The sequence below is a fragment of the Humulus lupulus genome, chromosome 6 (genome assembly GCF_963169125.1).
Source record: "Humulus lupulus chromosome 6, drHumLupu1.1, whole genome shotgun sequence".
Lineage (NCBI taxonomy): Eukaryota > Viridiplantae > Streptophyta > Magnoliopsida > Rosales > Cannabaceae > Humulus > Humulus lupulus.
The window spans coordinates 114,124,394-114,268,572 of NC_084798.1; positions in this window are offsets into that span (position 1 = coordinate 114,124,394).

A 144,179-nucleotide genomic window follows, 5' to 3' on the forward strand; every position below is an offset into this window, starting at 1 on the left:
AAATCCGAGCTAAGGATAGCTCCGCCGCTGACCAGAATGTTGTCAAGGTCAGAGTCCATCTCACCTACACATTCACATCACATTATGAGATATCCCAAAAAAAAATAAGTTAGCATGATGCAGACAGACAAGGAATGAAAATACAAGTGGAGAGAAACCTAACTGGAAGTCTCCCCCGAGCTTGTACTCGGCAACCACGAAATTCCCCCGTCTTCAAAAGAGGCGGGGAGAGTGCCTTCCCTATAAGTGGAAATCAACCTTGAAAGGTCCCTATAGTCCTTAGTCCCATATTGAACGTCTATTCCGTCCCATACCTCATTCAGGCTATACATGGTGTCGTATTTCCAGAGCCAACTGTCGAACCTATGTACCCTCTCATCTACCCAAGACCATACATAAAAATGGTTCCTATCATCCTTACACAATATTAATCTATCGGGTTTATGTTTTAGTGGTGAGGGAGACCACAAATCCGAGCTAAGGATGACTATACCTCTCTCATCCGAGCCCGAGCTCGAGGCTTCATCGTTGGCCTCATTCCTCGATTGCGGACTCCTGCGACGCTGAGCTGGAGATGGAGGTCTCGCATTTCTCCTTGGAGGAAGGTTGCCGGTTGGGAGAGGCACGAGCTCCCACTAGTCATACTTCTTATTGGACCAGTCAGATGTAGACTTATCCTCCTCCAAGAGGTCGCATGCCCGGAGCTTGTCTTCATGCAGGAGATAGGAGAGGGACCTCCTGCCATAGGGGAGTTGAAGCAGAGCCTCTCTATGCTCTCTCATCTCCTTCGTGGGAGTAGGGCGGTGGTAGTTGGCTGGAAGATTAAACACATTTCAACTAAACACGAGCCTAAGCAAAATTCGAGCACAAAAAAAATAAAGAAGTTGAGATACTTACGAATTCGTCTGAACGAATAATATCTAGAAGGTCCTGCCCACTTTAGCTCGTGGTAGAGCGACCTCAGGGCTGACAAAACCCTATATGAGTTGGTGTTGAGTTGGAAGGGAGCGAGCCCAACGAAGTCTGTGAAGTCTTTGAAAAAAGGCTTCAAGGGTAGTACTGCCCCTACCTTCATGTGTTCCTAGCTCCAAGCTGTGTATCTCAGCTTGCTGTCAGGATTTCCATCTCCTGGAGTATGGCAACTTCGCTCATGGGAGGTCAGAGCTCGACACCTTAGCGAGCCCGACAGCCCTATGCCGTGAAAGGCCAAAATGTCAGTTATCTGACCTAACGATGTGACCGAGCTCAAATAGTGCTCAGCCTCGAAGAATTCTCTCCTCGGTTGCGAGGTAGAAGGTTCCCCCATCAGCGAGAATCGAAGATCTCCCGGATTGAAGGCGATTGTCACTTTGAGCGTAGGGTCGAGAGGAATCAGCCTAGGCTCAGTGTCCGAATCTGGATAAAGGGCGACCCTTAGTTTTTTCCTTTTCCCTTCTTCGACCTCATCTATCTAACGTCGAAAGTGGTCTCAAATATCCTCTTGCTCACGCCTCAGTTCATGCTCCCGAATCAAGCGTTAGTTCCAAGTAAAGGAGACTCCGGGCTCGAAGCTACTGGTGAATAATAATCGCGAGCTTTGAACCCCACCACTTTCCTGAATTTTGCGGCACCTAACAAGAAAGCAAAAGGGTGAAGGCCAAGCGAACAGGAAATAATGAGATAAATAGAATACCTAAGCTCGAATGATTAAAGCTACAAGGCAAGCTCGATCCAAAGGATCAGGCCAATCTCAGATCATGTATTCCACCGAAAGGAAAGAAGGGGGACATGTTGTTGGAAATCCCGATATTTCAGGAAAAAAGGTGGCGGTTATTCAAAAAGTGATATTTTTTAGAATCGTGCATTATTTAAAAAAACCCTGATTTTGTACCCAATATCTTGGTGTGCAAGATATGTCCTCCGAAATTTGAAAACTCAGGAAAAATAACCATATTTGGGTCTCTTTGCACATGAACTGGGTTTGGAACAAATAATGTTAGAACCTAAGTCTAATATTTATCAGCCGAAACGTTCTAGTGCATTAAACTAATGAATGGACCAACAAAATCCTAGTGCCCAAGGGGAAACAGAAACATAAACACACATGGAAAAAATAATGCAAAGATACGGACATACGAAGCCATGAATAGAAAACTTACACAATACGATTGGCGAAAATAGAGAAATAGATGATTGTATAAGCGGCTGCAAGTAAGATCTCACAGAATCAAAGAGTCCAACGTTGCTTTGTCTTCTCGGCTTGGAGAACATGCAAGAAATGGGCAAGGAGGTTTCTGGTTTTTCTTTCTTTCTTTTTTCTCTCTGTAATTTTGAACGTGAAAGTAAAAAAGAAGAAGACGACTAGAGTCCTATTTATAAGCCCGTCAAAATGTAAAGGGTCAGATTAATCTGGGCCATTGGCCAGATTCCGTATCAGATCAAGTGGCTAGGAACCTGTGAGTTGATAATACCATAAAGAATGGCAGGCGGATAGACATGGGTAGGTTTCCAAGGTACTCAAGTACTTTGAGTGATCAATACCCAGCTGACGCGTGTCCACACTCGAGTATGTTTGATGGTACAGTTCCCAATGGAAGTAGTTCAAAAGTTTCCTTCTCATAGGATTCGAACTAATACTTTTGAGGGGGCAAACTGTTACTCCCACATTTCAAGATAAGAAATTATGACCTCGAGGGCTAGACTCGTCGAGTGTGAGCTCGAGATACATAAAACGCATGTTCATGGTCCAGTTGTAAAACCACCGAAGCAAGACGGCAATCTCGAAGATGTAACCTCGAGATTCTTTCTAAGCTCGAAAGCGCATAGCATCAGGATACATCCGTTAGCGAGTGCCTTCAGACCGAGTAGTCCGATCTTAAAGAGCACAAGCTCGAAATGTGACAGCCTCGATGGTATTTATCTGCTCTGAGCAGGTCTTGGAATAAGACGAACAGTTCGTAACTTGTCCGTAAACCTTGACTAACGCGATGCTGGTTACTAACCTCAGAGATTTGATGAGTCATCTGATGTAACGAGTTCTATACATTTAAAGATATTTATTGTTGTAACATCCCAACATTAAAGGGATATTAACAAGTCTGTTATCCGTTTCCTGGTCTTCATGGGATGTTTCCTTGTATATATAAGTTACATCATTTAATATCATTATTTCAATTAATATGCAGGAGTATCTTCCCAAAATATGTGGGAATGAACTCTGAAAACTCTCTATAAATAGAGAGATCATGAACACTTGTAAAAGAGGGATCTTTTGATATCTTGAGAGAAAACTCTGGGTAATTCATCTCTGAAGGATTTCCAGAAAACTCCAAATCTTAATAACATAGACTCATGGACTAGGCAGATTTAACTGCTGAACCACGTAAAAACCTTGTTGTTCCACCATATTATTCATTCGTTCCATAGCTCATATTGTTTAATTGCTTTACGTTTTAAGTTGACGAAAAACGGCGTCAACAAAAGTACACTATTTAATGTATAAAATATTCATGATTTTATTCAAATCACACATCGATAATTGGAGAAGAAGCTTGTTTATTATTGATAGCAGATTAATGTTATTCTAATTTCTTATGTAATTACACAGTCATACTGCTTGTATATATAATGTATTTATAATGTTTGTTGTTATTTAATATGAATATATATTTTGCTAAGTTACATTAACTAATAAAAAATATGCTTTTTATATAAATATAAATAATAAATTTTTTAATAAAAATTAAGAATATGTATTATATATTATTATAATAATGATATTTTATAATATTTGAATTTATATTCATATAATTAATCAATATCTATTTTAATAACTTTTAAAGGTATATGCCACTAAACATTTGTAATATTCTGTTAAAGTTAACAAAACAAAAAAAACTGTTAAAACCAATAATTTTTGTTATCTACACACTTTTTATATAGAAAATATATATAATTAGAAAATATATTAATTTATTTTTATTATGTTTTTTTAATTGTTATAAATTTCTTAAATAAATAAACAATGCCATATATTATACAAGAATGACCTAAAGATATTTTAAAAATAAATTAAACAAAAACATTGTTATAGTTTTAAAAAAATAAAAAATAAGATAATTTTTTAAAATATAAAAACTAAAAAAAAAAATTAAACAAAGAATCCATTAGATACAAACATTTTATATATAAAGTTATGGTGCATTCTAGTTAGGGATGGAAATGGGGCAGGTATTGGCAGGGGGTGCTCCCCCCGCCCCCATCCCCGTATACCATTTTAATCCCCATCCCCACATATTCCCCTTTGGGGGTGGCGTGGGGAATCCTCGTGGGTACCCATCTATTTAAAATTAAAATAACCAAATGTAGATTATCTAAAATTAATATATATTACACTATATTAATCACTCAAAGTGTTAATATATGTCCAAAATAAAATCACAAATATTAAAAAAGTTACTATTATGCAACAAAATAACAAAAAAAACATGTAAATAAATAAAAAATATAATAAAATAAATTAAAAATTAAACGGGGCCCCGTCGGGGCGGGTAGTGCTATCCCTGCCCCCGTCCCATTTAACATTCGGGGTTTGAAAATAGCCCCCATCTCCGCCCCATTCCCCGTTTAGGCAGGTAATCCCCGCGCCCATTAGAGGCAGGTCCCCACGGGGTCCCATCCCAGTGGGGAAAATTTCCATCCCTAATTGTAGTTTTTAAATTAAGTATTTTTTTCTAATTTTCTTTTAGAAAAAAACATCTATGAAGTTCAATATAATAAAAAAAAATTAAAAATTCTAAATTAAAACTATGAATTTAAAAAGTTTATTGGATCAAATTTGTATTATTTAATTAACAATGTTTTAAAGCCAACAAAAATTTATATATAAATATGTATTATTTAATTAATGCCTAGAGGAACTAAAATAAGAAATTTGTCATTAAAAACAAAAGAGCAAAATAAGAAAATATGTATATTTATGTCTTATTATACTATCACATATATGTTTGGATAAACAAAATAAGTTAAATGACAAAATTAATAATTAATAAAAGAATAAAAAATATTAAATTTAAACACATAAATATTTTTCGATTATAGTTTTAAAAGTATAATTGATAGAGTAATTTAAATATGTGATGAGAAATTATTATTCATTTATTAATATTTTTTTTCAATTTATTAACCTTATTTAGATGATTTTTTTCAATTTTATTTACTTTATTTAGATGACTTTATTAATTTTTATTTTAAGAAAAAATATTTACTTTATTTAGATTACTTTTAAATTAATTGTTTTAGAAAATAATAAAAAAAGTGTTAAATTTAATGGGGAAGAACAATTTTCGTTAAACTCATATTTATAATATATAAAAATATATACTTAACAGAATATGTTGGTTTCTGTTAGATTTAACACTTTTTTTTTATTGTTTTCTAATAACGTTAGTTTTAAAGTTAACTAAATATAGTAAATAAAATTTTTAAATAAATAAAATGATCTAAATAAGGTAAAGAAATTGAAAAAAATGTAATAAATGAACCATAATAATTTCTCATCACATATTTCAAAATTTCATATTAAAGTATTTAAATTACTCTTTCAATAATATTTTTAAAACTATATCCTAAAAATATTTATGTACTTAAATTTATTATTTATTTCTGTTATCAATAATTTATTTACTCATTTAACATATTTTATTTATCCAAACATACATGTAATAGCAGAATAAGAGATAAATAAACATATTTTTTTTATTTTGTCGTTTAGTTTTTTTTTTATGAAAATTTACTTATTTTAATTACTCTAGCCATTAGTTAAATAATATATATTTATAAATAACTTTTTCTTGGCTTAAATTTTTTAAAATTAAATAATTTGTATTTAATCAAATAAACTTTTTAATTCATAGTCTTAATTTAGAATTTTTTAATATTTTATTAATATAATATTCATACTTATTTATTTTAAATGAAAATTAGAAAAAATATTTAATTTTAAAACTAGAATGCACCATATCTTTATATATAAAAACATTATACTTAACGAATTTTTTATTTAACATTTTATATATCTTAAAAAAAAATTACCTTATTTTTTATTTAACAATGTTTTGGTTTAATTTTTTTTAATATGTTTATGTGATTCTCTTATATATATTATATTGTTTATTTATTTAAAATTTATATGGCAATTAGAAAAACTTAATAAAAATAATTAATAAATTTTATAAATAAAACCAAGAAAACGTGCATTGCACATTGATTGCACCTAATATATCTCTTCTATATAAAAAGTGTGTAGCTAACAATTTTTTTTTTGTATTAACGGTTTATTTTTTTAACTTTAACAAAATATTCTTAAATAATTAACGGAATATACTTTTAAAACTAATTAAAAATAGATATTTATTAATTATATTAATATAAATTCAAATATTATAAACTATCATTATTATAATACTATATAGTACAAGACTAGATATTTAATAATTATATTAATATAAATTTAAATTTTAGAAATATTATTATGATAATAATATATAATCCAATTTTTTTTACTAATTGTATCAATATGAATTCAAATATTATAAAATATTATTATGATAATAATATTTAATACTTATATTAATACAAATGTAAATATTATAAAATATCATAATAATAATATATAATATATAATCTTAATTTATATTAAAAAAATTATCTTTTATGTTGAAAAATATTATCATATTATATATATATATATATTTTAACAATTATAAAAATTATTTTGGTTTAATTTTTCATTTAATATGTTTATGTCATGCTTTTATATATCATATTATTTATCTTTTTGAAATTTATATGATAATGATACAAATTTAATGAAATAATTAATAAATTTTATAAATAAAACTAAGCAAAGTTACTTGTATATGTGTATATGTATACTAAGTTACACACTTTATTAAATAAGAATTAATACAAGTTGATGGCTAATTTGAGTTGTCTTTGGAGAATTGGACAAGTGTCAATTTTGACTCAATTGATGATAAGCTTTGGGAGGGGGTCGGTCACATGGTGTCCAATGTTAAAAATTGAACCTTTCATTTTAGTTTTCTTTAGTTAGTAAAATGTTATACTTGTACCTTTAATGAGGAAAAGATGACCACTATTCATATCAAAGGTCACTCATCCTACACCAACTGAGAAAGAGTAATCGGATTGAGCAAGAGAAAGAAAAAGGATGGGTTAAGCAAATCCATTTTTTTAGTGCCTTGGTTTTTTTTTTAATTTTTTTTATATCTATCTTGAGTTCTATCTTCTCTTTCTCAAGACCAAATACCCCATCTACCATCCAATCTCCTTCATTTTATTCATCTAATCTCAAGAAGAATAACTTGCATGCATGGATAGTTTGAAGACTAGAGTTTAGTAACAAGCTAGGAGTACATGCAAGTTTTAAAGGTAGAGTTTTGTCAACTAGTTATCTTGATCCTCTCCTTTCTTGGCTTTCTTTCTAATTTTCCTTGAGTCTATGAACACATCTAATCTCTATAATTTTGGGGTAGTGATTTGAAGACAGCTAAGACAGTAAAAATTAACATCAAATGTAAAAATTGTGATTTTTATGTGTAGAGAGATGTTTATGGAGTAATCTGAGTTGTATGTATAATTTTTAGTATTTAATTCCTTTATTATAGATATAGTAATGTAGATTATTATGTTTGATGATGCATGCATGTTAGTTGTGAAGATTTTAGTTGAGGAATCCAAAGTTCCTCTAGGGTTTGTGCAAAAAGGCTTGGTGACAATGTTTTAATCTTGACTTCCAAATGGTCAACCAAAGCTTTAATGTGTTATTTCTAGAATTTGATATGACCATGATATTATTTAGGACGAGTGAATGATTTTAGACTCTTAAAAAGTTCTAAAATGTTTTGTATTCATAAAGATATAGTCATTTTAAAAAGATGATGCAATCTGGAAAATGTGGTATTTTTCAATTTTAAGTCCAATTTTTGAATGTCAAGTTTACTGACCAAAACAACTCAATTTTATCTTAAATTTGGAAAGAACATTCACAATATTTTCAAGATCGAATCTAGAAAGTTTTGTAAAAAAAAATACTAAGGGGTTAAAAAATTATAACTTCTCAAAATTGATAAGAAAATATGGACTTTGAAAATTGGTAAGTTTGACCTCCGAGAGTAAAAATGATCTTTTTGACCAGAAAATTTGGGACGACAGTTTTGATAATTCAAAGTAGTAATGTGAAAACTTTGGTAAATAATTGAAAAGTAAATTTTAGATTATGGATTACCAAAGTTTGAGGTTTAAACTAAAAATAAATAAGTTTTACACTTGGTAAAAATGAGGTTTTTGACACTTAAAGTAAGAAACTTGTTTATGATTTATCTTGAACTTTTTAATGACTCCAAATTTACCACTTCACCTATGGTTATGATTAGTTTCATGATTTAAAGAAATGACTTTTCTTAGAAAATAAATTTATTTTTGTTGAAAAATAAATGGGTCCAAAGTCCAAAAATTTAAAGAAATAAATGGAATCAAACTTATTTTTCTAAACTTAAATTATGGATTTCTAAAAACTTATAATGGCCATATTTTTAAGCTGTATTCCTCACTAAGTAAAGTAACGTCATTTTCTTAAAAAGTTAAATTTAAGAACTTTGGACTTAATAAATAATTATTTTCTAAAAAGGAAATTATAAAATTAATTTATCCAACTGAATAAAACAGTTATGGTTTTGATTAAGCTTGTCAATTAATTAATTGCCATAATTAATTCGAGTGTAATGCCCCGTGTTTCGGGCACTTGTTAGTATCTGTGGTGAGATATGTATGAATATTATTTTGAGTAATAATGTAACGACTTAAATTCGCTAATAAGACTTAAGAGCCTTGATTAGTGTGTCATGAGGGCATTAATGGAATAATTGTGATTAAATGAGTAATTATATGTTTATTAAAGTTTATATGATAATTGATGATATTATGTGGTAATGTGATATGAAATAAATATGTGATATATGTGAGAACCACATTATTATGTGGACACGTTCGCAGAGCACGACTAAAGACGATTCTAGGGTCAGATAGCGGGAAAAGTCACAATGGGACTTAAGATATGATTTTGGTTAGGTCGTGGGTACTTTTAGATAGCGGGTAGTGATTTGGACTATCGGGTCATGAAAATAAAAATATGGAGATATATTTGAGGTTAGGATGTTTAGGCGGGAATATTGGGGGATTTTACCATTTTGGCCTCGGGGACGGTTCCGGCACCCCGAGCCTCGGGATTAACTTAACAGGTAAGTTAGATATAAGGAAGCTTTTAGAAGAAAAACATAAACCGACTAAAAGCTTTTACCACAGCTCTCTTTCACGCTCAAGGGAAAACAAAGGAAAGAAAACACAGAAAACAGGGGAACAAGCTGGAATTTCTGAGATTGGTGGTAAGGATTAGGAGGTTTAGCTCAGAAGTAAATCAAGAATTAAAATAGGGATTAAGGTAAGCATCTGATCTTCTTTTCTGTGGTTGAATTCTAAGTTCTAGCTGGGTTTTGGTTAAGTGTTGAAATAAATATGGTTTGGATGTTTTAAGGCAGAATTAAGAAGGAAACTTGGGAACTTAGCTTGGCTATGGCTGGGTGAAGTGATTCAACAGCAAAGGTAAGTTTCAACTCCTGGTTTAGAGGTTTTAAATTGGGTTTGAATGGCTGGTTTGAATGTTTATAGCTCTTGGGTTTCAGAAACTGAAAAGAGAAGATTAGAGTGTGCTAGGCTGTGTTTTCTTAGGAGTTATGTTGTTTAGATCATGCTAAAGGAGTTGGGAACTAATTGGTTAGGAGTTGGGAAGCTTTGGGATGGTTTAAGGTGAGGTTTCAGGCTTAGAAATGGTGTAAATTCTGGGTTCGAAAGGGAGGGTCGTGGCTCTGTTCTAGAGCGCTGCGGCTCTAGCATGCAAAGGAGCCAAGGAGGCTCGGCCAAGGGAGAGCGCCGCGGCGCCCAAGGCAAGGGTCGCGGCGCGTGTGTGGTTCAGTGTGGGTGTGGTTCTGTTTTAGGGAAGGGCTGCGGCTAAGCTTCAGGGGCCGCAGCCCTTGGTTGCACACATGAGTTTTTGAGGGTTTTAGGCACGGGAAGGTGGTCTAGTGTGCTTGGGTTTGGTTTCACCATTGTGCTTGGTGGAATTTGGAATCCCGGGGGTTAGTTTTGTAATTGGAAACCTATATTGGAGTATTAATGGAACCCTATACTTTGGTTGTGACTAGGTGTTAAAGGCTTAGGCTCGGGAACGGATCGTGCTTGAGAGGTGTTGCTCGTAATTCAATAACTGCACAGACTAAAGGTAAGAAAACTGCACCTGGTTGAATATATGTGACGGGACTAAGGGCTCCCTATTGTAAATGCTTGAAAAGATGGTATTATGCCATGCAAGCCATTTAGTGAACCAACGGCCTAAGGGTGCCAAGGGTTTCACCAGCGCACAGGGGGCGCGGCCACTGGTAGCCGAGGACAGCTTATTATGCACTGAGCTCGGTTTAAGCGGGCCGGAGTCAGTGGGTTAAATAGAGGGTGCGGCCTAAGTCATCGACCCTGAATAATATGTGATATGAGTATTGTAACGCCCTGGATAGCCAAGACCGCTACACTGTGTGTTTATAAAGTGCCAGACTTGCTAATCAAGTCATTAAAGTAAAAGCGTGTTACTGAAACAGTAGAGGAACTAGGGTTAAAAGTGTTTTGGTCTCAAAAGTTACGTTTTCATTACTAGACATCGCTTATTTACATGGGATCCCAAAAATGACAGTTTAAAAGCCATTTACAAAAGTTACAAAGTTTAAATACATTGACTGGCCATATTAAGGCAAAAACGAGCAGTTAGGTAATTCCCTGTCCTGACACACTCCTCGACCATGGTGATCGAACAGCTGGCTATGTACATTACACCCCGGAGCTCTCCACCTCAGGCTTGGTCCAGCTTGCTCTTGCCTTTACCTGCACCACGAAGCACCCGTGAGCCATGGCCCAGCAAGAAAACACAGCAACAACAGAGCATGAACAACTAGTAGACAGGTCAATTACACATATAGCTTCTCATAAACTCAGGTATATCATCAATCAAATATTCCATATACAAAGCATCTCAGCTCATAATACATAATGCACAGACGATAACCAGGGCTAGCGCTCACAGGCTGCTCCCTCTGTTATCCTATTGTTTCTGGCTCCCAGTGGCCAATTCGCGCCCCGTGCGCTAAAATCATGTACGGTACTCTTAGACCGTTTGTACGTGTCCCTTGGCATAATACCAACATTGACACAATGCAACTCTCGGGAGCACTTAGTCCCATTACAATCACACATTCGGTTGCAGTTTTCTTACCTTTCAATTCACTGGTTTCCGATGCCACGTAGCCGCAAGCACGGTCCTCTACCCCGAGCCTCTCCAAAGTCCTAATCACAACACAAATATAACATTCTTTGTCATTAACCAATCCAAGACTACCTTCCCGGTACCTAACCCACACTCTCGGAACCCCCAAAACCTTAAAACAACACCCCGGAGACATCTCCCGAACCTCCGGAGCAAAGGCCTAAAATTGCCGAAAATGACACCCTGAAATTGGCCTTGTGCCGCGGCACCCAGCAAGTCAGGGGCTCCGTGCCGCGGCACGCCTTCGCAGGCCCAGAATTCTGGGTTTTCCTTCGCGTTTTTCCCGAGCCTAACTCACTCCAAATCACCCCAAACTCCATCCTAAGTCCCAAAACCGACTCTAAACCCTTAATAAACCTCACAACAACCCAGAAACATCATGCCCAAGCTCATTCACACCATCGTTCCTAAAATTCACTCTTGAATTTCATACTTAACAACTCAAACCAGAAAATTAAGAACAACTTGAACTCAAACACAAACCACACTCCAAACTCCCTAAACCTTAACAGAAACAAGCCTAATAATCACACAGAAACCTTACCTTGAGTAGTGAGTCCAACCTCCAGCTCTAAACCTCCTTCCCCCTTGATTTCCCAATTCTGAATTCACACAAAACCAGCCACCAACTTGCCTCAATTCACATTCATTATCTAAAATTTCAGACTTACAACTTGGATATATTATAATCAAAATCTTACCTCTGAGTATTCTTGATCTAATCTTGCTTGATAACTTCAATCACCCTTAATTCTTCTTCCAAAAGCTAAGTTCAGCTTCTCCCTTCTTCTTCTTAGTTTTGCTCTTCCTCTAGGTCTCCAATTTTCAGCATAAACCCATTTCTCCAAGTGTTATACGTATATGATCTTTTCCCTTCAGCTAAGGGTCATTTATCCTATCAAATGACTATTCTACCCTTCCAACAATACCCCTTCCTAACTAAACCTCAAGGGCATACTAGTCCCTTCATCAGCTTTGCAATTCTACCACTTTCCCCATAAAACCTGTTACTCTCTATGGTTACTAACGGTTACGCAGGTTACCAAATCACCAGTTACCATTATCTAGCTTTCTAGGACCGTCTCGGCACGTGCATCACACTGGAATCACAACATCCACGTGGTACAATTCACACATCATGATTATCACATAATATAATTCACATAGTCATATAACATGCTTAAAATCATAATCATGCATCTTAATCATAATAATCACACATAATTCCCATCATGACCTCCCGGCACACTAATCAAGGCCCTTAAGCCTTATTAGTGAATTTGGGTCGTTACAAGTATTATATGTGATAGAATGTATCTTGAAATGGATTGTATATGCTGAATATCTGTTGAGGATTATCTGATGGGAATACATGCACATTGAACTATTTGTCTGTTATTATTGTTTGAGTTGTTTATGATGTTTTCTTGCTGGGCCTTGGCTCACTGGTGCTACGTGGTGCAGGTAAAGGCAAGGGAAAATTAGATCAGCCCTAACTGGAGAGCTCAGCGAGCAGAATGTACATAGCCAGGTGCTCGGCCGCCACGGTTGAGGTCTAGGCAAGGACGTGAAACCTGAAGACTGTCTGTTTTGCCTTAGTATGGCTAGTGGATACTCATGTACTTTTGCGAGTCTGTAAACTTATTCTAACTTTGTTTTTGTATGGGATCCCATGTTTACTACAGTTTAAATATATGAAATGAGTCTTTTGAGACCAAAACCTTTTTAACCTTAGCTCTTACATGTTTAGTGACACATTTTCAAAATAATGGCTTGATTAGCAAGTCCTGCACCTTTATAAGTACACAGTGTAACGGTCTTGGCTATCTAGGGCATTACAACTTGGTATCAGAACATCCTAGGTTTAAGGGTTCCTGAAGACAGCCTGGACATGTACATTCTCTGCTGGAGATAAGCTCAAATCAGGGTTTGGTAGTGTGTATATGTGTGCTTATGTGATTATGTGCCTGAGATGAGCTATGTATGTTGTTATTCACTGAATTGCTAGGAAGCATGAGATACTGATAGGGCCTGGCCCTTGACTGCTGTGTGAAAATATGGAGGCATACTTATTAACATTGTCATGCATGTAAATGATTATATAGATGATTAATTGTTTATGGTGCATGGATGCTTATATGTGTTGGTTACCTATGGTTAATTATGCTCTATTGATGGGTTTTGGAGAAGCTTTTACCCTGTCACCATGGTCTGACCGCCGAGTCGTTATTTGCAGATTGACTTGGACAGTTATTCGTCCGAGAAAATCTGCACGACTAGCTGGCACTAGGTCCGGGACCGGTAGTGATGATCAGGGCCAGACTCCCTCGCTAGTCCCTGAGAACTGGCAGCAGTTAATGGCAGAGATGCATGCTCGATTACTGAGCCAGGATGAGCAGATTCGTATTCTGCGACAGCAGGCTCCATCAGGGAGTGCTGCCCCTATAGTACCACCTGCAGTGGTACCAACTGTGCAGCCTGGGGAGGTTGTTAACAAGTGTGAACCGTTATATAAGCGGTTCAGGAAGCAGCAACCCCCAGTTTTCGAGGGTGGACCAGATCCGCTGAAAGCCGAGCAGTGGCTAACTATGATTACAGAAATTCTGGAATTTATGAGAGTCGAGGGGCAAGATAGAGTGGCCTATGCCACTTATATGTTGAGGGAGGATACCCGCATTTGGTAGGAAGTGGCGTTGCAGACTAGAGATGTTGCCACTTTGACTTCGGAAGGTTTCAAGGATTTTTTTGGCCAGAAGTACTACAATGTTGCTGTCAGGGCAGCAAAGGTCAATGAGTTTGTGGGTTTGGTACAAGGCAGTATGACTGTTACTGAGTATGCCCTGAAATTTGATAGGCTCGCGAAGTTTGCACCAGATCTTGTGCCTACTGATGCTGCTAGGCAAGACCGTTTTATCAGGGGGCTTAATGCTATGATAGCTCGGGATGTCAGGATCACAACGGTACCTGGAGGAACAACTTATGCCCAGGCCGTTGAGAGGGCTCTTACCGCTAAGGAAGTGGAGAAAAAGATATGGAAGGAGAGCGCGGTAAGGTGTGAGGGCCGCAGGGCGGTGCCTCCTTATCCAGGGGTAGGTAGGGGCGGAGGCCCCAGTGACTTCAAGAGGAAGATTCCTAACACTTCGGCTGCTCCTGGTTCCGATAGGAGGGGTTGGGGTGGTCAGGGTTGCCGTCAGGGTGGCAGTGAGGCATGGCGAACTTACCCGGAGTGCCCGAGGTGTAGAAGACGCCATCTGGGCGAGTGTCGGGCCAAGGCATGTTTTGTGTGTGGGGCAGTGGGGAATCTCAGGAAAGACTGCCCAACAATGAAGAAAGGTGAAGCGGGAAAGGTGGATAGCTTGACTCCGGCTCGAGTATTCACCTTGACTCAGGCGGAGGCTGAGGCTAGTCCCTCAGTAGTGACAGGTCAACTTTCTAGTGCTGGTTTACCTTTTACAGTATTGATTGATTCTGGTGCTACACATTCTTTTGTTTCTAGTAGAGTGATTGATAGACTGTGTAGACCTAGTGAGTATCGGACTGTGGGGTTTGGGACTTTGTTGCCTACAGGGGAACTGGTAGTCTCTAGGAGGTGGATTAGGGCACTGCCAGTGATGGTTGATGGTAGGGAACTCTTGGTGGATTTGATTGAATTAGATTTGGGAGACTGTGATATGATTCTAGGAATGGATTGGCTGGCTAGGTATGGGGCTATGATTGATTGTAGGAAGAAGATGGTTACCTTTGAGCCTGAGGGCGAGGACCCTTTTGTCTTTGTGGGTGCGGTGTCTAGACCCCGTGTACCTATGATTTCAGCATTGAGAGCCAGGGACTTGCTGCAGGGGGGATGCATAGGTTTTCTGGCTAGTGTGGTGGATACCACCAGAGTTATGCCGGCAGGGCCGGGTGAGACCAGATTGGTATGTGAGTTCTTGGATGTCTTCCCTGAGGATTTACCAGGGTTGCCGCCGTGTAAGGAGATACAGTTTGAGATTGAGTTGGCACCGGGGACAGAACCAGTATCTAGGACACCATACAGGATGGCACCAGCAGAATTGAAAGAGTTGAAGATACAGTTGCAAGAACTTCTGGATTTAGGGTTTATCAGGCCAAGCTACTCTCCATGGGGCGCTCCAGTATTGTTTGTTAAGAAGAAGGACGGGACTTTGAGGATGTGCATCGATTACAGAGAATTGAACAAGTTAACTATTAAGAATAAGTACCCTCTACCAAGGATTGATGACTTGTTCGATTAGCTGCAAGGTAAGACGGTGTTCTCAAAGATTGATCTTCGATCTGGTTATCACCAGCTGAGGATCAAAGATGAGGATATACCAAAGACAGCTTTCCGGACGCGTTATGGGCATTATGAGTTTTTGGTCATGTCTTTTGGTCTGACCAATGCCCTAGCAGCTTTCATGGATCTGATGAACAGGGTGTTCAAGGACTTTTTGGACCAGTTCATCATTGTCTTCACCGATGAAATTTTGGTATACTCCAGTTCAGAGACAGAACATGAGCAACATCTCCGACAGGTTTTACAGAGGTTAAGGAAGCATCAGTTGTACTCCAAGTTTAAGAAGTGTGAGTTCTGGCTACCAGAGGTGACCTTTATTGGACATATAGTTGGGGCAGAAGGGATTAAGGTGGATCCGTCCAAGGTAGAAGTAGTTAGAGATTGGCCGAGGCCGAGGAATGCCTCAGAGGTGCGGAGTTTCCTTGGGTTGGCTGGTTACTACAGGCGGTTTGTAGAGGGGTTTCCGAAGATCTCTTCACCGATGACAGAATTGACAAGAAAGAATCAGAAGTTCATCTGGACAGAGAAGTGTGAGAATAGCTTCCAGGAATTGAAGCGATGACTTATCTCTGCGCCTGTGTTGAGTCTTCCTTCCGAGGAAGGGAAGTTCGTGGTTTACTATGATGCATCGAGGTTGGGCTTAGGCTGTGTGCTGATGCAGAATGAGAAACTTATAGCCTATGCATCTCGACAGCTGAAGGATTATGAGCAGAGGTATCCGACTCATGATTTGGAGTTAGCAGCAGTGGTATTTGCACTAAAGGTGTGGCGTCATTATCTGTATGGAGAGAAGTGCGAGATATACACCGACCATAAGAGTCTGAAGTATTTCTTCACTCAGAAGTATCTGAATATGAGACAGAGACGTTGGTTGGAGTTGGTTAAGGATTACGATTGTGATATCCTTTACCACCCTAGGAAAGCCAACGTGGTGGCAGATGCGTTGAGCCGGAGGGGCCCAGGACAGCTGTATAGTTCTACTAAGATCTCGAGAGAATTGGCTGATGAGATGGTCAGGGCAAAGATAGAACTGGTGGTGGGCCAGTTAGCTAATATCACTTTGTAGTCGACCCTGTTAGAGCGGGTCAAGGAGGGCCAGTTGACAGATGTGCAGTTGCAGGACAGTAGACAGCATGCCTTAGTGGGATCAGCTAAGGATTATTCAGTTTCAGAGACAGGTTTGCTCTGATATCAGGGACGAATATGTGTTCCGGCGGATGAGGGGATTAGGCGTGAGATATTGGATGAGTCCCACACTACACCATACTCGCTTCATCCGGGTACCACGAAGATGTATCAAGATCTACGGACATTATACTGGTGGCCCGGGATGAAGAAGGATGTAGTTGAGTATGTATCTAGATGTTTAACCTGTCAGCAAGTTAAGGCTGAGCATCAACGACCAGCGGGATTGCTGCAGCCTTTGGGTATCCCAGAGTGGAAGTGGGAGGATATTACGATGGATTTCGTGGGAGGAATACCCAGAACAGTTGGACTTCATGACTCGGTGTGGGTAATAGTGGACAGGTACACCAAGTCAGCTCATTTTCTACCAGTGAGGTCAACTTATACAGTGGAACAGTATGCAGAGCTGTATGTGAGGGAGATAGTTCACCTCCATGGGGTTCCAAAGTCTATTGTATCTGATCGAGACCCTATCTTTACCTCTAAGTTCTGGGGAGCTCTGCAGAGAGCCATGGGGACTCAGTTGAAGTTTAGCACAGCTTTTCATCCTCAGACTGATGGACAGTCTGAGAGGATGATTCAGGTATTGGAGGACATGCTTAGGGCATGTGTGATTGACTTTGAGGGTTCGTGGAGTAAGTATCTCCCATTAATCGAGTTCTCATATAACAACAGTTATTAGACCACGATTGGGGTGGCTCCTTATGAGATGTTATATGGAAGGAAGTGCAGATCGCCTATTCACTGGGATGAGATGGGTGAGAGAAGATATTTGGGGTCAGATATGGTTCAGAAGACTAATGAGGCCATTGAAAAGATTCGAGCTAGGATACTTGCCTCACAGAGTAGACAGAAGAGCTACGCTGATCCTAAGTGTAGGAGCGTGGAGTTCCAAGTTGGGGACCACGTGTTTCTGCGAGTTTCACCGTTGAGGGGTGTGAAGAGGTTTGGAGTGAAGGGCAAGCTGAGCCCTCGATTCGTTGGACCCTTCGATATTCTAGAGAGGGTAGGGCAGGTGGCTTATAGGCTGGCCTTACCACCGTCCTTATCAGGAGTTCATAACGTGTTCCATGTCTCTATGTTGCGGAAGTATGTTTCTGATACAACACATGCATTGAGGTATGAGGACTTGGAGCTGCAGACAGACTTTTCCTATGAGGAGAGACCAGTTCAGATTTTGGATCGAAAGGAGAAGGTTTTGCGGAATAAGACGATTCCGCTAGTGAAAGTATTATGGAGGAATAGTAAGGTCGAGGAAGCGACTTGGGAGTTAGAGACGGCGATGCGAGATCAGCATCCCGAGCTATTCAAGTAAATTTCGAGGACGAAATTCTCAGTAGGAGGGGATAGTTGTAACGACCCAAATTCGCTAATAAGGCTTAAGGGCATTGATTAGTGTGCCAAGAGGGCATTAATGGAATAATTGTGATTAAATGAGTAATTATATGTTTATTAAAGTTTATATGATAATTGATGATATTATGTGGTAATGTGATATGAAATAAATATGTGATATATGTGAGAACCGCATTATTATGTGGACAGGTTCGCAAAGCACGACTCAAGACGATTCTAGGGTCAGATAGCGGGAAAAGTCACAACGGGACTTAAGATATGATTTTGGTTAGGTCGTGGGTACTTTTAGATAGCGGGTAGTGATTTGGACTATCGGGTCATGAAAATAAATATATGGAAATATATTTGAGGTTAGGATGTTTAGGCGGGAATATTGGGGGATTTGACCATTTTGGCCTCGGGGACGGTTCCGGCACCAAGATCCTCGGGATTAACTTAACAGGTAAGTTAGATATAAGGAAGCTTTTAGAAGAAAAACATAAACCAACTAAAAGCTTTTACCACAACTCTCTTTCACGCTCAAGGGAAAACAAAGGAAAGAAAACACAGAAAACAGGGGAACAAGCTGGAATTTCTGAGATTGGTGGTAAGGATTAGGAGGTTTAGCTCAGGAGTAAATCAAGAATTAAAACAGGGATTAAGGTAAGCATCTGATCTTCTTTTCTGTGGTTGAATTCAGAGTTCTAGCTGGGTTTTGGTTAAGTGTTGAAACAAATATGGTTTGGATGTTTTAAGGCAGAATTAAGAAGGAAACTTGGGAACTTAGCTTGGCTATGGCTGGGTGAAGTGATTCAACAGCAAAGGTAAGTTTCAACTCCTAGTTTAGAGGTTTTAAATTGGGTTTGAATGGCTGGTTTGAATGTTTATAGCTCTTGGGTTTCAGAAATTGAAAAGAGAAGATTAGAGTGTGCTAGGCTGTGTTTTCTTAGGAGTTATGTTGTTTAGATCATGCTAAAGGAGTTGGGAAATAATTGGTTAGGAGTTGGGAAGCTTTGGGATGGTTTAAGGTGAGGTTTCAGGCTTAGAAATGGTGTAAATTCTGGGTTCGAAAGGGAGGGCCGCGGCTCTGTTCTAGAGCGATGCGGCCTTAGCATGCAAAGGAGCCAAGGAGGCTCGGCCAAGGGAGAGCGCCGCGGCGCGTGTGTGGTTCAGTGTGGGTGTGGTTCTGTTTTAGGGAAGGGCCGCGGCTAAGCTTCAGGGGCCGCAGCCCTTGGTTGCACACATGAGTTTTTGAGGGTTTTAGGCACGGGAAGGTGGTCTAGTGTGCTCGGGTTTGGTTTCACCACCATGCTTGGTGGAATTTGGAATCCTGGGGGTTAGTTTTGTAATTGGAAACCTATATTGGAGTATTAATGGAACCCTATACTTTGGTTGTGACTAGGTGTTAAAGGCTTAGGCTCGGGAACGGATCGTGCTTGAGAGGCGTTGCTCGTAATTCAATAACTACACAGACTAAAGGTAAGAAAATTGCACCTGGTTGAATATATGTGACGGGACTAAGGGCTCCCTATTGTAAATGCTTGAAAATATGGTATTATGCCATGCAAGCCATTTAGTGAACCAACGGTCTAAGGGTGCCAAGGGTTTCACTAGCACACAAGGCGCGGCTCAGTCACTGGTAGCCGAGGACAGCTTATTATGCACTGAGCTCGGTTTAAGCGGGCCGGAGTCAGTGGGTTAAATAGAGGGTGCGTCCTAAGTCGTCGGCCCTGAATAATATGTGATATGAGTATTATATGTGATAGAATGTATCTTGAAATGGATTGTATATGCTGAATATCTGTTGAGGATTATCTGTTGGGAATACATGCACATTGAACTATTTGTCTGTTATTATTGTTTGAGTTGTTTATGATGTTTTCTTGCTGGACCTTGGCTCACGGGTGCTACGTGGTGCAGGTAAAGGCAAGGGAAAATTAAATCAGCCCTGACTGGAGAGCTCAGCGAGTAGAATGTACATAGCCAGGTGCTCGGCCACCACGGTTGAGGTCTAGGGAAGGACGTGAAACCTAAAGACTGTCTGTTTTGCCTTAGTATGGCTATTGGATACTCATGTACTTTTGGGAGTCTGTAAACTTATTCTAACTTTGTTTTTGTATGGGATCCCACGTTTACTACAGTTTAAATATATGAAATGAGTCTTTGAGACCAAAACCTTTTTAACCTTAGCTCTTACATGTTTAGTGACACATTTTCAAAATAATGGCTTGATTAGCAAGTCCTGCACCTTTATAAGTACACAGTGTAACGGTCTTGGCTATCCAGGGCATTACAAATAATATATTCTTGAGAAGAAAATTTCATGTTGTTATTGTAAGACAAAGTGTGAAATGTGCATTTTTTTTTACAAACCCAACGTTTCGGTCTAGGACTGAAATGGAAACCCTAACCAAGTAAATTCTCGAATAAAATATTATTGGACAAGCATAATTATAGAAAAATATTAATGGGAGTAAAATTATTGAATTATTTTATTTTAAGATCTAAAAAGTTTGATTTTTGTGTGAAAAATCTCTAATTATGCGTTTTTGTGAAAAATACTTATTTAGCCAAAAATACAAATTTTGGTTAATTAAATTTCATGATTTATAAATATAGGTTTGTGACCACTTAAATTAAATTAAAAGATACATTTCATTTAATTACCCTACATTAAGAATTCAATTTGGTGAAGTAAGAAAAAACTTACGACTTGGTAATTATTTTTGAAGTACATGGTTAAGTGTAAGTTTAATTAGCTAATTAGAGATTAATTAAGAATTTGTTTTTGGTTAATTATTGGTTAATTAGAGATTAATTGGGCGGTAGCCTAGGAGGATATATTGGCCTTTTTTCACATTTTTTAGAGTTAATAAAATAGGTGAAAGTCAAACAGTCTTCATTTTGCACAAAACTCTCTCTCAAAAACTTTTTTCTATAAATTTTCTCTAGCTTGGCCGAGAGCCCCATTGGTGTTCTCTGATTTTTTTTTCACAAATTTCTCACACATCTCTCTCAATCTCTCATCTCTACTCTCTTCTAAACATTATCCTACTTCCCTTTGTTAGTCATAGAAGTTAGAAGAAGCTTCAAAAGAGAAAATTTCGAGAGGTAAAGTCCTAAGCACTTGTTACTTTTTCCAGTTCCTTTCTTTAGTTTTTCCACTTGTTAGTGTGTAATAAACTAATGATTGGCTTTATGGGGAGTGTAAATACAAAGGTTGGAGGCTTGATGTAACACCCTACTAATCCAGGACCATTACACTATATGTTTTAAATAATGCTTAACTCGTTAAGCGAGTCTTTTGGACCCAAAAGTGTAATAAAAATCAAATAAAGGTTCAGATACTAAAAGTTTTGTTCAAAAGTATAAACTTTTCATTTAAAACTTTAAATATTTACAAGGAATCCTAAAAAGAGTTTCAAACAAAGTATAATTACAATCAAAGTTATGAGATAGTCAGCCTAAGCGACAAAAATTGGACTTATACCCTAAGTCCCTCAAAATATCCCAATCGTGGCGGCTGAGAAGGCCGAACATGTACACGCCGCTTTAGAGCCCTCCAACTCATGGCTGGTCATCTTTCCCTTGCCCTTACCAGCACCATAGAGCACTTGTGAGCCAAGGCCCAACAAGAAAAACCAACAATGCATCATAAATATTTAATAAACATAAGTGATAAATGGCATGCTTTGCAGGTAATAAACAACTCATTGTAGCATATCAATCATTTACACGACATGTGTCAAGTGAATGGGTGCATCACTGTAACGCCCTACTAATCCAGTACCATTAGACTGTTTGTTTAAAATAGTGCTTAACTCGTTAAGCGCGTCATTTGTGCTCAAAAGTATGATTAAAATTATGTATAGGTTCATGTATTAAAAATTTCTATTAAATGATATAAACTTCTTCATTAAAACTTTAACTGTATATGAGGGATCCAAAAAATAATTTAAACAAAGTTTAATTACAATCAAAGGAACAAAATAGTCGGCCTAAGAGAAAAAATGTACTTCTACTCTATGTCCCTCGAAATATCCCGACTGTGGCAGCCGAGCATTTCAAACAAGTACACGCCGCTCCAAAGCCCTCCAACTCATGGCTGGTCGACCTTCCCCTTGCCCTAACATGCACCATAGAGCACCCGTGAGCCAAGGTCCAACAAGAAAAGTTCCACAAGACATACATAATAATCACAATATGTATATATATATATAATAATTCATCAAAATAATAAATCATATCACATATATGTAGTCATATAAATAATAATTCGCATAACACATAAGTCATAGGCACATATATTAAATAATCATATAGACATTCAATACCAACTATACCAAGTAATTTCCATCACCAAGCACCATATGTACGGTCGTTGCCTAGTAAAGTGCGTTTCCTATCACTTAGCTTACGGTAATAACCGCAGACTCACTGAGCAAAGTACATCTCCCAACACTAAGCTTACGGTAATAACCGCATACTCACAATCAAATATGGTAATAACCACATACTCATAATAAAATCACTAACTAATAAGCACAACAAACAAAGTGTTTCCCAAAATATTTGCATGATGACGTGGCATATTGAAGAGGCACATGAGCGGCTCATGGTTATTATTAATGAAGGCCTGGTCGACCAACGACCAGAGTGTTAAGAGAAAATTAAGCTGCTCGATAGGCGCAAGGAATATGCTGAGCATAAGGAAAAGAAGGGGTGTAGAGGCATACGACCAAAACTGCTTGTAGGATCGAGACAAACACTAAAAAACGATTATAAGTTAGATATTTCCGAGATATTTAATTATTTGAAATGTAAATATCATTATTTAAGTTATTATTTTGTTATGCTTGTAAATATCAGTTAAACACGACCCATAGGCCCATACGTACATCCATGTGTCTATAAATAAGACTCATATGATTCATTTATTTTAGGCACAATATTTTGTATTCAGAGAGAAATAGTGCTTTTATACGCAATACTTGTATCAAGCTTCAAGACTTGTGAAACTCAGTGCACCCTTGTTCGTTGATCGCAAGTTTTGGGGTTTTACATCAATAAAAACACTAAGTGGATGTAGGTTATTACCAATCTCTAGGGTCGAACCACTATAAAATCCTTGTGTCGTTTACATTCTTCCATTTAGTTCTCTAATTCATATAGTTTTTTGTGACTCCGTGTCGTTGACTAAATCGAGGGTCAACATTTTGGTGCTTTCATTGAGAGCTGAACACAAGGATATCTAGGAAACAATGGATAAGAGCAAAAGGAGGGCAGGTCAAGCTAGATAACCGTCGACAAATGTACCAAATCAACCTCCTCCACCAGGCGTAGCAGAGGATGAGCCACAAGTGGAATTGGAAGAGGAGGAGATGGATGCTGGAACCTTGCGAACGACTCTGGGAGTGTTGCAAGATGAGTTAGAAACCCTAAAAGCTAACCAAGAAAAGATGGCTGAAACTATGTTGATGCAGCAAATAGAGATCGATCGACAACGTCGAGAATTTAGAAGCGGCCATTCAGTTGGCTCGTGGACAACCACGTACACCAAACTCTCAGCGTTACCTACCATCAAATCATCATCCTCATCAAAACCCATGATCAGAGCACCACCAATGTCCTCCAAATCCACAAGACTCAAGGAGCCCACATCGGCCAAAACAACATCCTGCTGCTCAGTAGGAAAGACAGCCTCAAAATCCTGCTAGAAATAGCGAGCAGCATCAACCTTCTCGTGTTGATCTAGGTAATACACAGCAGCACATACAGAATAAGGACGAGTAGCATCGCAGAAGCCCTAGACGTCAAGCGGCAGGCGAACAAAGCCTTCCTGGCAGGGGACAACGTCCCTCAGGAAGCAGGAGGCAGACAGACTTAGGCTTTGCGGTCTGGGATCCCCCATGATAGAGCAATGTCCAGGGACCCAACGAATAGTGCATGCCTCCTCTTTTTTATTGATAGAGACTAGGGAGAAGAAAGGGGGACAATGCATACACCCAGTCATAAATGCACAGATCCCAATATAGAGACGACCATAATTACAACAAGGGGGACTCCAATTATAATAGGAGAAATACAAGGAACGGGAAAAGAAATCGTCCTCCAATGGAAAACCGAACAGCAAGCCAGAATGTTGGGGGGCAGCCTAGACAACCCAACGCCTGTGACCGACTAGGTGCAAGTGAGTAGAGGCGAAGGGATGAGGACCTAAGGGACATGCTCAATGGACGAAGGGAAAGGCACAATGATCATGTCCCACCAGTAGAGACCGCTCCTGTCCCTGCTATACCAGACGTAGTTCAGGCTCAAATAGATGCCTTGAATCAAGCTGTACAACACCTGGTCAGAAATAAAATGTCCCATATTGAGTGTGACTGGAGAAAGGGCACCCCATTCATCAACATAATTGTTGTGGCAGAATTATCTGAAGATGCTTGATGTAGGATATTGCTTGCTACTTTATCTGATGTTGCCCAGGAATGGTACTTTAAATTTCCACCGGCCAGCATAATTTCATGGGAGATGTTCGTAAAAGAATTCTACGGACAATTCTATGCTAGTCGGATACATTCGACAGAGTAGCCACCTATGGCTTAGGATGATGTCCCAATTCGAGATTCTGAGCAGCAACCTCCATCTCAAGCTGGTCGAGGCATTCCCCAACGCCAGAGGCAGAATAGGGTTGGGCAGCCGCCTTGCAATCCTAGACGCCCAGGGGACGAAGAGCCAAATCCACCGAGCAGGGGCAGCGTCCTTTTGCCAACAGAAGGAACAACGAGTCAGGCTCTGCGGTCAAGGGCCCCCCATAGCATAATAATGCACGAGGACCCAACGACTAGCGCAGGCCTTCCCCTGACCCTCGAGAGATGCCAGCCCAATGAGGAAACAACATGAACAGCAGATCGCGCCATAGTCGGCCATAGTTTAGAGATGGCATGACTATAATGAGGCCTATTCTGGCAGGGGGATTCTGGTCAGAGGAATGAAGAAAGAGGTGGAGATAGAAACCCCCCACCTAGAGAAAATAGGCTGACGATCCATAACGCTGGGGGACAACCCCGAAAAAATAATGTCTTTGATCGGCTAGGAGTTAGCGAGCAGAAGCGCAGGGATGATGATTTGAGGGACGTGCTCAACGACCGTCGTGAGAGGCATGATGAATATGCTCCTCCAGCACCAGCCACCCCAGCGATCCTTGACGAGGTTCAGGCACAAATTGATGCTCTGAACCAGGCAGTACAACAGCTGGTCGGGAATCAAACATCCCACATAGAGTACGACCGGAGGAGAGGCACTCCGTTTGTGTAGAGGATAGCTATAGCGGAAACCCCCAGAAAATTCAAAATGCCAGTATTGCGAAACTTTGATGGGTACGGAGACCCAGTATCTCATGTCAACAAATTTGAGATACAGAAAGTGTTATCCCCAAAATTTGAAAATGATGATGTGGCAATAGAAATGACAAGTGGCAAGGAATGGTTGGGTGACCTGGCTTAGAAGTAGCCCAGTAGGCCATTGAAGAATTTTGACTGGTTTGAGAAGTGTCATGACCGACCAGGTATGACCTTGTTCGACCAGTCACGTGTTTGTCTGCCCAGGAATGACCTTGTCTACCCAGGAATGACCTTGTGTGCCCAGGCATGACCTTGCCTGCCCAGGTATGACTTTGTTCAACCAGGCATGAACTTGGCCGATCGGTCATGATCATGTCTGACCAGCTAAGTGCATGTCTGCCCAGTTAAGTGCATGTCTGCCCAGTTAAGTGCATGTCTGCCCAGTCAAGTGCATGACTGCCTAGTCAAGTGCATGACTGCCCAGTCAAGTGCATGACTGCCCAGTCAAGTGCATGACTGCCCAGTCAAGTGCACAACTACCCAGTAAAGGTGTGGCTGACCAGACTGAAGGTGATATGGATCAACTAGATAGAGCAGGACTAAGTCAAGATTCCCATAAATGACTTCAACAAGAATCGGTCTTGGCATACGCGGGAATCTCTCATTTATCCCACGAATATGGTGTATTGTTACATTTTGAATATTGTTGTAATTTAAATAAAATGTGAATAATAAAATATCCTGATTATGGGGGATATCATCTGTGCGATCCTAAGCCTATAAATACAAGGCTTATGGCATCAGAAAGGGACTTTTGGAATTTTGAACTTTTGATCTGAATTTTCTAGAGAGAGAGAGTACTTGTATTTGAGAGAATTCTTGTATTCTTTGAATCTACACTGAAGAAAATCAGTTGACTCAGGTTCATCTGATCTTGAGTGTAGATATATAATCATAAATCTAAGTGGATTAGGCTATTACCATCACATTGGGGCTGAACCACTATAAAATCGTCTGTGTCGTTTATTTTCTCTTGAAGGTTTTATCGTTTTTGACGTTCTCACGTCGTTGGCCAAAAATGCGGTCAACAGAAAGTGTCAAACGATGCCCGCTGCAGGATCTTCCTTGCCACACTATCTAACATCGCCCAAGAGTGGTTCTTTAAGTTCCCTCCTACTAGCATAGTATCCTTGGAGATGTTAGTGAAAGAATTTTACGGAAAATTTTATGCCGGTTGCGTATAGCCCACTAAGGCTAACCAGCTGGTTGAGATACGCCAAAAGGAGGGAGAGCCCTTAAAGGAGTATGTCCAGGGCTTTATGTGAGTAGCAACTGGAGCCAAAATAGTGGGCGACGAGGGAAAGCCCTAGCTGCCGGGGTCAGACGCCATTCTCCCCTCTGGAACAGCCTGAGGAGAAATGGGGTAAAGAGTACCTAAGAGTTTTTGGATCGAGTTGTTTGATATATCAAGCTCGAGGATGCGATTGCCAACGAGGGGAAATCGCCTACAAAAGACAAAGGACCAACGGGTCGGATATACCCGATGGCAACGGGAATGGAAATGGCAGAAATGATGGAAAAAGGGAAAGCAACGAGCCATCAGCGTCTGAGAATAAACGCCCCAAAGGCAATAGATATGAGCCGAGATTCACCAAATTTACGGCCCTTGTCGAGAGTCGAGCAGAGGTCTACCAGGCGACCAACTCTAATGTTCCTTATAAGCGACCCGCACCTATAAGGAAGGATATCTCCAAGAGAGACACAACAAAGTTCTGTTGTTTTCACAATGACTACAGACATGACACCAATACGTGCAACTAGTTGAAGGATGAGATTGAGAATCAGGCAGGGACATCAAAGGAGATATGTGCGAGCCTCAGGAGGGTCTCAGCGAGAGGCTCAAGGTGGCAACGAGCAGGTGCCTACATGCCAACGCTCGCCACCTTTACAGCCAGCTCCTGTGGCAAGTACATTACTCACCATCTGTGGCGGCCCACACCTTGCAGGGGACAGTGGGAAGGCGAGGGATTGATATGCTTGGACCTTATGCCATGTCCAGGACATCGAGATGATGAGTGTGGAGGATCGAGCGTCGAAGAAGGCTCGAACATAGGAGGAATTAATAACCTTCTCTGAGGATGATTCCCAGCACGTACGATTCCCACACTCCGATCCGCTGGTCGTTGACGTTCAAATCGCAAACATGATGGTTAAGAGGGTGTTGGTTGACACAGGAAGCTCAGTCAACATCTTATACAAGTCTTCACTGGAAAGAATGAAATTGTCCATCAAGGACCTAGAGCCATTCAACCAAACCATTTATGGTTTTTCTGGCAAAAGGCTTGGCCCAACTAGGTTGATTAGGCTTCTAGTTATAGCAGGTACTGCACCTGTGAATAGGACATTACTCACTAATTTCATAGTAGTTGATTGTCCTTCAACATATAATGCTATAATTGGGAGGCCAATTTTGGTCGACCTGCGAGCCGTTACCTCGATATGGCACCTGGCCATAAAATTCCCAACCGACGCAGGGATAGGATGCGTGTTTGGAAATCAGCGGGAATCGAGGGAGTGCTACAACGCCTCGATATCTAAGGCAAAGAAAGGTGTATCGAGGGAAGTAGCCAGAAAAGAGTTACAAATGGAAATTGATGTACAAGCCCAATTAGGTGATGATGTCACCAAATAGGGGATTTCCCAAAGTGAGGACAGAGATTTAGATCCTCACTTTGGGGATTTTGATGAAGAGATAGGACCCATCAAGGACCTTGAGGAGGTCCAACTCGATGAAGAAAATCTGACCAGGGTTGTGAAAGTTAGTAAAAGCTTAGAGACAACAACGAAGCAAGCACTGGTGGAATTTTTGAGGAAAAACCAGGAAGTCTTTGCCTGGTCGCACAAAGACATGGTTGGAATAGACCGTGCAATCATTAGCCATTTCCTGAACATAGACAAGAGTTTTCCACCAGTACAGCAAAAAAGGAGGCTGCTCGACAAAGATAGATCAAAGGTTCTAAAGGAAGAAATAGAGAAGCTGAAGGAGAATGGATTCATCAGGGTAGCAATTTATCCATCATGGGTCTCTAATCCCGTGCTTGTTCCCAAGCTGAATGGAAAATGGTGAACATGCGTGGATTTCACAGACCTTAATAAAGCATGCCCTAAAGATTGTTTCCCACTCCCTGAAATCGACCAACTGGTTGATGCCACTGCAGGGCATGAAATTCTCTCATTCATGGATGCATACTTCGGATATAATCAGATCAGTATGCATCCTCCTGATGAGGATCACACTAGCTTTCAGACTGATACAGGGCTTTACTATTACAAAGTAATGCCCTTCGGTTTGAAAAATGTTGATGCGACTTACCAACGACTGGTCAACCACATGTTTAAGGAGCTGATTGGCATAAGCATGGAGGTATATGTCGATGACATGCTGGTTAAGTTGAAGAAGGAAGAAGGGCATATAGGGAACTTGCAAGAATGCTTCAACGTCTTGAACAAATATTAGATGAAGCTAAATCCCCTCAATTCCTCGTAAGTTTACTATAAATCCCAAGAACTTCCCTAATCCTACTCCGAAATCAAAGCCCTGGTCGATATGAAATCGCCAACAATGATCAAGGATGTTGAAAGCTTGACTGGAAGAATTGTTGCTCTCAGTAGATTTATTTCCAAGTCTATGAACAAAGGCGTCCCATTTTTTAATATACTCAGAGGCAGCAAGAGATTCGAATGGACGGAGGAATGCGAGCAGGCTTTTAAAACTTTGAAGACGCACATGTCGCAACCACTGATTCTATCAAAGCCGGTTGATAAAGAAACTTTGTTCATCTTCTTGGCGATCACAAATTACGCTGCTAGTGTTGTCCTAGTAAGAGAAGAAGAAGGCGTGCATAAGGTTGTTTATTATGTAAGCAAGAGGCTAATAGGAGCGGAGCTGCGATATCCACCTATTGAAAAATTAGCCTATTGTTTAATCTTAGCCTCTAGGAAGCTGCGGCCTTACTTCCAAACTCATCCAATCACAGTTTTGACCGACCAACCTCTACAACAAGTTCTGCAGAAGCCAGAAGCCGCAGGAAGATTGTTAAAATGGACGGTCGAACTTGGGCAGTTTGATATCTCTTACATGCCACAAGCAGCGATAAAAGGACAGGCTCTGGCCAATTTCATCGCAGAATTCATTGGGCTTCTAGACAGCAAGCAGCCAAAAGGGTTTGAAGAACCTGAGTCTCAAAGCCAAACTCCTTCTTGGAAGTTGTTTACAGACAATTCTTCTAATGAGCACCACGTAAGAGCAGGAGTGATTTTGATAACGCCTGAGGGGCATCGATTTCACTACGCAATCAGGTTTGACTTCACTGCTTCTAACAACAAAGCCGAGTATGAAGCATTGCTCGCTGGATTACAGTTAGCCAGGAGTATGCACATAAAGTCACTTTACGTCTACAATGACTCTCAGTTAGTAGTCAATCAGATCATTGGAGAGTACTAGGCCTGAGGCTTAAAAATGGTTGCTTACTTAAATAGAGCAAAGGATCTATTGGCGCAGTTTGATAAGTACACCCTCCAGCAAGTACCTCACGACCAAAACTCAAATGCTGATGCTCTGGCCAAGTTAACAAGTGCCAAGGATGCTGACACCCTAAACATAGTGCCAGTTCAGTGACTATCTGCACCAAGCATCCAAGCAGAGGAGACCTCTTTGGTGATCCAGGCGGCGGATACATGGATGGCACCTTACATAGAGTACCTGACGCAAGGCGTGTTACCGACGAAAAAAAACAAAGCTAGGACCCTTCAGCGGCAGGTTGCTAGGTATATCCTAGTCGATGGAATCTTGTACCAAAGGGGATACTCAATGCCACTCCTCAGATGTATTTCAAAAGGGAAGGCCAAAGAATTGATGAAAGAGGTCCACGAAGGCTTTTGTGGGGACCATGCTGGGGGGCAAAGTTTATCAAAAACATCTTAAGGCAAGGATACTTCTGGGCATCAATGAATGAAGATTCGATGGAATTCGTGTGGAGGTGTGACAAATGCCAGAGGTTCTCAAAAATTCCACGAGCAGCCCCTAATGAGCTAAAACAGATGCAAAGTCCGTGGTCGTTCGCAGTTTGGGGTATAGATTTAATCAGATCTCTGCCCACAGGAAAGGGCGGCGTCAAGTACATTGTGTTGGCCGTTCATTACTTCACAAAATGGGTCGAAGCCGAGCCACTTGCAACCATAATGATCAAGAAAGTGCTGGATTTCGTGGTTAAAAACATTGTGTGTCGCTATGGATTTCCAAGAAAAACTGTCTCAAACAACGGCACGCAGTTTGATAGTGATCTGTTCAAAGATTTTTACGAACGACATGGAATTATCAAGAGCTTTTCTTCAGTCGCTCATCCTCAAGCAAATAGACAAGTCGAAGCAGTCAATAAAACGCTAAAGGATACTCTGAAGACAAGACTTGAAGAAGCAAAGGGGGCATGGCCAGAGCAATTGCCAGAAGTCTTTTGGTCGTACAGAACATCCCATCGAACAGCAACAGGGCATACTCCATTCTCTTTAGGTTATGGATATGAGGCTATGCTGCCTGTTGAGTTAGATCCGCCGTCGCATCGAAGAATAACGTACGATCAAAGTTCCAATAGACAACTATTGATGGAATCTCTTGATTTGGTCGACGAAAAGCGAGAGCAAGCCCAACTTCGAGAAGCAGCTTACCAGCAAAAGTTCGCCCGTATTTCAATTCTAAGTAGTGAAAGGAAATTCAATGTCAGAGATCTAGTACTCTGGAGGGTTTTCCTCAACACACGCGATCAGGCTGCTGGAGTACTCGGACCTAACTGGGAAGGACCGTACCAAATCGAAGAAGTCCTCCATCCAGGCACTTACAAACTTGCTCGCTTAAATGGAGATCTCATTCCTTGCTATTGGAATGGAGAACACCTGCGCAAGTATTATCAATAAACAATTCTTCTTAAAGAATTGGCTTGTATTAATTTTACTTTTTACAAGTTATGAAAAAGGGTTGGTCATTTTATGTGACTGGTCGCTTATAAGTGTAAGATCATTTCGGTGATCACTCGTACAGACATGTTTTGTCCATTTATTACAAGAAATAAAAGGGACTATGCGCAACCAGTCATTCTTGCCAACTATTGTATTTATTACAAGTATTTGCTCATTACGTGTGTTGTTTTGCTAAAATACTCTACTACGAGCAGTAATGTTCGAACAGGTTTTGGTCAAGGCAAGTGACCAAGGACCTAATGCTCCTCAATCATTCGGGGGGCGTATAAGGCATCTATTAAGCAAAGCATATCAATAGGTATGTAAACACACGAGAAAAATAAGTGAAAGCATGCTACGGTACTTAGAGTATGTTTCAAATTTTTGTATTTTGTCAAATCAAACCAAAGTACTATGCTAAGTTCGGTCATACGAACAGATGTTATAATAAAAGGAAAATATTAGAATATCAAAAGGTATCCCTTTAAACCACGAGCAGTAACTGCTCGGATGTAATTGTTTGTTAGAAGGAAAAAAGCTGCCCATGCAGCAATAAAAGTAAAAATTGTCTTTACATCATGACCCGTAGGTCATGTATCTAAAAGATAAAATAAAAATAAAAATACTACGAGGCAGGAGGGTCTTGTGGATTTTCTTGGTCGACTGCAGCAGCGGCTTCATTATCCACCCCTTCAACACCAGTGCCCAAAGAGATTTCGGGTGAGGCTGGGGTCTTCTCTCTCTCTTCTTCCACCAAGCGAGCAACACATCGAGCTACCTCAGTGTGCCTCATGCGCTCGGGAAGATAGATGAAATCGACCCCTTGATTGTGTTTTCAAAAGTCATAGAAACACTTAGCTGTGGCACCCTTGTACCTCTTTAAGTTGTTGGTATTGGCTTTTTCAAGTTCGTCGATCTCAGCCTCCAACATTTCAACCTCTTGCTTGCTCGCGATCAGGTCCGCCTCGAGCTTTTTGGCCTTGTGAAAAGTGATGAGGTTAGACTCTTTATACTTCTCCTTGGCCTCGATGGCTTTCTCCAGGGCAGTCTGCTTTACCTTCACCTCCTCAGCCAGCGTATCTTTCTCCTCGAGCAATGCTGTGTTTGCCCTCTGAGCCGCCTCAAGCTGCTCAGCATGTTTTGCTTCAGCGGCCTTGAGCTCCTCAGTGTGCCGTTGTTCAGACACCTTGGATTGCTCGGTGATGACTCCCGAACGGAGATGGTCGACAGTAACGGTTAGCATTGCCTGCATCAGCACAAAAATTAAATTGACTGCAATGTATAAATGGATTGAGTCTCAATAGGAAAAGACAACTTACACTTGCAAGCTCGTTTAATGCGTGGGTTAAGATCTGGTCGATGCCCATTGAATCTGTCCCAGCCATAACTTCTCGGCAGTGCTCGTGCCTCAAGATCTTGGCCATCATGTCCTTAGCCGATCTAAGAGCACGACTCGATATGTCGTCCCCTATTGGAGCTGGAGTCGGTGGAGAAGGGGTCGAGTCGACTGGTACAGGCAGAGTCTACTGCTCGAGGGGAGAAGGAGGTGGTGTTGTATTTTTTGAAGGGCCAGCTGCCGGAGGGTCTGTAGTGAGGGTTTTCTTGGCCGGAGGTGCTTTGCTGCATTCCCCATGATGCCGCCTGCTCGCTTTCTTCTTGCTCGCAGGAGCTGCAAGAGCTTCGGGTGCACTATACATAGCAAACATGTCATCGGATGCCATGTCTGCAATGAGGCAAGTACACAAACAGTGAGATAATATAAATAAATGAGTGTGCTATGTTAGAGAAGGAAACAAAGAAAATTTCAAGTAAAATACCTGGACTATCATTACTGGTCGCTACATTATATACTCTACTAGTGTTACACTCATTCTCTTGCATGAAGAAGTCTGAATCTTAATTGGGAGTGTACTTAAAGTTGTCGTCCCCATCAAATAAGTGATAGGGAATTGGCAAACTATCTAAGAGCAAGAGATCACTACCGTTCTCATCCGAAGACTTGTCGATCGGTGCAATGAGTTCAGAGGCTTTCTTTTTTCCCTTTCCCCGAGGGGCACGGGGCGCAGCCGCTCACGAGGTGCTAGAGGGTTGCCTGATTGTCACACCAGTTGGTCTCCCCCTTTGAAGTTGTGACATGTCTGGGTGTTGCTCGGGAATTTCCTCGCTGGTGACACACCCCGCCGTGGACTCCCTCATGTTCTGGTGAGGAGCCAGAAGCCCAACCAGTCTCAGGTTTGCCTCAGTGACCAGCTGTTTGACGCTCTTCTCTACGTCGGACATGCTGGCCAGTAGGCCTACTTGAAGCTCCATCTCTAGAGTAGGAGCTGGTCGCAGGCATGAACCTGGAGAAAGCTAAATCTATAAGGAAAACATAGGTAAAATAAAGGAAAATATGCGACTAATCTAACAAAGAAGTTACCTCCTTGGGTGAAGGCTAAGTTGTTGGCGACCAGGTCGGTTGTTAAAAAGTACTTCTAGTAGTACTTTCCTACATTAGACTTGTAGGTAGTCCCACTCAGGAAGGTGCTGGTTGTTTCCAGGTGGCAAAAATGAAAGAACCCCGTATCTTCTTGGTTGTGGTTGGATTTAAGGTCGAACAGGTAGTTGACCTCGTGTGGTGTAGGAATAGGCTACTTCTTATGACTGTAAAGGATATAGAGTGAGGAGAGCATTCTATACCAATTTTGGGATTATTTGGAAAGGAGCGACCCCAAAATAGTTGGCCACTCCTTGGAAAAAAGGATGGAGAGGCAAGATCGCTCCTGCCTCGATGTGAAACCGCGACTAGGCGCTGAAGGTACCCCCAGGCAAGTTCGCCCGTTGGTCTCTGGTGGGAAGGAATAAAGCGACCTCGGAAAGTCCATACTTTCTAAGAAAATTATTTATCATCCTAGTAGTGATTGTGCTAGGAGGATCAAGGTACCATTCAACGTCTAGTCAAATGGCATTTCAAAGTTGTGCTTGATTTTGGATTTCTGGGTTGAGGGTATTTTCTTCTCGACCGCTGGTCGAAGGAACTTCAGCCTGAGGAACAGGATGATTTGAAGGAGGAGTGGATGGTTTCTTTTTCTGGGCTTTTGACTTTACTCGACCCATGTTTTGAGGTGGGGCCGATGGATTGTTTGGGGTGATGCGAGAAAAAGGGATCTCCGAAATTAGCTGTGACGGTTGTTCCTCATCCTCGAGCAGTTGGGCCAGCAGATCGTCATCGATTGGCCTCTCACCTCCCCACGGATCTTGCATGAAAATCTGCAAACAAAGAATGGGAGATGAGAATCTACAGCCTAAAAACTTGTCTTTAAAAGTTGGAATAACGTTGCTCATGTATAAAAGTTAAGCTTTTATACGACTAGCAGCATTCTGACAAAAAACACTATATTTCAAGCGAACAGTTTGGAAAATGGATTAAAAAGCAGAAGTGAAAAGTTTTTCAGGAAAAACTTTTTGACTCTAAAAGGGCGAGAAAAACCCCAGTTTTTTTTTCAAGCTTCGAGATTGAATTTTTACTTCGATTTCACGCCCTAAGTTAAAAATCCTGACTACCAAACTGATTCCTAACCCTAGCAGAGTGTCTTTTTCCTACCATATCAACACCGATCAATATACCCATTTATCCCAAAACAGTTTCAGTGAAGAACATGCAAGAACCCAGGATACTAAATAAATAAACAAAAATATATGGTATGACATTTCAACGACTGAAAAGGTTGATAAACTTACTTGGATAAGTATTGAAGCAAGTCTCTGAGATACTAAGTCAGTTGGTTGGGCAGAAACTCCATGAATCGTCGAGTTCGCCTGAGGATTATGGGTTCGTCTGAGGATTCCAGGTTTTCCATGCCTTGTTCTTTTGTGTTCTTGAAGAGAAAGTGGAAAGTAAAAAGTGAAAAAGGGCCTTGAGAGATTACTTATATTGATCATAGCACTGTAAAAGAGGTAATCATGGAATTACTTTTTTCAAAGCATGGGGAAATGCAATAGCCGTTAGACAATTTTTTGGGAAACCGAAAAGACCTGATTGGACATGATTGGTTACCTTTTTCAAGAAAGCATGGGCAGCTCTGACAGATTTGGTGGGGTACGCGAAGGGTCAGTTTCCTAAGTTTACTTTATGCTGGTTGCAGTAAAATAAACTTGGGGGGAAAATGTTTACCCAAAAATGGCTCCTAATGACGTGGCAATAACTTATTACACGTGGTAGCGTCACAGTGAAGAGGAGTTGTTTGCTTGTCGACCATCTCCTTGTTGCTTCATCAGATCTCGCAATTAGGTGCGACCAGACTGGTTGCATGCTTCAGTTTACTTCCTTTAAAGATATGTAATCTTGTAATAACTACATTTATTATTTCCTCTTTATTGCCTTGATACGCTGATATTAAGGATAATTAAGGTACATTGGCCCATGTAACCCCCCCTTGAGCTTATAAATATGCATGAGAGGGATCAAGGAAGGGACTTTTGAATCTTTTTTGTGAATACTCATAGAAAGAGAGTAAGTGTGATTATCCACCATTTTTGGTTGTAATTATCCTAAGGCTTGTGAAACATAAGAACCCTAGTTCTTTGATCACGGCATTGGGATTCAACATCAATAATAACACTAAGTGGACATAGGTTATTACCACACTGTTGGGGACGAACCACTATAAATCATCTGTGTCATTTCTTTACCATTTGATTTCATTATTGGCTATCATCTTATTTCTTGTCGTAATTCTGACTCCGTGTCGTTGGCCAAATCGAGGGTCAACAATTAAATTCTTTAAATCTCTAAAAATAAAAATAAAAATGAAAAATCTTAGAATTTGCTTGATTATCTCTTGAGACGAAATCCTAGAAAAGACATTATTTAGGAAATTATTTAGGCCATCTTTGGAACATTTGACCCTTTCTATTTATTACCATTACATATAATATTCCATAGTTTATGAATTTGAGCCAAACACAAGACATTTTTCTTTTCTTTTATCTCATCCTTTTGCCTAGCCATATTATAAGCCTAATAAAGTCCTAGTGATTCTAAGTATTTTTTTTTTACATTAGTGGAGGGAGATAAGAAAATAAAACTTTTGAGATTTATATATAAAAGAAAAATGTGTTTCTTAAGATTTAATTTATTTTTGTTTCCATAATCTTGTCTAATGTTCACATGATGATTTGATGTTTTTGTGTTTGCATGTTAAATATCTATTTTGAAAATAATTTTAACTTTTTAATTAATTACATAAGCTTTACTTTTATTTGTGATTTTCTTTGAACTATTTCCATTATGTAATTTTTGACAAAAACATTTGACATCACCAATTAAAAAAAAATGTGTGTGATTTTAATTTTTCTTTTGCTTGAGGACTAGCAAAATATTAAGTTTGGGGGTGTGATAACTCTACAAATTAGTTATTTTACCATATTTTATATGCTAATTGTTGCTTAGTTCTTGAGTTTTTAATTGATTTATTAAGTTTTTTAGTAATTTTGAATTCATGGGGTTTATTTTGATTTTATAGATTTTTGTGTATTTTTATAGTTATTTTATTATAATATGTTGTAGTTTAATTATTTGAAATTAGTGTTATTAGATTAAAAGTTAAAATGTTGTTTTATTGAACTTAAATGTCAAAAGTAAATTAATTTTTAATAAATATTTTCATGAGATTTATGTTGTATATTTTATTAATGAAAATATTAGTTTTAATTTAATTTATGATAATTTTGCGGAAAATTTGTGGCAATTTGATGTTTGAAAATTCAGAAAAAAGAATGAAAAGAAAAGTGGTAGATTTGAAAAGAAATAAAAGAAGAGAAGTGGAAATATATGAGAAAGCCCAAGCCAAAGCAGCCAGCCCATAAGCCCAACGCCCCCAGCTGCTTCCTCCCCTGGCCAAGCTGCGTATTGGGCCCGTATCCACTAGCTCCCAGGCCCGAGCCCAGCCCAGCCCAGCTCCTGCGCCTGCCCAGCCTAGCGCCTGCCTACCTCTCAGAAATCCCACTCCCGAACCCAGCTCCTGCTTTGTCCTAGCCCGCCTGGCCCCTTTCTCCAGCCCATGCCACCACCCACCTAGCCAATTTTCTTGAGCCCAACAACGTCCCCTTGTCCCTTTGTTCAAAAATGGCATTTTTTACCCAAACTTTTCTACACATTTTACCCCAAAATCATCATTACACCTAAAATTTACCCCTATATGCCATATTAATCTTCATTTCAAATTTAATTTAATCAATTTAATTAATTTAAATTGATTATTTTAGAAACTTTTTTTGGCTATAAATAAGAGATTTGGGTGCTTAATTTGGGAGAGGTTTTACACTACAAAATTTCTACACTTGGAAGACCACTCCATTCTCTTCATCTTTTTCTTCTTTTTGGTCATTTTTTCTATAAGTTTTTAGAGGAAAAATTTGGGGGTTCGTCCTCCAATTTTTCCTATTTATGTTTGTAAATTCTATTCTAGTTATGAGTTTCTAATCTTTTTAAGATTATTAAGGTGATGATGAAACAATATGTAACTAGATAGTATTTATGTTGTATGTTGATTTATCATTTTGTGCAATAAAGTTTATGGATTGTCTTCTTCAAATATTTTCTTTCATCTTAAATATCTTATATTTTTTATTGTTAGAATATATTTACACTTTGTTCTTCATTAGTGCGAAATCATAATATTCTTTGATTAGGGTGTGCCATTAAATTGTGCACATCAAATGCTTAGAACAAAAATATTATGTTTTGCCGTATAAATAATATTCATTGATTTATTTGTTATTTTATTAGATTGATTTACATTAAATAATTTGAAATTATAATTTTAAAAGTGAAGATAAATCCTACAATTCCATGATAATTTGTGCTTAAATAAAATATCTAATTTGAATAAGTGATAGTTGATTAATTTCTACTATTAATGAAACTTGGGAATCAATGTACTTATAAATATTATTGAACTTATATTTTGTGGATTATAATACAATAATAATCTTCTCTGACCATCTTGATTTATACTATTAATTTATTTTTATATATTGTCTTTAATTTCTTCATTATTATCTTTTATTTTATTTTCATTATACAAAAATCTCATCAATCTTTGGAGATATGTTAGAATTTATTAATTTTGGTTTAAAATAGTTTTCCTTTTGATTTTAGACAACTCCTTTGAGTTCGATCTCGTGCTTACATGAACACTATATTTCATATACGATTCATGTGCTGCGAGTTATAAATATTTAAAACATACCCATTTTGGGTCCATCACCAATCCCGAAAAAATTCGAGCACTGATCAAGATGTAGTCACTAGCCAAAATAAAAGATGTACAAAGCCTAACAGGAAGAATTGTAGCTTTGAGTAGATTTATATCTGAGTCTACAAAAAAATGCATCCCATTTTTTAATCTACTCGGAGGAAACAAAAAGTTTGAATGGACAGAAGAGTGCGAACAGGCTTTTTAGGCACTCAAGGACCATATGTCGCGACCACTCATTCTGTCTAAGCCGGTCGAAGTAGAAACTTTGCACATCTACCTAGCAATAATAGAATATGCTACCAACGATGTTTTGATTAGAGAAGAAGACAACATTCAGAAGGCAGTGTACTATATAAGTAAAAGCCTGGTGGGAGTCAAGTTATGTTATCCGGCAATAGAGATATTAGCTTACTGCTTGATACTGGTATTAAGAAAACTATGACCCTGCTTTGAAGCTCACCCCATAGTAGTGTTTACCGACCAGCCACAACGGCAAGTCTTGCAAAAAATAGAAGTTGCTGGTCGACTACTAAAATGGGTAGTTAAGCTAGCACAATTTAAAATTTCTTACGCACCATGAACAGCCATAAAAGGAGAAGCCTTAGTAGACTTTGTAGCTGAATTCACCGGACTCCCAACAAACGAGCTGACTATAGATCCTGAAGCCCAAGACAAAGCTCCCACCTGGAGACTATTCGTGGATGGATCATCAAATGAGCATAACTCGGGGGTAGGATTTATTCTAATAACCTCTGAAGGGCATCGGTTTCACTCCGCAGTAAGATTCAATTTTACTGCCTCCAACAATGAAGCCGAATACGAAGTGTTGCTCGTAGGTTTGAGACTAGCCAAAGATGTGAACGTAAAGTCACTAGAGATATACAACGACTCTCAGCTAGTTGTTAATCAAATCATCGGAGAATATAAGCCAGGGTTCTTAAGATGGTCATGTATCTAAAATAGGCAAAAGACTTGCTAACACAGTTCAAAAAGTATGCTTTACAGCAATACCTCGCGATCAGAACTCCAACCCTGATGCCTTAGATAAACTTGAAATCGCTAAAGATGCCGATACTTTGAGTATAGTATCGGTCAAAGGTTTGTCAGCTCCCAGCATTCAAGTAGAAGAATCCTCCCTAGTAATACAAGTATCTGAAAGTTGGATGATTCCCATCATTCAATATCTCGAACAAGGATGGTTACCAGCAGACAGAAATAAGGCGAGAACACTACAAAGGCAATCAACTCGCTTAATCTTTCTCGATGGAATCCTATATCGACAAGGATATTCTATGCCCTTGTTGAGATGTATTTCTAAGGAAAAAGCCAAGGAAATGATGCGAGAAGTACTTTAAGGGTTCTGTGGAGACCATGCTAAGGGGCAAAGTTTGTAAAAAAAAGATTCTCTGACAAGGGTATTTCTGGCCTACTATGATTGAGGATGCTATGGAATTTGTTAAGAAGTGTGATAAATGCCAAATATTCTCCAAGATACCTCAAGCAGTGCCAAATGAGCTTAAAAAGATGTAAAGCACATGACCATTTGCAGTTTGGGGAATAGACCTGATCAGATATTTGCCTACAAGAAAAGGGAATGTCAAGTATGCAGTAGTTGATGTAGATTACTTCACGAAGTGGGCAGAAGTTGAGCCGCTCGTGACAATCACGACCAAGAAAGTACTTGATTTCATTGTCAAAAACATTGTATGCTGATATGGATTCCGAAAAAATATCCTACGGATAATGACACACAGTTTGACAATGACTTGTTTACCAATTTTTGCGAACGACATGGCATAACGAAGAGTTTTTCATCCGTTGCCCATCCACAAGCCAACAGACAGGTAGAAGCTATAAACAAAACTATAAAGGAAAAACTGAAGAAAAGGCTCGAAGAGGCAAAGGGAGTATGGCCAGAATAATTACCCAAAGTACTCTGGTTGTATAGAACAACACACCGAACAACAACATACCATACACCATTTTCTTTAGCATATGGGTATGTGGCCATGTTACCAGTTGAGCTAGATCCACCCTCGTATAGAAGGATCACATACGACCAGAATACGAATAACCAATTATTAATGGAGTCTTTAGACTTGATTAACGAAAGGAGCAAACAAGCCCAACTACGAGTTGCAGCCTACCAGCAAAAGGTCGCTCTATATTTTAACTCTAAAGTATGCAAAAAAAAGACGTAAGAGACTTGGTACATAGAAGGGTTTTTCTCAACATTCGCGATCAGGCTACTGGAACGCTTGGACCAAACTAGAAGGGTTCGTATCAAATTGAAGAAATTCTTCAACCAAGCATGGGGGGGTGGTGCCAAAGGCTTTAGAATGGTTAGAGAATGTTGTTCTTGATCCTTGAACAACAGAGCAAGGAGATCACTGTCTTTTGGTCTCTCACCTCCCAAGGGATCATGAATAAATATCTGAGAAGAACAAAGGGTTAGTGAGAATCTACGACCAATAGAGAAAGAAGAACAAAAATGAAAGAAAAAAAAAGGATAATGCTGCTCGTGGATAAAAGTTTAGCTTTTATTCGACCACCAGCATCCTGGTAAAAACATAAAATACCTGCAAGCAGGTTGGAAAAGCAGATCAAAAAGTGAATGTGAAAACTTTTCAACTTCGTAAACGGGCGGGAAAAAACCAGCTTTTCTGAAATACTAAAAATCAACTTTTTACTTCGATTTTGTGCCTGAATCAGTGACAATATGCCTAAATACCCTTCCTAAATCCCTATTTTATCCCATAAAATCCAATGCGTTTTACCCAAATCCGATTACCCTGAAGAACATGCAAAACCCAGTTACGAAAACAAACAAATCATAACTAAAATGCAGGAAAATTACTACAAAGTCTATAGGATAGGTTCAAAAACTTACTTGGAGTAAAGATTGCTGAAGAAATCACGAAGAAATTGCTCGGAGTTGCTCAAAGACGCCTCAGATCGCACTAAAACATCAGAAGTTCTTGGAGATTTTCTCTGAGTCTAATTGAAGAGAGAAAATAGACAGGTGAAAGTGAAATAATGGAAGAAGAGGGGTATTTATATCGGCCAGGGGTATCTGACACATAATGATGAAATTTGAGGGTTTTTGTGTGGGGAATAGCAGTAGCCGTAAAATCATACCTGGAGAACCGAAAGGGTCATGATTGCTTACCTTTTGGAGAAAGTAAGTACAGTCTGATGTGACGGGTCAGTAGGACTGCTAGTTGAGTAAGTTTATTAAATTATGTTTACATTAAAATAAACTTGGGGCAAATGTTTCCCAAAATATTTGCATGATGATGTGGTATGTTGAAGAGGCATATGAGCGACATGTGGTTATTATTAATGAAGGCCTGGTCGAGCAACGACCAGAGTGTTAAGAGGTAATTAAGCTGCTCGATGGGCGCAAGGAATATGATGAGCAGCAGGAAAAGAAGGGGTGCAGAGGCATACGACTAGAACTACTCGTGGGATCGAGACAAACGCTAAGAAACAATTATAAGTTAGATATTTTCGAGATATTTAACTATTTTAAATGTAAATATCATTATTTAAGTTATTATTTTGTTATGCTTGGAAATATCAGTTAGCCATGGCCCATAGGCCCATATGTACATCCTTGAGTCTATAAATAAGACTCATAGGATTCATTTATTCCAAGCACAATATTTTTTATTCAGAGAGAAATAGTGCTTTTATACGCAGTACTTGTATCAAGCTTCAAGACTAGTGAAACTCAGTGCACCCTTGTTCGCTGATCATAAGTTTTGGGGTTTTACATCAATAAAAACATTAAGTGGAATTAGGTTATTACTAATCTCTGGGTCCAAACCACTATAAAATCCTTGTGTCGTTTACATTCTTGCATTCAGTTCTATAATTCATATCATTCTTTGTCACTCCATGTTGTTGACCAAATCGAGGGTCAACACAAAGTATGCAATAAGGATACACAATCCTAGATCATTTCAATTATATATCGTTATAATCATTTTTCAATACAATAGGGCCAATGCCCGCTCTACATGCAATACACAATTTTCTTACCTCGAGTCCTATGCTGAAGACAAAGTGACCTCGAGTGCGATCCTCTCCCGAGCCTCTTGGAAACCCTAGTCACAACGATGTAATGTAGGTTTAGTTTATCTATCACCATAACCTACCCTAACTTTCTATTTGTCTCACTAAGCTCCAAATACACTTTAAACATCCCCCATAATGTCCTAAGAACCTTAGCTTATGATCCCCCAAGGTTATTGTAACACCCCGCGTCACTATGGCTGCTTCCAAGAATGATGACTGGCCCTACAAACCAACACTTGTCTTTGCAGCGTGCTTTTTCCTCACTCGCACGCTTCCTGGGAAAACTTCCTAGGAGGTCACCCATCATAAGACTACTCTAGGTCGAGCACACTTAACTTTGGAGTTCTCAACTGATGGACTACCGAAAAGAAGATGCATCTTGTTGGCATAGGTAGTACCCATCAATCCATTTAAGCCCTCTGCAATTGTGTAGTCCTATACTTACACAGTCTTAGAATCATCACACTTGACCTTCCCCAGGCAGTGTGGGATTGCACAACTTTTACCCAGTCTTCCTCCCTACAGATCATGGGATTCTGACTGTCACAATCACCCCCTCTTAGGGGTCCGATGTCCCCGTCAGTTGCACTTCCGGCTGGGTCGATGCTCTGATACCATTTGTAACACCCCATGTTACTATGGCTGCTTCCAGAATGATGACTGGCCCTACAAACCAACACGAGTCTTTCTAGCGTCCTTTTTCCTCACTTGCATGCTTCTTGGGAAAACTTCCCAGGAGGTCACCCATCATAAGACTACTCAAGGTCGAGCACACTTAACTTTGGAGTTCTCAAGTGATGGACTACTGAAAACAAGATGCATATTCTTTTTGGTAGCCCATCACTTAAAAACACCAAAGTTAAGCATTCTTGACCTAGAGTAATCTCATGATGGGTGACCTCTTGGGAAATTTTCCCAGGAAGCGTGCGAGTGAGGACAAAGCATGCTGGAAAGACTCGTGTTGGTTTGTAGGGTCAGTCGTCATTCTAGGAAGCAACCATAGTGACGTGGGGCATTGCAGTTACCCATCAAACCCTAATGAAAACAACCCCAAAACATGGCAACCAACATAGACCAGTTGACTACCTGGAAAAATGGCCAAGCCTGCTCGAACCACAAGCTTCTCGACTGGGTTCCCTGGGCCGGTCGATCGACACAAGTCAGAGAGCTATTTCTCTGCAATTTTCTCAAACCCAAACTAATCTAAAATCATCTCAAACCTACTACCAGACCGAAATTTTCATTCCATACCAAATATACACATCATATGGCATCCATTAACCAAACCTATCACTCAATTTCAGTTCCAAACTAAAATCAAAGGATTTAGGTCAAAAATCCCCAATTTTCCCCCTATTTGAAAATTCTAACAAAACTCAGAGATTCAACAAGAATTCAAGCTTCAATTCAGTTTATAACTCAACTCCTATCATCCATACACACATTTACACAACCTAGATACACCAATTTTTAGATTAAACACCAAGATCTCTACTTCTACCATGAACACAAAATGAACTAGTGAAGAACAGAGGAGAGAATCCATACCTCTTGAATTTTGAAATTCCTAGGTAGTTATAGTTGTTTGGAAGCTACTAGTACTTCTCTTGATGCTCAAATTCCTCAAAGATCCTTAAGATCCCAATACTTGGCCTCCAATTTTGCTAATTGAACGTGTGCCTTTGGTGAGTTAAATAAGAAGAAGAGAATGAGAGAGGGAAACAAATGTGCGTGATAGAGTGCCTTCAACACTTAACCAGTTAGTCTAAATTATGGTCAAAAGACTATTTTGCCGTTCCCGTTCACGTTCCCTTTTAATTAAACTCAAGGGTAGTTTAGTCATTTCACTTAAAACTCTAACTACACCACTATTCTCCTATTTATCAACTAAACCCATCAAGCACAACTATTCCACCAACTAATTTCATTCTAACAATAATCCCAAAATATTGAAATTCCCATAACACCCATAGGCTCGACTCGAGTTGGACATTTTCCCCGTTGTGAATTTTTCTGCTAAAATCGCTCGAAATGATCTACTCCTGCAGAATATCACATATATATCCACATAATAATGTGGTCTCAATAAACATATACACAATACATATAAATATTCCATCAATGGGTCAAATTACGAAAATACCCATTTTTAACAAAAGCGGGTCTTTAAACACATTTATTACACATAATCATGCATCCTCAATTATATAATAATATACTTCACATAAATACCCCACGTGCCCTCTTGATACACTAATTAAGATATTAAACCTTATTAGGGGTTTTGGGATGCTACAATTACCCTTTTGGTGGCCCCACCATCACAGCCTGCATTCCGCATGCTTATTGCAGAATACGACCCTTGCCGATATACCAAAGAAAAATATAAAGAAATCAGATGCAATAGAAACAATTACCATGACAAAGGTACACAACCCTAACTAGATTCAATGCACGGTTATAATCGCGTTCAGATATCAGAGCCAATGTCCCATTCTAGGTGCATGTGCCAGCTTCTTACCTTAAGTCCGGTGTGAGAGTCAGGATGACCTCGACAGCTGTATCGTCTCAAATTCGATATTAAGGTCGAGTGCCTTGATTAGTGTGTCGAGAGGGAAAAATTGGATTTATATATGTGGGATTAATGGAATAAATGTGTGACTACGTGGCATACATGATTTATATGGTAATGTGAATAATTATGCATGTATATGTGTATTAAATATGCATGCGGGGCTCTTTTTGTAAATTGGGGCATATTTGTAATTTTTGACCCGTCGAGGGTATATTTGTATTATGTGTGCGTTATGAGTGAGACCACAGTATTGTGGAGATATATTTGAGATGTGTGATTCGACACGATCCTAGTGAGCGGATTAGTAGAATAGTCACAATAGGATCAAATGCCCGACTCGGGGTGAGCCTAGAGATATTTTGGGGACTTAGTTTGTATTTGGAATTTATTGGGAAATGAGTAGTTATTTGGTAATTATTTGAGTATGTGAGGATTTATTGGGAATTTATAAGATAATTTGAGGATTAGCGCGAAATGTGGCTAATGATGTTTTTGCCCTCGGGGGCATTAAAAAATAAGGTTATGATGAAGGGGTATTTTATTCTTTTGTCAAAGGGATAGTGTTTACCGAGTTTTTCGGAAACGAATACAAACAGAATAATAAAAAAATAAGAACTGTAGAAGTGCTGAAATGTAACTAAACAAACAGTGTTTTTACGTGGTTCAGGCGTTAACGAGCCCTAGTCCACGAGTCGATGTTATTATACTTGGAAAGGATTACAGTAAGATGGCTGGTGTACCAGAACTTCACACACTCACAATGTTTCTCTCGGGTTCTCTTGAAGAAGAAGAAGCTAGAGAGATTTTAGCAGAGTTCTTGCTATGTGATTTGTTGGCCGTCCCTCTTCTTGTAAAATGAAGGGGTCTTTATAGCTAGGGTTTCGGATTAGGGTTTTTCTCTACGTACATGAGTCTTAATTACACCAGCCATAAATAGGGGATACAATTACTGTAGTAGCATGGCTACAAGACTCTATGTGGGTATATTTACGTGAAAGTATGGGGAACACACAAAGTCAGCCGTCTTCTCCAAGTTGTCAGCGGAACAGTAGGCGAAAAGGTACCCTTAGGCGTGCTGGGATGTGTGCGGCTTTGACCTGACGGGCGTGTCAGGCGGGATCCTGTGTCAGGCGGATATCATTCCAAATATGCCTCCTCCAGGACTCGACCGTTTGGTTTTGTTCCGTGCGAGGCACGGAACTGTTTCCGCGGAGACCACTCGAAGAGCTTCTCCTGGAAGGGGCTTCCTCGAAGGATACCCCTTCGGGAGTCCGGGAGAGTTGACGAGTTTCCGTGTTTTGTTTGCTTGGAAGAGTAATCCGGACACTACACGGGAGAGGCGAAGCCTTTCTGTCCATCCGCGAGCTCTGGTCACCTACCGTGAGAGACATCGACAATTCTTCTTCCCCGAGGACATCAATCTAAACGCTATCCGGACATCTGGATAACATTTACCCCCCAAGGCCACGGAGCTTTGAGAGATCCGGGGGCTTGTACAGTCTTCCGGGTATTTCGGTCTCGTAGATTAGGCGAGGGGCCACCTTCGGTGTTCCCGGAAGGATTCCTTTTTCCTGTCTGAGTGTTAGTATGAAAAAGAAAGGGAATTTCTTCTATTTGAACTCAGGTATTCAAGTGCGGCAAGGACCACGTGTCATGCTGGGAATGGTTCTGCGACCAAGACGTGTGCGTGAGGCGACTGGTTGAGTATGCGTGCGTCAGTCATCTGAGTAATGATTTGACGGTTTTTAATGGTACTCCGGGCCCGAGGTGGTGTAATGATGGGAAATAAATACTTTATTCCCATCTGAGGAGTCATAAATAGGATCGTCGCTTCATCTCCAGCCGTTGGATCTGATGCACACGGAATGGGAAGATCGGGACCGTCCATTTGAGGAATTCGAAACGACTTCCTCCCTGCTATAAAAACGAGGGAAAGGACCTTTCTTCCTCTTTACGCTTTCAAATTCTCTATCTTTCGGATTTTCCGATTTCCAAACCTTTGAACTCTCAGGCTTCCCAGCTTCCGTTCCTCCGAACTTGCCATTTCTCTTGGTAAGGATCTGGAAACTTTTCTGTTGATTTGGCAGTGGGTTTATTCGCCGAAGTTCCTGGTTTGAATCGCCGTTCGTCTTTGCAGCTTTTACTTCTCGCGATCGTGCTGTGCAGTGATCCAGTTACTCCTTCAACCTCCAACTACCCGAATATCAGTAAGTATTTCTACTTTGCTCTTTCCTCCCAAACCTTAGGTTGTTGGTAGTTGTTAGAGTAGAGGTTTCTGCCATTATCGCTTATGTGCATGCGTGAATAGGGCTTTGGTAGGCATGTGATTGATGTGAGTCGATAAGTAGCCTTTTTTGCATGCTTTGGCGATTTGCGTTTGGAAAGTCGTTCCTTGTTTTGCTGTTTTAGGGCATAAGCATGAACGCCTTTAGGGTGTCTTTCTCTGGAAAAACACTTCTTTTGGTGGGCTTAGGCTCGGAGTCTGAGTCCGGTTCCTTGCTGCCCTTCGGGTGGCATGGTGCCAATCCCTCGGTAAGCTCGGTGGGAGCCTCTCCAAGCAGTTTTCGGGGAGGGTCTCCCCGACACCTTTGATACCACTAGGGTATGACAAGGGTGCTGACTGCTTAGAGTGTTTTCTTCTTTCTTTCTTTTGTCCAATGACGAACATCTCAAAGGAACAACTCCTTGCTGTGGGGGAGGCTGATTCTGCCCAAGAGAAGGGCTCTCCTATCGCTGGTGCAAAGGGGAAAGGAAAGGCGAAAGTGGTCGCGGCTAGCCCACCGACCTCCAATAGTTCCATCTGGGAGATGGACCAAAAGCCGAACCTTTTCAGGAATTATGGCATGCTGGAGCTGTATTCCTCCGAGGCAGGCCTGAAGAACATCCCAGGTCTGATGTGGCACCGTCTGTCGGTGCTGGGCGAGTCAGCTAGCCAGAGTCACGAGGGCTTTGGTGCCTGGAGCTGGGCACACATAGTGTGTGGGGCGCACTTGCCCCTAAGGAGTTACTTCGCCAATTTCTGTGTGAAGGCGGGGATTGCCCCCTTCCAGTTGATTCCTCCCAGCTACAAGCTCCTAGCGGGGTGGTTCATCTTTTGCAAGTCCCGGAAACTGGAAGCTCCTACCCCGGAGGAGGTGCTGTACTTCTACGGATTGAAGTCTCAGCCTATGAGGGGTCATTCAGACAAGGTGGGGTTTTACAGGCTGGAAAGGCACCCGGACGTGATGTGCCCCACTTTCCATACCGCGAGGGTTCCAGACCTCCGGGAATACTTGTTCCTGACGACTGGCTTCCCGCTGAAGAGGGTACCAGCCCTATCTTTGGACTTCAAAATCCCTGGTAAGTGCTTCTTCCTCTCCTTTTCAACTTTGTTTCTTCGCGTTTGATTTGCCTTTTGGGAGGATCTCTAACGCTTGTATTTGATTTTTGCAGAAGTCGTTCCGCGGACACCTCGCTGCGCGGAGATGATAAGGAGGTCCAAGTTCTACGAAGGGCTTTCTGAGGAAGAGTTGAAAGTGGAGGGACTTGTGACCTCCGAATCGTTGAGGGAGTATGGGCTACTCGCCTCTTTCCAAAACATCGAGCCAGTGAGTGGCAGGGGGCAAAGTCAGGTGTCAGCCGACATCCGGGAGCAGATTGCCCTGGAGCTGTCCAAGGTGATCACCCAAGCAGCCCGGGACGAAAATACTTTATCTCCTAGTTGGGCGGAGAGATTCCCCGACCCCCAGCCGGAGGAAGAGGAGATCGAGGCTCGCCACGCCGCGGCTTACCCTAACGAAGGGGCTCCGGGGGCTAGTACCTCCGGGAGAGGTAAGACTAGTTTTCGATTGATCCACACCCTCAGCCTGCCTGAGGTTTCCCGGACCTCTCAGATGGGGTTTGATCCCCGTTTCCTTAGGCTAGATCCGCATAGGATACCCTTCGACAAATACTGCGATAGGGTAGATGAGCTCCTCGGGTGTCTGAGTGACGGTAGTCTGCCAGAAGGTGTCATCATGGTTGACCCTTCTTCCCTCAGCATGTCATTCCCGGACTTCAAGGAGTACGGGAGCTTCCTGGAGCAGGAAGCGGTGTTTTTTTTTGCTCGGGGAAGGCCATCCACGTTTCTCATGCATGGTCGTCCCTTTCAAACTTTTCTTTTTCTTGTTTCTTGTTCCCTGCTGGCGGGCTTGCTTGTGCTTTTATGTTGTTGATTGTCTTGTCTTCCGCTTATCTTCTTTCTCATTGCTTGTTGGTTCGTTAACCTTGCTTTGTACGTTTCTTGCAGAGTATCCAGAAGCCAAGATGTTGGGGAGGGTTACTTTGCTCATTAAGAAGGCTGCCACCAGCCAAGACCCGTCCACGGGGAAAGGACGGAAGACCAAGGCTGGTAGGGGAGGTAAAGCTGCCTCCCCCAAGAAGACAAGTGGCGAGGCGCAAGCGTCTCCGAGGGTAGAGAAGTCTCCTGCTGACGGGCCTTCCGAGACTATGATGGTCTCGAGTAGCAGCAGCGACGGGGAAGGGTTTGTGTTCCCCGTGAGGACAACTGGGGTGAGCAAGCGTCCCGGAGAAGATGCCGAGGGCGCTAAGAACAAACGCCTTAGACACTCTTCTCCCGGTCGAAGGCAACAACAACAGCAACGACAACAACCACAACTACAACAACAGCAGCAACAAGAACAACAGAGATAATCACCAACGTCACAGCAGCAGCAACAACAACATCCAAACCAGCAGCAGCAACAAGGGCAATTACTTCTGCTGCCGCAGCAGCAAAAGCAACAGACCGGGGCCTTAATACCCCGTCTGCCTCCTCCCCCAGCCCAAAGGGGGTCCACCCTTCCGGGGTCTCCTTCTTCTCAGACAACCAACCTTCCTCTGCCTGGCCTGAAGTTCCACTTCCCGCGGAAGCCAACCAGTTTCCCCGCTGCTCTCCTGGAGGGTGTAAGACGGGCCGATAGTTTTTTGAAGAGGCGGTTAGAGGCGGAGAAGGCTGTCACTCAGGGAAGGGCAGATAACTTGTCTGCCGTGAAGAGAGCTGAGCTGGCCGAGGGGGTGAGATCCCTTCACCCGGCCGGAGCGGTTTTGGATGGTCCAGCCTTGGAGAAGAGGCTGGTGCCTAGGCTCGGACGTGCATTGGTGCCGTTCGGAGCTGAGATGATGGAGGACATGGCCCTGAGCTTGTGCGAGCTCAATTCTGAGAAATGGGCCATCAGTAGCAGTAAGGATCCGCTGTTGCTGACACACGCTGTGAAGCAGCAACTGTCCGGGGTAAGCCGTCAGTTGTTGTTTTTTTTGGGATCATCTGTCTTTTGATCCGGCTTTAGCTCATTCTGTTGTCTTTCCTTGCAGGCCTCTATGATCGCGGAACGCTCGTTCCGGGAGGTTGGTGCAGTTCTGGTTCAACTGGAGGAGAGCCAGCTGGCTCGCCAGGCCTTGGAGGCGGAGAAGCAGAAACTGACCCAACAGGCCTTGGAGGCTTCGGAGAAGATTGATCAGGCCCGGCGCACGGCTGAGGAAGAGGCGGACAAGAAATATCTTGCCAAATACCAAGAGTACCGGGCCAAGGCAGAGAATGAGTTTAGACAGCGGTTGGATGGGATGAAGGCCGAAAACTCCAAGCTCCGGGAAGAGCTGTCCCAAGCCAAGGTGGAGAAGGATACCTTGGAAGCTCGCTTGCAATAAAAAAATGATCTCCTCCTTAAGCAGCAAGAGGAATATTCCACTCTTCAGAGTAAGCTGCACGAGGAGGAGCAACTCCATAAGAGGAGCAGGGATCTCGTGTCTATGCTACAGTTGGGGCTCGCCGAGAAGGATAAAGAGATCGGGGCCTTGCAATTCACTGCCAGGGGGCATGTGACCGAGAAGCAATCCGTGCTGAGCCAAAATAGGGAGCAGCGCAAGGAGATTGATTCTCTTAAGGGGGAGCGTGATGCCTCCAAGGCCGAAATGGAAAAATTGAGGGCTCAACTAACTGTCGCGGAGGCACAGCTGGCAACCTCCGAGGCGGAGCGCTTGAAGGAGAAGGAGGATGCTGAGGTGATACTGAACAGGACGATTAATATATCGCATGTGGTCCTCATGCATCAACTCTGGAAAGTGAACCTGGAGGTATTAGGCTATCTGGGAGATGATGCCGAAGCCATGAGGGAGAAGCTACTCGTGTGGGATCAAGGCCCAGAGGCGTACGTCCAAACTTACAACATTGACGAACGTGCTGGAGCTCCTGAGGTGGGAGATCCCGGAGAGGCGGGGACCTCTGAACCTTCTCATGACAAAGTTCCGCCTTCCAATGAGCCGACTCCGCCAGCCTCAGTTGAAGCCAATGCCCCCGAAGCCGCGGTCGTGGAAGCAGCAGTTACCCCCAATGCTTGAAGGGGTTTTATCTTTAATTTATTTTTCATTTTGAGTTTTTTCATTGCGGACATATTTGCCATAATTATAGCATTCTCCTTTCTTTTCTGCCGAGTTCTTTATTTATCTTTGCGCTTAGGGTAGACTTTTATACGGTAGAAACTGTTGTAGGGGCGTATGAGGTTTTGGTTCCAACGGCCAAAACCTATGCACTTCCCACTTGAAGCTCTAACGGATGATGTCTTTTCCCACGTAGTTTTTAGGTTACGAAGGTTTCCTGGTTCCAACGGCCAGGTTCCTTTCACCGTATTTTAGCTTTCCTAAGGCAAATAGCCAATCCCGGGACTTGTAGTTATACTGTTCGCTGGGATTGCTAAGGTGAGCCGTTCCATGGTTTGGAACGGGAGTTCTTTTGGTGAGCGTCACTAGACTTAAGGTTAGATCTTTGCGAAGTAAAACTAACTGTTGTTGTGAACCTCATGGTGGCTGACTTCAGGGACCTGGCATGGAGCCCTGCGAGGCAAGGCTCATTGCTGTCGGGGAAATCGCCACACCCACCAGGTGTGATCTCGGACCAGGGGCTTTGCGAAGCAAGGCCTGCTGTGAGTGGGGGATCGACCATGTCTGCTCCTGGAGCTGAGACTTGCAATGGTCGAGGAGCTCGCCATGCATTATTTTGTGAGATCCGGAGCTGGAGTCTGCGAAGCAAGGCTTACAACGGTCGCGGATCTTGTCATCTTTCGCCTTGCGGGACCCGGAGTTGGAGCTTGCGAAGCAGAGCTCTACAGTGATCACGGATCTTGCCATCTTTCGCCTTGCGGGATCCGGAGCTGGAGCTTGCGAAGCAAAGCTCTACAGCGATCGCGGATCTTGCCATCTTTCGCCTTGCGGGACCCGGAGCTGGAGCTTGCGAAGCAAAGCTCTACAGCGATCGCGGAGTATTCTGCAAAGGACTTGTCAGGGAGTTGGGGGTGTTTTGGCGTAGCTCTATGAACGTGCCTCAACCCCCAGTCCTGTCCATCGCTGGGCTACACAGGAGATAATTTTCATGATACATACTGGCAGGCATTTCCATGGCAATTTTCACATAAGCACATAATGCACATATGACACGTAATGCAAGCAGGTTCATGGCAACAAATAAACCTAAGCTTAACAATTTAAACATTTCAAAAAATTTAAAAATTTCAAACATAATGCTAGCACATAAGTGGTGTTCTGGGTACATTTTGTTCAAGGGGCGTATGGCTATGCCTTAGCCATGTATACCCCCCCAAGTGAGCCTGGGGTCCGGACGTCTCCGGACCGCGTGGTCACTTGTTTAAACGCAGCTTTGAACACAGGGATAAAAAGTGCAGTAAAAGCGGAGTGAATCTCTCCGTGTTTCATTAAATTAGCCTGCTAGGCGTGAGTTTTACAACAGGGAGGATTATTTCCACATTTTTCACTTTTGCTAATTTCACCAAGGACTTCCGACTGGATGGTCCGGGGCCTACTGGTAGTAACGGCGGAGGTGCTCCGCGTTCCAGGCGCGCGTGACTTTAGATCCGTCGAGTCTCTTTAAGTGATACGTCCCATGGCCCACTTTTTCTTGGACTTCGTAGGGGCCTTCCCAGTTGGGTCCGAGGACTCCTACTCCCGGATCCTGCGTAGCAGGAAATACTCTCCGTAGGACAAGATCCCCAACTTCGAATGTACGGCTCTTGACTCTCGTGTTAAAGTGTCAGGCTATCTTGCCTTGGTACATTTTTAGTTGGACCTGCGACTGCTCCCGGAGCTCTTCGATCATGTCCAAGGACTCCTGGAGAAGGGCATGGTTCCGGGTAGGGTCGTAGGTATCTTTCCTGTGAGAGGGGATCATAGTTTCTACTGGGATGACGGCCTCGCAACCAAAGGTCATGGAATAAGGCGTGTGCCCCGTCGAAGTTCTCTCTGTTGTGCGATAGGCCCAAAGTACTCGCGGAAGTTCTTCCGGCCAGTGAGCCTTGCAGGCTTGGAGTTTTTTCTTCAACGTGGTCTTTAATATTTTGTTTACAGCTTCCACTTGCCCATTAGCCTGGGGTCTGGCGACTGCGGAAAAGCTTTTGATAATTCCATGCGAAGCACAGAAGTTCGTGAAGTGTTCACTGTCAAATTGCTTTCCGTTGTCGGACACAATTTTTCGTGGAAGCCCAAAACGACACACTATATTCCTGATGACAAAGTCCAGTGCTTTTTTAGATGTGACCGTGTTCATAGGTTCAGCTTCAGCCCATTTGGTGAAGTAGTCTACCGCGACTATGGCATACTTCACTCCACCCTTTCCAGTTGGGAGGGAACCTACTAGGTCAATGCCCCAAACGGCGAACGGCCAGGGGCTGGTCATTAGGGTAATTTCTGTAGGCGGCGCTCGCGGAACCTTGGCGTACCTCTGGCACTGCTCACATTTCCTGACATAATCCACACAATCCTTCTTCATGGTGGGCCAGAAGTATCCTTGTCGAAGGATCTTTTTGGAGAGGCTCAGCCCGGAGGTATGATCGCCACAGAAGCCTCCGTGAACCTCATGGATGATGGTGCTGACTTCGGTTCCGGCAACACACCTAAGGAAGGGTATGGACAACCCCCTGCGGTAAAGCTTTCCATCCATAACCACGTATCGGGGAGCTTGATATTGGAGCTTCCTTGCGTCAGCTTTATCATTGGGGAGCTCTCCGGTGGTGAGAAATCTGAGGATGGGTCCTATCCAGGAGTTGGAATGATCGATGATGGCGTTTATCCTTCGTGTCTCAGTACTGGGGGCTTCTAAGTGCCCGATGGGGACTAAGCCATACTGTTCAATCTCCGGGTCCGTTGCAAGCTTGGCCAGCGTGTCCGCGAGTGAGTTCTGGTCCCGGGGGACCTGGCGGATTTGGTAGCCTTTGAAATGCTGCAGTAGGTCACGGGAGAGAGACACGTAGGCAGCCATCCTTTCGCCTTTCGTCTGGTATTCCCCGGATATTTGGTTTACCACAAGTAGGGAGTCGCTGTATACTTCGATTTTTTGGGCTCCGACTTCTCTGGCCAGTCGTAATCCAGCTAACATGGCTTCGTGTTCTGCCTCGTTGTTGGATGCTGGCAACGCGAAACGGATGGCGCTCTGGAGCTGATGCCCTTGGGGAGATATTAGGATGACCCCCGCTCCAGCTCCTTTTTCATTTGAGGCTCCGTCTACATAGACCTTCCATGTGGGAAGTTCCGGGACAGGATCTTCCGGGAGGTCATTCATTCCCGAGCATTCCACAATAAAGTCCGCGAGAGCTTGACCTTTTATGGAAACACGTGGTTGGTAGTGGACGTCGAACTGGCTCAGTTCCATGGCCCACTTAAGCAATCTTCCAGAAGACTCGGGCTTCTGCAAGACTTGTCGGAGAGGGTGGTTGGTGAGTACTTTGATGGTGTGCGCCTGGAAATATGGCCTCAGCTTTCGTGAAGCAATTAGCAAGCAGAGGGAGAGTTTCTCGATCATTGAATATCTGGACTCGGCGTCCAATAACCTCTTTCTTACGTAATACACAGGGAGCTGGATACGGCCATCTTCCTGGACGAGAGCGGCACTCACTGCGTGCTCAGTCACAGCTAAGTATAAGAACAACGCCTCTCCTTCGATGGGTTTGGACAGAATGGGAGATCGGGTTAAATGTTCTTTGAGGTGTTGGAAGGCTGCTTCGCATTCGGGGGTCCACTCGAACTTCTTGTTTCCTCGCAACACATTGAAGAAGGGGATACACTTGTCAGTGGCCTTGGATACGAAGCGGCTGAGGGCAGCTATCCTTCCGGTAACGCTCTGGACATCCTTATGTTTCCGGGGGGAAGGCATATCTATGAACGCCTTTATTTTCTCAGGGTTGGCTTCCACTCCGCGGGAGCTGACAATGAAACCGAGGAACTTCCCAGACGAGACCCCGAAAGTACATTTCTTTGGATTCAGTTTCATCCCGTACTTTCGGATCACGGCGAAAGCTTCCTCAAGGTCGTCACTGTGGTCCCCGGAGGTCTTGGACTTTACCAACATGTCGTCCACGTACACCTCCATGTTCCTCCCCAGTTGGTCCTTGAACATTCTGTTTACTAGACGCTGGTACATCGCCCCAGCATTCTTCAAACCGAAAGGCATGACCACGTAACAGTAGACACCCTTGTCCGTGAGGAAGCTGGTGTGTTCCTGGTCCGCGACATGCATCTTGATCTGGTTGTATCCGGAGTACGCATCCATGAAGGATAAGAGTTCGTACCCAGAAGTAGCGTCTACCATCTGATCGATTCGCGGAAGAGGGAAACAATCTTTCGGGCAGGCCTTGTTTAGGTCCGTGAAGTCGATGCACATTCTCCAGGACCCATTGGGTTTCGGGACCAGAACTGGGTTGGCCAACCACACGGGATAGTGCGACTCCTGGAGAAAGCCAATGGACATCAACTTGTCTACTTCAGCTTTGACGGCTTCGGCCCTCACTGGGTCTAACGGCCTCCTCTTTTGGCGAATTGGAGTTGCGGATGGGTCTATGTTGAGCGCGTGGCATGCAACATTGGGATTAATCCCCGTCATATCAGCGTGGCACCATGCCAGGATATCCTGATTATCCTTCACAGTGGCCACGATCTTATCTCGAATGGCCGACGGCAGGTTTTTCCCCACCTGAATGACTTTGGTGGGTTCTCCCGGGTTGAGGATCACCTCTTCGACTTCCTCCATCGGCTCTATTGCTTTCTCGATTCCCACTCTTCGGTCGAGTTCGTCAAAGGAACGGCAGCAACCGTCTCCTGGACCGTGTAGACGGATCGGACGGAGACGTTGTAACAGCTTCGTGCACTCCGTTGGTCTCCTCGGAGGGTGCCGATACGCCCATCGTCGCATGGGAACTTCAAGCATAAATGGCGTATCGAGGTTATGGCCCCACAATCTATTAGGACCGGTCGGCCTAGGATGGCATTGTACGCCATGGGGCAGTCGACCACCACGAATGTGCTGTGCTTGAAGGCACAAGCGTCGCTCTCTCCTCTGAGGGTGACTGGAAGTTGAATTTTGCCTAATGGCATGAGTGCATCCCCATTGAACCCTTGAAGCTGTATGGGGCATGGGGCCAAGTCTGTCTCGGTCAATCCGATCGCATGGAAGGCCGCTTTGAAGAGGATGTTTACGGAGCTTCCGTTATCGACCAAGATCCGTGAGACCTTCTTATTGGAAATCTGGGCTTCCACCACGAGGGGATCGTTGTGGGGGAAGTGCACATGCCGAGCGTCGTCCTCCGTGAAGGTGATGGGAAGGTCCATCATTCGGGGACGTTGAGCAGGTGATTGAACCAAGGCGCACATCTCCCCGGTGTGTTCTAACTCCCTCATGTACCTCTTCTGGGAGTTGCGGGTGCTTCCGGCAAGGTGTGGTCCTCCGGAAATGGTGGCTACGTGTCCGTCAACGGGTGGCGGAGCAAGGCCGGGCGGATATGGGTTGCCCGGTCCTGGAGCCAACAAGGCAATGGGCGCCGGAGCGGGTGGAGCAGGAAGCGCTGGGAACTGCGACCCGGGAGCTTGGGGGTGACCGGCTCCAGGAGCGCTAGCGGTCCCCCTCTGTCCCGTGGAATATGCAGCTCCGTGAACTACCCCCTGTCCGGGATAGATAATGGGTATCCTCACCCACTGACCGAGGTGTCCCGCTCTTGCCAGGGACTCGATCTCATCCTTCAGCTGAAGGCACTCATTCGTGGTGTGCCCCACGTCTCCGTGGAACTCACACCTCTTATTGGAGTCTCGCGGACGCCTTCCTCCGTGAGACACTTTCGGGGGCTTCCTGTAGTTGACCATATTACAGGTCGCCCGATAGACATTCTCTCGCGAGTCTATCAAACTGGTATATTCCGTGAACTTGGGCTCATAGTCCTTCCGGGGCTTCTTTGCATGGTCTCCCCGGTTGGAGTTTCTTCCGCTTCGTTTGCTCCGTGATTGGCTCAAATTTCGTTCTGGGGCTTCCGCTTGCGGCTGCGGCATGCCAGGAGCGATACTACATCCGGTTTGTACTGCTCCGTACCCAGAGAAATGGGTTTGACTCGGCGTCTGAGCAGACACGGAAGGCCCATACACACTTGGAGTGAATTGGGCTCCTGGAAGCGTGAGGGCTGGTGCGGGAGCTTGCGAAGCAAAGCTCGGCGTAGTCACGGAAGGCGTTGGAGCTGGGGGAACTCCAAAGGCCTGCTGGTAGGCATCCTCAAGGTTGATGATTCCCTGAGCCTTTGACATGAATTCGAACAGCGTTTCTGCCCGTCTCCTCTGCATTTCCCCCCATAGCAGGGAGCCGACAGTAAGGCCCGATTGAAGGGCGATCAGGTTCATGTCATCGCTGACCTTGGTCTTTGCAGCAGCTTCCATCATTCTCTGAATGAAAGCTTTGAGGTTCTCATTGGGTTGCTGCTTGATGTTGGTTAAGGAACCAACCTCCATGTCGTGGTCGCGGGCAGCAATGAACTGCCTCCTAAACGCGGACTGTAGCTCCTTCCAACAGTGGATTGATCCGGGAGCTAATCTCTTCCACCAGTCCTCCGCGGACTTGGTAAGGGTGAGTGAGAAGCACATGCATTTGGCGTCCTCACTGACACGCGCGACTTGCATCATTTTGTTGTATTTAGCTAGGTGGGTACGCGGGTCTGTCCTCCCATCATATAATTCTATGTGAGGCATTTTGAAGTTATCCGGGAGGGACGTTTCCGCGATCCTCCGAATACATAGTTCCGGGTCTTCCTCCTCGGAGTCTGACAGGGCCCCACTTTGCTTCCGGACCAGCTTGGTCAAGGCGGCAATCTGTTCCTCGAGCCTCTTCGTATCACTCTCCAGGAGGTCATGTCCCCGGAGCTTGTCATTGATATGATTTCAGAGGTCAGCTCCGCGAGGCTGGGCCTTCTCTCCTTTGGCCTTTTCATACTTGGCCTCCAACTTTCTTCTTAGGTCCACCGTGGACCAGCTATCTTCGGAGTGCGAGTTCGCAGCCCGACCGTCCTGGTTGACGGAATCACTGGGGCGGTTGTTCCTTCCCCTAGGCCTGGGTGCCTTAGCACTAGGCCCTTTAGGCACAGAGTGCCCCCTTGGGGCTGAAGGACGTCTGGGCTTAGGAGCGCCAGAGACCTTCTGCGCGCGGGGGGGGGGGGGGGGGGGGGCAGTCGGCCTGGTGATTCACGCCTTTAGGAGGTGCAGGGGCGTCAGCGCGTACAGGCTCTCCAACTTTTTCCTTGCCCTTGTTAGGGGCGGCTTTGGATGGTCCAGCAGCGGCTGGATCCGGCATAGCGGCATCAGCACCACCTAAAACAGAGGCGTCCGAGTCCGAGTCGCCTAGGTCTCCGAACTTGCTTTGGAGGCGCTCCATCATGCGCTGCATTTTTTCGGAGAGGCGCTCCTGCTCAGCAAGCTTGGCTTTGGTGACCTCCAGTTCTTCGGCTACTTGGACCAGTTCTGGGTCCTTCTCATAGTAGCAGCCGTCCTTGTAATAACCGTCTTGGACATACTCTTCTTCGTCTTCTAAGTATGTTGTATCTTCGGTACTGACCCGATCTTGGCGGGATGTGGGGTCTTCACCTTGGTAGTCCAAGGGTTCGCTTTGCACCACATCTTCCATCGCAGTATCGGGGTTGACCGTAGCATTTTTGTCAACAGTGGATTTTCTCGTAGTCACCATCTCTTTAGCACGAAGTGAATACAAAAAACGTACACAGAAAAAGAGCTGACTAACAACTTCCTACAGCTCTCAATGAAAGCACCAAAATGTTTACCGAGTTTTTCGGAAACGAATACAAACAGAATAATAAAAAAATAAGAACTGTAGAAGTGCTGAAATGTAACTAAACAAACAGTGTTTTTATGTGGTTCAGGCGTTAACGAGCCCTAGTCCACGAGTCGATGTTATTATACTTGGAAAGGATTACAGTAAGATGGCTGGTGTACCAGAACTTCACACACTCACAATGTTTCTCTCGGGTTCTCTTGAAGAAGAAGAAGCTAGAGAGATTTTAGCAGAGTTCTTGCTATGTGATTTGTTGGCCGTCCGTCTTCTTGTAAAATGAAGGGGTCTTTATAGCTAGGGTTTCGGATTAGGGTTTTTCTCTACGTACATGAGTCTTAATTACACCAGCCATAAATAGGGGATACAATTACTGTAGTAGCATGGCTACAAGACTCTATGTGGGTATATTTACGTGAAAGTATGGGGAACACACAAAGTCAGCCGTCTTCTCCAAGTTGTCAGCGGAACAGTAGGCGAAAAGGTACCCTTAGGCGTGCTGGGATGTGTGCGGCTTTGACCTGACGGGCGTGTCAGGCGGGATCCTGTGTCAGGCGGATATCATTCCAAATATGCCTCCTCCAGGACTCGACCGTTTGGTTTTGTTCCGTGCGAGGCACGGAACTGTTTCCGCGGAGACCACTCGAAGAGCTTCTCCTGGAAGGGGCTTCCCCGAAGGATACCCCTTCGGGAGTCCGGGAGAGTTGACGAGTTTCCGTGTTGTGTTTGCTTGGAAGAGTAATCCGGACACTAAACGGGAGAGGCGAAGCCTTTCTGTCCATCCGCGAGCTCTGGTCACCTACCGTGAGAGACATCGACAATTCTTCTTCCCCGAGGACATCAATCTAAACGCTATCCGGACATCTGGATAACAGATAGACTTAACCGTTGGATTGTCTTAGCTGCCTAAAGGTATTAGTAAGCCTAGAAACAACTAGAAAATAGAAGGAACAAACACTCTCAACCTTTCTTTCTCTTGTACGATTTTCTCTTCTCCCTTGAGGTGGTTTGTCTTCCTTTAAATCTTAAGGTGATAGTTTGGGGATTAAAGATGAGAATTGGAGCTAGGATTGGAGTCAAGGCAGGTTGAGGATTGGAGCTATCAATTGAGGTAAGGACTCTTCCATGTTGTGATGAATGTTTTAATTAATTTAAACTTTGGCTGAGGTCACGACTTTAGTTTTAGTTTTGCGTTGTGATAAGATTTTTGGCTGGTTTTTGGGTTATAAATGATGCCTAGGCCATGTTGCTGAGAGTTCTAGACTCAATTGTGGCTTGGTTATGTGGTTAGGATGAATTTTGGTAAATTTCGTTGGGGAAAAACTCAGAAAAATGTAGAAGTTTCTAGGTTCACAAGGTTGCACGCGGTGCTGTTCTTGAGTGCTGCGGCCTGCATGAACCTAGAAGGGCTAAGGGGCTTGTTGAACTGTCTTGGCGCCACCGTGTTGAGAAGGGCACACCACAACACTTGTCCAGGGATTTGCCTAAGATCACTCTCTGAATTGTAGAGGGTCGCGACGCCTCTAAGGAAGGCCACGACTTAAACCTAAAGGCTCAGGACGGATTCTACTACCCGATTTAGTAGAATTCGAGGTCCAAGAGGGTAGAATTACACCTTGAAACTTTTGAATGATCTAAGTGATTTATGATTATTGTTATTGCTTTTAACTAGGTTATACCACTAGGGCTCAGGGATAGGGATCGTGCTAGGGACTCGAGGTCAGAAAACTGCACCTGGGTTGTGATCGGGACTTGGACCCCTATTATTGAGTACAATTATATGTGAGATTGTGATTATATATGTATTTGAGAATATCAGGATAGGCATGCTTGTTTATGCTGCAACTGATTGCATGTTCGCCGATCTATTCATTTGTTTATATTTGATTTGAAAGTCTGACCTAAGGTAGCCGGGGCTGACGTTAAGCGTGCGGAATGCAGTTCGGCTGAAGGGTGCCAGGGTCAGCTATATAACTAGAGGACTCGACCTAAGAGTGCTGGGCCTAAACATTACTAAGTAAACAGAAGTGCCATTTACACCTAACTAACTGTATTGATTACTGAGATTGAAATACATATTGGATTGAGCAGATTATCATTGACTAGTTTATTGCTTATGGTCTGTTATTATTGAATTGAATGATTGAAGTTTATTGTTTATATATTGTTGCTCATTTGTACTTGTTGATTTAAGTTTTCTTGCCGATCCTTGGCTCACGGGTGCTACATGGCGCAGGTAAGGGGGAAGGGAACGCATTGGACCAGCCATAAGTTTGAGATTTCAAGGGCAGTGTGTACATATGCAACCTACTCGACCGCCACGGTCGGGATAGCCTAGGAGGAACTATGGTTGAACCCTGTTTTGCCACTTAGGACGAATAATTTGTATTCCATTTTTCTTTTATCAGTCTATAACCAATTTTTGGGATCCCGTGTATAAACTTAATATTTTAATGAAAAATAATTACTTTGTGGAAAAAAAATTTAATACCTAAGCTTGATCTAGTCGTTAATTACACTTTTAAGTCCAAATTACTCGCTTAGCGTTAAACACTATTTTAAACACATAGTGTAATAGTCTTGGCTAACTAGGATGTTACAACTTGGTATCAGAGCGGTCTAGGTTTAAAGGTTCCTGAAGACTGGTTGGGCATGTACAATCACCGCTAAAGATAAACTTGACTCATGGTTTGTTGTCCAATAACATGAATATGTGTCTAATTGTTTAAATTGAACCTATGTGCCTTATCTGCATACTATAATAGGGAGCATGATGTATATAAATGTATTTTGTTAGAGTAAGACTTAATAATTGATGCATGAACATTATAGACTTGTGTCTTGATATGAACATTGTATGTGGCTACTGTGTTATTTGGCCCTACTCGTGGAATAGTTCTTGATATGAATATAAGGGCTGAGATTAAAAAATTATGTATCCAAGGCAGTCAACTAGATCAGGCATTGTTAGTATGGGGGTTGCGGATGATAGTTGAGGACAGAACCCTTCATTGCCGCTGGAATTGGTAGCAGATGTTTGCTGGCATTAAAGCAAGATTGCAAAAGCAGGAGGAATATGTTACATGGTTGAGGCAGCGAGTTCCGTTAGGGAACACTGCTCCGTATGTTTTGACAAAAATGGCACCAGTTTCGGTTCAACCTGAGAGTGGACATAGATGGGAATTGTTGTATGAAAGATTCCATAAGCATTATCCTCAAATTTTCGAAGGAGGCTTGGATCCGTTCAGAGCTGAACAATGGATGGGCATGATTAGCTCCATCCTTGACGATATTGGAGTGGTAGGCAATGATAGAGTGGCCTGCGCCATGTACATGTTGTGGGAGGATGCCCGAACTTTGTGGGAAGTGGTATCCCAGAAATGATGGGTTGGGAGGAATTCAGACAATTGTTCAACGAGAGGTAATGCTGTAACGCAGTTTGAACTATGATGACCAATGAGTGTACGAACTTGGTTCTAGTTAGCAAGAAAGTGATAGAGTATTTCACTAAATTTGATGGGTTGGCCAAATTCGCTTTTGATTTCTTACCAACAAATGTGGCCTAGAAGGAACGATTCATTTGAGGATTGAGCTCTAGGGTAGCCCAGAGAGTTAGGATCTCTCCAGTATATGAGAGCCCTTGCTATAGAGGATGCAAGAGATGAAACATGGATTGAGAGTTTCGTAGGGCAGGAAGCTCAGACATTGGCACCCCGATTGATGGGATCAGGTAAGGGAGGAGGCCCTAGTAATCAGAAAAGAAAGATCCTTTACAGTTCTACTACTCCTGATCTTGGCAAGAGAGGTTATAGTATACAGGGTGGCTGCTAGGGCAGCAACAAGGTCTGGAGGAGTATTCCAGTATGTGCCAGGTGCAGGAGATGCCAACTGGGAGAATGCCTAGCGAAGACATGTTTTCTATGTTGAATAATTGGGCACATCAAGAAGGATTGCCCAAAATCGAAGATGGACGAACCAAGGAGTACAAATAGCTCGACCCCATTTTGAGTATCCATCTTGACGCAGTTAGAGCCTGAGGCTGGTTCCTCAGAGGCGGCGGGTAAACTAACTAATTCTCGATCTTTTATATTGTGTTGAATGAGTCTGTTACTATGTATCTCTTAGAGGAGACATAGATATGGGGCACATGTGGTATGATTGTTATGATATGCGGCTTGGAATATTTGTATCTACCAGGGAAAGTTTGTGATTTCCAGGAGATGGATTATAGTACTATTGGTAGAGAGTTGGCAACAAAAATTAATTGAGCTGGTTATATGAGGATTTTGATAGTAAGGATTAGTTTTCCAAACAAGGGACAACCACGGACTATAAGAAAATATGGTGACGGTGAGTTTAAAGGAAAAGACCTGGTTGCGTTTACACGATGCCTAGATATTGTGGTAGGTACCACTAGGGGTATATCAGTTGGACCAGATGAAAACTAGATCGGCCAGTGAGGTTTGAGATGGGTTTACGAGGATTCGTCGGGATTGTTGTCTCGTAAATGGATTGAGTGTGCAACGGGATTAAGACAGGGATAGAACCAATATCAGGGACATCATGAAGAATGACGCTAGCTGAGCAGAAATAATTAAAGGTTCAGTCGAGGAAGTTATTTGACTTGTGTTTTTGATCAGATAGAGCATCTCATCATGGGACATGTCAACAATCATTTATTAAGAAGAAGGCCACGCCTGCGAGAATGTGTATCGCATATGGATAGCCAAGTAAAGTAATTGTTAAGAATAGGTACCCATTGCACATAATGAAGGACTCATTTGCTCGGTGGCAAGGTAGGATAGTTCTCTCAAGAACTGACCCTCTATCTAGTTCTTACCAGTTGAGGATAAAAGGAAAGAGACATTTCAAGAATCACCTCTTGTACCAAGTATGATGTGATGGATCTTCATTGAAGGCTCTTGAGCAGACCAATGCTCCCACAGCTCATGTGAATTCAACAAGTAAAGAATACAGGAACGATTTGAACAAGTCATATTTAGCTCGATAGAGAATGTTTTGGACTACTTCTAGTTAGAAATAGGGCACGAGTAACATTTTTTTGCTAATACTACTGAGGCTGAGGAACAGGCTTTAAATTGGGTTTGAATGGCTGGTTTGAGTGTTTATAGCTCTTGGGTTTCAGAAATTGAAAAGAGAGGATTAGGGTGTGCTAGGCTGTGTTTTCTCAGGAATTATGTTGTTTAGATCATGCTAAAGGAGTTGGGATGAATTGGTTAGGAGTTGGGGAAACTTGGGATGGTTTTAGGTGAGGTTTCAGACTTAGAAATGGTGTAAATTCTGGGTTCGAAGGGGAGGGCCGCGGCTCTGTTCTAGAGCGCTGTGGCCCTAGCATGCAAAAGAACCAAGAAGGCTCGGCCAAGGGAGAGCGTCGCGGCGCCCAAGGCAAGGGCCGCGGCGCGTGTGTGGTTCGGCATGGGTATTGGTTCTGTTTTGGGGAAGGGCCGCGGCTAGGCTTCGGGGGCTGCAGCCCTTGGTTGCACACGTGAGTTTTTGAGGGTTTTAGGCTCGAGAAGGTGGTCTAGTGTGTACGGGATTTGTTTCACCACCGTGCTTGGTGGAATTTGGATTCCCGGGAGTTAGTTTTATAATCGGAAACCTATATTTGAGTATTTATGAAACCCTATACTTTGGTTGTGGCTAGGTGATAAAAGCTTAGGCTCGGGAACGGATCGTGCTTGAGGGGCATTGCTCGTAATTCAATAACCGCATAGACTAAAGGTAAGAAAACTGCACCTGGTTGAATATATGTGACGGGACTAAGGGCTCCCTATTGTAAATGCTTGAAAAGATGGTATTATGCCATGCAAGCCAATTGGTGAACCAACGGCCTAAGGGTGCCAAGGGTTACACTAGCGCACAGGGCGCGGCTCGGCCACTGGTAGCCGAGGACAGCTTATTATGCACTGAGCTCGGTTTAAGCGGGCCGGAGTCAGTGGGTTAAACAGAGGGTGTGGCCTAAGTCATCGGCCCTGAATATTATGTGATATGAGTATTATATGTGGTAGAATGCATCTTGAATTGGATTGTATATGCTGAATACTTGTTAAGGATTATCTGATGTGAATACATGCATATTGAACTATTTGTCTAGTATTATTGTTAAAGTTGTTTACGATGTTTTCTTGCTGGGCCTTGGCTCACGGGTGCTACATGGTGCATGTAAAGGCAAGGGCAAATTAGATCAGCCCTTATTGGAGAGCTCAGCAAGCAGAATGTACATAGCCAGGTGCTCGACCGCCACGGTTGAGATCTAAGCAAGGACATGGAACCTAAAGACTGTCTGTTTTGCCTTAGTATGGCTAGAGGATACTCATGTATTTTCGGGAGTCTGTAAACTTGTTCTAACTTTGTTTTCATATGGCATCCCATGTTTACTACAGTTTAAATATATATGAAATGAGTCTTTTGAGACCAAAACCTTTTTAACCTTAGCTTTTACATGTTTAGTGACACGTTTTCAAATTAATGACTTGATTAGCAAGTCCTGCACCTTTATAAGTACACCGTGTAACGGTCTTGGCTATCCAGGGTGTTACATAGAAGCACTGGAAAACTGGTAGAAAACATCGGCTTTCACTTGAAGCATCTTCGAGGACTGCCATACCCTGGACTGAAGTAATGTAAGAACCTAAAGTTTGTCTTAATGGATAGTCGTGCACATGAATTTTAGAAGTTGAATTAAAGTCTAATTTGCACACCATGGTATTAAAATATGCATGTGATGGATAGATACAGGAGGACAGTACGGTGGACACTGTCCTTGCTTAAAATATGAAATTATAGTGCGGTGCGTCAAGGTATAGGGTGCGCCCGTGTGTAGACTAAAAAGGTGATTGTTCGTGCATCATGGTGGATGAAGGGATAAGAACATATATGTTCTACATTGGGCGTTAAGTTGACAGTAATGCCAGATAGCCACGGTTAGGGTGAGGTGACAACACTTATGGAAAAGATGTTCGTACAATAGCATGAAAGTTAAAGCGTTTTGTCACCAATAGGGGATTGATCATGAGACAAAGACACTAGTGGGAAATAGTGAAGGACCCACATTGGAATCCTTATTACTTAGTGAAAAATAATGTGGAGGCTGACACCTTGAGTGGGAAAAGTCCATGCCAGCTGTATGATTCGCGATGGACTACAGTAAAGTCAGATGAGGTAACAATCGATATTGGAATAGAATCTACAATCGATAGTTGACAGATATACCTCTATGAACAATGAAATACAAAAAGAAGGTCTTGTAGGAATGATTAAGAATCCCACTATTTTAGCAGGGATAGGTTATGATATGAGAATCAGATGAGTGATCCAATGAATGCTGACGTCAAGGGGGAGATTCTGGATGAGTCTTATGCCACCCCTTATGATTTTTGGATCTAGGAAGTTTGAATGGGTGTTAAGACCAAAAATTTTATACTGGGAGGTGCATAGCCTAACCTTTTAGTAAGTGAGAGATGATAATCAGAAGCTAGAAAGGCTATCCTGGAGTTAGCTTGGAGGGATATAGTTATGGACCATGAGAGTGGATCACCTCATATTGTAGGTGAGATGATCGGATGCGAGAAGTGGTGACTTGACTTATTATATTTTCACACTCTGGTTTATGCGAGTGAGTTATCATAGAAATCTGTATGTGTGAAGGGAAACTATATGTCTATGTGGGACACCGAAACCGATAGTGTCGGAGTGAGAACCTTATTTCCCAAGTCCTAAAAAGGTTCATAGAGGGCGATGAGTATAAGATTGAGATTTAGAATTATTGGTTACCTTTAGAAATACTGACAACCTGAAGGAACGACTTAGACTTTAAGAATTTTACCTCGAATGTGCAAGTTTTCGAGGCATTGAGGTAAGTACAGTCCCTTGATTGGATTGTCATGGTGATGAATGTCGTTCAATGGATAGAGTGACTATGAATAAGATATAGTGACATAGGGAATGAGAAGTACTCGTTCCAGGAAATGAGAAGAGGAACAAGAAGTACTTTTGTTCAGAAATGGTCCAGAGGACCAATGAAGTTGTCTAGGATTGTTCGCTAGGAGTGTCTGCTTATTTGAAAGGACATAGGAGTTCACAAATTTAAACATGGGAACATGGAGATTCAAGGATTGGAGACTTTGTACTTCTCTGAGTATGGTGGACTATAAAGGATAGGATAGTTTGGGAAAGAAAGAGGAGTTTTGACTATAGATTTGATAGACTTATGAGATCCTAACAAGGATTAGGCCAGGGGCCTATAGATTAGCCTTACCCCAACATGGGTAACAACTCATAAGGTGTTGCTGGTGCTAATGTTAAGGAAAGAGGTGTTGAGTACTACCCCTGATTGGGTGAAGAAACCCTGGAATGTTAGTGGGATTTTACTGTGTAAGGAATGGTCAGTGGAAATCCTGAATAGAAAAGATAAAGTCTTATAGAATAAGACTATCACTCTAGTGAGGATGTTATAAGAAATAACAAGGTAAAGGACTAGACTCCGAAGCTATAGTCAGAGTTGTAGGATTAGTATCCCAAGACGTTTGAATAAATTTCGAGGATGAAATTTCGATAAGGAGGGGATAGGTGTAACGTCCCGAATTTACTATTAAGGTCGAGTGCCTTGATTAGTGTGTCGGGAGGGCATAATTGGATTTATATATATGTGATTAAACAAATAAATGTGTGACTACGTGGCATACATGATTTATATATGGTAATGTGAATAATTATGCATGTTTATGTGTATTAAATATGCATGTGGGCCCATTTTTGTAAATTTGGGCATATTTGTAATTTTTAACTCGTTGATGGTATATTTTTATTATGTGTGTGTTATGAGTGAGACAATAATATTGTGGATATATATTTGAGATGTGTGGTCCGAGGCAATCCTAGTGAGTGGATTAGCGGAATAGTCATAACGGGATCAAATGTCAGGCTTGGATTGAGCTAGGGGTATTTTGGGGACTTAGTGCGTATTTTTAATTTATTGGGTAACATGTAGTTATTTGGTGATTATTTAAGTATGTCGGGATTAGTTGGGAATTTATAAGATAATTTGAAGAATAGCGTGAAATGTGGCTAATGACGTTTTTGCCCTCGGGGGCATTAAAGAATAATGTTATGATTAATGGGTATTTTAGTCTTGTGTCAAAGGGATAGACTTAACCCTTGGATTGTCTTAGTTGCCTAAAGGCCTTAGGAAGCCTAGAAACAACCAGAAAAATAGAAGGAACAAACACTTTAAGCCTTTCTTTCTCTCTCACGGTTTCCTCTTCTCCCTTGAGGTGGTTTGGCTTACTTGAGATCTTAAGGTGATAGTTTGGGGATTAAAGCTAAGAATTGGAGCTAGGATTGCAGTCAAGGCAGGTTGAGGATTAGAGCTATCAATTGAGGTAAGGACTCTTCCATGCGGTGATTAATGTTTTAATTAGTTTAAACTTTGGCTGAGGTTTAGACTTTAGTTTTAGTTTTGAGTTGTGATAAGATTGTTGGCTTGTTTTTGGGTTATAAATTATGCCTAGGTCATTTTACTGAGAGTTCTAGACTCAATTATTGCTTGGTTCTGTGGTTAGGATGAATTTTGGTAAATTTGGTGGGGAAAACCATAGAAAAATGCTGAAGTTTCTGGGTTTGCAAGCTCGCGTTGCGGCACTGTTCTTGAGTACCGTGTCTCGCATGAACCAAGAAGGGCTAAGGGGCTTTTTGAATCATCTTGGTGCCGTGACAACTGATTTCATGTTCCCCGATCTATTCATTTGTTTATATTTGATCTGAAAGTCTGGCCTAAGGGAGTCGGAGCTGACGTTAAGCGTACGGAACACAACCCAATCTAAGCGTGACGTGGTCAGCTATATAACTAGAGGACTCATCCTAAGCATGCAGGGCTTGAACATTGCTAAGTAAATAGATGTGTTGTTTGCACTTAACAAACTATATTGATTGCTGAGATTGAATTACATGTTGGATTGAGCGGATTATCATTGCCTAGATTATTGCTATTATTATTGAATCGAGTGATTTAAGTTTATTGTTTATATATTGTTGCTCATGTGTACTTGCTGATTTAAGTTTTCTTGCTGAGCCTTGGCTCACAGGTGCTACGTGGTGCAGGTAAGGAGAAGGGAACGTGCTGGACTAGCCATGAGTTGGAGAGCTTCGTGGCGGTGTGTACATATTCAGCTTACTAGACCGCCACGACCAGGATAGCCTGGGAGGAACAGGGGTTGAACCATGTTTTGCCGCTTAGGATGACTAATTTGTATTCCATTTGTTGTTTCTCAGTCTATAACCTATTTTTGGGATCCCATGTATATACTTAATATTTTAATGAAAAATAATTACTTCGTGGACCAAATTTTTTAATTACTAACCTTGATATAGTCGTTAATTACACGTTTAAGTCCAAATGACTCGCTTAGTGAGTTAAGCACTATTTTAAACACACAGTGTAATGGTCATGGCTGACCAGGGCGTTACAACTTGGTATCAGAGTGATCTAGGTTTAAGGGTTCTTAAAGACTGGCTGGGCATGTCTTTCATATTCACATAGTTGTCAAGGGCCAAGCCCTATCATTATATTTCATGCTCCCTATTCTAGCATGCAGATAAGGCATATATTTCAATTAAACGTGTATTCAACCCATTACCCACCAAACCGTGAGTCAAGCTTGTCTTTAGAAGCTAACGTACATGTTCAGTCATTTTTTAGGTCCCAGAAAGCGTTGGCAGCTCTAATACCAACGTGTAACACCCTAATAATCTTGGTCTGTTGCACCATGTATTTTAAATAGTGCTTAACTCGTTAAACGAGTCATTTGGACCCAAAAGTATAATTAAAATTAAATAAAGGTACAGGTACTAAAATTTTTGTGAAAACATATAAAATTTTCATTTAAACTTTAAATATTTAGAAGGTATCCAAAAAATATTTTTAAAAAAAGTATAATTACAATAAAAGTTACAAGATAGTCGACCTAAACGAAAAAAATTGGACTTATACCCTAAGTCCCTCAAAATATCCCGACCGTGGCGGCCGAGCAGGTCGAACATGTACACGCCACTCTAGAGCCCTCCAACTCATGGCTGGTAGAATTTCCCCATGCCCATACCTGCACTATAGAGGACCTGTAAGCCAAGGCCCAATAAGAAAACCCAACAAGGCATCATAAATATTTAATTAAACAATAGTGATAAGTGACATGCTTTGTAGATAATAACCAACTCATTATAGCATATCAATCATTTACACGGCTTGTACCGAATGCATGGGTATAAGACCCTACTGATGGCACCACAATCGCAGCCTGCATTCTGCATGCTTATTGCCAAATACAGCCCACGCTGATCAACCATAGATAAATATAAAGCGATCAGATGCAACAGATACAATTATCAAGACAAGGGTACATAACCCTAACCATATTCAATGCACGATTATAACCACGTTAAAATATTAGGGCCAATACCCATCTCTAGGTGCATGTGCCAGTTTCTTACCTCAATTCCGGTGCGAGAGTTAGGACGACCTCGAGTGCGATCCTCTCACAAGCCACTCAAAAACCCTAGCACAATTTATTGTAGGTTTAGTTTCTCATAAACCACAAGCCATTGAAACTTCCCTATAAATCTCACTAGGCTCAAATTACTCTTTAAACACGTCCAATATTTTCCTAGGGACCTTAGCTAATGATTGCCAAAGTTACCCATCAAAACATATTGAAAATGACCCCAAAATAGGTTTTCTGCACAGGCTAGTCAACCGGTTCGCTAAGAGCCCTACCTGACCATAAACCTCAGCCCGGTCGACCGGGAGTCCTAGGCCGGTCGACTGACTCAAGTCAGCGAACACATTCTACGATTTTTTTGTGTTTTCCCCCAACTTCACAACTCCACCCAATTTCGACCCAAACTTGTTTCCAATAGTTTTAACACCAAACTTTGGCCTCAAACCATCCATACAACCCACCTATAACATCAAATTGTCACAAAACACACCAAAAACACATCAAGACTGTAAAATTCTACTTGAGTTCTAAAGCCAAACTATTACTCAAAATCTGAAAAATCAAACACAAATTCATGCTCTCAAATAAAATTTGAGCTTCAGATCAAAATCTTAAGTAATTTCTAACATCACCAACAACAACCACACACCCTAGAAGTACAAATTTTCTGAAATTGAACACAAAACCCAATTTCCCTCAAGAACAAGTGAAAAACATGAAGAAGAGATTAATATCTCAGAAGCAAAAATTTGAAATACAAGTTGTTGACAATCACTTTAGCAGCTCTTATTCTTAATTAAACCCAAACACCCACAAGAAATCTTGAAAAAAAATGAAAGATTGACATCTTCACTTGAGTGAGCTAAGAGAAGAAAAAAATAGAGGAAACTAGAAGGTGAGGTGAGTGTTTATACGTGTATATTAGTTGAGTTTCAACACTTAGCCAAACTTTATCTAAATCCATGGACAAAAGACCATTTTGCCATCATATTATCTTAACCTAAAACAAACCCAAGGGCATTTTGGTCTTTTACATAAAAGGTCTAATTGCACCACTAATCTCTAATTTATCAACTAATTCATCAAACATAGTTATTACACTAATTAACTTCAGTTTTCAACGAACTCAAACTACTAGAAATTCCCAAAATACCCATTGGCTTGACCCGAGCATGGTATTTATCCCTGTCGCGACTTTTCCACTAAAATCACCGTAAAGGATTCACTCATGTCGAATATCACATATATCCACATAATAACATGGTCTCAAGCACATAACACATAGTAATTACAAATAAACCCTGTAACGACCCAAAATCACTAATATGGCTTAAGTGCCTTGGTTAGTGTGCCGGGAGGGCATAATTGGTTTATGTGTGAATTTATTAAATTAACCTGTGATTATATGATAAACATGTTATATGGCTATGTGAATGTAAATGTGGTTATATGTTATATCTGCGAGAAACACATTATTATGTGGGTAAGTCTAGAGCGTGCGACTCGAGGTGATCCTAGGGAGCTAGTTAGCAGGAAGTCACAATGGGGCTTAATTTTTGACTTGGGGCAAGTCAAGGGGTAATTCGGGTATTAGATGATTATTTGGGTTATCGGGTTAAGGAAATAAATATATGGAGATATATTTGAGGTTAGGAAGCCTAGGCGGGAATATTGGGAAATTTTACCATTCTGCCCTCGAGGACGTTTTCAGTACCCCGAGCCCCGGGATTAACTTAATTAATTAAGGTTAGATTAAGTAAAATAGAAACCAGTAGAACAAAAACCCAAATCGACCCTTTAACGTTCTCTTCTCCTCTCTTCTCTTTTCTCTCTCAAGAAGGCTATAGAAATCTAAGGAGAATCAACTTGGAATTCTGTGATGTGAGTAGAATTTGTGAGGGATTAGCTAAGTTTTAACTAAGGGACACTCAACCAAGACCAAGGTAAGAACTGAATTTCATTCTTGAGCACTAGAGTTCTGAGTTTTGGCTGAGTATTGAAAGTGTTTATGGTTTTGATGTTTAAGGGCTGAATTGAAGTTGAGAAGCTTGGGTTTTAGCTCCAAAATTGTTAAGGAAGTGGTTCATCAAAGAAGGTAAGCTTCAATTTGTAATTTAGAGTATAAAATATGAGTTTTCATGACTGGTTTTTGAGTTCTTTAGTTGCTGGGTTTCAGAAATCAAAATGGGATTTTAATGAGTTTTTAAGCTGGATTTCTATTAGATTATGTTGCTAGAATCATGTTAAAAGTCTTGTGATCAATGGGTTTTAGAATTAGGGTGCTTTGGGGTGGTTTTGAATAAGGTTAGGATGTTAGGAATGGTGGATTTTTTGGGCACGAAGGGTTGGGCCGTGACTCTGTTCTAGAGCGTTGCGGCCCTACGAAGCAAAGAAGAGCCAAGGAGGCTCTGCAGTGGGGAAGCGACGCGACGCCACAGGGCAGGGCCGCGGAGCGTGTCTGTCTTTAGAGACACTTAGCCTTTGTTTCAGGGGCGGGCTGTGGCTAGGTTTCAAGGGCCGCATCCCTTAAGGGCATCTTTGATCTTTTGGAGGTTTTAAGAGCGGGAACCTAACCTAGGGTACTCGGGATCGATTCCACCACTGTGTTTGGTGGAATTCGATGTCTTGGAAGCTAGAACTCCATCTGAAAATATTAACGTGATTATTAATGGTACTCCCTATCTTGGTTGTGACTAGGTATTAAGCTAGGGCTCGGGAAGCGGATCGCGCTCGTAATCAGTGAACTTGGAAATTGAAGGTAAGAAAAATGCACCCGGTTGTGGAACTGTAATGGGACTAAGGGTTCCCTATTTTGTATGCTTTGTAAGGGATGGTATTATGCCATGTGAACAGTAAACCAACGGCCTAAGATTGCCAAAGTTTACAATAGCGCATAGGGCGCGGCTCGGCCACTAGTAGCTGAGGACAGCTTGTTATGCACTAAGCTCGGTTCAAGCGGGCCGGAGTCAGTGGGGTAAACAGATGGTGCGACCTTAAGTGTCGACCCTGACTATTATATGATTTGATTGCTATTATTGTTTGGTGGATTGTTAAGCTAAATAGTTGGGTGATGATTAGCTAACTCTTTTGTTGAATCTCCATGCATTGTGAATATTGTGGTATGTTAAGTGTATGAACATGGTTAGAGGGTTATCCAAATATTATTATTGCTTGTTATGTAATATGATATGTTTTCTTGCTGGGCCTTCGCTCACGGGTGCTACGTGGTGCAGGTAAAGGCAAGGGCAAGCTTGATCAGCCCTGATTTGAAGAGCTCTAAGAGCAGAATGTACATGAACAGCTGCTCAGCCGCCATGGTTGAGAGTGAGATAGGAACATGAGAAACAGAAATGTCTGTTTTGCCTTAGAGTGGCTAACGATTGTTTAAACTTTGGAAATTTTGTAAACTTACTTTTGAACGTTGTTCCTCTTTGGGATCCCATGTGTAAAATGTTTAATTTTATGAAATGTACCTTTTTGAGACCAAACCCTTTTAACCCTAGCACATTAATGGTTTCAGGGACACGTTTTTAACTAAATGATTTTATTAGCAAGTCCCGCAACTTTATAAGTACGCAGTGTAGTGGTCTTGGCTATCCATGGCGTTACAACTTGGTATCAGAGTGTCCTAGGTTTAAGGGTTCCTGAAGACCGGCTGAACAAGTACATTCACTACTAGAGACAAGCTCGATTCAGGGTTTGGTAATGTGTATGTATGCTTATATGCTTGGAATGAATTATGAATGTTGTTATTTATTGGTTTAATAGGAAGTATGAGATACTGATGGGGCCTGGCCCTTGACTGCTGTATGAAAATATTAAGGCATGCTTATTAGCATCGCTATGCATGTAAATGAATATTTGGATGATTAACTGCATATTGTGTATGGGTGAATGCTTTTACCTTAGCTGTTGTGTGGTAATGTTGAGGCATGCTTATCAGCAACTGGTGCAAGTGGATAAATGCCTATATTGTGATTGTTTGTGATTGGTTATATTCCTTTGGTGGATTTTGGAGAAGCTTTTACCCTGTCATCATGGTCTGATTGCCGAGTCATTGATTACAGATTGACTTGGATAACTATGCGTCGAAGAAAATCTACACGACTAGCCGGCACTAGGTCTGGGACCGGGGGAGATGACCAGGGCCAGATTCCTCCGCCAGTCCCTGAGAACTGGCAGAAACTTATGGCAGACATGCAAGCGTGATTGCAGAGTCAAGATGAGCAGATTCGCTTGTTGCGATAGAAGGCTCCATCAGGGAGTGTTGCCCATATTGTACCACCTGCAGTGGTACCAGTTGTACAGTCAGGGGAGGTTGGGAACAGGTGGGAGCCGTTATATGAGCAGTTCAGGAAGAAGTAGCCCCCAATCTTTGAGGAAGGACGTGATCCATTGAAGGCCGAGCAATGGATGACTATGATTACTACTATCCTGGATTTCATGAGGATAGAGGGACATGACAGAGTGGCCTGTGCAACGTATATGTTGAGAGAGGATGCATGCATCTGGTGGGAACTGGCCTCACAAACCAGGGATGCCACTGCATTGAGTTGGAAAGGATTTAAAGATTTTTTCAGTCAGAAGTATTATAATGTTGCCATCAGGGCAGCAAAGGTTAATGAGTTCGTAGGATTGGTTCAGGGTTGCATGACAGTAACTGAATATGCCCTGAAGTTTGACAGACTTGCAAAGTTCACATCAGACCTTGTGTCTATTGATGCAGCCAGGGAGGACAGGTTTATTCGGGGGTTTAATACTATGATAGCCCAGGATGTTAGGATTACAACGCTACCTGGAGGAACAACTTATGCCCAGGCTGTTGAGAAGGCTCTTACCGCTGAGGAAGCGGAGAACAAAATTTGGAAGGAAAGTGTTGTAAGGCGCGAGGGTCACAGGGTGGTGCCTCCTCATTCTGGGTCAGGTAGGGGCGGAGGCCCTAGTGATTTCAAGAGAAAGACCCCTGACACTGCGACCGCTACTGGTCTTGATAGGAGGGGTCAGGGTGGTCAAGGCCGCCGTCAGGGCAGCGGTGAACCATGGAGGAGTTATCCAGAGTGCTCGAGGTGTAAAAGACGCCATTAGGGTGAATGTCAGGCCAAGTCTTGCTATGTATGTGGCACGGTGGGGCACCTCAAGAAGGATTTCCCAACACTAAAGAAAGAGGAAGCAGGAAAGGTGGACAGCTTGACTCCAGCTCAAGTGTTCACCTTGACGCAGGCAGAGGCCGAGGCTAGTCCCTCGGTAGTGACAAGTCAGCTTTCTAGCGCTGGCTCTCCTCTTTCTGTATTGATTGACTCTAGTGCTACACATTCCTTTGTTTCTTGTAAAGTGATTGATAGATTGTGTAGACCTAGTGAGTATCGGACTGCGGGGTTTGGAACTTTATTGCCTACTAGGGAACTGGTAGTTTCTAGGATATGGATTATAGCACTGCCAGTGATGGTTGATAGTAGGGAGCTTTCAGTTGACTTGATTGAGCAAGATATGGAGGATTTCCATATGATCTTAGGGATGGATTGGTTGGTCAGATATGGGTCTACCATTGACTGCAGGAAGAAGATGGTGACTTTTGAGCCTGAGGCCGAGGATCCTTTTGTCTTTGTGGGTGTGGTGTGTGGACCCCGCGTACCCATGATTTCTGCATTGAGAGCCAGAGACTTGTTACAGGGTGGATGTATAGGTTTTCTAGTTAGTGTGGTGGACACTACCAAGATGTTGCCAGTAGGGCCGGGAGAGACCAAGGTGGTTTGTGATTTTTTGGACGTATTTCCTAAGGAGAGACTGGGATTGCCGCCACGTAGGGAGATTTAGTTTGTTATTGAGTTAGCACCGGGGACAGAACCAGTATCAAGAGCACCATATAGGATGGCACCAGCAGAGTTGAAGGAACTAAAGATACAGCTGCAGGAACTTTTGGATTTGGAATTCATGAGACCTAGTTACTCACCATGGGGCGCTCCAGTGTTGTTTGTTAAGAAGAAGGATGGGACTTTGAGGATGTGTATAGATTATAGGGAATAGAACAAGTTGACTATTAAGAATAAATACCCCCTCCCAAGGATTGATGACTTGTTTGATCAGCTGCAGGGAAAGACAATGTCCTCAAAGATTGATCTTCGATCTGGTTATCACCAGCTGAGGATCAAGGATGAGGACATACCGTAGACGGCCTTTCGAACGCGGTATGGACACTACGAGTTCTTGGTCATGCTTTTGGTTTGACCAATGCCCCAGCAACTTTCATGGATCTAATGAACATGGTGTTCAAGGATTTCTTAGATCATTTGTCATTGTTTTCACCGACGACATCTTGGTATACTCCAGTTCAGGGGCAGAGCACGAGCGACATCTTCGACAGGTTTTACAGATGTTTACCGAGTTTTTCGGAAACGAATACAAGCAAAATAATAAAAAGATAAGAACTGTAGAAGTGCAGAAATATAAATAGGCAAATAGGTTTTTTACGTGGTTCAGGCGTTAACGAGCCCTAGTCCACGAGTCGATGTTATTATACTTGTAGAGAATTACAGTAAAATGGCTGGTGTACAAGAACCTCACAAACTCACAGTGTTTCTCTCGAGTTCTCTAGAAGAAGACTAGACTAGAGAGATTTTGGCAGCGTTCTTGCTATGTAATTTTTCCTCTCCCCCCCTATTGCAAAAATGAGGAGGTCTTTATAGCCAGAGTTCTGGATTAGGGTTTTACTCTGCCCCCATGAGTCTTAATTACACCATCCATAAATAGGGGATACAATTACAGTAGTCGCCTGGCTACCAGGTTCTATGTGGGTATATTTACATGAAAGTATGGGGAATGTAAAAAGGCAGCTGTCTTTTCCAAGTTGTCAGCGGAACAATAGGCGAGAAGGTACTTTTAGGCGTGCTGGGATGTGTGCGGCCTTGACCTGTCGGGCGTGTCAGGCGGGATCCTGTGTCAGGTGAGTATCATTCCAACTATGCCTCCTCCATGACTCGACCGCTTAATCTTCTTCCGTGCGAGGCACGGAACTGTATCCGCGAAGGCGACCCGAAGAGTCTTCTCCTGGAGGGACCTTCCCCGAAGGGTATCCCTTCGGGAGTCCGGGAGAATTGACGAGCTTCCTGGTCGCGGTTGCTTGAAAGAGTATGCTGGACACTAAACGGGAGAGGTGGAGCCTTTCTGTCCATCCGTGAGCTCTGGTCACCTTTCGTGAAAGACTTTGATAATTCTGCTTCCCCGAGGCTATCCATCTAAACGCTATCCGGAAATCTGGATAACATTTACCCCCCAAGGTCACGGGGCTTGAGAGGTCCGGGAGCTTGTATAGTCCTCCGGGTGTTCTGGTCTCTAGATTAGGCGAGGGGTCACCTTCTGTGTTCCTGGAAGGGTTCCTTTCCCCCGCCTGAGTGTCAGTACAAAAAGAAAGGAAATTTCTTCCGTTTGAACTCAAGTACTCAAGTGTGGCAAGGGCCACGTGTCATGCAGGGAATGGCTCTGTGACCAAGACGTGTGTGTGAGGCGACTGGCTGAGCGTGCGTGCGTCAGGCGTCTGAGTAGTGATTTGACGGTATTTAATGGTGCACTGGGCCCGAGATGGTATAATGATGGGAAATAAATACTTTATTCCCATCCGAGGAGCCATAAATGGGACCGACGCTTCATCTCCAGCCGTCGGATCTGATGCATGCGGTATGGGAAGATCTAGACCGTCCATATGTCGAATTCGAAACGATTTCGTTCCTGCTATAAAAACGAGGGAACGGACCTTTCTTCCTCTTTACGCTTTCAAATTTTCGAGCTTTCAGATTCTCAGATTCCCAAATCTTCGAACTCTCAAGCTTCCTAGCTTCCTTTCTTTCGAATTCGCCACTTCTTTTGGTAAGGAATCCAGAAACCTTTCTTTCGATTAGGCAGTAGGTTTGATCGCCGAAGTTCTAAATTTTAATCGTTGCTTGTCTTTGCAGCCTTTACTTCACGTGTTCGTTCAGTGCAGTGACCCGGTTACTCCCTCAATCTTCAACTACTTGAATACCAGTAAGTATTTTTACTTTGCTTTTTCCTTCTAAACCCCAGATTGTTGGTAGTTGTTAGGGTTGAGTTTTCTGTCGGTGTCATCTTTATGCATACGTGAATAGGGCTTTGATAGGCATGTGTCTGGTGCGAGTCAATAAGTCATTTCTCTACATGCTTTGACGATTTGCTTTTGGAAAGTTGTTTCTCGTCTGCTTGTGCTGTTCTGGTTTGTTATTTTAGGGCATAAGCGTGAACGCCTTTAGGGTGTCTTCCCCTGGGAAAACACTTCTCTCGGCGGGCTTAGGCTCGAAGTTTGAATCTGGTTCCTTGCTGTCCTCCGGGTGGCATGGTGCCAACTCCTCGGCAAGCTCGGTGGGAGCCTCTCCAAGAAGTTTTCGGGGAGGGTCTCCCCGACGCCTTTAATACCGTTAGGGTATGGCAAGGGTGCTGACTGCTTGGGGTGTTTTCTTCTTTGTTTCTTTTTGCTCAGTGACGAGCACCTCAAAGGAACAAGTCATTGCTGCGGTAGAGGCTGAATCCGCCCAGGAGCAAGGTTCTCCTGTTGCCGGCGCAAAGGGGAAAGCAAAAACTAAGGTGGCCTCGGTTAGCCCCCCGACTATCAACAGTTCCATCTGGGAGATGGACCAGAAGCAGAACCTGCTCAGGAACTACGGCATGCTGGAGCTGTATTCCTCAGAGGTAGGTTTGAAGAACATCCCAGGCCTGATGTGGCACCGCCTGTCGGTGCTGGGTGAGTCTGCCAGTCAGAGTCACGAGGGTTTTGGTGCCTGGAGCTGGGCACACATAGTGTGTGGGGCACACTTGCCCCTAAGAAGTTATTTTGCCAACTTCTGCGTGAAGGCGGGGATCGCTCCCTTCCAGTTGATTCCCCCCAGCTACAAGCTTCTAGCGGGGTGGTTTATCTTTTGCAAGTCCAGGAATCTGGAGCTCCCTACCCCGGAGGAGGTGCTATACTTCTATAGGCTGAAGTCTCAGCCCATGAGAGGTCATGCAGACAAGGTGGGGTTTTATAGGCTGGAGAGGTATCCGGACGTGATGTGCCCCACATGTCATACCGCGAGGGTTCCAGATCTCCGGGAGTACTGGTTCCTGACGACTGGCTTCCCATTGAAGAGGGTGCCAGCTCTATCTTTGGACTTCAAAGTCCCTGGTTAGTGCTCCTTCGTCTCTTCTTTAACTTTGTTTCTTTAAGTTTGGTCTGCCTTCCGGGAGGATCTCTAACACTCGTGTTTGGATTTTGCAGAAGCCGTCCCGCGGACACCTCGCTGTGCGGAGATGATAAGGAGGTCAAACTTCTACGAGGGGCTCTCGGAGGAAGAGCTGAAGGTGGAAGGACTTGTGACCACCGAATCTTTGAGGGAGTATGGGCTACTCGCCTCTTTCCAAAATATTGAGCCATTGAGTGGCAGGGGGCAAAGTCAGGTGTCAGCTGACGTCCGGGAGCAGATTTCCCTGGAGTTGTCCAAGGTGATCTGCCAAGCGGCCCGGGACGAGAATAATTTATCTCCTAGTTGGGCGGAGAGGTTCCCCGACCCTCAGCCGGAGGAAGAAGAGATCGAGGCTCGCCACGTCGCAGCTTATCCCAATGAAGGGACTCCGGGAGCTGGCACCTTTGGGAGAGGTAAGACTAGTTTTCGATTGATCCACACCCCCAGCCTGTCTGAGGTTTCCCGGACTTCTCAGGTGGGGTTCGATCCCCGCTTCCTTAGGCTAGATCCGCGTAGGATTCCCTTTGACAGATATTGCGATAGGGTAGATGAGCTCCTCGGGTGTTTGAGTGACGGTAGTCTGCCAGAAGGTGTCACCATTGTTGACCCTTCCTCCCTCAGCATGTCATTCCCGGACTTCAAGGAGTACGGGAGCTTCCTGGAGCAGGAAGCGGTGTCTTGTTTTGCTCGGGGAAGGCCATCCACGTTTCTCGTGCATGGTCGTCCCTTTCAAACTTTTTTCTTTTTTGTTTCTTGTTCCCTGCTGGTGGACTTGTTTGTGTCTTATGTTGTTGCTTGTTTTTTTTTTTGCTTATCTTCTTTTTTTTTTCACATTGCTTGCCAGTTGGTTAACCTTGCTCCGTTCATTTCTTGCAGAACATCCCGAAGCAAAGATGTTGGGGAGAGCTACCTCACTTATCAAGAAGGCTGCCACCAGCCAAGACCCGTCTAAGTGGAAAAGACGAAAGACCGCAGCTGGTAGGGGAGGTAAAGCTGCCACACCCAAGAAGACAAGTGGCGAGGCGCAAGGGTCTCCGGCAGTGGAGAGGTCAATCGTGCCCGTGGTGGAGAAGCCTCCTGTCAAGGGGCCTTCCGAGAACATAGTGGTCTCGAGCAGTAGCAGCGATGGGGAAGGTCTTGTGTTCCCCGCGAAGAAGGCTGGGGTGCGCAAGCTCCCCGGAGGGGAGGCTGAGGGCGACAAGAGAAAATGCCTTAGACATTCTCCTCCTGGAGGTGATGGAGATCTCCGGACTGCGCGCGGTCCCCACCAGACTACCCCCACCCAGCAGCAAAAACAACCCCAACAGCAACAACAACAACAACAACAACAAAGACAACTAACACCGCCACAACAGCAGCAAAAACAACAGCAACATCAGCAACAACAACAGTTCGGGGCGGTAGTGTCTTCGCTACCGTCCCTAATACCCCGTCTTCCTCCTCCTCCAGCCCAAAGGGAGTCCACTCTTTCGGGGTCTCCTTCTTCTCCTCCTCTTCCACTTTCTCAGCAAACAAACCTTCCTTTGCCTGGCCTGAAGTTCCACTTCCCTCAGAAACCAACCCGTTTCCCCGCTGCCCTCCTGGAGGGTGTGAGACGGGCTGATAATTTTTTGAAGAGGCGGTTGGAGGCCGAGAAGGCTGTTACTCAGGGAAGGGTAGACAACCTGTCTGCCGTGAAGAGAGCTGAGTTGGCAGAAGGGGTGAGATCCCTTCACCCGGCTGGAGAGGTTTTGGATGGCCCAGCCTTGGAGAAGAGGCTGGTGCCTAGGCTCGGACGTGCATTGGCGCCGTTCGGAGCGGAGATGATGGAGGACATGGCCTTGAGCTTGTGCGAGCTCAATTCCGAGAAATGGGCCATCAGTAGCAGTAAGGACCCGCTGTTGCTGACACATGTCGTAAAGCAGCAACTTTCTGGGGTAAGCTGTCAGTTGTTGTGTTCTGGGATCAATTGTTTTAGTACATTTGGTTCTGCTTAACTCATTCTGTTGTTTTCCCTTGCAGGCCTCTCTCATCGCGGAACGCTCGTTCCGAGAGGTGGGTGCAGTTCTGGTTCAGCTGGAGGAGAGCCAGGTGGCTCGCCAGGCCTTGGAGGCGAAGAAGCAGAAACTGTCCCAACTGGTCGAGAGCATAAAGGGGGAGGCCATGGAGAAGATTAACCAGGCCCGGCGTACGGCTGAAGAAGAGGCGGAGAAGAAATATCTTGCCAAATATCAAGAGTACCGGGCCAGCGCGGAGAATGAGTTCAAGCAGCGGTCATATGACTTGAAGGCCAAGAACTCCAAACTCCAGGAAGAGCTATCCCAGGCCAGGGAGGAGAAGGATACCCTGGATGCCCGCTTGCTATCTAAAAATAATCTCCTCCTTGAGCGGAACGAGGAATATGCCACTCTTCAGAATAGGCTGCACGAGGAGGAGCAACTTCATAAGAGGAGCAGGGATCTCACGTCTATGCTGGAGTTGGGGCTCGCTGAGAAGGATACACAGATTGCAGCCTTGCAATTCACTGTCCAGGGGCATGTGACTGAGAAGCAATCCTTGCTGGATCAAAATAAGGTGCAGCGCAAGGAGATTGATTCCCTTAAGGGAGAGCGGGATGCATCCAAGGCCGAGCTAGAAAAACTGAGGGCTCAATTGGCTGTCGCGGAGGCAAAGCTAGCGACCTCTGAGGCGGAGCGCTTGAAGGAGAAGGAAGATGCCAAGGTGGTGCTGAATAGAACGATTAATCTATCCCACGTGGTCCTCATGCACCAACTTTGGAAAATAAATCCGGAGGTAATAGGCTACCTGGGAGAGGACGCCGCCGCTATGAGGGAAAAGATACAGGTGTGGGATCAAAGCCCAGAGGCGTACGTCCAGACTTATAATATTGACGAGCCTGCTGGAGCCCCTGAGGCAGAAGATCCCAAAGAGGCGGGGACCTCGGGACCTGCCAGTGATGAAGTTCCACCTTCCAATGAGCCGACTCCGCCAGCCCCGGTTGAAACCGCTGGCCTCGAGGCCCCGGACGTGGATGCCGCTGCCACCCCCAGCGCTTGAAGGGGCCTTATCTTTAATTATTTTTTATTTTTTTTCTTTATTTTCCTTTGGGGCGAAGCTCCTTGTATTTTTTTTATTGCGGGAACATTACAGGTGCCCGGTCCGCAGGGCCTTCATTATAATAATTGTAGAATTCTTCATTCTTTTTCTGCTGAGTTCCTTGTTTAATTTTGCGCTTAGAGTAGATACTGTTGTACGATAGAAACTGCCATAGGGGCGCATGAGGTTTTGGTTCCAACGGCCAGAACCTATGCATTTCTAACTTGAAGCTCCAACTGCTTATGTCTTTTCCCACGTAGTTTCTAGGTTGCGGAGGATTCTTGGTTCCAATGGCCAGACTCCCTCTTTCATCGTACTCAGCCTTCCTAAGGTAGATAGCCAATCTCGGGACTTGTAGTTATACCGTTCGCTGGGATGGCTAGGGTGACCCGTTCCATCTCTCCATTGCGATCTTTACAAAGCTTGCGAGGCAAACATTTAATACGCTTCCGCGGTATGGTGTCGGAACGGGAGTTCTTTTGGTGAGCGTCGCTGGACTTAGGGCAAGATCTTTGCGAAGAAAAACTAACTGTCGTCGTGGAACCCACGGTGGCCGACTTCAGGGACTTGGCATGAAGCCTTGCGAGGCAAGGTTCATTGCGGTCGGGGAAATCGTCACACCTACCATGTGCGATCTTGGAGCAGGGGCTTTGCGAAGCAAGGCCTGCTGTAATTGGGGAACGGTTATATCTGCTTCCAGGGTTGAAGCTTGCGAAGCGAAGCTTGTAGTGGTCGAGGGACTCGCCATGCGTTATTTTTTGAGATCCGGAGCTGAAGCCTGCGCAGCAAAGCTTATAGCGGTCGCGGATTTTGCCATCTTTCGCCTCGCGGGACCCAGAGCTGGAGCTTGCGAAGCAAAGCTTCAGCGGTCGCGGATCTTGTCATGCTTTACTTTATGAGACCCGGAGCTGAAGCTTGCGAAGCAAAGCTTACAGCGGTCGCGGATCTTGCCATGCTTTACTTTATGAGACCCGGAGCTGAAGCTTGCGAAGCAAAGCTTACAGCGTTCGCGGATTTTGCCATGCTTTATTTTATGAGACCCGGAGCTGAAGCTTTGCGAAGCAAAGCTTACAGCGGTCGTGGATCTTGCCACCTTTCGCCTTGCAGGACCCGGAGCTGGAGCTTGCGAAGCAAAGCTTACAGTGGTCGCGGAATATTCTGCGAAGGGCTTGTTAGGAAGTTGGGGGTGTTTTGGCGTAGCTCTCTGAGTGCGCCCCAACCCCCGGTCCTGTTCATCGCTAGGCTACACAGGAGATCATTTTCATGATGCATAATGGCAGATATTTTCATGGCAATTTTCACATAACCACATAATGCACACATGACACGTAATGCAAATATGTTCATGGCACAAATCAACCTAAGCTTAATAATTTAAAATTTTCAAACACAATGCTAGCACATAAGTGGTGTTCTCTATATGTTTTGTTCAAGGGGCGTATGGCTATGTCTTAGCCATGTATACCCTCCCCAAGTGAGTGTGGGGTCCGGACGTCTCCGGACCGCGTGGTCACTTGTTAAAACGCAGCTTGGAACAAAGGGATAAAAAAAAAACAAAATGCAGTAAAAGCGGAGTGAAACTCTCCGTGTTTCATTAAATTAGCCTGTTAGGCATGTGTTTTACAGCTGGGAGGACTATCTCCATATTTTACATTTTTGCTACGTCCACTAAGGACCTTCGACTAGATAGTCCGGGGCTTACTGATAGTAACGGCGGAGGTGCTCCGCGTTCCAGGCGCGCGGGACTTTAGATCCATCGAGTCTCTTTAAGTGATACGTCCCATGGCCAACTTTTTCTTGGACTTCATAGGGGCCTTTCCAGTTGGGTCCGAGGACTCCCACTCCCGGATCCTGCGTTGCAGGAAATACTCTCCGTAGGACAAGGTCTCCAACTTCGAATGTACGGCTCTTGACTCTTGTGTTGAAGTGTCGGGCTATCTTGCCTTGGTACATTTTGAGTTGGACCTGTGACTGCTCCCAGAGCTCTTCGATCATGTCCAGGGACTCCTGGAGAAGGGCGTGGTTCCGGGTAGGGTCGTAGGTGTTCTGCCTGTGAGAGGGGATCATAGTTTCTACTGGGATGACGGCCTCGCAACCGAAGGTCATGGAATAAGGTGTGTGCCCCGTCGAAGTTCTCTCTGTTGTGCGATAGGCCCAAAGTACTCGCGGAAGGTCTTCCGGCCAACGAGCCTTGCATGCTTGGAGTTTTTTCTTCAACGTGGTCTTTAAAATGTTGTTCACTGCTTCCACTTGCCCATTGGCTTGAGGTCTGGCGACCGCAGAAAAGCTTTTGATGATTCCATGCGAAGCATAGAAGTCCGTGAAATGCTCACTATCAAATTGCTTCCCATTGTCGGACACAATTTTTCGTGGAAGCCCGAAACGACACACTATATTCTTGATGACAAAGTCCAGTGCTTTCTTAGACGTGACCATGTTCATAGGTTCAGCTTCAGCCCATTTGGTGAAGTAGTCTACCGCGACTATGTCATACTTCACTCCACCCTTTCCAGTTGGAAGGGAACCTACTAGGTCAATGCCCCAAACGGCGAACGGCCAGGGGCTGGTCATTAAGGTAATTTCTGTAGGCGGCGCTCGCGGAACCCTGGCGTACCTCTGGCACTGCTCACATTTTCTGACATAATCCACACAATCCTTCTTTATGGTGGGCCAGAAGTATCCTTGACGAAGGATCTTTTTGGAGAGGCTCAGCCCGGAGGTATGGTCGCCACAGAAGCCTCCGTGAATCTCATGGATGATGGTGCTGATTTCGGTTCCGGCAACACACCTAAGGATGGGTATGGACAACCCCCTGCGGTAAAGCTTTCCATCCATAACCACGTATCAGGGAGCTTGATATTGGAGCTTTCTTGCGTCAGCTTTATCAGGGGGGAGCTCTCCGGTGGTGAAAAATCTGAGGATGGGTCCTATCCAGGAATGGGAATGGTCGATGATGGCATTTACCCCCTGTGTCTCAGTACTCGGTGCTTCTAAGTGCCCGATGGGCACTAGGCCATATTGTTCAATTTCCGGGTCTGTTGCAAGCTTGGCCAGTGTGTCCGCGAGTGAATTCTGGTCCCGGGGGACCTGGCGGATTTGGTAGCCTTTGAAATGCTGCAGGAGGCCGCGGGAGAGAGACACGTAGGCAGCCATTTTTTCGCCCTTCGTCTGGTATTCTCCGGATATTTGGTTTACCACAAGTAGGGAGTCACTATATACTTCTATTTTTTGGGCTCCGACTTCTCTGGCCAGTTGTAATCCAGCTAGCATGGCTTCGTGTTCTGCCTCGTTGTTGGATGCTGGGAACGCGAAATGGATGGCGCTCTGGAGCTGATGTCCTTGGGGAGAGATTAGGATAACCCCTGCTCCAGCTCCTTTTTCATTGGAGGCTCCGTCTACATAGACCTTCCATGCGGGAAGTTCCGGGACAGGATCTTCCGGGAGGTCGTTCATTCCCGAGCATTCCACAATAAAGTCCGCGAGAGCTTGACCTTTTATGGAAACATGTGGCTGGTAGTGGATGTCAAACTGGCTTAGTTCCATGGCCCACTTAAGTAATCTGCCAGAAGATTCGGGCTTCTGCAGGATTTACCGGAGAGGGTGGTTGGTGAGTACTCTGATGGTGTGCGCCTGGAAATAGGGCCTTAACTTACGCGAAGCGATTAGCAAGCAGAGGGAGAGTTTTTCGATCATCGTATATCTGGACTCGGCGTCCAGTAACCTCTTGCTCACGTAATACACAGGGAGTTGGAGACGGCCGTCTTCCCGGACGAGCGCGGCACTTACGGCATGCTTTGTCACAGCTAAGTACAAGAACAACGCCTCTCCTTCGACAGGTTTGGACAGAATGGGAGCTCGAGTTAGATGTTCCTTGAGGTGTTGGAAGGCTGTTTCGCATTCGGGGGTCCACTCGAACCTCTTGTTTCCTCGCAACACATTGAAGAAGGGGATACATTTGTCAGTGGCCTTGGATACGAAGCGGCTGAGAGCAGCTATCCTTTCGGTAACGTTTTGGACGTCCTTATGCTTTCGGGGAGAAGGCATATCTATGAACGCTTTAATTTTCTCAGGGTTGGCCTCCACTCCGCGGGAGCTGACAATGAAACCGAGGAACTTCCCAGACGAGACCCCGAAAGTACATTTCTTCGGATTCAGTTTCATTCCGTACTTTCGGATCACGGCGAAAGCTTCCTCGAGGTCGTCACTGTGGTCTCCGGAGGTCTTGTATTTCACCAACATGTCGTCTACATACACCTCCATGTTCCTCCCCAGCTGATCCTTGAACATCCTGTTTACTAAACGCTGGTATGTCGCCCCAGCATTCTTCAAACCGAAAGGCATGACCACGTAACAGTAGACACCCTTGTCCGTGAGGAAGCTGGTGTGTTCCTGGTCCGCGACATGCATCTTGATCTGGTTGTATCCGGAGTATGCATCCATGAAGGATAAGAGTTCATACCCGGAAGTTGCGTCTACCATCTGATCGATTCGTGGAAGAGGGAAACAGTCTTTTGGGCAGGCTTTGTTCAGGTCCGTGAAGTCAATACACATTCTCCACGACTGATCGGGTTTCGGGACCAGAACCGGGTTGGCCAACCACACAGGATAGAGTGACTCCTGGAGAAAGCCTATGGACATCAGCTTGTCCACTTCAGCTTTGACTGCTTCGACCCTTACTGGGTCTAACGGCCTCCTCTTCTGGCGAACTGGAGTTGCAGATGGGTCTATGTTGAGTGCGTGGCACGCAACATTAGGATTAATCCCCGTCATATCAGCATGGCACCATGCCAGGATATCCTGATTATTCTTCACAGTGGCCACGATCTTTTCTCGAATGGACGATGGAAGGTTTTTCCCCACCATAATGACTTTGGCGGGATCTTCCGAGTTGAGGATCACCTCTTCGACTTCCTCCATCGGCTCTATCGCCCTCTCGACCCCCACTCTAGGGTCGAGTTCGTCAATGTATGCCCCTCGGGCACCCTCAGTCTCTGGTAAATCCTCTGCCAAAGGTGCGGCAACAATTGCCTCCTGGACCGTGTAGACGGATCGGACAGAGACATTGTAACAGCTTCGTGCACTTCGTTGGTCTCCCCGGAGGGTGCCGATACGCCCGTTGTCGCATGGAAACTTCAAGCATAAGTGTCGTATCGAGGTTATGGCCCCAACATCGATTAGGACCGGTCGGCCTAGGATGGCATTATACGCTGTGGGGCAGTCGACCACCACGAATGTGCAGTGCTTGAAGGCACAAGCGTCGCTGTCCCCTCTGAGGGTGACTGGAAGTTGAATTTTGCCTAAAGGCATGAGTGCATCCCCATTGAACCCCTGAAGCTGGATGGGGCATGGGATCAGATCTGTCTCGGTTAATCCGATCGCGTGGAAGGCAGCTTTGAAGAGGATGTTTACGGAGCTTCCATTATCGACTAGGATCCGTGACACCTTCTTATTGGCGATCTGGGCTTCCACGACGAGGGGATCGTTGTGGGGGAAGTGCACATGTCGGGCGTCATATTCCGTGAAGGTGATGGGAAGATCCATCATTCGGGGACGCTGAGCAGGTGACTGAACCAAGGCGCACATCTCCCCGGTGTGTTCTAACTCCCTCAAGTACCTTCTCTGGGAGTTGCGGGTGCTTCCGGCAAGGTGCGGTCCTCCGGGAATGGTGGCCACGTGTCCGTCAACGGGTGGCGGAGCAAGGCCAGGCGGATATGGTTTTCCGGGTCCTGGAGTCAACATGGCAATGGGTGCCGGAGAGGTCGGAGCAGGAAGCGCTGGGAACTGAGATCCAGGAGCTTGGGGGTGACCGGCCCCAGGAGCGCTAGCGGTCCCCCTCTGTCCCGGAGAGTATGCAGCTCCGTGAACTACTCCCTGTCCGGGATAGATTATGGGTATCCTCACCCATTGACCGAGGTGTCCCGCTCTTGCCAGGGACTCGATCTCATCCATCAGCTGAAGGCATTCGTTTGTGGTGTGCCCCACGTCTCCGTGGAACTCACACCTCTTATTGGAGTCTCGCAGACGCCTTCCTCCGTGAGACACTTTCGGGGGCTTCTGGTAGTTGACCATATTACAGGTCGCCCGATAGACATTCTCTCGCGAGTCTATCAAACTGGTGTACTCCGTGAACTTGGGCTCATAGTTCTTCCGGGGTTTCTTTGAATGGTCCCCCCGGTTGGTGTTTCTTCCACCTCGTTTATTCCGTGATTGGCTCAGATTTTTTTCTGGGCCTTCCGCTTGCGGTTGCGACGGGCCGGGAGCGATACTACATCCGGTTGGTACAGCCCCGTACCCAGAGAAATGGGTTTGACTCGGCGTCTGAGCAGACGCGGAAGGTCCATACACTCTTGGAGTGAACTGGGTTCCTGGAAGCGTGAGGGCTGGTGCGGGAGCTTGCAAAGCGAAGCTCGGTGCAGTCACGGAAGGCGTTGTTGCTGGAGGAACTCCAAAGGCCTGTTGGTAGGCGTCTTCAAGGTTGATGATTCCCTGAGCTTTTGATATGAATTCGGACAGAGTTTCTGCTCGTCTCCTTTGCATTTCTCCCCATAGCAGGGAGCCGACGGTAAGCCCCGATTGAAGGGCGATCAGCTTCATGTCATCGCTGACCTTGGTCTTAGCAGCAGCTTCCATCATTCTTTGAATGAAAGCTTTGAGGCTCTCATTGGGTAGCTGCTTGATGTTGGTTAAGGAACCAACCTCCATGTCGTGGTCCCGGGCAGCAATGAACTGCCTCCGGAATGCGGACTGTAGCTCCTTCCAACTGTGGATGGATCCGGGAGCTAATCTTTTCCACCAGTCCTCTGCGGACTTGGTAAGGGTGAGTGAGAAGCACATGCATTTGGCATCCTCACTCGCGCCACTTGCATCATCTTGTTGTATTTAGCTAGATGGGTGCGCGGGTCTGTCCTCCCCTCATATAATTCTATATGAGGCATTTTGAAGTTCTCCGGGAGGGACGTTTCCGCGATCCTTCGAATACATGGTTCCGGGTCTTCTTCCTCAGAATCTGACAGGGCCCCACTTTGCTTCCGGACCAGCTTGGTCAAGGCAGCGATCTGTTCCTCGAGCCTCTTTGTATCGCTCTCCGGGAGGTCACGTCCCCGGAGCTTGTCGTTGAGGTGATTTCGCAGGTCATCTCCGCGAGGACGGGCCTTTTCTCCTTTGGCCTTTTCATACTTGGCCTCCAACTTTTTTCTTAGGTCCACCGTGGACCAGCTATCTTCGGAGTGCGTGTCCGCAGCCCGACCGTCCTGGTTGACGGAATCACTGGGACGGTTGTTCCTTCCCCTAGGCCTGGGTGCCTTAGCACCGGGCCCTTTAGGCACAGAGTGCCCCCTTGGGGCTAAAGGACGCCTGGGCTTAGGAGCGCCAGAGACCTTCTGCGCGCGGGGGGGGCAGTCGGCCTGGTGATCCACGCCTTTAGGAGGTGCAGGGGCGTTAGTGCGCACAGGCTCCCCAACTTTTTCTTTGCCCTTGTTAGGGGCGGTTTTGGATGGTCCAGCAGCGGCGGGATCCGGCATGGTGGCATCAGCACCACCTAAAATAGGGGCGTCCTCGTCCGAGTCGCCTAGATCTCCGAACTTGCTTTGGAGGCGCTCCATCATGCACTGCATTTTTTCGGAGACACGCTCCTGTTTAGCAAGCTTGGCCTTAGTGGCCCCCAGTTCTTCGGCTACTTGGACCAGTTCTGGATCCTTCTCATAGTAGTAACCGTCTTTGTAGTAACCGTCTCAGACATACTCTTCTTCGCTTTCTAAGTATGTCGTATCTTCAGTACTAACCCGATCCTGGCGGGATGTCGGGTCTTCACCTTGGTAATCCGAGTCGTGGGTACTTTCTCCTTCGGTCTGGGCTGCCGAGGGTTCATTTTGTATCGCATCTTCCATCATAGTATCGGGGTTGACCTTAGTATTCTTGTCAACCGCGGATTTTCTCGTAGTCACCATCTTTTCAGTACACAGAAAAAGAGCTGACTAACAACTTCCTACAGCTCTCAATGAAAGCACCAAAATGTTTACCGAGTTTTTCGGAAACGAATACAAGAAAAATAATAAAAAGATAAGAACTGTAGAAGTGCAGAAATATAAATAGGCAAATAGGTTTTTTACGTGGTTCAGGCGTTAACGAGCCCTAGTCCACGAGTCGATGTTATTATACTTGTAGAGAATTACAGTAAAATGGCTGGTGTACAAGAACCTCACAAACTCACAGTGTTTCTCTCGAGTTCTCTAGAAGAAGACCAGACTAGAGAGATTTTGGCAGCGTTCTTGCTATGTAATTTTTCCTCTCCCCCCCTATTGCAAAAATGAGGAGGTCTTTATAGCCAGAGTTCTGGATTAGGGTTTTACTCTGCCCCCATGAGTCTTAATTACACCATCCATAAATAGGGGATACAATTACAGTAGTCGCCTGGCTACCAGGTTCTATGTGGGTATATTTACATAAAAGTATGGGGAATGTAAAAAGGCAGCTGTCTTTTCCAAGCTGTCAGCGGAATAGTAGGCGAGAAGGTACTTTTAGGCGTGCTGGGATGTGTGCGGCCTTGACCTGTCGGGCGTCTCAGGCGGGATCCTGTGTCAGGTGAGTATCATTCCAACTATGCCTCCTCCATGACTCGACCGCTTAATCTTCTTCCGTGCGAGGCACGGAACTGTATCCGCGAAGGCGACCCGAAGAGTCTTCTCTTGGAGGGACCTTCCCCGAAGGGTATCCCTTCGGGAGTCCGGGAGAATTGACGAGCTTCCTGGTCGCGGTTGCTTGAAAGAGTATGCTGGACACTAAACGGGAGAGGTGGAGCCTTTCTGTCCATCCGTGAGCTCTGGTCACCTTTCGTGAAAGACTTTGATAATTCTGCTTCCCCGAGGCTATCCATCTAAACGCTATCCAGAAATCTGGATAACAACAGAGATTAAGGGAACACAAGTTATATGCTAAGTTTAAGAAGTGTGAGTTTTGGTTGCCAGAGGTAACTTTCCATGGGCATATAGTTGGGGCAAAAGGGATTAAGGTGGATCCGTCCAAGGTGGAAGTAGTGAGAGATTGGCCGAGGCCAAGGAACGCCTGGAGGTGAGGAGTTTTCTTGGGTTGGCAGGCTATTACAGGCGGTTTGTAGAGGGATTTTCAAGGATTTCTTCACCAATGACAGAGTCGACAAGGAAGAACCAGAAGTTCCTTTGGTCAGAGAAGTGTGAGGACAGTTTCCAAGAATTGAAGCGACGGCTTATTACTGCACCTGTATTGAGTCTCCCTTCAGATAAAGGAAAGTTCGTGGTATACTGTGATGCATCGAGGATGGGTTTAGGATATGTGCTGATGCAGAATGAGAAAGTTATAGCCTATGCATCGCGGTAGCTGAAGGAATATGAGCAGCGGTATCTTACCCATGACTTAGAACTGGCGCCAGTGGTATTCGTACTGAAGGTGTGGCGGCATTATCTGTATGGGGAAAAGTGCGAGATATACACTAACCATAAGAGTTTGAAGTACTTCTCCACTCAAAAGGATCTGAATATGAGGCAAAGGCATTGGCTGGAGTTAGTTAAGGACTATGATTGTGATATTATGTATCACCCAGGGAAAGCCAATGTTCTAGTAGATGCATTGAGCTGGAGGGGCTTGGGGAAGTTATATAGTTCTATTAAGCTCTACAGAGAATTAGTTGATGAGATGACTAGGGCGAAGATAGATCTTGTGGTAGGCCAATTGGCCAATATTTCCTTGCAGTCGACCCTGTTAGAGCGGATCAAGGAGGGGCAGTTGGTAGATGCGCAACTTCAGGAAGTTAGGCAGAACTTCTTAGTAGGGATAGCTAAGGATTATTCTGTTTCTGAGGCTGGTATGCTTCGATATCAGGGGCGGATTTGTATTCTGGCAGATGAGGGGATCAGATGAGAGATACTAGATGAGTCTCACACTACGCCATACTCACTTCATCTGGGTACCACGAAGATGTATCAGGATCTACGGACATTATATTGGTGGCCTGGGATGAAGAAGGATGTGGTAGAGTATATGACCAGATGTTTGACATGTCAGGAGGTTAAGGTTGAGCATCAGTGGCCAACAGGATTGCTTCAGCCTTTAGGTATCCCTGAGTGGAAGTGGGAATACGTTACGATGGACTTTGTGGGAGGTCTACCCAAGACGGTGGGACTTTGTGACTCGGTGTGGGTAATAGTAGACAAATACACCAAGTCAGCTCATTTTCTACTAGTGAAGTCAACTTACATAGTGGAGCAGTATGCTGAGTTGTGTGTGAGGGAGATAGTTCATCTCCATGGGGTTCCCAAGTCTATTGTATCTGACCGAGATCCTATCTTTACCTCTAAGTTCTGAGGAGCTCTGCAGAGAGCCATGGGGACTCAGCTGAAATTTAGCACAACTTTTCATCCTCACATGCTTAGGGCGTGTCTGATTGACTTCAAGGGATCTTGGAGTAAGTATCTTCCGTTAATTGAGTTCTCGTATAACAACAGTTATCAGTCCACGATTGGAATGGCTCCTTATGAGTTCCTATATGGAAGGAAGTGTAGGTCGCCCATTCATTGGGACGAGATGGGTGAGAGAAAGTATTTGGGGCCAGATATGGTTCAGAAGACAAGTGAAGCTATTGAGAAGATTCGAACCAGGATGCTTACTTCACAGAGTAGGCAGAAAAGCTACGCTGATCCTAAGCGTAGAAATGTGGAGTTCCAGGTTGGGGACCGCGTGTTTCTGTGAGTTTCACCACTGCGAGGGGTGAAGAGATTCAGAATAAAGGGCAAGCTGAGCCCTTGGTTTGTTGGACCTTTCGAGATTTTAGAAAGGATTGGACAAGTGGCTTACAGGTTGGCCTTGCCACCGTCGTTTTCGGGAGTACATCATGTTTTCCATGTCTCTATGTTGCGAAAGTATGTCTTAGATTCGACACATGTATTGAAGTATGAGGATTTAGAGTTACAGACAGATTTGACCAACGAGGAACGACAGGTTTTGGACCAGAAGGATAAAGTTCTATGAAACAAGACGATTCCGTTAGTTAAAGTATTGTGGAGAAATTGCAAGGTCGAGGAAGCGACCTAGGAACTAGAGACAGTGATGCGAGATCAGTATCCCGAGTTCATGATGTTTTCCATGTCTCTATGTTGCGAAAGTATGTCTTAGATTCGACACATGTATTGAAGTATGAGGATTTAGAGTTACAGACAGATTTGACCTACGAGGAACGACTGGTTCAGGTTTTGGACCGGAAGGATAGAGTTCTACGAAACAAGACGATTTCGTTAGTAAAAGTATTGTGGAGAAATAGCAAGGTCGAGGAAACGACCTGGGAACTAGAGTTGGTGATGCAGGATCAGTATCCTGAGCTATTTATGTAAATTTTGAGGACGAAATTCTCAGTAGGAGGGGATAGTTGTAACGACCCAAAATCACTAATATGGCTTAAGGACCTTGGTTAGTGTGCCAGGAGGGTATAATTGGTTTATGTGTGAATTTATTAGAGTAATGTGTGATTATATGATAAACATGTTATATGGCTATGTGAATGTAAATGTGGTTATATGTCATATTTGTGAGAACCACATTATTATGTGGGTAAGTCTGCAGCGTGCGACTCGAGGCGATCCTAGGGAGCTAGTTAGCGGGAAGTCACAACGGGGCTTAATGTTTGACTTGGGGCAAGTCAAGGGGTAATTCGGGTATTAGATGATTATTTGGGTTATCGGGTTATGGAAATAAATATATGGAGATATATTTGAGGTTAGGAAGCCTAGGCGAGAATATTGGGGAATTTTACCATTTTGCCCTAAGGGACGTTTTAGGTACCCCTAGCCCTGGGATTAACTTAATTAATTAAGGTTAGACTAAGTAAAATAGAAACCAGTAGTACAAAAACCCGAACCGACCCTTTAATGTTCCCTTCTCCTCTCTTCTCTTTTCTCTCTCAAGAAGGCTATAGAAATCTAAGGAGAATCACCTGGAAATTCTGTGTTTTGATCGAAATTTGTGCGGGATTAGCTAAGTTTTAACTAAGGGACACTCAACCAGGACCAAGGTAAGAACTGAATTTCATTCTTGAGCACTAAAGTTCTGAGTTTTGGCTGAGTATTGAAAGTGTTTATGGTTTTGATGTTTAAGGGCTGAATTGAAGCTGAGAAGCTTGGGTTTTGGCTCCGAAATTGTTAAGGAAGTGGTTCATCAAAGAAGGTAAGCTTCAATTCGTAATTTAGAGTCTAAAATCTGAGTTTGCATGACTGGTTTTTGAGTTCCTTAGTTGCTGGGTTTCAGAAATCAAAATGGGATTTTAATGAGTTTTTAAGCTGGATTTCTATTGGATTATGTTGCTAGAATCATGTTAAAAGTCTTGTGATCAATGGGTTTTGGAATTAGGGTGCTTTGGGGTGGTTTTAAATAGGGTTAGGATGTTAGTAATGGTGGATTTTATGGGCACGAAGGGTTGGCCGCGACGGCCCTGCGAAGCAAAGAAGAGCCAAGGAGGCTCTGCAGTGGGGAAGCGTCGCGGCGCCACAGGGCAAGGCCGCGGTGTGTGTCTGTCTTCAGAGAGGCTTATCCTTTGTTTCAGGGGCTGGCTGCAGCTAGGTTTCAAGGGCCGCAACCTAACCTAGGGTGCTCGGGATCGATTCCACCACCAGTTTGGTGGAATTCGATGTCCTGAAAGCTAGAACTCCATCCGGAAATATTAATGCGATTATTAGTGGTACTCCCTATCTTGGTTGTGACTAGGTATTAAGCTAGGGCTCGGGAAGCGGATCGTGCTCGAGAGGCGTTTCTCATAATCAGTGAACTTAGAAATTAAAGGTAAGAAAACTACACCCGGTTGTAGAATTATAATGGGACTAAGGATTCCCTATTTTGTATGCTTTGTAAGGGATGGTATTATGCCATGTAAACAATAAACCAACGACCTAAGAGTGCCAAAGTTTACACTAGCTCATAGGGCGCGGCTCGGCCACTGGTAGCTAAGGATAGCTTGTTATGCACTGAGCTTAGTTTAAGCGGGCCGGAGTCAATGGGGTAAACAGAGGGTGCGACCTTAAGTGTCAACCCTGACTATTATATGATTTGATTGCTATTATTGTTTGGTGGATTGTTAAGCTAAATAGTTGGGTGATGATAAGCTAACTCTTTTGTTTAATCTCCATGCTTTGTGAATATTGTGGTATGTTAAGTGTTGAACATGCTTAAAGGGTTATCCAAATATTATTATTGCTTGTTATGTAATATGATATGTTTTCCTGTTGGGCCTTGGCTCACGGGTGCTACGTGGTGCAAGTAAAGGCAAGGGCAAGCTTGATCAGCCCTGATTAGAAGAGCTTTGAGAGCAGAATATACATGAACAGCTGCTCAGCCGCCACAGTTGAGAGTGAGACAGGAACAGGAGAACCAGAAATGTTTGTTTTGCCTTAGAGTGGCTAACGATTATTTAACCTTTGGAAATTTTGTAAACTGACTTTTGAATGTTGTTCCTCTTTGGGATCCCATGTGTAAAATGTTTAATTTTATGAAATGTACCTTTTTGAGACCAAACCCTTTTAACCCTAGCACATTAATGGTTTCAGTGACACGTTTTTAACTAAATGACTTGATTAGCATGTCCTGCACCTTTATAAGTACACAGTGTAGCGGTCTTGGCTATCCAGGGCATTACATACCCACAATAGGTCAAAATTATGAATATGCCAATTTTTAACAGAAGAGGGTCTTTAAACATATTTAATACACATAATCATGCATACTCAATCATATAATAATATAATTCACACAATTCACAAAATTACCCCACATGCCCTCTCAACATGCTAATCAAAGTATTAATTGTCATTTAGGAGTTTTGGGACGCTACACTTGATCAAGGGATAGAAGTGTTTAGAGACAATCCAAACCCTTCAAAGAGTCTACAAGAGGCATATGATCACATTAGATGTATTTATGCTCAAATTTTTTATAATATGCCCTGCATGTGATTATTGGGACTATAATATTGTATAATTATTGGTTGGTCATGCATGAATGAATGTTTGGTTGAATATTTAGAAGTGGAATCCAACATTCCGTAGGTTTTGTATTTATATGAAAAATGTTCAAGTCTTGAATTCAAAAGGGCCAAACGAAAAATTATATAAACTAGTTTATAGATTTTCTTGGTTTTAATGTATATTTTATGGAGATTAGATGTTCATAGTGTATAGAAACATTCAAAAATGTTTTGAAATGACTAAGTTATGATTTTTGCAAAGTTATTGTGCAATCTAGAAAAGTAGTTTTTAGAATCTGTACAAACAACTGACTTTGGAAAGCAAGTTCTATAAGTAAATTATTGTATTTTTGATTGATTTTTGGACTGGACACTATTTTGATATTTGTTAAAAACTAGTAAAGTTTGAAAGAAAAATATTGAAAGGGCTAAGAGATATAAGTTTTCAAAGTTGAGTAAAAATTCAAGATTTTCAAAATAGCTCTTTGGACAGCCATGTTTGTGGAAGCTTTTTACGAAGTAAAAATTATCCAAATAACCTAATTTTTCGAATGGAAAATTTTCACATGCCATAATATTGACCTAAGAAATTTCAAACCTAAATAATTAACCAATTGGATTTTATGTTTTGTCAAATTTTAAGAAAAAGGTTAAAAAATTCTCTGGGCAGTTTTAAAAGACTAATTTTGAAAATATTTTTCACTAAGTAAAAATGATTACTTTTGTGTAAAATTTGACAGGGACTTCTTCGTATATCCAAAATTGATTATGAAAAGTTTAAGAACTTTTAGAATAAGTATTTTCAACATATAATTTTCTAAAGTTAGCAACTTATAAACTAAAATAGGCAATATTCATACTAAGTAGAAAAATGGGAGTTTTTCTAAAAAAATAGATTTTCAATCTACTTTAGTCTTAATGATTATGGATTTAACTTTATCACACTAAATAATTATTGAGGTTAATTTGGATAATAAAAATTAATAATTTTATTAATTAATGACATTTATTTAATGAAAATAAAAAGGGTCCAAAGCCCTAATTTTTAAAAAAATGGAATAAATTGCCTTTTTAAAATAAAATTACTTTCTCCTAATTTTTCTTAAAGGCAAAAAAAAAAATTTATCACCATATTTGTAATTATTCTTAATAAAATATTTAACTTAGTTTATCAAAGTTTACAATTTAATGATTTTACCAAAAATTATAGATTCTTGTTAATTTATCAAAGAAATGGTAAAATTGGTAAAGCTAAAGTGCTTCAAAGTTATATTTTTCCGGTTGAAAGAGCAAACAGAGCGAAAATTTGAACAAAAGCCAACTTTTAAATAATTAGACATTTTGTGGGAATTTTTCTGGGAATCTTAAGTGCCATTTTACGGCTTAAAAAGTGCGAGGACGATAATAATTTAGTGGTTATTTGACTTATGACCTTAATGCCCAAGGTAGATTAATCTACTATAAATGCCATAATTAATACGAGTATATTGTATGCTAGTTACAATATTGGATAATGAGACGGGACGGTCCATTGGAGGATTGCCTGCATGCAGCTAGGAAAACTTGTAAGTCAGTATGTGATTTACATGTCTACATCATGAATCACCTAGTGTATTGCTTGCTAGAAGTAGGACTTATACGCTAGTGAGAGATGACTCATTTAGAGTCAATGACTAGGAGTGCTTATGCTCCACGTGAGATGTTGTGTATTTGTGGTCCGGGTCGCACCTAAGCCCTTTAAGATAAGTATTATCAGTAAAATTTCGAATTCCGTACAATCCTAGGGCTGCTTGTGCTCCTTTGTGAAATATTGTTTTAGTCCGATTCGCGACTGTGAGGATTGGCCGAGGGATCAATATTACTAGTAACACTTGGGAGTTTGAATGATCCTAGGGGTGCTTATGCTTCATTGTGAGATATTATTTATTGGTTCAGTTAGCTACCATGACAATTGACCAGGAGATACCTATTGCCAGTAAAACCTACAAGTCTCGATGTAACACCCTCGATAGTCAAGACTATACACTGTGTATTTTAAATAGTGCTAGGCTCGCTAATCGAGTCATTTGGCCATAACTGTTTGACTAAACGTGGTTAACGGTTCAAGGCTAAAAATTTCGGTCAAAAGGAATAGTTATTTTGTTAAAACGTTAAGATGTACATGAGATCTCATAATAAAAGTTTACAAAGTTGTTTATAGTTCCAAAAGGGTAATTACAACTTAAAAGTTACAACTAGCCGACCTAAGCGGCAAAAATAGGGTTTAACCCTAGTTACTCTAGGAAACCTCAGTTATGGTGGTCGAGTAGCTGCATATGACATGTCGCCACTGAAGCTCTCCAACTCATGGCTGGTCCAGCTCCCTTTCCCTTTACCTGCACCATATAGAACCCGTGAGCCAAGGCTCAGTAAGAAAACTTAAACATGCTCATAAGCAGTTAATAAAACGCTACCAAATCACAATAATCATGCCTAGCAGTAATAACCCTACTCGTGCATGCATAACATTCATATAAATGACTACAACGTCATATGGGGCCACATGCCCTAATTAAATGATTAATGAATCATACAGGACCCGTTCCCAAAAACACATGAATGGTGAATCATATTGGGGCCCGTTGCCCAAAATACATGATTGATGAATCATGCTAGGGTCTGTTGCCAAAAATATATGATTGATTAATCATACTGGGGCCCGTTGCCCGAAATACATGATTAATGAATCATACTGGGGCCCAGCCCTAGGACATGGGACTAATAAGTCACCCCGGGGCCCATTGCCCTATCCTCTGTATAACCAGCCTTGGAACTGGCCCAGCGTACCTGGCGCTTAATTTTCCACGGCATTGGGTCAGACAAGCATATGATGTGCTCCTGATTAGGCCTAACCTTATCGACCAGCGCTCAGCGCGCTATTTCCACCCTTGACTTATAAGTCAATGCTTTCGACCAGTGCTCACCGAACTATTGTAGTTCTTGACTCATAAGTCAAGTCCTTTCAACTAGATAATGTAGACAAGCATATATCATATAGCAAATATCCAGATAAAGAGCATTAATAATGCTTAATCAAAAAATCTCAACCATAATCATAATCATGCACATTTACAGGGCCCATGCCCTTCCCAAGACTATGTTCGACAATAGGGCCAAGCCCTAATCATGCACATCACGTATTGGGTGCAGTTTTCTTAGCTTTAATCCAAGAATAGGTTAAAAATGAATGACCCTCGAGCAAGATCCATTCCCGAGCCCTAGTGGTAACCTAGTTATAACTAAAATATATGGTATTAATTAATATCAAGTAAATAAAGAATTTCGGACTGAGTCTTAGTCTCTGGGACCTCAAATTCTACTAAATCGGGTAGTAGAATCTTTCCCGAGCCCTTAGGTTTGAGTTTCTGCCACCCAAAACCCAATTGGCCAAAAAAACTATTTTGAGTCACGGTGCCCCTCACTGGCACTGTGACTCTCCTTAAGTCAGAGAGCCCAACTCTTTTTTTTTTCTGAACATGGGTCACAACGCAGCCCATAGGCGCTGCGGTGCAAGGGCGGATCAGGGAACTGCCTAGGCTCTTGGGTTCTTTGGGGCTACTGTGCCCAAGAACAGGGTCGCTACGCAACCCTGGGAACCCAGCTTTTTACCAAATTTTTCCAAGCCACAACACCCAAAATCACCTCCCAAAGCTATGCCAAACCCACAATTGAATCCCAAATCACTTTCAATACACTATAAACGTTAGAACCCAACTTCAAACTCAACAAATTTCCCACCAAATACAAAATTCAACTTAGATTTCAAAACACAAAAACCACAAAAAAAACTCAGAGCTTATACAATAAATTACAGCTTACATCAACTGAAAATACAATTCTAGGCCGACACTTGATTCAATCCCCAACACTAAATCATTCCAAGCTCACCGAAAACAAGTCTTTACTTCAAAATTCCAAGAACTTCAAGGCACACAAAGTGGAAGAGAAAGTAACGAGAGAGAAAAGGGAGAGAGCTCCTAAGTTATTGAAATACTCTGTTTTTGGGGTTTCCTTCAGCTGAAGAAACAAGTGACTAAGTAACTAATGTTGGCACAAAATGACCTAAATGTCCCTTAGCCTAAGCCTTGCCTCCTTATGCCCTCAAGGGAAAATTTGTGTTTAGTCACATACTCCGTTAATCATAATTAACGCCTTATAATTCCCATTACTTCCAATATCCTCAAGTAATTACCAAATAATTTCCCATTACCTTACCAATCCCGGTAATGTACTAAATTACCAAAATAGCCCTAGGCTTGCCCCGTGTTGGGCATTTGACCCCGTTATGAATAAACCCCAACTTGCTCCCTAGGATCGCCTCATGAAGGATAACTCAAACATATGCACATAATAATGTGGTCTCAATCAATATACATACAAATATACAATTATACCCTCAACAGGCCAAAATTACTAAAATTCCATTCTAATAAGAAACAGGCCCACATGCATGCAAATAGAGTGGTGCTGATGGCATTCTATGAGATAGCCATGTAGAGGAGGAGAGGTTCTCCATCTACGGCCTTTGATAAGAACGGCAGATTAGCCATATGTGCCTTCAATTGCTGAAATGCTTTATCACATTCCTCCGTCGACTCGATTCTTTGACCTCCTCGGAGGATGTTGAAGAACAGGATGCACTTATTAGTTGCCTTGGAGACAAAGCGACTCAGCGTTGCTATCCTCCCAGTGAGGCTTTGTATGTCTTTATGCTTTCAGGGGGATGACATTTCGGTCAAAGCTCTGATCTTCTCGGGATTCGCCTCTATTTCACGAGCGCTAACTATGAAGCCCAGGAACCTCCCTGAGGCAACCCCAAAAGTGTACTTATGGGGATTAATTTCATCCTGAATCTATGAGGGAAAGAGAACACATCCTCCATATCTCTCACATGGTTGGGGGTTGTTCTAGACATTACCAGTATATCGTGTGCATAAACCTCCATGTTTTTACCTAGCTGGTTCTTGAACATTCGGTTTACCAATCTTTGATAGGTGGCACCAACATTCTTGAGCCCGAAGAGCATCACATTGTAGCAATATACCCCTTTCACGACCCAGAAGCTGGTGTGCTCTTGATCAGCCACATGCATGGAAATTCGGTTATATCCCAAGTACGCGTCCATAAAGGACAAGAGCTCGTACCCGGAGGTAGCATTGACCAACTGATGGATCTTAGGCAAAGGAAAATATTCCTTTGGGCAGGCTTTGTTGAGGTTAGAGAAATCTATACATGTCCTCCAAGTGCTGTTTGGCTTAGGCACCAGGACCGGTTTAGATAACCACCTCAGGTACTGAGCTTCTCGGATGAACCTGTTCCAAAGAAGCTTATCCACCTCTGCCTTTAAAGCTAGTGCCCAAGTTAGGTCAATCGTTCACCATTTTTTCTATATTGAGCAACATTAGGATCATTGTTCAAGGCATGGCATATGACGTTTAGGTTAATGCTTTTCATGTCGAAGTGAGACTAGGAAAAAATGTCTTGACTGCCTTTGAGAAACTCACTAAGGCTTGTCGAACATCTGCCTTGAGATCTTTCCCGACCTTCATTTTCTATCTGGGATGGAGGTGTCAAGGATAACCTTCTCTATCTCTTCCATGGACTCGGTAGCCTTCTCTTCCTGAACTCTAGGCCTTTGTTTAAAACTCTATTAAAACTTAAACCATAGCAGGAATTCATTAGAAAAAAATAGAGCATAACCATACCTTAAAAAAGAATCATGACCCTTATGCTGTTCCACTTCAATCCTAGCTTCAATTCTCTATGTTTTGAGCCTTTCCTCCTCAAAATTCAACAAAAGCCCCCAATTACTAATTAGAGAGAGGGAGAGTGTAACAAGAGAGAATGAGCTGAGAGTGTTTGATTTCCCAAATGCTTTGTTTCCTTCCCCTTTGTTTAGAGAAGTTCCCAGCTAACTAAGCCACCCTTAGACATAAAATTTCCAAAATGCCCCTTGTCCCACTAGACACTCTCTAATGCTCACAAGGGCACATCCGTCATTTTCCACATTCCCACTAATTCCTGAAGTAGTCCTATAAATACCTAATTAATCCTGGCATATCCAAATGACTGCTAAATAATACCCGTTACTCGGTAAATCTAGAACACGCACTAACTTCCCAAAATACCACTAGGCTCACTCCGAGCCGGGTATTTGACCTCGTTGTGACTATTCCACTAATCCACCGACTAGGATCGCCCCGGACCACACATCTCAAATATATCTCCACAATACTGTGGTCTTACTCATAACACATCCATAATTACATTTATACCTTTAACGGGCCAAAATTACAAATATGCCCTTATTAACCAGAATGGGCCCTCATGCATATTTAATTCACCAAAACATGCATATATATATTCACATCATGATATAACTAAAGTAATTAAGTATTGATACACATATATCACAATTAATTCATCTAATAATGCAATTAAATCATTTATATTGCTCTCATGGCACACTAATCAAGACACTAAGCCTTATTAGCAAAATTTGGGACATTACAAGGCTGGTCTCTAATTACAAAAGTTGGGCACTAGCCTTGTTACTAGTAATACTTCTTCAGGTGTTCTCCATTCCAATACCCCAAGACAGCCTCGCCATTAAGCCTCGCTAGCTTGTACGTTCCTAGTTGCATGACTCCCTCTACCAAGTGGGGGCCCTCCTAGTTCGGACCTAGGACCCCGGTAGATGGGTCTTGTGTGTTGAGGAACACATGGTGCAGGATGAGGTTTCCATTAGAGAAATTTCTTTCCTTGACCCAAGCATTAAAGTTACGTGCCACCCTATGTTTTTAGGCTGCCACCCACAAGTTATCTTGCTCCTGTCTTTCTCCAACAAGATCTAGGGACTAAGCAAGTAGTGCCTCATTCCACTCCTGATCATAGTTCATTCTTCTCTGTGGAGGGATATCTACTTTAACGAGCAGCATGGCCTCGTAGCCATAGGCGAGCGCAAAGGGCGTGTGGCTAGTAGAAGTTCGGATTGTGGTCTTGTAGGAACATAGTACCTATGGAAGTGCATCTGACCAAGCTCCTTGTGCTTTTTCAAAGTATCTTTAAGGGTCTTGTTGACGGCCTCTACTTGTCCATTTGCCCATGGGTGCGCCACCACTGAGAAACTCTTCACAATTCCATGGCGAACACAAAAGCTTGTGAAGAGTTCATTGTCGAATTGCTATCCATTATCAGACACAATCTTGTATGGTAACCCATAGTTGAAAATGATATTCTTTACGAGAAAATCGAATAGTTTCTTGGAAGTGATGGTCGCCAATGGCTCTGCTTCACACCACTTAGTGAAATAATCAATGGTGACCACTGCATACTTGAATCCCCCCCGTTCCCCGTCCGGTAGGGAGTTTCCTATCAGGTCAATCCTCCACACTGCGAAAGGCCATGGGTTCTGCATCTGCTTCAGCTCATTCGGAGGGGCTCTCATGATTTTGGCGAGCCTTTGGCACTTGTTTTAATTTCTCACATACTCCATGGAGTCCTCATTCATGGTGGTCCAAAAATAACTTTGCCATAGTATCTTCTTAGAGAGGCTCTGCCCCCCAACACGATTGCCACAAAACCCTTCGTGAACCTCTTGCAGCAAAATTTGGGTCTCCTCCTTGGTAACACATCTCAGTAGCGGCATCGAATGTCCTCTTCAGTATAGGTGACCATTTTGTATGACACAACGGGGTGCTTGGTAAAGCATCTTCCTTGCCAAGTTACGATCCGATGGGAGGACACCTTCACTTAGATATCTAATGATGGGGGTCATTCATGTTTCTTCTTCGTCAATTAGCATTGAGGAGATGTGTTCACTGATGATGGCATCACCAAAGGTGCGTTTTCTAGTGGCGGGGTTGCTGACGGCCCGATTATACACGGCATGGTCCCTGACCTTGGCGTCGCTTGTGGCGGGGCTGATGCTGGGTGGCATTAAGAATTCAATTGGAACGACATTGAGGGTCTTTACATCTCTTGCGCACGCTAACTTTGCTAATGCAGTGGTGTTGGAATTTTGCACTCTAAGGACCTGCTTGATCTTGTAGCGATTGAAATGGGCATGCATGTCTTTGGCTTTGGTGAGGTAGGCGATCATGTTTAGTCTGTGGGCCTGGTACTCGCCAAGGATTTGGTTGACTACTAGTTGTGAGTCGCTTGTGATTGTTAGGCACTTAGCTTTCAATTCCTTTGCCATGCGCAATCCCTCCAATAACGCCTCATACTTTGCTTCATTGTTTGTTGTAGTAAAACCAAACCTCAGTGCGTAATGGATACAGTGGCATTCTAAGGTAACTAAGATTAGGCCTTCTCCGACATTTTGTTCGTTGGAGGCGCAATCAACATAAACTTGCAAATAGTCTTCCCTCAGTCATTGGAAGTCATCCATCGCCTATGTTTGCTAATTTAATTCGACAATAAAGACAGCAAGGGCATGTCCCTATATCATCGTCCTTGCCTGATACGCTATCTCAAACTATCTTAACTCAATGGTCAATTTCATCAGGCGACCTGAGGCATCAGGTCGCTGCAACACTTGTTGGAGTGGTTGGTCCATCAACACCTTGATCAAATGAGCTTGGAAATATGCTCGCAATTTTTGGGACGGCAACACCAAATAGTAAGCGAGCTTCCCCATTTTGGGATATTGTGTCTCGACGTTTATCAGTCACTTTCTAACGTAATAGACAAGATGATGTACATTACCCTCAAATCAAACTAACATCGCGCTCAATGCATGGTCAGAGACACTAAGATACAGGTACAAGTCCTCGCCGTTAATGGGTTTGGATAGGACAAGCTGTTGTGCCAAATGTTGTTTTATCGCACGAAAGGCCTGCTCATATTCCTCTGTGTTGGGAAAACTTATACAAGATCTTGTTTATTTTCATGTAAATCTTATATTAAAAAAATTAATATAAGACATCCTAGAACAAGTTTCTACAATTGAATTTAAATAGAGATAATGATAAGAACACTTACATTATACGCATCGAAAGGTATTAGTCCTTCCTTCAGTTTCTCTAACATTTGTATCCTTTCTATCGTAGGGTATCACCAAGAAACTGAACCGATCTTCAAATTTCTTCACAGCCTTCCAAAGTATCAATAGAATCACTTAGACTATAGTGGGCAATTCTCAACATATTAGATAGATACAAAGAGAAGAAGAATAGAAGAGAATTTTGAGACTTAGAAACTGACTTTTTTGTTGTAGAGAGAATCTAAAATCCTAAGGCATCAAAACTAGATGTTCTATTCTACTGTTCATCTGTCACATCGTCTCAATCATCTGTTTTCAAATCTCACTTAGAATTCCTTTTAGAGGCTCAATTAGGTCATTTATTTTAATTAAAAAATCAATAAAATAATAGATAATATCAACCATTAGGACAAAATTATCATGGGCTTTAGGCCTGTGAAAATTACCATTTAATTATAAGCCCGTTGGACTTAAAATCAAGGCTCATATTATATTCTATTGATTAATTAATTCCTTATCAAATTAAATATTTATAATTTTAACCTTGATTTAAACTTATTTATTAACTTAGACACCAATTTGTCTTAATTAATAAAATCTGCCATAAAATCTATTTTCTTCTCTAAATTGTATAACTCTGTGAAAATATGCAATATTGATTTGGTCAACTTTGATAATTCTAATTGATAATTAAATCAATTAATTGAGACTATCTAGATGTTTTGTTCTTCTGTTCATCTGTCACATTGTCTCAATCATCTGTTTTCAACTCTCACTTAGCATTCCTTCTATACGCTCAATTAGGTCATTTATTTTGATTAAAAATCAATAAAATAATAGATAATATCAATAATTAGGTCAAAATTATCATGGGCTTTAGGCCCGAGAAATTTCCCCTTTAATTATAAGCCTGTTTGACATAAAATCAAGGCTTGTATTATTTTCTATTGATTAATTAATTAAATCCTTTATCAAATTAATTATTTATAATTTGAACCTTGATTTAAACTTATTTATTAATTTAGACACCAACTTGTCTTAATTAATAAACCTGCCCTAAAATATTTTTTCTTCTCAAAATTGTATAACTCTATGAATCTATTCAAAATTGACTTGGTCAACTTTGATAATTCTGATTGATAATTAAATCAATTAATTGAGACTATCTAGATAAATTTATACAAGGTACAATGGGGACCATGGGCCTATGAAATCAAGGTCCAATAAGTAAAATTTCAAATAATTTAAATATTAAAATTGATAACTTTGGTGTTTTTATGATCTTAGTTAAGTTTAGTTATCTTTGTAGTTTTTAATAGTCAATGGGTTGAAGATAATAGTTTTAGGAATAAATATTTGTACAAAGAATGAACAAACATGTGAAACTATCTAAAATGAATTTTTGATGGTTAAATTTTCAGGTTTTGCTGCAGCAAAGCAGATTTTGCTGAAGCATTTTGATCAGGCAGCTTTTGGACACCTAGGAACGCATGGAAAGTCAAAGGGGTGAGCTGGCTGAGGTGGCAAGTACAGAAAGTATGAGTCAAAAATTAAGTAAAAATGCCAAAAGAAAAGAGGAGACCCACGTTTTTATAAAGAGGAGGGGCAATATGGTACTTTGGGACTAAATGAAGAAACCTAGATTATACATAGAGAAGCATCAGCCGAAATTAGAGAGAAGTAGCCATTTTTGGAAAGAAAAACCAGCACGAAAGAAGGAGAAAAACCAGCAAGAAAGAAGGAGAAAAATCAGCAAGAAGAAGGAGAACAAAAAAGAGAGCTCAAGCTTCATTTTAATTTGTTCATTCTTCTATTTCTTAACTTCATTTTTATATTTTCTAAGTGATTTCTGAATTTGAATATTATGGGTTGTATCGATTGTGGATTAATGTTTATTAACTCAGCCGTGAACTAATTTTTAGGTGGCTTGAATTGTTGATGAACCCTATGTTATAGTCTAGTAATTTCTTGCACTTTATTTTAGTAAAATCTCTTTTGTTCATTCAAGTGTGCTTATATTAATGTCTTGTTGTTGTTTGGCCAGCAATGGCAAGATATTTAATTATGTTTAATGCTGGAAAGATTAAATGTAATGGAAAGAACTTAGATGACACAAGTCATAATCTAGGTTAGATTATGTTAGTAAGTAACATAGGGATGTGTTATTTGCCTTGTGTAACTTTTGAGAATTAAACTTGGAATTTGCATTCTCAAATCTGATTTTGCATAGGAATATGTTTAATTTGGTAAAAGAATTAATGTCATAAAATATGGGAAAGTTTTATGAGTGATTAATGAATTCTTGTTAACATGGGAGTTTTGCTAGAATATTGTTGCCGCAATCTGTTCAAGATGATTAATATAAGGGGAATCAATAATTCAAGTCCATTTTGCAATCCATATATTTCTATCAATTTTCTTGTTTAGTTCAGTTTTAATTTCAGTATTTCCATCTCTTTTAATATTTTGTTTAGCCTAAAAACAACCCATTTGATTTTAGTACTCTTAAGTTGTGTAGTAACTCTTTCGCTTATTTTTCTATTTTACAATCCCTGTGGAGACGATCTACTTATCATTGTATTACTTGTGTGACTACGTGCACTTGCGTATTTAAATTGAATATTAAATTTATCACAACAAGCTTTTGGCGCCGTTGCCGGGGATTGGAATTAGATTTTTTTTAAATATTAATTACTTGCAATTTGTTTATTTTTCTTTGTTGAGATGACCTTGTTTGCTTGCTCTTGTGTCTTTTTAGGTTATTTACTATATGAACGAGATAGAAGACTTTGAACTAGCTTATATTGACCCTGAGATTGAATGAACAGTTAGAAGAAGACTAAGGGAACAACGGGCTCAAAGTCGCCTTAATATGGATGAAAAGGTTGAAGTAGTTGAGGGTGCTAATAATGTCGCTAACACGATTGCTATGGCTAATGATAGAGAGAGAGCCATAAGGGAGTATGCTGCCCCCATGTTCAATGAGCTCAATCTGGGCATTGTTAGGCTTGAAATTCAAGCACCCCAATTCGAGTTAAAGCCCGTGATGTTCCAAATGTTGCAAATAGTGGGTCAATTTAGTGGTGCCTACTGAGGATCCTCATCTTCATCTTCGTTCATTTTTGGAGGTGAGCGATTCTTTCAAGCTACAAGGAGTGAGTGATGAGGCCCTGAGGTTTAAATTATTCCCTTTCTCTTTGAGGGATCGAGCTAGATCTTGGCTCAACACCCTTCCTGTCGACTCGGTGACTACATAGAATAAGTTGGCTGAAAAATTCTTGATGAAGTACTTTCCTCCTACCAAAAATGCCAAGTTTCACAATGAAATCATGTCATTTCAGCAACTGGAAGATTAATCATTTTGTGAAGCTTAGTAAAGATTCAAGGAGTTATTGAGGAAATGCCCACACCATGGGATTCCACATTTTATACAAATGGAAACATTCTATAACGGGCTTAATTCTTCCACTCGCATGGTGTTAGATGCTTCAGCTAATGGGGCTATTCTCTCTAAGTCCTACAATGAAGCCTATGAGATTTTGGAGAGGATAGCTAGCAATAGTTATCAATGGTCCAATGCTAGAGCCTTAACAAGTCGAAAAGTGGCTGGTATACTTGAAGTGGATGCATTGACAGCTTTGACCGCTCAAGTTTCTTCAATGACTAACCTTCTCAAGAACATGAGTTTGGGGGGAATGGTACAACCAGCAGCTATGGGACAAGTTGGTGATGTATCTTGTGTTTATTGTGGAGATGGGCACACATTTGAGAGTTGTCCTTCGAATCCCGCTTCGGTTTGTTATGTGCGGAATCAAAATGCCAACCGTAATAACCCATATTCAAACTCTTATAATCCGGGGTGGAGGCAGCATACAAACTTCTCATGGCGGGGGGGGGGGGGGGGGGGGGAGGTCAAGGAGCTAGTTCAAGCGGAGCACCAATGCAAAACAAGCCTACATATCCACTGGGGTTTTCTCATCAACAACCAAGAGCTCAACCACCTCCTCCTTAAGTGTCTCATTCAAGATCTTTGGAGAGTTAAATGAAAGAATATATGGCTAAGAATGATGTTGTGATTCAGAGCCAAGCGACATCCTTGAGGAACCTAGAAATTTAAATGGGGTAGCTAGCTAATGAGCTAAGGAATAGACCACAAGGCACCTTACCTAGTGATACCGAAAATCCAAGGAGAGATGGTAAGGAGCATTACAAGGTGGTTACCTTGAGGAGTGGTAAAAATCTAGAATTGACTGAGGAAATTGTAAGAGAAACAACGAGCCCACTTCAATCAAAAGTAGTGTGGACAAGGAAGACAGAGTTGTAAGTTCGAAAATGTCAAATGCTGATCCTGAAGCAATTGTTACCGCAATTCCTCAACAAAATGCTACATGGAGGTCTATGAGAAGCCACCTCCACCATTTCCTCAGCGCTTTCAAAAGCAGCAACAAGATGGTCAATTTCAGAGATTTTTAGATGTTTTGAAACAACTTCACATCAATATACCATTGCTGGAAGCTTTGGAGAAAATGCCCAACTATGTGAAATTTCTGAAGGACATTTTAACTAAGAAAATGAGGCTTGGAGAATTTGAAATGATGGCCTTGACTGAAGGTTGTAGTGCTATATTGAAGAACAAAATTCCTCCTAAATTGAAAGATCCGAGCAACTTCACAATTCCTTGTTCTGTTGGTGGTAGAGATGTTGGTAGAGCACTTTGTGACTTGGGGGCTAGTATCAATTTGATGCCCATGTCGATTTTCAAGAAGTTAGGGATTGGAGAAGCAAGACCAACCACAGTCACTTTGCAATTAGCAGATCAATCTATGGCACATCCGGAAGGCATGATTGAGGATGTACTTGTGCAAGTTGAAAAATTTATTTTTCCAACTGATTTCATCATTCTTGATTATGAAGCGGATAGAGATGTTCTTATTATCTTGGGTAGGCCATTTCTAGTTACCGGGAGGACTTTTATTGACGTACAAAAATGGGAGCTTACTATGGGGGTTAATGACCAACAAGTGACTGTCAATGTCTTCAACGCTATGAAGTTTCCAGATGAGATTGAGGAGTGCTCTTGGTTGAGTGTAATTGAGTCAATTGTTGCTGAAAAATTCCACAAGGAAGCTTTTAAAGATGGAGTGGGGGTGAGGTCACTTGAAGAGCTTGAAAACTTAAGTGAAGAGGAAGAAAGCCAAGTTACATGGGTAGAGTCAAAGCAGCCCTTTACTAAATTTAGGAGCCTTTTGAGTCAATGGACTTGTCGAAAGGGAATTTTAAGCCTCCTAAGCCCTCTATTCAAGAGCCACCAAAGTTACAGTTGAAGCCTTTGCCTAATCACTTTAAGTATGCCTATTTGAGAGACAATGAGACTTTGCCTGTGATTATTTCATCCATGTTGGGAGCTGAGAAAGAGCTTTTGTTGATGGCTATTTTGAAGAAATATACTAGGGCCATTGGTTGGACCATGGCAGATATTAAGGGTAAGTCCCTCATTTTGTATGCGTAAAATTATGTTGGAAGATTGTTGTAATAGTTTTATTGAGCAGCAGCGAAGGCTTAATCCTATCATGAAAGAAGTTGTTAGAAAAGAGATAATTAAATGGCTAGATTATGGAATTGTTTACCCAATTTCAGATAGTTCTTGGGTCATCTCGATTCAGTGTGTTCCTAAGAAAGGTGGAGTTACGGTGGTGGCTATTCCCACAAGACAAGTGACGGGGTGGCGTGTTTGTATGGACTACTGAAAGCTAAATAAGGCTACTCGGAAAGACCATTTACCACTGCCATTCATTGATCAAATGCTTGATCGGTTGGCGGGAAAGAAATTTTATTGTTTCCTTGACGGGTATTTAGGCTATATTCAGATTTCTATTGTGCCAGAAGACCAAGAGAAGACTACCTTCACTTGTCCTTATGGCACCTTTTCCTTTAGAAGGATGCCATTTGGGTTGTGCAATGCTCCTGCTACTTTCCAACATTGTATGATGGCAATATTTTCAGATATGGTGGAAAAGTCTCTTGAAGTCTTCATGGACGATTTTTCAGTATTTGGAGAGTCCTTTGACACTTGTTTGGCTAACTTGGAGCAAGTATTGGCTAGATGTGAAGAAACAAACTTGGTACTCAATTGGGAAAAATTCCATTTAATGGTTTAAGAAGGCATTGCGTTGGGCCATAGAATTTCTAACAAGGGCATAGAAGTGGATAGAGCAAAGCTAGAAGTCATTGAAAAATTACTACCACCTACTACAGTCAAGGGGATTAGAAGCTTTTTGGGGCATGCGGGCTTCTATAGGAGGTTTATAAAAGATTTTTCAAAGATTTCCAAGCCCTTTTGTTCCTTACTTGAGCAAAATTGAGCATTTGAGTTCACCAAGGAGTGTCAAGAAGAATTTGTGACTTTAAAAAAAGCTCTTATCACGGCACCCATCATTGTAGCTCCGGATTGGTCTCTTCCCTTTGAATTGATGTGCGGTGCTAGTGACTTTGCTGTGGGTGTTGTACTTGGGCAGCAAAAAGAGAAGGTTTTTCATTCCATTTATTATGGAAGCAAGACATTAGCCGATGCTCAATTGAACTATACCACCACCGAGAAAGAACTTTTGGCGGTGGTGTTTGCTTTTGATAAGTTTAGAGCTTATCTTGTGGGGACTAAAGTGGTGGTTTACACTGATCATTCAGCGATCAAGTATCCATTTGCCAAGAAGGATGCTAAGCCAAGACTTATTCGATGGGTGTTGCTTCTTCAAGAATTTGACTTGGAAATTTGGGATAGAAAAGGAACGGAGAACCAAGTGGCTGACCATTTATCTAGACTTGAAGCTGTAAGTGAAAAACAAGATGAAGGGCCTATTAAAGAGACATTCCCCGTTGAGCAATTGTTGGTTGTGAACCAAGTCACTACACCATGGTGCACTGATTTTGTCAACTATTTGGTGAGTGGTTTGCAGCCACCAGATTTGAATAGGTAGCAGCTCAATAAGTTCTTTCATGATTTGAGATTTTATTATTGGGATGAGCCCTATTTGTACAAGCAATGTCCAGATCCAATCATGAGGCGTTGTGTGCCTGAGGATGAAATTTCAAGCATACTAGAGCATTGTCATTTAGCTCATGGTGGACATTTTGGTGGGCAAAGGACAGCAGCTAAGGTTTTTCAATCGGGGTACTATGGCCTTCTATTTTCAAGGATGCTCATGACTTTGTTAAAAGATGTGATCACTGCCAACGTGTTGGAAATATCTCAGCAATGAGTGAAATGCCTTTGAATAGCATCCTTGAAGTGGAATTGTTCAATGTTTGGGGAATCGACTTCATGGGGCCATTTCCACCATCATTCATAAATTTGTATATTTTGGTGGCGGTTGACTATGTCTCTAAGTGGGTTGAAGTAGTGGCAAGTCCTACTAATGATTCTAAGGTGGTCATGAAGTTCCTACATAAGCATGTGTTCACCTGCTTTAGCACTTCAAAGGTGCTTATAAGTGATGAAGGCACCCACTTTGTGAACAAGATTTTGGCAGCCTTGTTAGCCAAATATAGTGTGAAACACAAGATTGCCACAACCTACCACCCTCAAACAAATGGTCAAGCAGAAATATCCAATAGAGAGATCAAAGGAATCCTAGAGAAAGTGGTGAATCCTAGTAGAAAGGATTGGCCTTAGCGATTGGATGATGCTCCTTGGGCCTATAGAATAGCTTTCAAAACCTCTTTGGGAATGTCACCGTATCGTTTGATTTTTGGGAAAGATTTGTATTTTCCTGTCGATTTGGAGCACAAGGTATATTGGGCCACTAAGAAGTTAAACATGGATCTCCAAGCTGCCAGAGAAGCTCGTAAGTTACAATTAAATGAGCTGGAAGAGATGAGGTTGTTTTCCTATGAAAATGCTAAGTTGTACAATGAAAAAATTAAGAGGTGGCATGACCAGAAAATTCAAGCTCGAGTCTTTGAGAAGTGGTAGAAAGTGTTACTCTTCAACTCGTGCTTGACGTTGTTTCCTGGCAAGTTGAAGTCCCGCTGGTCACTGTGGTGAAAATTTTCCCCTTTGGAGCAGTTGAAGTTCAGGAAGATCAATCCGGAAGGGAATTTAAAGTGAATGGGCAGCGTCTGAAAAATTATTGGGGAGGTGAGGTTGACCGCGAGAAGGCCTCCATCACTTTGGAGGATCCTTAAAGTCATTATTGTTTTGGTTGTCAAGGCAACCCAAAAAGGATTAAGTGTAAAATAATAGTGTATATAAAATATATATATGAGTGTTTATAATTATTTTCATTTTTATTTTCAATTTTTGTAATTTTAATTTCATTTTATTGTTATGTTTTTGGAGTTGTTTTATGTGTGTTGGTGTTCATGTGTTAAGAAAGCAAGCAAATGATGTTTTCGAAGTAATTTTGGGGTCTCATGGTTCTGCAAAAATTTTGGGTCAGCAAACAAGGAGCAAAAATTTCCAAAAAAACGGAGGAGTTACGTCAAATTTTGGTTGCTAAAGCAAAACTTAGGCAAAATGGTGGAAATCTGGGTAGGCAAAAAATCCTTGGCCGTGGGTTCATTAAGAGAAATATATATAATACTATATTTATATATATGCAAAAAAAAAATTATATATCTATATATTAATATATATATATACAACAATATACATATATACAAAAAAAACATACAATATATATTACTAAATATAGATATATATAACTAATATAACCCAGATACCCTGTTCACCTTTGGCAGCACCATTGTCATCTCCTTCACCTCCGACCCTCCCAATCCACCATCTCCCGAGCTCAAACCCCCTACTGCCCAGCCCCATCACGCCCTTTATTACAAGGACCCAGCCGCCTCTATTCACGCACCATGCAGAGGTGCCATTTCACCAGGCGCAGCTTCGTCACACACCAAACCCAGGCGCGCCTGCCATTCACATGCCTCTCCAAGGTGAGCCTCCACCGCGTGACACTCAGCCAAGCAAACCACCACAATCCCTCGGACTCAGACGCTGCTCTGATTTGAAGCACCACACAGAAGTGCAGTTCCACCAATTCCATTCAATTGAGTGAATCGGACGCAACCCCCATGTCGCGGCACCTAGGGATTATGCCATTCACACACCACACAGAGGCTGGGTTTCCCAGCCATCACTACTCGCACACACTCAGACCCAGGCACACATTTCTGAAGCATTCAAACACCACCCTAAGTATCCAAGCCCAGGCACCTCTAGCTGAGCCAAGCCTCACTCAATCCGAGTCTAGGCATAGTCACTCTCCACGTCCACTGTGAGTTACCCTGTGGTTTTTGGAAATTTCACACAGATTTGGACACTCTCTTCTTTGAAAATCTTCATGGGTCACTACTTAAACTTTTATTTCTTGGGTGCTGTGTAATTGTGCCCCTGTCGTACATTCTGTTGGAAGTTTGGGGGATTGCTATTTTGGTTTATTTCAGGTTCTGTTTTGGTGTTTATTGGAGGCATTGAGCAGGTTCTGTTAGGTGTGGTATCCTTGTGCTTAGTTCCAATCTATCCTGAGGCAGTTGTATTATTCTAGTAATATGTTGGAAGTTGGGGGGTGACCTATTGTTGTGAGCTTTATTGTTTAGGTGTTCATTAAGAAGCAGTGTATTTGGTCTTTGGGTGATTGGGTTGCTGTGTTGACTGATTTGTATTATATCTGCTCCCTTTTTGCCACTATGGTCACCAAAACAAGAGCTCAAAGAAGGAAATCCAAGCCACCAACTACCCCACCACCAATAAAACAGAATAACAAGGCCCCAGAATCTACCCCACCACCAGCCAAACCGCAATCCGAACCAACCTCTGCCCCACCTTAAGCCAACATGAAATCTACTGCCCAAAAATCTACCCCACCACCAGCCAAAAAGACAACCAAATAGAATACCAAGGCCCCAACCTCTACCCCACCACCAACCAAAAAGAGCACCACTGTCCCCACATCTACCCCAACATCAACTACCCCACTACCAGCCAAAAAGAAATCCAAACAAACCACTACCCCAATCACTGCCCCACTACCTCTGCCTTCCCCAGTCACTATACATGACCCTACCCCCACCATCACTACCACACCAGCCACTAAAACAACACCCACCACCTCCAAAACCAAACGGCCAGCCAAACCCACATTAGATGCACCTCCACCCAAGATACAAAAGACATCTGCTACCACCAAAGTTGTGCCCAAGCCGAACCTACTGTTATCCCAACCCCAAACACCAAGAAAAAGCCTATCCCTTCAGGTCCCATAAAGAAATTTAATTTTTCTCAGGCCAAGGAAAAATATTAGTTTATTAAGACAAAGAAGTTGATCCCAGAAAGAGGGTTTTTTCCTACCATTGTTGAGGTGCTAGCTTTCATCAGTAATGTCATTGAGTAGCACCATTGGGAATTTTTCTGTCAAGAACCAGAACATGCTATCATTCCAGTGGTGTGAGAGTTTTATGCCAACCTAGCAGCTTCTGAGAATTCTGAAGTGATCGTTCACGGCAAGGTTGTTTCATTTTCAGCGGAGGCTATTAGCTCTTTCTTTGTGTTGGACAGTTTTGAGTGCGCTGTGTACAATGATATGGTCTTGGCCCCTACACCAAATAATTTTGACAAGACACTGCAACTTGTTGCTTCTCCCGGCGCTCAGTGGTGTATATCTTTCGGTGGTGTGCACACTTTATTGCACACTTCTATTTTGCTTGAAGCTGGAGTGTGGTTGCATTTCCTCAAATGTCGCTTGCTGCCTACCACACATGACACTACGGTGTCCAAGGAGCGAGTACTTCGGTTATACTGTATGGTGGCTGGTATGAGTATCGATGTGGACAAGTTGATCACAAGGAAAATTGTCAGCAGTGCCAAGAAGAAAAAGGGCAAGTTGTTCTTTCCATCGCTCATCACCCAGATGTGCTTTCGAGCTGGGGTACCTTTTGCATCCATTGAGGATGTGCTCTTTGAGCATCAGGACATCGACTTCACCATCACTGCTCAGAGCCGTGAGCCTGCATCTACATCTGGGCCATCCATAGTGCCTCCACCAGTTTCCCCCCTTGCGCCCACACTTGCCGACACCCTTGCTCAAGAATGGGAACTTATTGGGCGGATGGTGTCACTTGAAATTCAGCAAAATGACTACTGGTAGTACGCCAAACAGCAGGATGCAGCGCTCATCAAGTTCCTTCAACGGAGCTTCACCAAACCCACTGCTGCTTTTCCTGCGTTCCCCATCTCCATTTTGGAGGCTTGGATCGCTCCGGTTGTTCATGATAACCCTATTCCTGCGGATGCTGATTTTGAGGAATAGGTGCGGGAAGCCTCTTTAACCCAACTTTTGATTTGTATTTAATATTCTGTACTTAATTTTTGTTTTGAACAATCTTGTTGTTTACTTTTTTTCCTCTATTGTTTTGTGTTTCTTCTGTGTTGTCTTGTTGATTGTTGTGTCCTTGTCCTATTGTTTAGTTAATATTTTGAGGATAATCTTTGCTTTTGTTAGTTTTTAACTAGGGGGCTAGATGACAACTTTGAAAAACTTCTAAATATAATCAATCTAAGTTGCAGCTGAATGTCTTTCTTTCTTAAGTTTTAAACTAAATTCTTTGGGTGTGAATGTTGCTAGCAATTTATTGATGAGAGTGTTTCTCTTTTTGGTATGTGCATAGCTTGATTAAACAATTGTGAGACCTTAGAAAGAGCTAGTTTTTTTGTGAGAGCTTAAGTTTCTTGAATTACTTAGTGATTTTCCTTGAGGTGAAATCCTAGACAGTACCACCCCGATGACGTGATTTAGGCCATCTTTGGACCATTTGAGCCTTTGAAGCCTACCTTGTATGAATTTTTATACCTAGTCACCCCATTGAGCTTAAGTTTCACTTTCCTTTCTTAGCCACTCATTAGCCTAGCTTTATATATATATATAATCACCTCTTTTCACCACACCCATTTAGCACCTTGATCTGCATAGGATTTATTTGTTGTGCATTTTGGGGGGTTGAGAGGAATTGATTGTGAGAGAGATAATTGGGTGACCGTTTTCCTTTTCTTCTTTTGCTTGTTTTCACCATTGGGGGGAGTGTGTGTTCTCAATTTTCTTGTTCTCTTGCCATCTAGTTGTTAATCTTCATTCTAAAAAAAAACTATAGAACATCCAAAATATAAAAATTAAAGAGTGCACTCCCTTGCATCAAAGCATCTAAAAAAACAAAACAAAACAAAAAATCAGAAAAGAAAGAGGAAGCAAATAGTATGTATGTTTGTAAATAAGTTTGGGGGTGTAACTCTTCATATAAAAGAAAACGCTTTTTAGTTTTTGTCTTTGTATGTTAGTTATAAAGGCTAGTGGCAAGATTTATATTGTGTTGTGGGGTTTGCTTTGGGGGAAATTAATGTGTGAATTTATGTATTTAGGTCCTAGAAAGGTTGAGGTGCTTAGGGTGATTTGAGCCAAAATCTATCTCTCTTATCCTACCTTCACCCTAGCCTATCATTACAATCTTGATAAAGTCCTATTGATCTTTGGGGTGGTGTTTGTCTACATTAGTGGAGAGGAAATTACTAAGTAACTTAAGCTTTAGGACCAAGGTCTAGCTTGATTTTTGGTGATTGAAAATGTTTAGGAAAAACTATGCATGCACTAAAGGGTGAATCACTTGATTCATATTTTGGCAGCAACATTAGTGCTTGAAAATTTTGGTTTAAAACTTGTGAAAGATTGAAATTCAACTTCTCTTATTCAAAATAAAATTTCCCGAGAGCCTTCCCCTTTTTACCATTGGCATAGCAAAGTTTGTCCACTGTTGTTGTGTTTTGTCTTTGTTGTTTCCTTGCCTTCTAATGTTTAGTTTGTGCCCTTTGTGTCTTTTTTTTATTTGTGTTTTGTTTTTAGAGTCATCACTCGAGGACGAGTAATGCCGTAAGTTTGGGGGTGTGATAACGCTTGAATAAAGATTTATTTCATGTGCTTTCGAGCTCATAATTGTGAAAAAATCATGGGTGATGTTAGTATATTTTTAGCTTTTGTAGCTAACTTTGGTGTTTTTATGAAATTAGTTAAGTTTAGTTATTTTTGTAGTTTTTAATAGTCAATGGGTTGAAGATAATAGTTTCAGGAATAGATATTTGTACAAAAATGAACTAACATATGAAACTATCTAAATTGAATTTTTGATGCCTGAATTATCAGGTTTTGATGCAGCAAAGCAGATTTTGTTGAAGCATTTTGATGAGCCAACTTTTGGACACCTAGGAACACGTGGAAAGTCAAAGGCGTGAGCTGGTGTAACAACCCAAAATCACTAATATGGCTTAAGGGCCTTGGTGAGTATGCCGGGAGGGCATAATTGGTTTATGTGTGAATTTATTAAATTAACGTGTGATTATATGATAAACATGTTATATGGCTATGTGAATGTAAATGTGGTTATCTGTTATATCTGTGAGAACCACATTTTTATGTGGATAAGTCTGCACCGTGCGACTGGAGGTGATCCTAAGGAGCTGGTTAGCGGGAAGTCACAACGGGGCCTAATGTTTCACTTGGGGCAAGTCAAGGGGTAATTCGAGTATTAGATGATTAATTGGGTTATCGGGTTATGGAAATAAATATATGGAGATATATTTGAGGTTAGGAAGCCTAGGCGGGAAAATTGGGGAATTTTACCATTTTGCCCTCGGGGACGTTTTCGGTACCCCGAGCCCCGGGATTAACTTAATTAATTAAGGTTAGACTAAGTAAAATACAAACCAGTAGAAAAAAAACCCAAACCAACCCTTTAACGTTCTCTTCTCCTCTCTTCTCTTTCCTCTATCTCGAGAAGGCTATAGAAATCTAAGGAGAATTAGCTGGAATTCTGTGTTTTTAGCTGAGTTTGTGAGAGATTAGCTTAATCTAACTAAGCGACACTCAATTAGGACAAAGGTAAGAACTGAATTTCATTCTTGAGCACTAGAATTCTGAGTTTTGGCTGAGTATTAAAAGTGTTTATGGTTTTGATGTTTAATGGCTGAATTGAAGCTAAGAAGCTTGGGTTTTAGCTCAAAAATTGTTAAGGAAGTGGTTCATCAAAGAAGGTAAGCTTCAATTCGTAATTTAGAGTCTAAAATCTGAGTTTTCATGACTGGTTTTAGAGTTCTTGAGCTAATGGGTCTCAGAAATCAAAATGGGAATTTAATGAGTTTTTAAACTAGGTCTCTATTGGAATTAGCTGCTGGAACCATGTTGGGAGTCTTGTGATCAATGGGTTTTGGAATTAGGGTGCTTTGGGGTGGTTTTGAATAGGGTTAGGATGTTAGGAATGATGGATTTTCTGGGCACGAAGGGTTGGGCCGCGACTCTGTTCTAGAGCGCTGCGACCCTGCGAAGCAAGGAATGCCAAGGAGGCTCTGCAGTGGGGAAACACCGCGGCGCCACAAGGAAGGGCCGCAGCGCGTGTCTATCTTCAGAGAGGCTTAGCCTCTGTTGTAGGGGTGAGCCGCGGCTAAGTTTCAAGGGCCGCAACCCTTAATGGCATCTTTGATCTCTTGGAGGTTTTAAGAGCGGGAACCTAACCTAGGGTGCTCGGGATCGATTCCACCACCGTGTTTGGTGGAATTCGATGTCCTGGAAGCTAGAACTCCATCTGGAAATATTAACATGATTATTAATGGTACTCCCTATCTTGGTTGTGATTAGGTATTAAGCTAAGGCTCGGGAAGCGGATTGTGCTCGAGAGGCGTCGCTCGTAATCAGTGAACTTGGAAATTAAACGTAAGAAAACTGCACCTGGTTGTGGAATTATAATGGGACTAAGGGTTCCCTGTTTTGTATGCTTTGTAAAGGATGGTATTATCCCATGTAAACAGTAAACCAATGGCCTAAAAGTTTCGAAGTTTACACTAGCGCATAAGGCGCGGCTCCACCACTGGTAGTCAAGGACAGGCTGTTATGCACTGAGCTCGGTTTAAGCGGGCTGGAGTCAGTGGGGTAAACAGAGGGTGCGACCTTAAGTGTCGACCCTGAATATTATTTGATTTGATTGCTATTATTGTTTGGTGGATTGTTAAGCTAAATAGTTAGGTGATGATTAGTTGACTCTTTGGTTGAATCTCCTTGCTTTGTGAATATTGTGGTATGTTAAGTGTATGAACATGCTAAAAGGGTTATCCAAATATTATTATTTCGTGTGTATGTAAAATGATATGTTTTCTTGCTGGGCCTTGGCTCACTGGTGTTACATGGTGCAGGTAAAGGCAAGGGCAAGCTTGATCAGCCCTGATTTGGAGAGCTCTGAGAGCAGAAAGTACATGAACAGCTGCTCAGCTGCCACGGTTTAGAGTTAGACAGGAACAGGAGAACAAGAAATGTCTATTTTTCCTTAGAGTGGCTAACGTTGTTTAAACTTTGGAAATTTTGTAAACTCACTTTTGAGCGTTGTTCCTTTTTGGGATCCCATATGTAAAATGTTTAATTTTATGAAATGTACCTTTTTGAGACCAAACCCTTTTAACCCTAGCACATTAATGGTTTCAGTGACATGTTTTTAACTAAATGACTTTATTAGCAAGCCCTGCACCTTTATAAGTACACAGTGTAGCAGTCTTGGCTATGCAGGGTGTTATAACTTGGTATCAGAGCGTCCTAGGTTTAAGGGTTCCTGAAGACCGGCTGGACATGTACATTCACTGCTAGAGACAAGCTCGATTCAGTGTTTTGTAATGTGTATGTATGCTTATATGCTTATATGGTTGGAATGAATTATGAATGTTGTTATTTATTGGATTAATATGAATTATGGGATACTGATAGGGCCTGGCCCTTGACTGCTGTATGAAAATATTAAGGCATGCTTATTAGCATAGCTGTGCATGTAAATGAATATTTGGATGCTTATTAGCATATTGTGTATGGGTGAATGCTTTTACCTTAGTTGTTGTGTGGTAATGTTGGGGCATGCTTATCAGCACTCGGTGCAAGTGGATAAATGCCTATATTCTGATTTTTTGTGATTGGTTATATTCCTTTGGTGGATTTTAGATAAGCTTTTACCCTGTCATCATGCTCTGATTGCCGAGTCGTTGATTGTAGATTTAATTGGATAACTATGCATCCAAGAAAATCTACATGGTTAGCTGGCACTAGGTCTGGGACCGGGGGTGGTGACCAGGGCCAGATTCCTCCGCCAGTCCCTGAGAACTGGCAGCAACTTATGGTAGACATGCAAGCACGTATGTAGAATCAAGATGAGTAGATTCGCTTATTGCAACAGCAGGCTCCATCAGGGAGTGTTGCCCCTATTGTACCACTTGCAGTGGTTCCAGTTGTCTAGTCAGGGGAGGTTGGGAACAGGTGGGAGCCGTTATATGAGCGGTTCAGGAAGCAGCAGCCCCCAATCTTTGAGGGAGGACCTGATCCATTCAAGGCCAAGAAATGTATATTTCATGAGGATAGAGGGACATAACAGAGTGGCCTGTGCCACATATATGTTAAGAGAGGATGCCCGCATTTGGTGGGAAGTGGCCTCACTGACCAGGGATGTCACTGCATTGAGTTAGGAAGGATTTAAAGATTTGTTAAGTCAAAAGTATTATAATGTTTCCATCAGGGAAGCAAAGGTTAATGAGTTCGTAGGATTGGTTCAGGGTGGCATGATAGATACTGAATATGCCCTAAAGTTTGACAGACTTGCGAAGTTCGCACCAGACCTTGTGCCTACTCATGCAGCTAGGCAGGATAGGTTTATTCGGGGGCTTAATGCTATAATAGCATGGGATGTTAGGATTACAACGCTACCAGGAGGAACAACTTATGCCCAAGTCGTTGAGAAGGCTCTTACCGCTGAGGAAGCGGAGAACAAAATTTGGAAGGAAAGTGTTGTGAGGCGCGAGGGTCACAGGGTGGTGCCTCCTTATTCTGGGTCAGGTAGGGGCGGAGGCCCCAGTGATTTCAAGAGAAAGACCCCTGACACTGCGACCGCTGCTAGTCCTGATAGGAGGGGTAGGGGTGGTCAGGGCGGCCGTCAGGGCAGCGGTGAACCATGGAGGAGTTATCCGGAGTGCCCGAGGCGTAGAAGACGCCATCAGGGCGAATGTCGGGCCAAGGCTTGCTATGTTATGTGGCACGGTGGGGCATCTCAAGAAGGATTTCCCAACACTGAAGAAAGGGGAAGCAGGAAAGGTGGACAGCTTGACTCCAGCTCAAGTGTTCACCTTAACGCAGGTAGAGGCCGAGGCTAGTCCCTCAGTAGTGACAGGTCAGCTTTCTAGTGCTGGCTCTCCTTTTTCTGTGTTGATTGACTCTGGTGCTACACATTCCTTTGTTTCTAGTAAAGTGATTGATAGACTGTGTAGACCTAGTGAGTATCGAACTACGGGGTTTGGGACTTTATTGCCTACTGGGGAACTGGTAGTTTCAGTTGACTTGATTGAGCTAGATATGGAGGATTTTGATATGATCTTAGGGATGGATTGGTTGGTCAGATATGGGGCTACCATTGATGCAGGAAGAAGATGGTGACTTTTGAGCCTGAGGGCGAGGATCTTTTTGTCTTTGTGGGTGCGGTGTGTGGACCCCGCGTACCCATGATTTCTTCATTGAGAGCCAGAGACTTGTTACAGGGTGGATGTATGGGTTTTCTGGCTAGTGTGGTGGACACTACCAAGATGTTGCCAGCAAGGCCGGGAGAGACCAGGGTGGTTTGTGAGGTTTTGGATGTATTTCCTGAGGAGCTACCGAGACTGCCGCCACGCAGGGAGATTCAGTTTGTTATTGAGTTAGCATCAGGGACAGAACCAATATCAAGAGCACCATATAGGATGGCACCAACAGAGTTGAACGAACAGAAGATACAGCTGCAGGAACTTCTGGATTTGGGATTCATCAGACCTAGTTACTCACCATGGCGCGCTCCAGTTTTGTTTGTTAAGTAGTAGGACGGGACTTTGAGGATGTGTATAGATTATAGGGAATTGAACAAGTTGACTATTAAGAATATATACCCCCAACCAAGGATTGATGACTTGTTAGATTAGCTGCACAGAAAGAAGATGTTCTTAAAGATTGATCTTCGATCTGGTTATCACCAACTGAGGATCAAGGATGAGGACATACCAAAGATGGCCTTCCGAACGTGGTATGGACACTACGATTTCTTGGTCATGTCTTTTGGTTTGACCAATGCCCCAGCAGCTTTCATGAATCTAATGAACAGGGTGTTCAAGGATTTCTTAGATCAGCTCGTCATTGTCTTCATCGACGACATCTTGGTATACTCCAGTTCAGAGGCAGAGCACGAGCGACATCTTCAACAGGTTTTACAGAGGTTAAGGGAACACCAGTTATATACTATGTTTAAGAAGTGTGAGTTTTGGTTGCCAGAGGTAACTTTCCTTGGGCATATAGTTGGTGCATATGGGATTAAGGTGGATCCGTCCAAGGTGGAAGCAGTGAGAGATTGGCCGAGGCCAAGGAACGCCTCGGAGGTGCGGAGTTTTCTTGGGTTGGCAGGCTATTAAAGGCGGTTTGTAAAGGGATTTTCAAGGATTTCTTCACCAATGACAGAGTTGACAAAGAAGTACCAGAAGTTCTTTTGGTCAGAGAAGTGTGAGGACAGTTTCCAAGAATTGAAGCGACGGCTTATTACTGCACCTGTACTGAGTCTCCCTTTGGATGAAGGAAAGTTCGTGGTGTATTGTGATGCATTGAGGATGGGTTTAGGCTGTGTGCTGATGCAGAATGAGAAAGTTATAGCCTATGCATCGCGGTAGCTGAAGGAATATGAGTAGTGGTATCCTACCCATGACTTGGAACTGGCGGCAGTGGTATTCGCACTGAAGGTTTGGCATCATTATCTGTATGGGGAAAAGTGTGAGATATACACTGACCATAAGAGTTTGAAGTACTTCTTCACCCAGAAGGATCTGAATATGATGCAAAGGTGTTGGATGGAGTTAGTTAAGGACTATGATTGTGATATTCTGCATCACCCAGGGAAAGCCAATGTTGTAATAGATGCATTGAGCAAGAGGGGCTCGGGGCTGTTATTTAGTTCTATTCAGATCTCCGAAGAATTAGCTAATGAGATGACTAGGGCGAAGATAGAGCTGGTGGTAGGCCGACTGGCCAATATTACCTTGCAGTCGACTCTGTTAGAACGGATCAAGGAAGGGAAATTGGTGGATGTGCAACTTCAGGAAGTTAGGCAGGACACCTTAGCAGGGATAGCTAAGGATTATTCTGTTTCTGAGGCTGGTATGCTTCAATATCAGGGGCAGATTTGTGTTCCGGCAGATGAGGGGATCAGACGAGAGATACTAGATGAGTCTCACACTACGCCATACTCACTTCATCCGGGTACCATGAAGATGTATCAGGATCTACAAACATTATATTGGTGGCCTGGGATGAAGAAGGATGTGGTAGAGTATGTCGCCAGATGTTTGACATGTCAGCAAGTGAAGGCTGAGCATCAGCGACCAGCAGGATTGCTTCAACCTTTGGATATCCCTGAGTGGAACTGGGAAGACGTTACGATGGATTTTGTGGGAGGTCTACCCAGGACGGTGGGACTTTGTGACTCGGTGTGGGTAATAGTAGAAAGATACACCAAGTCAACTCATTTTCTACCAGTGAAGTCAACTTACATAGTGGAGCAGTATGTTGAGTTGTATGTCAGCAAGATAGTTCGTCTCCATGGGGTTCCCAAGTCTATTGTATCTGATCGAGACCCTATCTTTACCTCTAAGTTCTGGGGAGCTCTGCAGAGAGCCATGGGGACTCAGCTGAGATTTAGCACAGCTTTTCATCCTCAGACTGATGGACAGTCTGAGAGGACGATTCAAGTATTGGAGGACATGCTTAGGGCATGTGTGATTTACTTCGAGGGATCTTGGAGTAAGTATCTTCCATTAATTGAGTTCTCGTATAACAACAGTTATCATTCCACGATTGGAATGGCTCCTTATGAGTTGTTATATGGAAGGAAGTGTAGGTCGCCCATTCATTGGGACAAGATGGGTGAGAGAAAGTATTTGGGGCCAGATATGGTTCAGAAGACAAGTGAAGCTGTTGAGAAGATTCGAGCCAGGATGCTTGCTTCACAGAGTAGGCAGAAAAGCTACGCTGATCCCAAGCGTAGAAACGTGGAGTTCCAGGTTGGGGACCACGTGTTTCTGCGAGTTTTACCACTACGAGGGGTGAAGAGATTCGGAGTAAAGGGCAAGCTGAGCCCTCAGTTTGTTGGACCTTTCGAGATTTTGGAAAGGATTGGACAGGTGACTTATAGGTTGGCCTTGCCACCGTCGTTGTCGAGAGTTCATGATGCTTTCCATGTCTCTATATTGCGAAAGTATGTCTCAGATTTGACACATGTATTGAAGTATGAGGATTTAGAGTTACAGACAGATTTGACCTATGAGGAACGACCGATTCAGGTTTTGGACCGAAAGGATAAAGTTCTACAGAACAAGACAATTCTGTTAGTTAAAGTTGTGACGACCCAAATTCGCTAATAAGGCTTAAGGGCCTTGATTAGTGTGCCGGGAGGGCATAAGTGGGATTAGAGTGAATATTATTGACTTAAATGTGTGAATATGTGATTAATGATGATTATATGATAATTGATGATATTACGTGATAATATGAAATAAATATGTGATATATGTGAGAACCACATTATTATGTGGGCAGGTTCATAGAGCGCAACTCGAGACGATCCTAGGGTCAGATAGCGGGAAAAGTCACAACGGGACTTAAAGTATGACTTTGGACAAGTCAGGGGTATTTTAGATATCGGGTAGCGATTTAGACTATCGGGTTATGAAAATAAATATATGGAGATATATTCGAGGTTAGGATGTCTAGGTGGGAATATTGGGGGATTTTACCGTTTTGGCCTCGGGGACGGTTCCGGCACCTCGAGCCTTGGGATTAACTTAACAAGTAAGACAAAAGTTAGGAAGCCTTTAGGAAAAAAAATATAAACCGACTTAATTTCCTACTCAGCTGGTTACTCTCTCTCACTCTCAAGAAAAAACAAAGGAAACTAAACTCGAAACACTCAAGGGAAAAACAGAGGGAATTGGGGAATTGGAGCTGAAGAATTGCTGGAAATTTAGAGGAATTCAGGAGCAACCTTGGGGATTAGCTCAGTAGACAATCAAGGATTAAATCAAGGCCAATGTAAGCATGAATTTCCTTCTTTCTGTGGTTAGAACTTGAGTTTCAGCTGGGTATTGAGGTATTGTTCAATTGATGATTAGGGTGGAATTGAGCTGGGGAAAATCCTTGGAATCAGGTGGGTTTTGGCTAGAGGAAGGGTTCAATCAACAAGGTAAGCTTTGTTTCATGAATTGATGATTTGAGTTTGAGTTTTGACTGATTAAGATTGGGTGTTCAAGTACTTAGAGTTTCAAGGGTTGAAAGTGAGTTTTCTATGGTTTATTGAGCTGAATTTCTGTTGAAATTGTGTAGCATGAGTTCTGGATACGTTGGATGTTGAAGTAGGGAGCTTAGGGGTGGTTTTGGCTGAGGTTTTGAGCTTTAAAATGATGGGTTTTCTGGGCACGAAGGGACGGGCCGCAGCTCTATTCTAGAGCGCTGCGGCCCTAGGTTAAAAATGAACCAAGGAGGCTCGGCCAAGGGTGAGCGCCGCGGCGCCCATGCAAGGCCCGCGGCGCGTGTTTTTGCCAGGGTGACCCTTGGTTCTGTTTTGAGGCTAGGGTCATGGCCAAGCTTCAAGGGCCGCAGCCCTTGGTTTCTCGCTTGATCTTTTGGGGTTTTTAAGGACTTAGACTAAGCCTAGGAAGCTCGGGAACCATTCCATCACCGTGCTTGGTGGGATTTGTTTTCCCGGAAGTTATTTTTGTGACTGGAAACCCTAACTTGAGTTTTAATGAGACCCTATACTTTGGTTGTGACTAGGTGATAAAGGCTTAGGCTCGGGATCAAATCATGCTTGAGGGGCGTTGCTCATAATCCAAAACCGAAAAGATTAAAGGTAAGAAAACTACACCCGGTTGAATACTTGAGCGAGACTAAGGGCTCCCCTGATATATATATGACTGAAAGAATGGTAGTACGCCATGTAAATTGTAAACCAATGGCCTAAGCGTGCCATGGTTAACTTATGCAATTGGCACGGCTCGGTTACTGGTATCTGAGGACAGCTTATTATGCACTGAGCTCGGTTTAAGCGGGTCAGAGTCAGTGGGTTAAACAGAGGGTGCGGCCTAAGGTTTCGACCCTAGTATTTGTGTAAATTGAATATTATACTTGGCTATAGATGAGATTGTTGAATAATCTAGGTGTAGTTGAGGTTGCTTGTACCCTTAAGTATGCTTATATGCTATGGATTGAATAACTGAACATGCTTACTAGGATGTCTGTTTGAGATTGTTGTATATGCTGTGTATGTTGTTTTCTTGCTGGGCCTCGGCTCACGAGTGCTGTGTGGTACAGGTAAAGGAAAAGGCAAGATCGATCAGCCCTGACTGAAGAGCTCTGCAGGGTGAATGTACATGGCAGGTCGCTCAGCCACCACGGTTGAGGAGGTTACAGGGACGAGAGAACTAGAACCTTGTATTTTGCCTTAGTATGGCTAATGTATACTTTTAACTGTTAAGTTTTGCAAACCTGCTTTTAAACACTGATCTTTTGGGGATCCCTTCTGTAAACTGTTTATAATTTATAAAATGTATCTTTTGAGGCCAAAATGTCTTTTAAGTCTAGAACACTTAAACTAATGACATGTTTTTAAATTAATGACTTGATTAGCAAGTCGTGCACTTTACAAGTACACAGTGTAGCGGTCTTGGCTATCCAGGGCGTTACAAAAGTATTGTGGAGAAATAGAAAGGTCGAGGAAGTGACCTGGAAACTAAAGACGGTGATGCGGGATCAGTATCCCGAGCTATTCAGGTAAATTTCGAGGACAAAATTCTCAATAGGAGGGGATAGTTGTAACGACCCAAAATCACTAATATGGCTTAAGGGCCGGGAGGGCATAATTGGTTTATGTGTGAATTTATTAAATTAACGTGTGATTATATGATAAACATGTTATATGTCTATGTGAATGTAAATGTGGTTATATGTTATATATGTGAGAACCACATTTTTATGTGGGTAAGTCTGCAGCATTCGACTGGAGGCGATCCTAAGGAGCTGGTTAGCGGGAAGTCACAACGGGGCTTAATGTTTGACTTGGGGAAAGTCAAGGGGTAATTCGGGTATTAGATGATTATTTGGGTTATCGGGTTATGGAAATAAATATATGGAGATATATTTGAGGTTAGGAAGCCTAGGCGGGAAAATTGGGGAATTTTTCCATTTTTCCCTCGGGGACGTTTTCGGTACCCCTAGCCCCGGGATTAACTTAATTAATTAAGGTTAGACTAAGTAAAATAGAAACCAGTAAAACAAAAACCCAAACCAACCCTTTAACGTTCTTTTCTCCTCTCTTATTTTTTCTCTCTCTCAAGAAGGCTATAGAAATCTAAGGAGAATCAGCTGGAATTCTGTGTTTTTCGCTGAGTTTGTGAGAGATTAGCTTAGTTCTAACTAAGGGACACTCAATCAGGACCAAGGTAAGAAGTGAATTTCATTCTTGAGCACTAGAATTCTGAGTTTTAGCTGAGTATTAAAAGTGTTTATGGTTTGATGTTTAAGGGCTGAATTGAAGCTGAGAAGCTTGGGTTTTAGCTCAGAAATTGTTAAGGAAGTGGTTCATCAAAGAAGGTACGCTTCAATTCGTAATTTAGAGTCTAAAATCTGAGTTTGCATGACTGGTTTTAGAGTTCTTGAGCTACTGGGTGTCAAAAATCAAAATGGGAATTTAATGAGTTTTTAAACTAGGTCTCTGTTGGATTTAGCTGCTGGAACCATGTTGGGAGTCTTGTGATCAATGGGTTTTGGAATTAGGGTGCTTTGGGGTGGTTTTGAATAGGGTTAGGATTTTAGGAAAGGTGGATTCTTTGGGCACAAAGGGTTGGGCCGCGACTCTGTTCTAGAGCGCTACGACCCTGCGAAGCAAGGAATGCCAAGGAGGCTTTGCAGTGGGGAAGCACCGCGGCGCCACAAGGAAGGGCCGCAGTGCATGTCTATCTTCAGATAGGCTTAGCCTCTGTTGTAGGGGCAGGCCGTGGCTAGGTTTGATCGCTTGGAGGTCTTAAGAGCGGGAACCTAACCTAGGGTGCTTGGGATCGATTCCACCACTGTGTTTGGTGGAATTCGATGTCCCAGAAGCTAGAACTCCTTCCGGAAATATTAACGCGATTATTAATGGTACTCCCTATCTTGGTTGTGACTAGGTATTAAGCTAGGGCTCGGGAAGCGGATCGTGCTCGAGAGGCGTTGTTCGTAATTAGTGAACTTGGAAATTAATGGTAAGAAAACTGCACCCGATTGTGGAATTATAATGGGATTAAGGGTTCCCTATTTTGTATGCTTTGTAAAGGATGGTATTAAGCCATGTAAATAGTAAACCAACAGCCTAAGAGTGCCAAAGTTTACTAGCGCATAGGGCGTGGCTCGGGCACTGGTAGCTGAGGACAGCTTGTTATGCACTGAGCTCGGTTTAAGCGGGCCGGAGTCTGTGGGGTAAACAGAGGGTGCGACCTTAAGTGTCGACCCTGACTATTATATGATTTGGTTGCTATTATTGTTTGGTGGATTGTTAAGCTGAATAGTTGGGTGATGATTAGCGGACTCTTTGGTTGAATATCCATGCTTTGTGAATATTGTGGTATGTTAAGTGTATGAACATGCTTAAAGGGTTATCCAAACATTATTATTGCTTGTTAAGTAAAATGATATGTTTTTTGGTTGGGCCTTGGCTCACGGGTTTTACGTGATGTAGGTAAAGGCAAGGGCAAGCTTGATCAGCCCTGATTTGGAGAGCTCTGAGAGCAGAATGTAAATGGATAGCTGCTCAACCTCCACGGTTGAGAGTAAGACAGAAACAGGAGAGCCAGAAACGTTTGTTTTGCCTTAGAGTGGCTAACGATTGGTTAAACTTTCGAAATTTTGTAAACTGACTTTTGAACGCTATTCCTTTTCGGGATCCCATGTGTAAAATGTTTAATTTTATGAAATGTACCTTTTTGAGACCAAACCCTTTTAACCCTAGCACATTAATGGTTTCAGTGACACATTTTTAACTAAATGACTTGATTAGCAATTCCTGCACCTTTATAAGTACACAGTGTAGCGGTCTTGACTATCTAGGGCGTTACAGCTGGAATAGTGGCTGAGGTGGCAAGTACAAAAAGTATGAGTCAAAAATTGAGAGAAAATGCCAAAAGAAAATAGGAGACCCACGTTTTTACAAAGAGGGTGGGAAATATGGTACTTTAGGGTTAAATGAGGAAACCTAGATTATACTTAGTGAAGCATCAGTTAAAATTAGAGAGGAGCAGCCATTTTTGGAAAGAAAATCCAGCAAGAAATAAGGAGAAACCCAAAAATCAGCAAGAAGAAGGAGAACGAAAAAGGGAGGTCAAGCTTCATTTTGGATTTGTTCTTTCTTCTATTTCTAAACTTCATTTTTATATTTTCTAAGTGATTTCTAAATCTGAATATTATGGGCTATATCGATTGTGGATTAATGTTTATTAACTCAGCCATGAACTAATTTTTAGGTGGCTTGAATTGTTGATGAACCTTATGTTATAGTCTAGTAATTTCTTGCACTTTATTTTAGAAAAAACTCTTTTGTTCATTCAAGTGTGCTTATATTAATTTCTTGTTGTTGTTTGGCCAGCAATGGCAAGATATTTAATTATGTTTAATGCTGGAAAGATTAAATGTAATGGGGAGAATTTGGATTACACAAGTCATAATCTATGTTAGATTATGTTAGAAAGTAACATAGGGATGTGTTATTTGCCTTGTGTAACTTTTGAGAATAAAACTTTGAATTTACATTCTTAACTCTGATTTTGCATAGGAATATGGTTAATTGGGTAAAAGAATTAATGTCATAAAATTTGAGAAAGTTTTATGAGTGTTTAATGAATTCTTGTTAACCTAGGAGTTTTGCTAGAATATTGTTGCCGCAATCTGTTCAGGATGATTAATATAGGGGGAATCAATAATTCAAGTCCATTTTGCAATCCATATATTTCTTTCAATTTTCTTGTTTAGTTCAGTTTTAATTTCAGTATTTTCATCTCTTTTAATATTTTGTTTAGCCTAAAAACAGCCCATTTGATTTTAGTACTTTTAAGTTGTGTAGTAATTGTTTTGCTTATTTTTCTATTTTACAATCCCTGTGGAAACGATCTACTTATCATTGTATTACTTGTGTGACTATGTGTACTTGCGTATTTAAATCAAATATTAAATTTATCACAACAAAAATCTATAGAATAATCAGATATTAATATTTTCAAATATAAGATTTAAAAAAAATATCTAGTACTAAAAAAATATATCTAATATCTGATAACTTAATTCCAATATTTTAATGTATAAAATATTTAAAATTAATTAGTTAACCTATTTTTAAATTTGAATTTGAATCTTTATAGAAAATATCTAATTTTTTAAAGATCAAATACCAAAAATATCGTATTTAAAAAATATATTTTTAAATGATAGAAAAAAATTGATATTTTTCTATTAACACATTAAAAAATACATTCAAAAGTCAATTTTTTTTTAAAAAATATTATTGCAGGTCACGATCAGTGAAAGTTGGTGGTCACGGCCATGAGACGATTCTGGGCATTTTTCGTGTTCTGGCCTCGGCCAAGGGTTGATGGTGGCCGCGGCCACTAGCCGCTGATACCCAGGGCGCATTGAGTGAAAACTGGTGGCCGCGGCCACAACCCAAAAATTTTTTTTTTGTGTAATTTTTCAAACTAAAAATGTTTTATAAATAATTTTTACCATGTTTTACATGAAAATAAAGATTACCAAAGCCTCTAACACCAGTTGTTGGGAAAACTTATACAAGATCTTGCTTATTTTCATGTAAATATTATAATAAACAAATTAATATAAGACTCCTAGAACATGTTTTTACAATTGAATTTAAATAGAAATAATGATAAGAATACTTACATCATGCGCAACAAAATATATTATTCATTCCCTCAGTCTCTCTAACCTTTGTATCCTTTCTATAGTAGGGTATCACCAAGAAACTGAACCGATCTTCAAATTTCTTCCCAACCTTCCAAAGTATCCATAGAATCACCTAGACTAGAGTGGACAATTCTCAACATATGAGATAGATACGAAGAGAAGAAGAATAGAAAAGAATTTAGAGGCTTAGAAAATGACTTTTTTGTTGTAGAGAGAATCTAAAATCCTAAGGCATCAAAACTAGATGTTCTATTATTCTGTTCATCTGTCACATCGTCTCAATCATCTGTTTTCAAATCTCACTTAGAATTCCTTTTATAGGCTCAATTTGGTCATTTATTTTAATTAAAAAATCAATAAATTAATAGATAATTTCACCCATTAGGACGAAATTATCATGGGCTTTAGGCCTGTGAAAATTCTCATTTAATTATAGGCCCGTTGGACTTAAAATCAAGGCCCATATTATATTCTATTGATTAATTAATTCCTTTATCAAATTAAATATTTATAATTTTAACCTTGATTTAAACTTATTTATTGACATAGACACCAATTTGTCTTAATTAATAAAATTTTCCATAAAATCTCTTTTCTTCTCTAAATTGTATAACTCTGTGAAAATATGCAATATTGACTTGGTCAAGTTTGATAATTCTAATTGATAATTAAATCAATTAATTGAGACTATCTAGATGATTTTATCCAAGGTACAGTGGGGACCATGGGCCTAAGAAATCAGGCTCTAATAAGTTATCATAAATTTAACAAATAAATTTACTAACTTATTAATTCCTCCTGACTCCACTAAAGACTCAGAATTGCACTATTGAATTCATAGAACGCTCTATAGAAAATATTGATACATTATTAATTTTCCATTGTTACAATCATAATTGTCACTCAATCATCTATAGATGGTCTACAATGAGGTGAGACTAAAATACTGTTTTACCCTTCCATGTATTTTATCCTTAAAACACATAGTTCCTTGTAAATGATATTTCAATAAACTAATATTAATTACTGAAATGATATCTCTATCATTTAGCACCTTGAACCAAGCTAAAAGGAAACCTCTATTTTACTTCTTCATCAGAAGCTATAGATGTTCATATCTATGATTAACACCCCCACTCAATTATAGTACCGAGTTCCCAAGATGTAAGTATGGGCTAGTCTATAGGGTAAGCTGGTAACAAACAAGTCAAAGAACTCAAATAATACAATCAGTTTGAATGCTAACCATTCAAAATTGCAGATTGAATTGACCTATAGTCAACTATATGATATGACTAGAATAGATAATAACGGTATGTTTACTTACCTATCTACTGTCAACATCGGTTCAGCCTGATGTAACAAATACATCTGATCTTATCTACTTTGCTAATGTTTTGGAAAGAACATAAGACTACAATGTGTAAGTAGATTATATCGTAGATTGGCAAGTCAATGTAAATCATGTGGACTGACTAATCTTAGGACTAACTTATTTTTTGAACATTTAATCATATTTATATTCCATTGTGATTATGTCACTAAAAATATGATTTGTTATATGCTCGGGATGTAATAGAAGTTTTTATTAAACAAATAATCATTAAAATAAAACATGTGAGCAAAGTGATTGACCAAGTCCAAAAAAAAAAAAAGATTTATATTCTTTAATTGATAATAAAATGAGATTACAAAGAAAATAGATTTTAATTAGGGCATAAAACACCGACACTCTTTCCATTCAAATTTCTTACTTCCCCTAAGAAGGTTGAAGAATAAAATGAACTGATCAGTTGACTTTGAAATGAAGCGACTGAGGGCAGCGACCTTCACGGTCAGGCTTTGTACGTTTTGGTTCTCTTAGGAGACTCCATATCGATTAGTTCTTTGATCTTGTCGGGGTTTGCTTCGATTCCTCTAAAATTGACGATGTACCCCATGAACTTCCCGGAAGCGACCTCGAATGAACACATCTGCTGGTTCAACTTCATGTTATACCGGCGTAGAATGGCAAAAGCCTCTTCTAGATCAGCTACGTGCCCTCGGCCTTCTTGGACTTTACTAAGCATATCGTTGATGTAAACCTCCACGTTTCTTCTGATTTGTTCCTTGAACATCTTGTTGACTAGTCGCTCGAAGGTGGCTTCAGCATTCTTTAGACCGAAGGGCATGACCCTTAGCAATACAGACCCATGTTCATCACAAACGAAGTGTGCTCTTGATTCGGGGGATGCATTGCTATCTGATTCTACCCATAGTAGGTGTCCATGAATGACAACAACTCATGTCTGGACGTGTTGTCGGTGAGCTGGTCAATCCGAGTAAGAGGAATGCAATCTTTGGGGCACACTTTGTTGAGGTCGCTAAAATCAATACACACTATCCAAGTCCCATTTGGTTTGCACTCAAGCACCAAGTTAGCAACCCATAGGGGATAGAAGGCCTCTTGGATGAAGCCACTCTCTTCAAACTTCTTTACTTCTGCTTTCAATTCTTTATACCTCTCTGAGTTTAAGGACCATCACTTTTTGGGGACTATGTTAGGATTTATGCCCTAAAAGCATGTAAAGATATTTTGTTGATTTAAATAAAAGTATAACATTGTTATATTTGAATGTTATAATATTTTTTGAATAATTTATATCAATATCAAGAAAATTCCATATTCATATTTATGAGGATATGGTTTTGTATTAGTATGAGATAATTAAGATCATATAAATTGAATAAAATAGTTTGTAACATATTAAAGTGAGGAATATTTAATGAATGGTTACTAGTACGGTTTACTAAGCATACGGGATGCGAGTAATCTAGAGTCAGAATACTGATGTGGATAGACATCCTTGTATAGGTATTGTATATAATAGAGATTATATATGACAGGACCTATATGAATTAACTATCTTTATAAACTTATCGTTTTCCATAAAGAATTAATTCCTATTGTAATAGATAATCGTTTGTAGATCAATCTAAATCCTGAGTAGTCATGAACTCCTGTTTGTGCTTATTGGATCTTTTGATTCACTCGTTAAGGTTTCTTATAATAATGAGGTTGGTGAGTTTTGTTTTGGAGATTCAATATAATGAATGGTTGGGAACACGATTTACAATAATGGAATCCATAGTTTCCTAGCAGATTCTGGAATTGAGTAGTTGTTGATCTCAAATCTATCATTTGATTATAGATTAATTATTTGCTAGTGAATTAATGGTACTTAAGGAACAAGAGATACGTAGAAGGGTACAACGGTAATTTTGACCAACGCTAATTAACGAACCAATAATTAGAGGACATAACTACATTTATTGATTATATCGATGGACTACAAAGAAAACTCTGTAAGTATAATTCTATAATTACTTAGAGTGCAATGCCATATTTATAGTGGAATAATCGTGGAATTAATAAATAAGATTATTTGATTAAAGAGTTTGATTAATAATCTAGTTTTTAGAGCTTCGTATTATAAATTCATGGTCCCCAGGTCACCTCTGTCCTACACTATCAAGGGTAAGGATGTCATAAGGAAGATTTGTAGAGAGAATGACTAAACTACAAAGGAATTAATTTTTCGGGGTAAGGAAATAATTATGTGATAATTAAGGGAAATTGATTAATTATGAATTAAATAATTATTTAACTATATAGTTTTTATTTTGAAAAACTATATGTTAAATTTAATATTAATCATGTTTGGTAATATAGAGAGAGATTAATAATTATCTTATTATAAGATATTTATTTATTTAAAACTGATATTTTAAGATGAAGTGAATTTTGAATTAACTGATATTTATTTTAGGATAAATATATTACCTTAAATATTAATTAATAAACAAATGAGAAAATCAAGAAAGGAGAGAAAGTGGCTCACACCACCCTCACTGCACAATGAGTGTGTGGCGCCACTCTCATGGATTCCTATCCCTGGGATTTGAATTTTGAATTTTAAATTAATTTTTTTATTAATTATTTTTTAAATATGATTTAAATTAAATAATTAAATAAGTTGTAATAGTTCAATTTTATTTTAAATAAATAAATATTAATTAAATTAGTTAACTATCTTTATAAACTTGAAAGAAGCGATACTTTCAAAATATAAGTTTAAGATGTTGATTTTTACTACCAGACTCTCTCAAGAAAGAAACAATAGAGTTTCCTAAACCTGAAATTCTAGAAATTTCTATAGCATTTCTCTTCTCAATCCTCTCTAGAACTCATGTGCTAAGTACATCTAGAAAGTTTATATCAACCTTTGAATTCTACGTTCCCACACACGTCCTTGTGTTTGAGGATTGGCTTGGAAGGCTAAGGTGTGAGCTCTCAGAAATGATAAGAATATCGTTGATTTATACGAAAAGATTCATGGACACTTGATAGGCTACGAGAGGTAATCTCTATTCCTTTTATGTTCTATTTAACATATCTATATATGTATGATACTGAAAGTAATTAATAATTTTTTAAAAGATCCTATTTCTCTACGAGAGGTAATCTCTATTCCTTTTATGTGTATGTATATTGCTTAATAACCCGAGTACACAATTAATTTTCCAACCCCTTTGTCGGAAGGGTGAAGATGTATTTATAGTGGAGCTCTAATGGCTCTTAATACACAATGGTCTCAGGGGACAAGATGGTACATAGGTACACTGTCAGGGTAGTGGTGCAGAAGATTGTGGTGTCGGCCCTAATACATGGTCAGAGGTATGTAGGTAGTGCCTCCACTCTTTGTACTAATTTGTACCGCCACTATTCATATGATCTGAATGTCATAGTCACACCTCTGCCCTCCTCATGGTCATACATCCTATACCCGTACACCTACCTTCTACCTGATGGTTGTTCTTACATTTCCAAGATACATCTTTGCTCCAAGTTTCATTATATTTTGCTAAGTGTAGGAAAGCTTGTGAGCTATCATGAAAGGCAACTCAGTCATCTTCATCATTTCTAGTTTGACACCAAATGATTGTTGGGTCTTTCCTAGTGTTTGACATATGCATATTCATGAGGTTTAAGACTGTACATGTCGAGAAAAGTCGAAGTGTGGGGGTGCCTCGCTGGTGGCACCTACTACAAGAGGGGAAGTACAGACTCTTCTAAGAGGAATGTGGTGCTTGTGACGAGACAATGCATCTCATGTGGATGCTTGGGGGCGAGACAAGGCGCCATGCGAACTTTGCACTTCTTGGCATCTTGGCATTTGGTCATATAAACACACACGCGGGTTACGCCCTTAGGCGCTTGGAGATGTGGGGGCTCACTATGTGAGGCCCTCTTTCATGCTAGGTTGCTAGAGGTTGCACCCTTAGGTGCTTAGGCGGGTCTCCGTACCATGCATATTGTGCCCGTAGGCGCTTGGAGAGGCTAGTTCATGCTAGGTTGCCAACGGTTACACCCTTAGGTGCTTATGCGAGTCTCTGGACCATGCATGTCCGTAGGTGCTTGGAGATATAGCAAGGTCCTCCTTCATGCTAGGCAGCCAGTAGATCTAATCTACGATATGATCTACTTACACATTGCAGTGTTTTGTTCTTTCCAGAACATTAGCAAAGTAGATAAGATCGAATGTATTTGTTACATCAGACTGTACCAATATTAACAGTAGATAAAATAAGTAAACATACCGTTATTATCTATTATAGTCATATCATATATTTGACCATAGGTCAATTCAATCTTAATTATGAGTGGTTAGTATTCTAACTAACTGTATTATTTGAGTTCTTTGACTTGTTAGTTACCAGCTTACCCTACGGACTAGCCCATACTTACATCTTGGGAACTCGGTAGTATAATTGAGTGGGAGTGTTAATCATAGATATGAACATCTATAACTTTTGATGAAGAAGTAAAATGATGGTTTCCTTGTAGTTTGGTTCGAGCTGATAAATGATAGAGATCTCATTAAAGTAATTAATATTAGTTTACTGAAATATTATTTACAAGGAACTAATTTTTTATGGATAGAATAAAATGAGGGGTAAAACAGTATTTTAGTCCCATCTCATTGTAGACCGTCTAAGGATTGAGTGATAATTATGGTTGTAAAAGTGGATAACTAATAACGTATCTATATTTCTTATAGAGCGTTCACTGAATTCAAGAGTGCAATTATGAGTTTTTAGTGGTGCATGAGGAATTAATAAGTTAGTAAATTTATTTGTTAAATTTATGATAACTTATTGGAGCTTGATTTCATAGGCCTATGGTCCCCACTGTACCTTGGAGAAAATCATCCTCAATTAATTGATTTAATTATCAATTAGAATGTCAACTTCGGATAGTTTCACATAGTTATGCAATTTAGAGAAGAAAAGAAATTTTAGGGCATATTTATTAATAAAGACAAATTGATGTCTAAATTAATAAATAAGTTTAAAAACAAGGTTCAAATTTTAAATAATTATTTTGATAAAGGATTTAAATATTTTTTTAATTAATTAATCAACAGAAAATAATACAGGCCTCGATTTTAAGTCCAATGGGCTTTTAATTAAATGGAAAATTTCACGGCCTAAAGCCCATGATAAGTTTGACCTAATGGTTGATATTATCTATTATTTTATTGATTTTTTAATTAAAATAAATGACCTTATTGAGCCTATAAAATGAATGTTAAGTGAGAGTTGAAATCAGATGATTGGGAAGATCTGGAGCAGAACAGAAGAACAGAAGATCTAGTTTTGATGCTTAGGGTTTTAGACTCTTTCTACAACAAATGTCTTTTTCTAAGCCTCAATATTCTCTTCTCTTCTTCTCTTTGTATCTATTTCATGTGTTGAGAATTTCTCACTCTAGTCTAGGTGATTCTAAGGATACTTTGGAAGGCTGTGAAAAAATTTGAAGAACAGTTCAGTTTCTTGGTGATACTCTACGACAGAAATGATACAAGTGTTAGAGAAACAAAAGGAAGGACTTATTCATTCCACTGCGTATAATGTAAGTGTTCTTATCATTATCTCTGTTTAAATTCAATTATAGAAACATGTTTTATGTTTTCTTATATTAATTTGTTTAATATATGATTTACATGAAAATAAATAAGATCCTGTATATGTTTTCCTGTACAAAGCATACAAACAATTCAACATGGCCCATGAGTTGGGTGACAACTAAATAGGCGCCAGTTTGAAGTGGTCGAGTACCTTCACGAAGAAAGGGTAGAGTGGCAAGGCCCCCCCGGACCTGATCATAGAATAATTAAAAGCCACAAGCCCCTTTTGTTGGCCATGCGCACGATAGTACTTCATGTTTGGTGACAGTTAATGATCTTTCAACATATTTTAAAAAGCTCAGTTTGAGTCATGGTAGGCTCGATGTCCATTACCTCAAAATCGTCGGGGTTCTTCTTCGGCATATTTGGTACCTAAACACAAACAAGACATGGTTTGTGAGTAACTGACTTCATCAATCCCCTAGAAGGCTCCCTATGTGTCCTATGTCTACTCACATGTTGCTTGACTCTATAACATCTTGCCGTGGACAGAGGAAGAAATGAGGAAAAAACCACGGAAAGGAATTCAGGTACATATTGTTCGCCATCAGCCTCCCTGTGGGCAAGGAGATGAAGGCTCGAGAGGCATGTTTTCTTCTAGGTAGGCAATCTCAACTAAGTAGTCCTATAGAGTCAATTTTAGCAGGCTTATCTATGACTCATCCTAAGGGAAGAAAATCAAACCCTCACCCCTGGTGAAGAATTCAAGCTCACTCTTAAGGCCCTATACCTTCTGCCTAAGGTTGGATAGTCATTGTAGGTAGTGCATTCGCACACCCACATTCGCGGGAGATTTGTGGGTATTGTGTTCAAGTCGGAGGATGACAACTCGATAGATTGAACACAAGGAGGGCCCTTAAGGGACCGTCTGATGCCATGGGTAGACTAAGACTCAGAGAACGTGTGTGCATGAAAAAAAACCCTATATCTACAAAATAAAAATTGTGCAACTAATATCAAATGTGACACTACACATAGGCCCCTACCACACCATGGGTACATGGGATTCATAAAGAAAAGATAAATATGAGCCTACGACCTCTACACACATATAAAAGTAAAGAAAAGCACAACATAGATCATCAACAAGAGAAGCATACCTAGATTTGCGAAGGCAGGTCCTTGGATATGCAAGGGTGAGCTTTTGGATGTGCGAGGACGACTCCTTAGGTATGCAGCTAGGGTGGACTTGTGGAAGTGCGAAGATAACCTCTTAAGTGAAAATGTCTCATGCTCCCTGCAAACTCGCATGGGAGAAGGATGAATCAGTAAAAAAAAATTAAAAGGGGAAAAGTTATCTCAAGAGTGCTTCTATGGAGGATAGAACCTTTGAGCTCTTGCAAATGACTTAGAAGAAAGACCACTAGGCTAAGCAATTTTTGGTGTGAAAAAATGAGACCAAGCCTTGAGGCATTTATATGAAGACCCAAGACTTCCAGCCATTAGATCAATTCTAAGGTGAAGGGTAGAGATCAAAAGCTTGGATACATTATTGATAGCCTTGGGATCCGTGCATGAAAATGATTGGCCCTTATTCACTTACAAGGATGAACTTGGATCACCACCCTAACATGTTTCTTCACATGAAGAAAGACAAGGCACCATTGCCATATACAAAAAGAACACGCCAGAAGTCTACAAGAACACTTAAAAGTGTACTCACATACTTTGAACAAGTGTGAGCGTGGAAAATTATCCTGGCCAATATTGAGAACAAGGTCTAACCTTGAAAGGACGTGGACCCACCCCGAATGTTGGCACCCAAAAAATAAAACATGAGACACGAGGTTGTGAAGAGCCTCGCTATGTGAGGCCTTGCTTTGGATGTTATGTGAGAGGCCTTATTACGTGGGGTCATGAATTATACACGAGGCTCAACCCCTATACGGGCACAGCATGCGTGGCACGACATGCCTGGATGCCAAAAGGCGTAAGTGCCAAGGCACATGATCCTCGCAAGTCTTAAGTGGAGGAGAACCTTGCGACACGCCTAACTTCCTAAGGGCGCAACTGCTGCCAGCCTAACGTGAAGGAGGGCCTCACTATGCAAGGCCCAACATCTCCAAGTACATACGGGCATAGCATGTGTGGCGCGGAGACCTGTCTAAGCAACTAAGGATACAGCTATTGGCTGCCTAGCATGAAAGAGGACCTCGCTATATCTCCAAGCACCTACGAGCACAACATGCATGGCGCAAGATTGTAACTAATGCCTTAATTCAATTAATCTCATTTCCTTGGTATTCTTATAAAATCTAGCTTCTGGTAGTGTATTTGTACATGGATGCACAAGATTGTATTTCAATGCAATCTTCATAACCTTTACATCTCCCCTGGGCACATATTCTCGAATTATGTGATACTTCCATTCTATATGCTTACTCCTCTTGTGACTTTGAGGTTCTTTTTAATTATCTATCGAACTTGTGTTGTCACAAAACAACACAAGCGGTTTATTCATATCTTGAATAACACCAAGATCTGAATAAAATTACTTTAGCCAGACTATTTCCTTAGCTGCTTCAGATGCAGCTATGTACTCTGCCTCCATGGTGGAATTTGAGATCGCAGACAACTTTATACTTCTACATATCACAGCTCCACCCCCAAGAGTAAACACCATTCATGAAATAGACTTCTTGTCATCGACATCAGTCTAAAATTCTGAATCAATGTAGCCTACAGGGTTCAGATCACCACCATAATAGACTATCATAAAATCCCTAGTCCGTCTTAAATATTTCAGAATATGCTTAATTGCTATCCATTGTGTCGGTTCTGGGTTTGACTGATACCTACTCACCACTCTCACTGTGTAGAAGATATCTGGTCTAGTACACAACATAGCATACATTAGACTTCCAACTGCAGATTCATAAAAAACTTTTCTCATTGCATCTTCCTCTTCTAGAGTCTGGGGAGACTACTTCTTTGAAAGATGATTTCCACGGCAGGACGGTAGATGTCCTTTCATGGAATTTGTCAGTGAGAAACATTCACAAACATTATCAATGTAAGCTGCTTGTGATAGAGCTAAGTGTTTGTTCTTTCTATCCCTAATGATCTGGATACCTAGAACATAACTTGCTTCACCCAAATCCTTTATCTGGAATTGAGTGCTCAACCTATTCTTCACATTTGATCATTTCTTAACATTGTTTCCAATGAGTAAGATATCTTCTACATAAAGAACCATGAATACCACTATTTGATTTTCCTTCACTTGGTAAACACAAGGCTCATCAATATTTTGTTCAAAGCCATAGGTTTTGATTATTTCATCAAACCTAAGGTTCCAAGAAGAAGCTTGCTTTAAGTCCATAAATGGGCCTATTCAACTTGGAAACTTTTCCTTCTTGTCCAGCTACTTTTAATCCTTCTAGCTGATCCGTATAAATGACCTCATCAAGCTTTCCATTAAGAAAAGTTGTCTTGACATCTATTTGCCAGATCTCATAGTCTACAGCGACTGCTATGGATAAGAGGATGCGAATGGACTTGAGCATGGCTACCCGGATAAAAGTATCCTCATAGTCCACGCCATCTCTTTGGGTATAACCCTTTGCCAAGCTTTATAATTTTTTTATCTTTCCATCAACACCTTGTTTCTTCTTGTAGATCCGCTTGCACCCAATGACCCTAAACTCAATAGGTGCTTCCACAAGATCGCAGACAAAATTTGAGTACAT